This window comes from Drosophila subobscura, chromosome O (genome assembly GCF_008121235.1).
Source record: "Drosophila subobscura isolate 14011-0131.10 chromosome O, UCBerk_Dsub_1.0, whole genome shotgun sequence".
NCBI lineage: Eukaryota > Metazoa > Arthropoda > Insecta > Diptera > Drosophilidae > Drosophila > Drosophila subobscura.
In genome coordinates, this window is record NC_048533.1 from 23063216 (window position 1) to 23177544 (window position 114329).

Sequence of the window (114329 nt, forward strand, 5' to 3'; positions counted from 1 at the left end):
CAATGGCAGTCTGTGGGGAAGCCACAAGTCCCAATCCCCATGCCCAGACTTAGTCTCAACTCCCACACTGATTTAGCCTGTGGCTCAGCAGTGAGCAGCAGCCACCGACCTAATGGCGATGATGTTTGGCCAAAAATGATAATGGCCAAAACATTTAATGCACGTTATTGCCGAGCCAACAAAAAGCAATTTGACGTAACGCGCTGCCAGGATTTGTGCTGGCCTCAGTACCTCAGAGCCTGACATCGAGCTAATGCAGTGAAATATTTATTGAAATTGTATGCTCCCTGGGGGCCAATGCGGCTTCGTCTGCTGCTATTAGTAGGGGGAATGGAATGGTCCTGAAACTTGTGGCTGGCCTTTAGATATTCTGTTGCTGGTGGTGGCTGTAGGCTGGAGTCTGGAGTCTGGAAGGAGGTGCAATTTACGAGTCTCCGTTTGGCACTTTCAGCATTATTGCTTGGCCAAATGTTTGGCCTCGACGCATAAATATCCCAGGCCCAAGTAGGAGGCAAAGTTTTTCACACGGCCCTCGAAAGGGACCGCCCCTCGACCCCACCCACTTACTTATAAATTACTCACATTAATGCAATTAACATCAACAAGGGAGAGGACTAAAAAGGTCTCAATTACGCTTCGTACTCACCTGAAAGAGGCCTATCCAACTGTTCATCCATCCATCCATTCAGCCAGCCAAAACTTCACTCTCACGGTGCGTGCTTCACTTGAGTGGCACTTCAGAGGGCGAAAAACATATTTAGCCGCGAAGCAACCCGTGATATGGGGTAAATATTTGTGGCAATTATGCAAGCGGAAGTCTGTGCGGATATGGATACTTGTAGAGCCTGGCCCGGGCACTGGCTTTGGCTCTGCTGCCACGTGCCGCAAATGCATGGCAACATAATTATCGCACGCTCGTGAACGCGTGGCAAGTACGGTGCAGGACCTGATCAGGGGCTGGGCCCAGCATTTTCCACTTGAGTTTTTCCGCCTCTAACTCTCGGCAGCCCTACAAATTGTTGCCATATAATAAGTGGGCGTAGCCCGGCCTCGGGCTTCAATGCTCTGGCTGATTGCACTTGGCCCAGCGATGACAGCAAACAACATCATCATCCACAACAACAGCAACAACATCGATAGACACGCGTCGAGACGCGTCAAAAAGCCGTTGATTATAGACTTACTGGCTCCTAATGGCTGTCCTTGTTTGGTTTTAAGCCCTTAATGGCCACTTGATGGTTAAGGTAACGCATCAACAGTGGGTGGAGGAGTTGTCTGTTCTGTTGCTCGTCTTACGCCTGGGCACATCCTTTTATGAAATGAATGCAGGGAGCGGTACAGACTGTACAATTGGATTAACACACTCCCAATAATCAATGAGATGAAGGGGGGGATGATGTATATTTTCTTTAATTAAAATTGATCCGCGTCTAAATACGTCGCACAGGCAAGAGCCAGTCCACACATCAAACGAAATTTGTAATCAAAAACCGCTGCATAAAAAGAACGCTAAAAACTATGACACACGCTGAAAAATGTCATTAAAAAATGCATTTCATACACGTTGTGCTGTCCTGACATCGATCCTGTTTCTGTTCCTCACTCTGTGTGTCTCTCGGCATAGAAAAATGCGCCGAAATACGGGCGATGCAAATTATTATTGGTCCGCCAAGCACACAAAAAATATTTCAAATTTGGGAACGGATAGCAGCAAAAAAACACACACACGGAAATAAAAGAAAGTATGGAAAAGCATTCTCGAATTTCCCTGGCCTGGCCTGGCATCGGGCATCGGGCATGTCAACGAACCGGCAGCCAAATGAATATGGAATACTCTGAATGAGTGGCAGATTTCCTAAATAATTTGTGAGCGCACTCCAATGGCTGGCTGGTGGGGGGCAGTGCGGCAGCGTGGTGCTGTTTTATCATCTTGTAACATGTATCCATTTCGAGTCTATCAAAAAAGCATTCACCTGGCGTTCCCCCATGCTCGGGCGACTCTTAATCCTGCCGCTGTGTGTACATATGTACATAAATCAAATCCATTTCCCGAGCTCCAGCACCAATCCCCCGCCTCTGCCATGCCCAGTCTCCAAATCTGTGAACCCAGCGGCGTTTTGGCCAATTCTTTTGCCTTGGCCTGCCGCAGGCTCATATTATGGCATTTGTTGGCCTTTTTTGTGTGCCTCCATCGGCTCCTCCTCTGCTGTTCTTTTTTTTTTTGTTGCGGAGCAAGCTGTCAGCGAAAATGTTGAAAAATGGCAAAATACCATTGATGAAAGTAAGCTGCTTGCTGGGCTTTGCATTGGCACCAAAAAAAAACCACAAAAAGTGGATGGAGGAGGATGTAGAAGGACCAGAACATGAAGCCAACCATGACGCATTGCAGTGCGCCACCAAAAATCTAAGCAAGGCCGCAAAAAAAAGGCACACAAATCAGATGTGAGCTGTTCCGGCCAGCAGCAAAAAAAAAAATGAAAAGGGGGGAACATTAGCAAGCTGGTTCGGGCGTGTCGGTGTTGGGATATTCCCAAAGTGAAAAGCTGTGTTAGCATTTTTTTTTCTGCCGCCTCTCACAGAAGATTCTGTGGCTGCTGGGTGCCGGGATGCCTTCTGCTGATTAATTGAGGAATGTGCCTGCCAGCCAGATGACATTCAAAGGCATTGCCAGGCAACGCGATTCGGCCACGAAAAATCAGTGCCATAAATCCCTGAAAACTACAAAAACGACCAAAAAGAACTACCTGCAGAGCTGCAAGCTAATTAAAACTAATATACACGGCGTATGCGTATTGTTCAAGAACTGACGAGGAATTATTTCCGCTAGAGCAAGCAATAAAAACAATGGACATTTTTCTGTAAGGAAACAATAAGTGAAGGTTACTTGAGGTAAAGCGAGGCTGTTAATACTCTTAATAATTCATTGGATGGCGACCATTTTTGCACATCTTTCTAGTACTTTTTATCACCCAGAAAGTGCTTCAGCATACATGAAATAATATCTGAAAATTAAAGTGATTGTTGGATCCTTTTATGAAACATACATTTCGCCTTCTTCTCCATCCAACTTCACGTCAGGATTATACTACCCTTAGTGAGTGTATCTACTACAACCATAAAACAATTGTCTAGGCCACTCTCTGGGCAAATGAATTACGAAAGCGCAGGGCAAGAAAATGACAACAGAAGTCGGGCCAAAGGCAACGGGGGGAAAATCTGTGCCTGTGCCTCTGCCTGAGCCTGTTCTTTTCCTGCTTTCTGGTTTGGTTTTTTTTTTAGCTGGGTGTACTTTTTGTGTCCGCTTTCAGCCGTGCCGTTCCTGTTGTACGGCATTATGCGGCAACTGCATTGTTTATAGAGAGAGCCTCGGGGCTACCTGCCCGACAACTTTGTGCATTTTTTAATGGATCTCGGCGCAGACAAAAAGCCAGAACATGGCGCATTGAAGTGAAGAATTCGCACTCGCGGTCTTAAACGCGTGCGGGAGTGTATGGTGGTGGGGGGGATGGGACATGGGTGTCTGTCAAGGCTGTTATTTGTTTGACGAAATGCTGTTACCAGGAAGGACTCACCTCTCCCAGTCTCCACCAGCAATGGGGTCTGTTGTCAATTTGGCCAAAGTGGTTTTTCAGTTGCTTTAGCGTGAAAAAAGGCGCACAATTCATGAGCTGGTTGGGCGGGAAGAAGATTACGTTGGAGCTGGGTAAGGGATTTGTGCTGAAATTGTGACTGAGACTGGGACACTGAGATCTGACGTGACTGTGGAGGAGCGGAGCTCGTCTTTGACAAATTGCACTTGTGCGGCGTTTTAATCACTTAGGCAACAACGCCTACATTGGCCCTATCTAGGCGTCTCATTCTATTTACTTAATGACAGCGAAAAGTGGCAGCCGAGCCGAGCCTCGGCGCCTTGAGGCTCTCGCACGGCTCAGCGCCGTGCAGCAAGTGCTCGACGCATTTGTCATTTGCCTTCAAGCAGTATGCTCGTCCCACATCCTCCTCCTCGCTCATCCATCCAGCTTTGGCCTTGCTCTCCTTGTAGGTAGTTTCATTAGACTAAAATGCTCAGCACGTGTGTGTGCCTGTGTGTGTGTGTCAGAGCTTTTGTTTAAGGGATTTTGCCTTTTCAGAAAAATCTGCATTTGCCGGCTCCATTGAAGCGCAAACAATTGAACGGCTCCGGCTACGAACGCGGACCAAGAAAAGCCATGGCCTGGCCCAGCTGTTCTCTTTTGCTCTCGTGCCATTGTCCCTTTGTTTAAGCCGTGCGCCAAAAGGCGCGCAAAAATATCTTTTGATTTCTTTGCCCATTTTCAACTTGTTTGCGGCCCGAACGACGACGCACACACCAACCAGTCACGCCGAAAAAAAATAAAAGACGCACACTTTTGATAGCTTTTATTTATGATTATGTGGGAGGCTGGCCGAGGGCGGGGCACGGGCAGGGGCACTGCCTGTCATCAATCAAAAAGTGCGCAAAATCAAAATGTCATTGGGTGAATGAATGTTGTCGAGGGGGGGCGAGAGAGAGTGAGGACTCCCAGCCAGGCAACCAAATCAAATCCTTTGACTGCTTTTGTGCGGGAGAATCCCTGGGATGCGAAGCGGATAAAGCGCCCTTCTGCCGCTTTAAGGACAGGCAGGTGCAGACATTCACAATACAACGCAGATTGGTGAATATCTGTGGCCCTGATCAAGATCTATAGAGCACAGGAAATAGAAGCAACAGTCAGATTTTGAGGGTGAACTCCAGATTGAACTTGGGAGATCGATTGTACGATGTTTTTCTCTGCGTGTAAACTAAGCTAATGCCACATTCCACTCTCTTCAACAATTGGACCACAAGTTTACCCTGCATTAAAGTTTCGGGGCAATTAATCATTTCCGAGACATTCATTGACAAATACAAATTAATTACTTTCCAATTTAGAGTGGTAAGCAAAGTCATGAATGGAATGGAATGTCTGTGATTTATCAGACAGCTGCCTGGGTTGGGTGACCAGCAAATTAATTGGAACCCCACCCAGTGCCAGTTCCAGTCCGAGCAGGATAAACCAGTCGGGCGGAGGGAAGTGCACTTTAAAATGAAATTTATTACGACTGCAACCAGGTGGGGGGGTGCAGGAACAGCAGAGACATTGGCAACCACAGGAATTATAACAATTTTACACGTTATAGCGACATAAGTCAGCCTGCGGATGTGGCAACATATGTCGCTAACTGCCACTGGGGTGGCGCTCATCCGTCCGCCTGCCCGTCCGTCCGTGCGCCGGTTTTCCGGCTCATCCACCACCAGCAGCAAGAGACCAACAAACCAACAAACCGCCCACGCAATCAAATAATTCTGAATCATTAGGTTTTTTACGACGGGGGTGGCTGCTTGTCCTTGGCTGCGGCTTTTGCCATTCCCACTTGGGTTGCAGGTTTCTATTGAGACATTTAGCTCAACTGGATGTTCATTATAATCCACTCTGAGCTTTCTCCTGGCCCCCTGCTTGGCCACTGCATGTTGCATGTAAGTCGGGTATTCCCCGGGGCCAACCTGCGTGCCCGCTCTCTACCCACGGCTCTATTATTAAATGCACTTTTAATCTTGGTCGCAGCTCTCCTCGTCCTCATCCTCACGCGCGCTCTCTCTGATGTTCGCTTTCAATGATTTTTCCATTTTGCACCCTCAAATGGCGAACGATTATCACCCTTAAATGGTACTTTACACACACAAAGAATGCCAGGCATTGAATAGAATTGAACCGGTACCCAGACCCAGAGCCACGCTCAGACCCGTACTGAAATCAGTTGAACTGCTCGACGAGGCAGATTGGTCTCGAACGCAGAAACAAAGTATGTGATGGGTTGGGTTGGGTTGGGATGGGTTCCCTGTGTGTGTGCTTTTATAGTCATGCTGATATCATACGAAAACATTGGTTTGGCACTGCCAAGGAGAGTGTGTATATCCCTCGGATTAGTATGCGATGTTTGCTTAACTTTACGTCGTGATTTCTCATTGCACTTCGCCAGGGTGTGGTCGGTCGGGCAATAAGATGGGAATTAGGGAAATGGATGTGGGGAAATGGATTATTGTAATAAGAATTTAGAGCAGTACCCCAGCTGAAAGGCATGTCCTAGTTTTTGGGAACCTTCAGCATAGTTTCTTACCATTTGAGTTGGTTTTTATGAACGATTTGGGACTTTGGCTTGGGCCTCTTAACAGCCTGTCATCTTGCGTTTGCTGTGATATGACAAACTTCTGTGATGCCATTAAATGGCAAATTACTCACTACTCGTCGTCTGGCGGCGGCTCTCCTGGTGTCGATTAAATGAACTCGGCCCAATCAGGCAACCCCAAAACAAAAGCAGCAGCAGTCCACCACCCCGACAAGTCGTCGCATTCCCTGCCGAGCAGACACAATTACACGCCACAAAATTCTGCCTGATGGCCATACATAGATGGATGGGATAAATGGGTCTGCAAAACAGGGGGGTAAAACACACTCACACACACTCCCCTGCTGTCATGTATGGACTGGCACTCACTGGATCCTGTGGGGTACTCTTAAAGAGCACATAATTGGTCTGTAATCTATTTTTGACAGATTGAATTTCGCTTTTATCTTGATTTTGTTTTGACTGACTCGGTTGCCAGTGCCTTGCTGCTTTTTTCCGTACATCTAATTGGGTTGTATTCGAGAGCTTGCCTTCACCACCACCCAACCCAAGCAACCCAGACGAACCCAAACCCATCTCGAGCCATTTACAGGTTGTTCTGGGGGGTTGGCATTGGCATTGGATCAGATCGGGCATTGTCCTGAGTATTTGCTAAATGGTTGTTGGGTTTTTTTCTCCATAGTTTAATATGATAAGTGGGTTGGCTTGTCTTGGGCTCAGATTCGGACCGACTGCGCTTGGGGAATCGATTTGGGTTCAGTCTCTCTTTGGGTTCATGTTCATGTTCCTGATTTAGCTTTCGGGTTGCCAATGTCCCGATGTCTGCAATCGGTTAAATGCCAATTTGGGCGTTTCAAAATTAGTAATTTAAAACCGCAAAAGATTTGGGCAGTCCGATAAACAGTCCTCTGTCAAGCGCTGGGCCGAGCGAGTGTTGGCATCCCAACAAACGGCAAACGGAAACTGTTTGGAATTATTCATGACACAGTGTCAAGTGTTTTGCATTTCTGGTAATAAATTACATTAAGTTATCAGCAGGGCCCCCGAGGGACTTATCCCTAAGAACTTTTTATAATTTGACTGTCAACAAGAACAAACAAAAATGAAATGAAATCGGATAAGAGAAGGACCATAGCCTTTGGTTTAGGCAATCTTTAATTTCACACTTGGACGCGCCTCGGGCTTGCCTACAGATTTGCTGAGTAGGGAATTCAGCCAGCACCTATTACATACATACATTACATAGTTCATACATATAAACGTGTATATTTAAGGCCTGTTTGTTGTGTAATTACACTCTGCATGCGAACTCATTTACGATTCGACACCGCCCCTCAACCCTTACAAAAGTCAATTCATGAAAATTGTTCAACATGTCGCATAACCTGTAATTTTCACACCATTTCCGCCGCTCGCTGAAAGCTGTTGATGCCATTTATTCATTTGCAATTCATTCCATTTGCCATTCACTCCATTCAATAGCCAGCCCAACTGGGAGAGCTGGTCCTGGCCGAACTGGGCGTCCCCTGAACGTGCGCTTGCGGCAGTTTCGTATAAATATGTTATTCTTTCGATCTGGAGTGGGTCGGGGGATCTCCGTGGGGTAGCCATTACGGGCGTGCTATGATACCCACTTGCCGTTAACCAGAAGCGGGCGAGCGGCCCGATTGGAAGCGTCAACAAACAGTAACAACAAATGGACCAAACGAGCGCAAACTTTGTTCAATTTTTTGCAATTAAAATGATTTTGTTCACATGACACCCAACCGGGCAGGACAGCGCAGGGCAGGGCAGTCGGACAGGATATTTCAGTAGGAGTTTGGGCTGTAATTGTAATGAAGCCCTTTCGGTGGCTGTCAAGGCAACAGCGAACGAGTTGACTGGTTCTCGTTCAAGTAGCAGCGGGTTGGATGGTCTCTGAGGGTCTGATGGCTCTAAGGTATCATCGATGGAATGGTCGAATATCAGGAAGAGTTATTGTTGGCCTGTGGGTCATAGCTAGAATATGAAGATACTAAATAAAAGCTGGTTTGAACACTATTTTTTCATTGATTTACCAAACTAGTAAATTGATGAAACGATGGCCACTTTTTCTATTTTACCAAATGAATTTGTTGAAAGCTTTTGACTTCTTCAGTGATAGGTGAGAAAGTTGAACAATATTCAACTCTAACTCAATAGATATTTTAGCTCTACTTTTAAGAGTTTGCTAATGCTTAAACCTCTTTTTTCTCAGTGTACTTCACAAAGCAGCAGCCATCGCACCACGTGTATTTGGCCGCAGGCTAAATGACATTAAATAACATAACAGGCCGTCAACAATGACAGCAGCAGGAGTTGCAGGGCTCAGAGCCAGAGGTGGAAATGGTGCTGTGCTGTGCTGTGATTTGAAAAGCGTTTTACAATCATTTCCACACTGTATCCTGTACACATCCTGCCTGTGGCAGTGGCAGCCAGGCAGCAGTGCACTGCCACAACTCGTTGCTGTGTCTGCCATTGTTGACTTCCTGTTACGCAGTGCAATGCACAAGGATCGGGATTTGTCACGGCCTACATAATTTGTAGGTACACTGAGCCGAGGGGCAACGAGAGTGCGACGACACACAATGGAGCGGGCATCAAATAACCAAACAGCGCAGTACAAAATTTTATTGTTATTCAATTGGATTCGAATTTAGCTAAAAGCGGTCCAAGGGGTTCAGCTCTGCCCTCTTCCCTCTGCCCGCTTGCATGTAAGTGTGTGACAATTGACGCCTCACAAACAGGAGCTTCCGGTTGAGTCCTCCTCCGTTGATACTCGTGCAGGCTCGTAGGATCTGTAACTTGATCGGCGAAAGGCACGTAATTAGCCTGCGACTTTCCTCAGTTTTGCACTTTTCAACTTCAATTTGGCTGTGCATGTGTGAGTGTGTGTGTGTGCGTATCTGTGTGTGTTTGTAATACGAGTGCGCTGTTATGGGAACATTGTTTGTGTGTTATTGCATTAATTTACAACAATATGGCGCGTAATGAGATGGAATTTGATTATGGCATTGTGAATGCGTACGCGAATGGGAATTGCAATTGGAAACTAATGCCATTCCCGGTCCGGTAAGTGCCTGTGTGCTGTAATTACTAGTTAAACGGCTTAGTTTCCTCTTGCAACTGCAGTATTATTTCGCACTATTCCGTCGGCGGGGGCTCATAAAACATCCGTCGTTACACAACTGTCGGTTGATTAAAGCACCTAAAATCGCACATAAAAGCGGTACGCATCTCAATAAAAACAACAGCAACGAAAAAACTGCCACGTTGATGGGCCTATTATAGTTGACGGCAATTGCAGGAGGGGTGGCTGGCCAAAAACATCCCATCCAAACGCACTCAAATGGACTTGTCATAAAGATACAAACAAACATTCGCACAAAACACACAAACCGCAACTGCTAAAAAATAAAGTCCATAAAAAAAGGACGCACGGGCTGACCATGCGAGGACAGATAAAATAAATGTGCTAAATGGATAATAAAGTACACAGAGCGACAGGCATAATGTCCGAAACCGACAAAAAAACAACAGCAATTCTCCTGCGAGTGGGTCCTTTTTTTAAGCGTAATTTTACTGTTGTCTGCCCATTGTACTTAATTGAACTGTCAGCCAAAAATAGATAAATATAATGGCAAAAGGACACTCGACAAAGGGGGTGGGATACACACGCAAACACACACACTCACCAGTCGATCCCATTTTCTGTGAGTACTTAGAGCTGCCAAAAAATCAGCTTTACTGTACCGAGTACACTGACAGCTCTCATTGAAATTTAGGATAGAGGAAAGTGGATGAGAGTGGGCCAACTTTGAGCTAAGCTGCGCCACTTCATGCCCAAAAAGGCTGCAATTAAAATAAGTACCCAGCCGCTTGGCTTTGCCAACTGCAGCGCCAGACTCCTCTGCATAACCGGAGGAGCAAAAAGTGTTACCCAAACACTCTTATATAGCCAGTGAAAAGGGGGTACGAGTATGTACGAGCGGTATATGTATGGTATATAAGCACATTGTGTTCGCAAGCTAATTAAGAAATTACTGCAGGCAAAACAGCATATACCAAAAAGCGCCATGGCAGCCCCAGTCCACCCTCAGCAACTCCTCCAAATTGGGCATGCCCCAATCCGCATCCACAGCCACTGCGCACAGGGGTCTCTGTTATTTGCAAAAAGCCACTTCACATATGAGAACGGAAAATGAAATTAACAAAAAGACCGAAAAAGACCAGAAATAAAGAAAAAAGATAAATGAAAAGCCAAAGCAAAATTAGGGAGCTCAAGTCGAATCGGCAATGAGCTTTCGAAAAGGTTTTTAGCTACAGAAATAATCTGTATAGGCAATAATAAAATCAAAAGATCTTTGTTTAATATATAAAAATAATATATAATATAATATAAAATATTTCTCCAGACACCATAAATGTCTCAAATTAATATTTCAAAACATTTATAAGTATTCCAGATTCCAACTTGCTCTCACAACTAACATGCCCAGTATAAAAATGTTACTCTTTATGGACGAAAAAAAGTGCTCGCTCTCATAATCCAACAGCAGTGCCCACACAAACACTCACAGTCTGAAACGACTCCCCAATCCGCCCAAACAATTCACTTTACATATGAGCAAATGTGGCCCAAAAGGACCAACAAAATATTCGAGAGAGAGATAGAAGAGGCTACATTTATGAAAAGCAGCCGAAAAGCAGCCAACCAAAGTGCTCGTTGTCTGGTGAAACCTGCCGAGGGCCCAAGCCAGCCCAAGCCAGTCTGGAGCCAGGCAATTTTTATAATTTTGCTACAATTTTGAGGCATTTTATGAAATGAATTGAAATATTTTCTCTCGTCTTTTTTTCGGGTCCCGGCCTGCTTCCTTTAGCCAAGAAAAGCCATCAAATCCATTCATGCGCTTAAATAAAATGCTCAAGCACTTGACTGCATCCATACAAAAATGTTGCTTCAGCGCAGGCCAGTCGCAGGACTCGCTGGAAGGGGGAATGCCAAATAAAAGGTTGCCTAATTTGTTCAGTTGGCTTGTCGGCAAAAAAAATGACAGAAATAAAACCCCTTTTCAAGCATACATATAACAGAGGGTCAGGGACAATGAGAACTGTCCCATTGTGAGGAAATTAATTTTGGAGCCAGCAGTGGAAGGGATTCCTCAATTGTTAGGCCTGTCTAATACACGAGAGGAGCTTTAGATGGATCTGATCTGGAATTGTCGACATTAGATTACATGCAGTCAATCCTTAAAGTCAGCCTATGGCCAATGGTTTAGCCACAAATAAACAATCGCTTGGCTGTGAAATAAGCGCATTAAACAGACATAAATGGATGTGATTAGTACTTGGTATAAATATTCATTCAAACAATAAAACCAAATCGATTTTAACGCCCGCCATTTATGCGCAGTCGTGTGAAATGCCACACTCCGCACAATCGCCTATAATTATGTACATATGTATGTACAGCCACAGAACACTCTTGTGTGGAATCTGCAGCCTCACAATTATGGGAGCCTCTGTGTGGAGGTAGGTGTTTGGTAATTCCAGCTTCCCGCCCCACCAGCACTTGTTAGGCATAACGAAAAAGCATTTTATGCATTTTTATTGCCAGCTATTCTCAGCGCACAATTTGCAATTTATTTTTTGCAATTTAACACGCGATGCGAAACTGCAAGCGCGAATCGTGAAAACGGCCCAAAGGACCTATGGGCAAGGAAGTGGGGAGCTAAATTGCAACAAACTGCACAATAAATGGCAACTTAAAACGCCTGCCCCAACAACGAACGCCAAAATAGCAAGATGTGTATATCGACTGGAAAACACTCTGTTATCAGATTAAACCATTTAAAAGTTGCCCAAATTTGACCAAAATTCTGTGAAGAGTACAAAGAAAAATTAAATTAAAAATCTTATATTTTAGTTAGGGCTCCCCTCCGCTGGTATACCCCTGATATCTTCGACTACGAGGTACTCGTACTTCCCGACAAGAATAAAAAGCCCCAACAACATGCATCGCAGCAATTGTTGCAAGAGTTGTTACAGGCATTGTTATTCACGAGTTCACATACTCGTACGTATATTTTGTGGTACATATTTCCATCTAGATATACTCGTATTCACATGGTTGTTACACCCACGTTTATTTGCGTTGGCAATTAAACGAAAATAACCGTTTGCCGCCGCTTTAATGGCAATGGACCAGCAAAAAGCCAAAATGGCCGGGATAAATCTATGGCAAAACATTTGCAACAAATGCTACACAAACGTGTAGATGCACACAAAGATACAGATACGGGGAAGATCCGATACAGACACACTCGGTGTGTATGTGGACAGATGCTTGAGAGGGGTCGAATAGATTCCAACAAAGGGTTAACTTTAATGTGAAGCTGATGAATATCAGTGAGCTGTTATCCGTGTCGAAATACGATGAGATGGAATGAATATTTAATGAGTAGCTTACAAAATGTATATTAAAAGTCTTGTGTGTGTTGTTCTATATGTTTATATAATTTATTAATATTTTGTTCATATGTATAATTTGTTATATGTATATTTATAAGCATTTCATGTGTGTGTTTGTTTGAGTTTTGGTTTGGTTTCTGTTTAGTTTGGATTATCTTAACATTCGATTAAAATTAGTAATAATTTAACTAATTATTTGGTAGCTGCCTGACAGATCCCCTCCTCCGTATTCTCCCGCATTTACGAATAACACTTAACTAGCAATCATGGTTGGCTTTGGCCAGAGAACCGAAGAGGGAAGCCTCAGCATATCGAGCTGCACTTGCACTTGACCAGCAAATTGAAAGATTTCAAAGCAGAAACAAAACGGGTTCAGAAATGCCACACACCCACCTATATTATGTAAGGTATATTTATGTACATGGTGGATGTGGATGTGGCTTTGGCTACGCTACGTAAAAGCAAAACGCACGAACAATTTACAAGCCTAAATCTTATTGAGCAAGAGACATTTACATTTACAGGGCATAGGAGCATAGTAGAGTAGTTGTGCGGGATTAGCCCCGTCCGGCAAGTAAGTGTCTAAGTATTTACAAGAGATTTTAGTAGGAACAAACTATCAAACACTTTTTTATATAGGGTCATGGGTGTGGGGATGTCAAGCGGGACTGGAGTAAGCCTCTGCTTGGATTGCGTTGAAACCAATTGGTGTGGACTTCGGCCACGGTTATTCGGCCCGGCTCGGCTCGTCTCAGTAAGCCTTTTGGTTTATCGATTTATCCGCATCACCTGAAGCAGCAGCGGAGGAGCCTGTCGAAGTGGAGGTGGCATCCATCGACATTGACTGAGTTGAGCCGGCGGCCAGACTCTCGTTGCGTTCCAGGCAATTGCCGCTCTTTGTGCACATCTCCGCCAGAGGCAGAGGCATAGCCAGAGACAGAGACAATGGCAGAGTCAGTGGAGTCGATGACCGCATGGGAGTCGTTTCGTGCATCGTTTCGGCATCGTGCTCCTCATCGGCCTCCACATCGATGGCGGCATCGTCCTCGTCCAAGGCCATGCGCTCCTTCTCCTCATCCGAATCGGCGTCCATCGAGCAGTGTCGCAGCAGGAGCGGAGCGGGCGTGCGCGGCGGCATCGGGGGCATTGCTAACCCCATTGATGTGGGCGTTGGCGGCTTCATCAGCGACATGGGCGCCGCCAGGCACCCCACGCCCTATACCAGCGACGACAGCGGCGGCCGCGGGGGGCTGGTGTTGCGTGCAGCGGCCGCTGCATAATACTGCATCGGGTGGTGGTGTGGCGGCGGTGGCGGAACGAAGCCAGCTGTTGTTCCATCATGGTAGAGCACCGGGACACGCACCAGCCGCTGTGCCGCATGCGCCATGTTGGCCATGTTGGCGGCCTCCAGCTCGGCGGCCAGCTGACGCTTCCATTTGTTGCGACGATTCTGAAACCAGATCTTCACCTGGGTCTCCGTGAGGCGCAGCGAGGCGGCCAGACCGGCGCGCTCCGACGAGCTGAGGTACCGCTTCATGTCGAACGTGGACTCCAGCTGAAAGACCTGCGCCCGCGAGAACACGGTCCTCGTCTTCTTCTTGCGCTTCGAGCCATTGCCATCGCCGTGCGGCGAGGAGCTATCCGAGGGTCCATCCGTGCCGTCATCCTCCTCGATGATCTCCTCGCCATCGTCGTCCGACTCATTGGAGCTGGTGGGCAGCATGTACCCGGAGTGGGACCCCGCCAGATGGTGCGAATGGTGCGCCAGGCCACTGCTGCCGCTGTTGCTGCTGGTGGGCGTGCTGGGCTGATGTGGATGCTGTTGTGAGTGCTGCTGTGGATGCTGTTGGTGCTGCTGCTGCTGTTGCTGCTGCTGCTGTGGATGCTGCTGATGGGGCTGGTAGAGTGGATGGTGGTGCGGCACACCCACTCCAGGCGGGGGCGACTTGCTGCTGGCTTGGCTCGAGCCATTCGTGTTGGCAGTGCTGCTGCTGTTGTTGTTGTTGCTGCTCTGGTTGGGGCTCATGGAGGTGGGCGATGGGGCATTCTCAGTGGTGTTGGTGGAGGAGCTGTCTGCAAAGGAGAAAAAAAAGCAGAGAGAGAGAACGGGGGGTTAGTTGAGAGCGCACATTGGGGAGAGCAGAAATTGTATTAGTTGATTTGTCAGTCTCTGGTCTCGGGTGTGGTGGTCTCTGTGAGGGGTGGTGGCTGGTGTGCACACGAAGGGTGACGACTGGCCTCGGCTAAGGGTTGTTCCAAGATGTTGTCTCTGTGTGTGTGGGTGTGTGTGTGTGTGTGTATCTGTGTGGCTGCACAGATTTAAGCTGCAACACTTAACCTCACACTTGTCTTTCCATTTTTGTTGCTTCTTTCTATTTTTGTTCGTGTCATTTGTTATTGCTGCTGCTGCTGCCTGCCTGCTGCCTGCCTGCACGCAAAGCGCAGACGCGGAGAGCGCCACGCCACACATATCCGGTCCTTACTTTTCAATGTGTGTGTATGTGTGTCTGCTCGCTAAATTACCATTTAAAATGGCTGTCAGTCGGCTTGGCCGATTTTTTTTATCGAAGCTTTTAGTTTTGATCTCATTTGAAAAGTTTAAATTGCTGTAATTTGCCTTGAATGGATTCCAAACGGGGCACACAGCAGACACTAAAGCAAAACTTTACTTCAGCTTGAGCTTAGCCGAAGACACAGACGAAGTCGGAGCGAGGAGAGAGGTAGAGAGGAGTGACAGTGGCAATGAAGGTGATGAACTTAAGGCCAATTTACATGAACAAATGTAATTGCAGTGACTCTTAATGCCAAAAGGGCCAATTAAATGGACTTAAACTGCTGCTGCTACTTTTGTTGCAGTTGCCTTTTGTAGTTGCAGTTGCAAGTTGCAGTTTGCACTTTGCAAGACAAGGAGTAGCCACACACAGACACACAGACAGCAACAAAACATGTCAGACGCTTTGTCCGTAACTCGATACTCGATTACAAATTGCAATTAATTGAAAATGGCGATTAATGCAGTCGTATCCGTGGGTAGGCAGAGGGTGCCACTGGCATGGTACTCAACATTCCTAAACGGGCTTCCCCCGCAGCTGCACCACTGAGAGAAAAACAGGCAGAAATCTTCACAAATGTTTGAAATTTACTCAAAATGTGAAATTCTGTTACCCAAAACTATGTCTACCTTTTGTCTACTCAATTGTAAGAGTATCTTCTGTTTGCTGGAGTTCAAATATTTTTCTCAGTGTACCTTTTTCTTTGGCTTAAGACATTTTACATAGCCCACTGCTGGGCGCAACATTCCTGAAAGCATTAGACCAGTCGGTCGGTCGGTCGCCTGGCGTTGGCTATACACAAATTAAGTTGAATCGAATGCAACGAAATACTTTGAAGAATGTCTGACACGGCACATTCCTGACGAAAAGCAAAAATTGCCAACGACTGGCAGGGGTGGACGGGTTGGGGGCAGCGGCTAAGCCGCTGTGGCATGTGGCAATTGCCTCAGTGTTCAGTTCGCTTCAGTGGGTTCCAAGTGGTTCCTAACTCCATTAGCCAGTACTTTTTTTAATCAACTTACCATGAGTGGGACTGTGAAACGGCAGGCGCTGTGGGGCCCAGGGCCAGCCGGGCGGACAAAGAGCTGCATAGCGCCCGGCCAGAGCTCCCCATTGCGAGATGAAGCCAAGTCTGTAATGAAAGAAAAGATGTTGGTTGGTTGGTTAATAATGCCATCAATTATGCATTCTAATGATTGCGGAAAATCAGAGCAGAAATGCGGGCTACGCTGCGCTCTTAGGCCATTAGGCGAGCATTTACCGGAGCATTTGCCGACGGCCCAAAAGTTGTTCGGGCTAAGAAAGTTGAAGAATCAAAGTCTGTCGGCTCGTCTGAAGTGGATAGGAGGGGGTAGACGGGGCAGAGAACGACCCTTAAATGGCGACGACCAACCCCATAACTGGCAGCAGCTGCTGCAAATTTGGCTCTCCCAATCCCTCCCCCCCCGTCTATGTGTGTGTGTGCGTGTGCGTGTGTAACCTTGTTAACTTTCTGGCTTAAAAGCATCTTTATAAATACGTTTTATTTATTTATGTTGGCATCGACCCAGAAGTTCGCCTCAAGACGAACGAAACACTTTTCGCTATAATGTGTTCCAGATTCGTTTATGGGAAAGTTCTATTTCGGGGGCGGGTTTCTGCGCCTACCCTGACAGGGGAGTAAATCAAAGTTTACATGTCAAACCATTTCAGGCAGAAGCCAGTGTCTTGAGTGAATGCTTCTGTGATTGATATATCGCTCGGTTGTAGCCCAATGAATTGGGTTTGTGTCTTTAGCTTCCCACGCACTCAATGAACTTTGGTGTTTAGCCTGCAAATGCAATTCTCACCAGTCTAAAATGCCAACAGCAGCAGCTGCCACACTATGCTACCCTTTTCTCTGGTCTTGGGCTTGGGTTTTTGTTTTCAGTCTCGCATTTACTCGGGCTAAGCTCCCACCCATTACCCACTGCCCAGCCCTCGGCAATGCAAACTTTGACCGTTTGGGCAAGTGACCCGTGCACAGACTGTGATTTCTTTTTGAGGCGGCAACCCAACCCCACTCAGCCAGACAATGCAACCAAGGGGAGGCAAGCCCGATGTGTTTGTGTGTGTGTGACATTAACATTTAGTTGACCTCTTTCGTTGCGGCCAAGGGTGCATCAGGTGTGGAAATCAATAGCCAGAGCTACCACTCTCTCGCACTCTTTCCCCTCAGCACTGTTTTTCTCTTCTCTCTCTCTCTCCTACAGTAATGATTTTCAATTAAGTTTACTTTCAGCCCAGGGAAAATTATGAACCGCCTCCCAACTGCTGCCCCAATGCGAGAGAAGACGCTTCAAGGGCTTCCCCCAAGTTGGCAGCTCAAATCACTTCTAATGGGCTTCATGTTTACAGCGTCAATTGAGAGAAAGCCGCTTTGCCTTTCGGCTAGTTTGGCGGAAGCCAGAAGCCAGACCCCAAACAAGCAGCAAGAGGAAACAAAATGCTGCTCAAGTTACTCATCTGCCCAGGCTGGGGATGGCAATGGGTCTGGGCATGGGCCTGCGCCTGAGGCAGCGACAAGAGACAAAAGAAATTACCTCAATTACTGGGCTAATTTTTAGGCTTTTTCCCCACAGCACAGCAAAAGCGAAAAACAACATGAAAAATCAGAAACAGAAGCTTGTAGCTATTTGCTTAACTAATTAAAGAAATCAAATGGAGAGAGCTCCACGACTCCTCCCGGAGTAATGAAATAAATACGGAATAAATAAGCCCGCGGCCACCGCGGACAGCCTGGCGACCTCCGTTCGGGTGTCACTCTGCGGCGGAAGTGGACGGCCATGTTTTAAATTGAAGTTGCGGGGGCGGCCACAGCCCCCCACTTCAGACACCCCTAATGCCTGAGAGCTGTCAGAACTGTGGGGCGGAGGCGGACTGGAGCTGCCTGCTGTGATGCATTCGCTGTTATTTAGCTCTTAATGAATTGTTTGCGGTTCTCGCTTTGGGCTCCCAGCCCTCAGCTGTCATAATTCTTCGTCTTTGGGCAACCTTTTGTCCGAAGGGATAAAAGTGTGCTATGCAATTGAGTTGTTCAACATGGCGTTCAACATGGGTCCAGGGTCCTTCCCCATCTCGGTTTTGGGGGTTTTGTCAACATTTTGCCAAGAATCTTTGATGTGCGGACTGTGCTGAGTGTGAGGTTTCCCATTGTCAGCAGAGATCTGAGCAAAGTTCAAAGTGATTTTGCTGAATGGCTTGAGTTAAGGCTCAAGTGTGGATTCCAAGTAAATTGTGGCAATAACTGAAATTAACTAATTCAAATCACAACCAAATCTACGCGAGAGTTAGCCCGCATCAGGGCTGGACGGGGCACACAATCCCCGAAAGCGAATTACAGAAATTAATTTAAATAAATAAATTTAAATGGAACTGCACAGGAGAGTGATCTCTATGCCCGACGGGTACTGGAAAACCGCTTAGGAATCATTCATGCATAGCAGATTTGCGCACTCTAATTGGTCCCTCCCGTGCGGGATTCCCAGCCCAGCCGAATGAATGCTTCTATAATGGGAGTATATGAGTGGAGTATTCACATCGTTGACATTTCGAACGGGTGTCAGCGGTGCGGGCTGTGTGCTGAGAGCGGTACTCGACCTGGCCGCAAAAGTAGGCAAAATATTGAACACTTGAATGAACCAGGAGCATGGGGCAGGGGCAGGGGCAGGGGCAATGCTTTTGTCATTAAACAGGATTAGTGTGCAAATATCGCCCAATATTCGTATGCCTGGAGAGCGGCTTAGGCTTTAGGCCCATAGTCTGAGCTACTTGCCAATACAACACCAAAATAAATGTATATGAAAAATGGTGACATTTGTGAAGAGCTCGAAATTAGTTTCAGTTTTTTGCTGCGGTTATTGTCTGCCAACGCCATGGGAAGCCAAAGCAAATGACACGCGACCCGAGCGACGTGGAACAGAGGGAAAGTCAAACCACAGACAGATCTAGATCTGATGAGAGAGCTGGGAAATATGTTTTTTTTTTTTTGATTAATGCACAGCCATAGAAATATCATCTAGATAAGGCTGCAATGCGTAAGGGAATCAAACGGCAGTCACCACTAAATGCCACAGTAAGATAATCCCCTCAGCGTCAGATATGAGCATATAGATAGGATTGGTTAGGTCCTGATTCCCGTTTCCTTTCCCATTCCCATTCCCATTACGATTGCCATTGCAATTGGATTGTAATTACTTTGTTGAGTGGTATGTCTGTCTCTCTGTGTGTGTGAGTGTGTGTGTGTAATTATAATGTCATCGTCTGCTTTTTGCGTCATCCTTGGAGAAAAGAACAATGCCAGAGGGTGAGGGGCACCCTTTCCGTTTGGTTGTGTTTGGTCCGTTGGTCCTTTTGTTTCCAGTCTACTCACAAGCATATCAGGTTACACCTCTTCTTGAATGCTTTTCCCCGCCCCTGCACTCGCTTCGCTTTTGGCAGAAGCTAAAGCGTAATTAAGTAAACGCAATTGCAGCAGTAGAGAGAGAGAGCTACCAAAAAAAATACTAAGCATTCCCGGACTAATTAAAAACGTAAGCGCAACTGTCAAAATATGTACAGGCACGAGGTGAAAGTCTCCGCATAAAACATTAAACGATCATTCAGCAATATTTCTGTGAACTGCATTAATCATTCCGTGCTCAAAAGTTCGATGATCAAGCCAGATAAGCAGCCAGCCAGTCAGTCAGTCACATAGGCAGCCACACGTCAGCTGTGTAAGCGCCAAGCGCAGCAGGAGTCAACACTTGGACGAGGGCGAGATCGGATCCTTAATTGGGGTAAGCGGAGAAAGAGCACGGGCTACAGGGACAGGGACAACGGCTACCCTCGACTTTGCCTTATCGTGGAGATCAGCGGCGCGAGCACGCGTAAATGAAATGAAAATGATCATTATTAAAAAACGCAGGAGGACCTAAACGAGAGGGAGTCCTCCTGCGCTCAAAGTCCCCTCAGTTTTTGCGTTCATAAAATAAATTTGTGTTCTTTTTTTTTGAATTCAACACATGCCTTAATCGAGCTGCCACGAAATTCGATCTCTCATTTGGTATGCAACATTTTGAAAGCCGACTAAGTGGGGTTAAAATGCCAAGGTATACATATGCATTTATTCCTTTTTTTTTATCAATAAACTGCAGTTTATGTATGTAGCCCCAAACAGCTGGGCCTGGGTTTGTAGGTCACTTTCATTTGCTGAGGGTTCATTCATCGGGAGGAAACATATTTTGCATATGATACCGGAGCATTGTCAGTCTGTCAATCAGTCAGGCAGTCAGTAAAATTTCATTCACAAAAGTTGTGCATTGAATTTCAGTTATGTGCAAATGTTACGTAACACGATATGCTGGCAACGTAAATCGATGTCTGACCGGTTAAGCGCCTTGCTGCATAAATTCGGGGTCAGCTAATGGCGATTGCAACTGAACTTGAATCGAGATTCGAATCTCTGGCCAACAATAGACGGACTCTAGCAGCCATTTGCATCCTTCACTTAAAATCTCGTATAACTTTTACTCAACATATTTTCCGATTTATCGAGGGCATCCCATCGCATCGTCCAGCCTACTTATTTTGTGTCTTTCCTGCGAAGAGATTTGTGTCACCTTTTGTCTGGCAACTGCCCCTGCACTGTGCAGACGATTATACAAAATTGGCCCAACCAAAATCGAAGAAACAAGTGAAATTGTAGCCTCATTGAGGGAGCGTTTGACTTTTTGGTTTCAGGTTGTTTCAGAGGATCCTAATCTGGGTCTGCGTCTGGCATTCAGTTCTGAGCCTAAGTAGCCGTTTCAACAAATCTTTTCTCGAACCTACCTGGAGAGCATGGCTGCATCCTGTGGTCCACCAGGACCCGGGTGTGGCAGTTGCGGGATCGGCGTTATCAGAGTGGAGGCGCCGTTTTTCTTGGCCGGCTCGCTGCGGCTCAGGATGCTGGAGATGGAGAAGCTGGTGAAGCCGTTCGATCCCGTGGTGGCCTTGTTCCCGTTACTGCTCCCATTGCTGTCGTTGCTGTTGGCTCCAATGGAGGCCGCTGCTGCTGCCGCCACAGCTGCCGCCGCCGCTGAGGCGCAAGTGTTGTTGTGGTTCAGTGTCTTGCTGTTGTTGTTGTTCAGGTTGTGGCCCTGCAGCTCCTCGCAGCCATTGCGCTCCGGAGACTTGGGCGGCGGACTGAGACGCTCCCCATGCTGCTGCATGTGCTGGTGTGCGGTGGGGGTCAGGGCGTGCTGGAGCAATGCGGGATGTGTGGCCACGTGTCCGGAGTGCAGATGTCCGAAACTGTGCAGCGCATGATGCAGTGCCACCGGGTGGCCGCCCAGCGTGCTCAGATGATGCTGCAGATGGTGGTGCAGCACCGCCGGCGGCACGGCGCCTCCATTGGGACTGTGATGATAGTGGCCCGTTGGGGCCGCTGACGAGGATGTGGGCGTGCCGGCGGCTGTGTTGGGCGTGGAGCGGTGCGTTGGTGTGGCCGGTGGCGTGCTACCGTCGGCGGAGCGGGCCGGCGAACGGGCCAGCGGACTATCCCGGCCGTTGCTCATTCCGGCGGCACCCAAGGGACTCGGCTCGGGACTGGACACCACACTGATATCGACTTCAGCCTCGGAGGAAGACATGACACTTGTTTTTTGTTTTATTTGCTAACTTTGTTCTTATTTTATTCGAGCACAATCAATCTCTTGCAGCAGTCTATAAGTTCACTGAATGCTGTGGGCCAAGTGCCACGAAAATCTGTTGTTGATGGAAAACGGAACGGAGATTTTCCGCAGGCGAACGCAACCGAGAGAGAGGAGGACACGTCTGCACCGTTTGATGAACGTTTCGCATTTAAATTCAAATGTTTCTGTTAACAGACGCAAAAGTCCTCTGCAGGGTCTCAGGTCTCAGTCGTCCTCCATGTCCTCTGCCTGCCTCAGTCGCTATGTGTATTGGTGGTGTGTGTGTGTGGGAAAGCGATCGTTTAGTATTTTTATTGTTTCAGTCTCTAGATTTTTAACCCCCGGTCTCGTGTCCGTGTCCGTGTTTGTGTCCGGAGAGCCTCTGCCTGCTGCTGCGTCGCGTCGCTCGACTGAAACTGAAACCCACTGAGGTGGTTGGTTGGCTGCCAGCTCTGGAAATTCTTTTGGTCTTTGCGCTAAATGGTTTTTCGCCAGTTTACAGCACACCAACACACACACATACAGACGGAGAGAGAGAGAGCAAAGCTAAAGTGCGTGCAGAGAGCGTGGTTATACCTGTGTTGGCCTCAGAGATAGGGTGTGTCCCACTCTCTTTCTCACTCTCTCAGTGCCTCTCTTTCTGGCAGCAGGGTGGATTGCTGTTGCTGTTTCCATTCCACTTGCAGTTGGGAACTTCTTTTCGTTTATTTCGACAATTGCACTGCAACCGCATCGACAGACACTTTTTCTGTGGCAGGAGCAAAAAGCTTGAAAACTGCCGACAAGGAGCAGAGGAGCACGAAAAGCGGCAGCAGCAGCAGCAGCAAGTGAAAGGAGCAAAAGCAGAAGGCATAGAAGCAGAAGCAGAAGCAGAAGCAGAAAAGTTTATATTCGAGCCAGGGAAACACTTGGCATTTGGAACATGCCTAAAGTGAGGGCGCACTCGGCTCGACTTTCGACTATGCTCGTACACACAGCGTGGGTGTGGGTGTGTGTGTGTCTGCCTATTGAAATGCCAATATAAAATCAATCAATTGCCACCTAACAGAGGTCAAGTGCTGCTCTGTGGCGCCATTGAAATTTTCCTGTTGCCGCCACGCAGCAGCAGATGGTAACTTTTTGACCAGAAGTGTTGGGGAATACATGTCTCAATTGATTGCAACTTTGCGGTTAACTGTTTGAGTGGATGCATTTATTTATCTAAAAGCGAATATTTAACTGAAAATATGGCAAGTGTGTGGCTCAAGTGATGTCTCTTGAGTAATTCGGGGTATTTGGAAAGGCTTTAAATCAATCAAATAGAAGTCCCATTACCAAATCAGATAATATTGCTCTATAAGTTTCATGACAGTTAATAGCAAATCAAGAGAATAATGACAGTGATTGAATAATAGAAATAAAACATGAACATACATATTATTCAAAATTCCATTAAACCATTCCAAAATTGCTTCGAAATATTCATGTTTATTTTTTATGATTTTCTACTAAATAAAATAAATTGACTTACAAATTTCTTTGCTAATTCTTTACAGATTTAAGATTTTATATGAGGATATTAAAATATCGAATACTTATGTATGAGAATCTGCACACATTCTATCTGACAATACGATCCCAAGTAATGGTTACATGAATGTATCTCTGGTTATTTTATTTTATCTTAATTACTGCCCTTCCCTACTCCCATTTACTTATGACCCTAAACGATTTCTCAAACAAATTGAATAGTCTCTTCCACAGCCAAACAGCTTCCAAGCTTCATGCCCTACTGTGTTCCATTCCACGACGTTCCGTTCTATGAGGAGCAACCCTCCCTCGAGCATACAGGCGGCCATTTTTACAACTGAGCGCTGCAAAAACGGAGTAGAGCGGCAATGAGATGAAAACTTTGCAGACAAAGAGAGCGCATTCGAGAGAGAGAGAGTGAGATGGAGAATGAGTGAGAGAGCGAGAGAGGCAAATTGAATTTTTAAATGCTTTCGCTTTTTATGAGACAACCACGAAGCATTCAAAGAGTGTTGCAAACAATTTGCCCGAAACAAAAAAAAGCATTAGGCGAGTCAATTACACGGAGAGAGACACCGAAAGAGCGAGTAAGTCTCTACCCCTCCCTGTCTCTCTCTCTCTCTCTCTCTCTCTCTCGCTCTCACTCTGTTTCTCTGCGAAGGCGTGGCCAAGTCAGGCCAATGAGAGAGTCCGAGTTGGACAGTTTCTGGCGCTGGAGAAACTTGTGGAAGAACACTCAGCGACGGCAAAAACGAATCGCAACCAAAACGAGATAAAAGTGGAAACATTTCTGGCTCAGACAGCGATGCCGAAATATGCGTAGAAATTCATGCGCAATTACATTTATCCTGTTTAGAAGATTGCTTTTGCCAAAGTGCGTCTCCTCCAAGTGATGACACGGCAGCGCAACCCCTATGCCCTATGCCCCCTACACACCACACCCCTCTATCCCCTACCCTACACTCTTTTGTGCTTGTGGGTGGCACATGGACGTGCACCAGTATAAGTATGGTATGTAAGTGCGAATACTTTACCGAATTTCCCACTGTGCATTGCTTGGGTTTTGATACGTTTTCGTGTAAGCATTTAGATGGAAAAAGGGGATGCCACGGGATTTGATGGAGGTGAGACAACGTCGACGGGTTCAAATAGTTTCCGACACTTGGGCATTGTCCCACTTTCATTTCGAACCGAACCCAATCCTCCCATGGAAATTGCGTTGCTGTTTGTCTCCTTTTCCCCCCGGCGAACTTCAGCTTTGCATTGATTGCATTCATTTTGGGCAAATTTGAAAGGCCAACAGGCCCTCAGGAACCCCACAAACAGCAACCCACACACACAGCTAAAACAACTGGAGAGAACCCATTAATCTCAATCCCTGACCACTGGCCGGGGCAAGCCACAAAAATTCCAAAAGCTCTTTTGCTTGGAACATTTAAAAGAAATAACAAACTGCTCAACTGTCGGACAAAACGATTTCTACAACAAATTGCACTGCAATAAAAGCAATGCAGAGAGAGTGAGAGAGGAGTCCGACTGAGAGAGAAGCCGAAAGAGAAGGAGAGAAAGTAAAAGAGCCATAAGCAATGCAGACAACTGTGTGTGTGTGTGTGTGTGTGTGTTTGAGCGAGTCTGTGCATGCACAGTCGGTGGGGGGAGCGAGAGAGAGGAGCTCTAATTGACGTACGAGCAAAGTGGGAGTTGCAATTTTCATTGACTCCACTTTAGTTTTCCGAGCCACAGAACCTCCGAGTGTACACACAAGCGGAGACTCACACTAACACAGATTGGATGACGAGCGAAGAGAGAGAGAAAAAGAGAGAGAGATACGAGAGATGCGATGGAGATGGAAAAGAAGAGCTTGCTTGCTCGACTTAACTGCAATTAATTTGGCAATTGAAGCTGCTCCAACCAAAAACTAACATTATTTCGGCACCCACCCGAAACACTCCATTTTCATTTCGGAATTTGGAAATTTTAGTAGTTTCGATTTTCAAACCGAGACGCCACAGACACACACACACACACATTAGGCAAATGGCCGGTGAGGCCTTTGTTTGTTTTGGTAGCATTTAGGATAATAGGCGAAAAGCATTCCGAAACAATAAACGTGGAGTGGACATGGCAGGGCACAGAATGAGTGAATGAATGAATGAATGAATGGACTGGACTGGAATGGTTAAAAGCAAATGGAGTTGTAGTCCACTCCTCCTACACGCTACATACCCAAGCATAGCATACCACACCAGCCACCCATCACATCATTATTATCCTTTCGGCTATTTGCGGCTATTAGTCAGCTAAATTTGTGTGACGCGCTATTCCTTCGCTTTTGGGGCTTGGCTTTTGTCTTCTTTCAGAATGCAGAACAATGGCGAGCATGGAAATATGAAAGCGCACAGAAGTGGAGCGCGGAACACACGCAAACCCCAAAAACCCATCGAACCATTCAACACCCGCACCCAGGCCCATGCCCAACGCAACGCAAAGGAACACAAACCATAACCAGAAGCCACCCCAAAGGCACCCGCCCACCTACGACCAACCCCACAGTGCTCGTAAATAACGCTTTAGACTTTGATTTAAATAAATTGTATTGCGAACGGTAATATTTTATGATTTCAACAGTTCAACAGTTTCCGTTTCCGTTGCGTTTCGATTTTCTTTTGCTTTTTTCCACCTACCCATTGGAGCCTCTCCCCCTTCGTGGGATATGTGTAAATATCCCTTTCTGGCCGACCTCATTGAGTACCATTTCTGGGCGCAAATGTAAGTTCTACAAGGCTCTAGTATGCACCAAAACAGAGCATGGAAGAGCTGAGAAATCAATGGAAATCCAAGCATCAAATATTTAATAGGAAAAGGAGAAACTTTTGCCAGAATATAATTCCCTTTCGGTGTGCACGCATTTCTAATTAAACAGACAAGTGCAGAACAGAACAAAAACATTTACGGTTTTGATTTTAAGCAATTATTTTGTATTATTCACAATCAAGAACGGAACATACAATCGAGCTGGACCATTCGACCAAACAAAGGGACCGCCAACAGTATAAAATTACCAATTTGCAGCAGAATCGGGCTTGAGGCGGGGAATTCTGTTGATGAGGAGACGCAGAGAAACCCATAAGAGAGAGACAGATAGAGAACAACGATTGTTGAACGAATTTAATCCTTTTGGCTGGCAATACCCTTGGAAACCAATGGCCAAGAACAAGTAGCAGCCCCTGGCCGAGTCGGGGGAGGCAAGTATCTGATGTGGCTCTGTGGTTAGCGTTTGGAAATTGACAGATAAATTATTGTTTAAATTTTCTTGGCCCTAGGCCCTAGGGTTAAGCGCAGCCGATCAGTTATATGGAAAGGAGCAGGTGAAATATTAATATTTGTGTAGTTAAATAATGTAAATAGGAATCAAAGAAAGCCTGTAAAATGCTCAAAAATTAAAATTTTAACAGGACAAACTTTGGTCAAAATCTGTTTGCAAGTACAAAATCCATATGGAAAATTAAATATGCAAGGAGAAGCCATCTTGGCAGTTCTTTTGTACCTCTCATAGTCTCTTACGTGGATCTTCCCTACAAATGGGAAACCCTTCCATCAGGTTTCACTCCACTCCCCTCCCTTAGCGGATCCTGGTTGCCCCTGGCTTTTGTGTGCCGCCTAATTTTGCAACTGAATGGCTTTGCCGGCAAAAGGATCGCCGAGGACCCACTTGAAAGACGATCGCGGATTAATGCGATTAACTTACAGTTGATTTCAGCAACAAAATAAAGAAAAAATCTGGTGAATGGGCGCGGCATCCGAATGAAATGAAAAGTAAAAGTTTCAAATGTAACGGGAGGAGATCCTCCCGTGCAAACCGTGGCGGCATCGATGTCGGCGCGCACAAACACTGCGAAAATCGCGCTAAAGTCCTTAATGCCGCTAGGATGCGCACGCACAACAGAGACAACAGACAAACCGCCGACAGGAGGACAAAGGACTCACAGATAGACACACGGACAGACAGACAGACAGACAAACGAACACTCGCAGAGCGGCAAATAGCAGCTAAGACTTAATTATTTTATAAGACGACCCCTGGCTCAGCGGGGGCCCGAGAGGACCGCCCAGAGTGCGTGTGCTGCAGAGTGTCCCTGGCCCTGGCCCTGCCCCTGTCCGTGTCCCTGCCCCTGTCTGCCTCCTTGCGGTTGCTCCCGTGCAGCTCAATTGGCCTTCAAAGCCGAAGAGTCACCCGCCCCGCTCAGCCCCCGTCTCTGGTCAAAAGGAAATATCAATTTGTCGCCACATCATAAAAAGCAATGCAATAAAATTACCTCCCACCAGCAGCACAGCATTCACACACCTAACCAGACAGTCAGCCAACCCAGCCGAACGAACACACGCTCGCATGGAGAGCAGAGCCCCTCTATCTCTCAGTCAAATCCCACATTCAATTTCGCACTGCTTTGTGCGCAAAATCCCCAAAGGAATCAGCACGGAGTCGTCCGCCTCCCTGCTCCCTACCAACGCCCGCCAGCCACCCACACAAAGCCTCAACCAGCAGCAAGGAGCAGCAAGACAGAGGGAAAAACAAAGATAAAACGGGAATCACCTCGTAAATGGCAAATGCAATTCGCGTATTTTATGACGCGCCGTTTTGATGGCGCAAAAGTGCTACCCATCTAGAGATACACCCATATCCAAGCCATCCTGCCCCTCCAGCTCCCTGGGAGCTCTGGCACAATGGCTCATAGAGCTGGCCCAGGATGATAGTGCTGCTCGTCTGTCTCTGCCTCTGTGGGGCTGTGCGCACCGCCATGATGCCAAAGTAAGCTGAACAATAATAAGAGACAAGTAAAATAATAAAATAAATAACGAAGAACAATTCAATTATTTTTGGGCGAACGTTAAAAGCACAAAGGCAGCCGCATAGATGAACGGGCCCAAGCCCAAAGAGTGCTACGACTTCGGCTAATGATGATGCATTATGGTTGGATTTACCCAGAGCCAGTGCTTATTCCAAATGAAACAGAACTATGAATAAAATAGGGCATAGGTAAAGCTGTTAGTTTCCTGTGAAGAAGATCCTTTTCTTATATGAAATTATTTTTGATTAAATTCTTAACATTTCGCTGCATTTTGCCCACAGCCCCCCGACCAAAGTTGAGTTCCAAAAACCCGTAATGATATTGTTTCCCATACAAACGCCCAAGTATTCAGATTATTTGCGATGGCCGCCATTTGGCAATTATCTTGTGAATCTCGGACCGAGGACACAGCTGGATATCGGAAAAGGTTTCCATATCAAATATAGAAAATATAACAAATTTTTAATTGAGGCCGGGGCCAAACAAAGGCCCGTTGATGTAAATGCAATTTAATTGTAATCCAATTTGTTGCCAACACAACGAGCAGCCAAACGCACGGACGGGGCAAAACGGTAGCAGTGATACCTGGATGGCGGCATTAGATCGGCTTAAGATATGCGCGATTCCAGGTTCAGGCACCGCACCGCACCCTTCCCTTCCTGACCAGCCACATTTGCATTGCAAGCACTTACACAAAAGGACGAGCAACGAAGTAAACCCTAGCAGGGGCAGATCTCGAAAATTATGATTTCAATAATTCACTTCAGCGGAGAGGGAGAGCGACTTGAGGCTGAGTCGCCTGGCGCCAGTCTGAGTCCAGCAATTATGTGCTCAACTTTAGTTAGATACAGATAAAGATATGGCCAGATATACTTAGTAGTCGTGCTCCCAAGTGCACAACTGCGGACAGGGCGTGCAGTCTGTTGGCTAAACAGGGCCAGTGTTCACTTGGCACGGTAGGAAGCCGAAAATTAAATTAAATGAATATATTTATGGATGAACTTGTGCTCATACGGTGTGGCAGGCAGGCAGGCATCGTGATCGTCATTGTCCCTTACCCTAATGACGGCGACCCGTGAGATTTTTATCAATCAGATTGGGCACTCTCTGTCGGATCTTCCATGTGTTTTGTAATCAGGCGTAAAATTAACAGCAAACAACGCGGAAATCAAAGTGGTTGAATGCCTCACGTCACGTGCGCGAACTCCTAATGTCAAGGGAGAGAGAGAGAGGCAGAGAGTGCCTGGCAGGGGCAAGGGTAAATACTCGTAGTTTAAACAAGGCATTTATACACTTTATGGTTTCTGACAGGCCCTGATTCTCGCTGCTGCCTCACATGCAAATGCGTGAATGTAACCACCTCTGCACCCAGCTACTGTTGCTGTTGCTGCTGCTGCTGCCATCCCATTATAACGAACCCCGATCCGGATGCTAGTTTTAATGCCTGCACCCTTTCTCTGAGCCCACAGCCCTTCGCCAGCCTATTAATAAAGTTGTTCAAGTGTACTCGAGTGGCATATGTTACGGCCGGGACTTGCTTGGCCCTGATTCTGAATCTGATTCTGGTTATGGGTCTGAGTCTGAGTCTCTGCATGGGTATGGCTGAAGCTTGGGAGTCGTGCGTGTCTGGCTTTTGTTAAATCACACAGGATTAGGCATAATGAAGTGTTTTAATGCGTTTAGGCACACAAACACAGCCAGCGAACGAACTACTACTACTACTGCGGGAGTCGCTGAAGTTGCTGGGAAAGTAATTAAATTGTAAACATTTTAGTGGTTAATATACTTCAATTAATTTTTCTTGGCATTAACTATCTTGGAACTATAAAGTGACAGAGTGTCATTATCTATAATGAAATATTAATAGCGAAACAGCAACTTTTTTACTCCTTTTACTACTTCAACAGTCATTTTATTTCCTGAATATTCAACGACCCTTAAAAAATAACCATAATATTTGTATTATATTAATGATACTAGCGTCCGATCATTTGAATCATTGTTATAACATTTTACTCTCCAACTTGTACACACAACTTCCTTGAATCATGTCCCTGGCCCATAGTTAACTCCCCCAACTAATTGAGTGCCAAGCAACTTCCGTTTCCGACCATGACCACCTGTGCACCACCTCTAGCAGGCGGCTGGCTTCCTTTTGTTTTCAGTGTTCGTTTTCTTCCATTTTGTACACCTTATTTCATTTGAAATTTGATTTTTTATTTATTTTGGGACATTCGTTTTGAATTGTGGCACCGGAGAGTGAGAGACGAGAGGGGAGAAACCATTAAAGAAATTACATGCTGCTGCTGCCACCAGCTCCTGTCCACAGGATGGATGGATGGCTGAGTGTCGAGGGTGTTGGGAACGGAGCTGGAGACGTGGTCGGGGTAAATGCAATCGCATTGATGTTTAAAAAGCGACGACTATGGCGCTTAAATGTCTGTAACTGGGCGTTAACATACGTTTCGTTTCGATGGAGTGCGGTGTGCGGAGGGGGGTACAAACATACATTAGGGGGCGTGCCCGGGTAGGCAGGAGAGACGCTCGTTTTGTGGGCAACAAACATCAAAGTGATTGAATTGTTGCGATTGCTTTGAAAATCAACAGCCATCCCAGGAAAATTGTGCCTAGAGAGGTAGGAAAAGAGAGAGGGAAATGGCATTTGTATTTAAATTAAATTAAAATTGCCTACATTTGAGTTGGAAAGTTTTCTATGGGAAGTGGGGGGATTGCAAACACCTCGAGGACTTGCTTTTTCCATTCAAAATTTTAGAGTGGATTCAGAGTGAATTAAAGAGCTGCAGATATATTTTATAATATTTTTCTACGTACTTCAGTTAATATATAAAAACCGTATCACTATATAATTGATCAATCTACTACGGTAATTCACAGTAAAAACCTTTTTTTTCCTGGTTATTGTGGCTTTCCCCTGAGTCGCATGGCAAATGCATTTTGGCTGTTTTTCGCTGCTGCACCGATGCTATACGATATAGTTTTCCATTGCAATAAATATAAATTAACAAGAGGCGGCCATTGGCAGCCATTGGAGCCACCGGCCACAGCCACGCCAGCCAGCCAGTACCACCCTCTGGGTGGAGGGGCGGGCTGCTATCGTGCGCGTTTGTTTACCAACAATTGCCATTAAAATTTAAACCAGAACAATTATTATTAATGGTCGAGAGCGCTTTTTATAAATGTATTCAAATTGCTGCAAATTGTGCGCTGCAATAACAACAACAGCAACAACAACAAAGCCATGCGAGCGGCGGGGGAAATTGTAGCCAGCCACAACAGCAGCAGAAATCAATGGCAATAATTTTCACGCCATTTTAATGCATCTCTCTCTGTGTGAAAGGGATTGGCCAAATCAGAATGGATGTGATGGTGGTGGTGTATGGGGAGATATGTACATACGTATGTATATATTTGCTTATACCAAGTTGGATGAATGTTGATTTTATCAAAATTATTGGAAGTGCAATGAAAATGCCATGAATACGGGAATTAATCCATGTGTGCAAACGAATACATACTGGCTTGAAAGGGTAATTGATATGTCAAAATTAAGTAGTAGCGCAGATTAATCAGTTAACTACATTGAACTAGAATGAACAGAAACCCAGATTTTTAGTTAATAATTTATTTATTTCATAATGCAGGCTAATTGCACGCAACCCAACGTTTTTCTGCTGTTAAACAAACAAAAAAAAAAACAAATACGAATATTAATTTTCAAATTATATTTTGTTTAATGTTTTGTATAATTATTTATAGTTTAAATAGTAATTAATTTAATACGATTAGCCAGGCACATTAAATCAATTAAATCAAAGAGGAAATTCCTTCCAATACCTCTAATATAATACCGCCAATCAGAGCCAATAACTATCAAAAGGTGAGATCCTTTTTGCAGACATTTATTGTCATTGATGTTGAAGGGATGCTGGTGAAGTGCAGGTGTGAAGTGTTCCAGACGGAGCCCAATTCTCACGCCACGAATGCGATACTTTGGCCATGCCGAATACGGCATTGTCTCCGTTTCGTGCACACTTTCTTAATTAACTGGCAAACATCTCGAATTTCCCAACACAAAAGTGTTAAAAAAGAGCATCAAAGAAAGAAATTGCAGGAAGATTGGAATTAAAGATGGGGAGAGCATAGAGAGAGACAGAGAGGAGACTGAAGACACTGAGGATCCCTTGGTAGTTGTATCTGTCCAACTGATATGAATCACATTAGCTAGATTTGCATCAGGATTACGCGTTGCCCCGAACAGGAGCACTCATCACCTCGAGCCTAAGCCTCGGGCGCATTGTGACAATTGTCACAAATCAAGAGCGCCCTGAGCCCTCGGAATCTGGGCCAATCTCTGGGTGAGCACACTCGAGAGGGAAACAAAAACGTAAGCAGATTTGTGCTAATATGACGGCATCTGTTTGACAATGAACACAAGCTGAGACAGAGGCTGAGGATGTGGATGAGGCTGCGACAGGAGAAAGAGACCGAGCGGCACCTGAGCAGCTTCGAAAGTGCGTGTGAATGTCGGCAACGCCTTCAGAGAATCCCCGAGCTGAGCCAGCCCAGCAGAGATCCCTGTGGCACGGCACACGTACATGCATGTGGAAAGGACCGCATCTTCAAGTGGTGTTTGCTTAAATTATGTAAATCTGCGCAAATCCTGCGGGCGGGCCGGGGGATTGAAAGCGATATGTGAATCCCGCCGAGCAGCGTGCCCTCTGCCTGATCGGGCAGACAAAGCGACGTGCAATTTTAATTGGTAAAAGTAGTCAAACTGTCTGTCTGTCTGGCAGACTGCACTGCCAAAAGAATCGCTAACCGTGCGCGTGGAATTCCTGGAAAATCATGGACCAGGTCAGCACAATCACTCAGGCGGGCGGTTGGGCAGTTGTGCCCCACGGGATACACAATTTTCGGGCGGCCCCTGGAAGCTGCACATAATTACTTAGCGTTGCCTTTTAACGCATACCCCCAGCCAGAGCGGAGCCGCCTCCCAGCACATAAACAAGTTAACGACCAAATGCGCCTGGATGGACGTACCGAAGGGCGGGCGGACAGGGATACAGGGCTGGGAGCCACTTGGAGCGCGTAATTTGCGCCAAATTACAGATGAAAAGCAGCGAAAATTGTAAAAGGCAGGCAAACGAGCAAGATGGGAAAAGCAAGCGAGGGATGCGGCAAATGGCAGAGGGTGGCAGAATGTAATTGCAAACATGGGAATTGACTAATTGCGGGAAAGTAAGAGCCCCCCCAAACACACCCCAGGATGGGGAGAGATGGACTCAGCTCATGATCAGGGGCAGGGCGGGGCGGGCAGCTGTTAGCGGTCTGGCAAAGGAAGGGGAAAGGAAAGAGAATGGCCGCTGTGTGTGGGCGTTTCTCCAACGGAGATGTCAGATGTTTTGCCAACATTAGACCAAATATGCAAAAATATTTGCCATTTTGATGGTCATGCTCGTTGCTCGCACTCGTATGTGAGTGTATGAGGGTCTCTTGTGTTTGCCTACTCATTGTTTGAATGGGGATCATGGAACACGGCGGCATCTAGCCAGGCACAAAAGTATCAAGATCCTTCATTGTGCTCTCCGCCCGCAAACCAAAAGACAAAACCAAAGCAAATTCGAGCAGGGCAGAGCATTCTTTGGGTGCGCGTTGCGCTTTCCCTTTGTGCGAGAGTACCAAGGCTGAGGCCTGAGGCCTGATGCTGAGCCGCTTTTGGGCATTTAGTAGATTAACGAGCGGCGAACAAAACACATGTAGTGCAAATAGATGGACATGTAAGCAGCTCATTACCATTGTGCAGCGTGTTCAGTGCGTGGTAAATATTTTGCTACACTTTCCATTATATTGCCGTGGAACACTGCTGACAATAGAACATACATACAGGACTGTAAATAGCAAAGACAGTCCCCACAAAAGGACTTTTCAAACGTGCCGCACTTTTTCCGTAACACATCGATAGCAAAGCTGTGCTTTCGATTTCAAGTTGAATTTAAGGGGTTCTAAGTGGGTTAAGTTAGCTTTCTGGTATAATGGTATTGGTATATTGCGGTATATCTTATCGATTAATCCGCTGTCAGCTGCTCTGTGCCGGTTAAAAAATAAATAAACCTCTTTACGAACTTTTATAAAAAACCCAATTGAATTCCCATTTGTTTGGATCACAAACTATAAGATGTCTTTCATTGGACGCGCATTGCTTCGTAACGTAAGTGGAGCAGCCAAAGAACCCCTGAAATTGCGAAAACATGCCCCGGCGATTACGTAATTGAATGAGCGCCCGGCGTCAATTTTGCAACGAATGAGACGTTCTGACTAATTATTATGCATTTCAGGTGCCATTGCTTGGCAAGAGCCTTCTGGGCCAGCAGAAACAGGCCGCCCGCTTACTGCATCAGAGTGAGTACAGTACCCACAGCATTAGTATTCCTTTCTATGTGACTGGCATTTTTTTTTGCCCCCGCTTAGCTGCTCCATTGTGCGCCGTTCGCGTGCAGCAGCCGGCGCCCGACTTTAAGGGACTCGCCGTGCTGGGAAATAGCTTCCAGGAGGTCAAGCTGGAGGACTACAGAGGCAAATATCTGGTGCTGTTCTTCTATCCATTGGATTTGTATGTACATCAAGATGGATTCTTGCTTATCAGCATCTTGTGACCTTTGTAACCTCTTCCATTTTCCGCGCAGCACATTTGTTTGCCCCACCGAAATCGTTGCATTTAGTGAACGCATTAAGGAGTTCCAGGACATCAACACTGAGGTACTGGGCGTGTCCGTCGACTCGCACTTCAGCCATCTGACCTGGTGCAATGTGGACCGCAAGAACGGAGGCGTGGGCCAGCTGAACTATCCGCTACTCTCCGATCTGACCAAGAGCATCTCGGCCGACTACGATGTGTTGCTGGAGAAGGAGGGCATCTCGCTGCGCGGCACCTTCATCATCGATCCCAATGGCATTCTGCGTCAGTACTCGATCAACGACTTGCCCGTCGGCCGCTCTGTGGATGAGGTTCTGCGCCTGATCAAGGCCTTCCAGTTTGTGGAGCAGCACGGTGAGGTGTGCCCGGCCAACTGGAATCCCAAGACAAACCCGGCCACCATCAAGCCCGATGTGGAGGAGTCCAAACAGTACTTCACCAAGCACGGTTAAGCATCGGCCCAAATTCAAGATATTCTCTACCTAAACATTCACCAAACACACACAAACACAAAAAAGACTCCGCTAATAAAGAAAAAGGAACCAATTGAATCGGATCTGGATCTAGTATAATAATTGCGTCCTTTATTGAAGCATCATAAAATACAAATTAGTTTTGTAGGCCTGTCTCGATTATGTTGTAAAGTAAGCAAAAAGTCAAAGAGGTTTTATATTAATTGATTGCAGGGACAGTCGCATGTGGTCTGTGAGGACTGTCATCATTGGGTGTACAATTCATTGGAGGCTAGAGCTCCGGGAGTGGTGGTCAGATGGCTGGCGGTGGCGGTGGTGGCGGCTGTGACAGGCTCAAGGCTGGGGGCGGTGGGCCACAGGGCGGAGGAGGAGGCGGCGCATAGCCGCCACCCCAACCGCTGTAGCCACTGCCCCATGGCGGCATGGGCGGTGCACTGGTGCCCGGTGGCGGCGGGATGAGCGGTGGCAATGTGCCTGGTATGGGTGGATTCATCGGCTCGGTAGCAGGTGGCGGTGGCTGCGGTGCACTCATCCACGGCATCAACGGTGGCGGCATTGGCGGCGTGGCCTGTGCCCCTGGCGGTGCCGGCACATACGAGGACATTCCGTGATCCATGCCCATGCCAATGCCAAGGTCCATGCCCAGATTGTGCTGTTCCATGCCTCCCATGCCGTGCTCCATTCCCATATTATGGTCCATTCCACCCATACCGTGCTCCATTCCCATGGCATGCTCATGCGCCGCCGCTCCCCATCCGCCCAGATCGCGCTGGTGATCACGGGACGAGGAGCTAGGTGGTGACTGGATGGCCTGCATCTGCGAGGGCTTCTTGTCAAAGATGCTGTAGCTCGCACGATGCAGTTGAGGAGCGGCCGGTGGCTCTGGCTTGGACGCAGCCGGCGGTGGACCCTCGCCCAGCTCGGCCATCAGACTCATGTACTCCTCGTCAATCTTGGCCTGCGAATCCTCACAGGCCATGCCCGGAGCGCCCGAACCAGGTCGCTTGTTGCGACAGTCCTTAGTCAAGTGTCCGGTGCCGCCGCAGGAGGTGCACACAATCGTATTGGTGATTATGGGCTTGTCGGGACACTGCCAGGACTTGTGGTCCGTGGATCCGCACGTGCAGCGCAGTATGTCGTTCTCCCGCAACGTTCCATTGAGCTGGGCCAGCTCGCGGAGCTGCATGCGTCGGAGATCGTTGTGGCCCTCTGGCACCTCAATGCCCTGACGTATAACATCCTTGATCTTGTCCACAGCCTTCCTCACCGCTTCCGGATTGGGAGCCGTTATGAATGCATGCAGCGGCTCATCTTCTCCCGGCAACGGTTGCCCATCCTTGCGTCCCACTTTGCCCTCCTTCACCGATCCCTTGCCGCGTATAATGATCTTGGCCCCCGTATCCTTCTCCATAGCCTTGAGCGTGTTGCCGCGCGGACCGATCAGCAGGCCCACAAAATTGATATCTGGATGCTGCTCCTGTGGTATCAACACCTTGTCGCTGACTCGTGTCACAGGCGGTCTAAAAATGAAAACGAAGTTTGTAGAAGTGAAGTTGAATGGATGACCTCTGGTTCTTACTTGTAATCCGCTGGCGGCTTGAACTCTGGATTCACGGCCTGCATCTTGACAATCAGCTGGTGACGCTGTTCCTCCAACCGCTTTCTGTAGCGGAATTCTCGCGTATTCAGGCGCTTGCCATCAGAACTGTAAATGGGCTCCGGCGATGGCGATCTGTGGGTGAGCAGAGCAAAAGGAGGAAACTGTTCTGTTGAGACTGTTCTGTTTGGACTACGCTTGAGGATTGTTTCTTGGAGCTAGACTTAATGAACTTATTGTAATTACTACTAAGAAAATAACATTTATCGTTTATATCGTGTGTTGGCTGTAAGTTGCAAATCAGAATTCATTAATCAAGTGATGTTGTTCATTAGCAAAGTTTTGATTAGCAGAAAGAGATTATTCGCTGGGGAATTGAGAAAAGAAGAATTTTGATTAATTCGTTCGATTCGGCTGCGGCCTGGCTAACTCGGATCGGATCGGTTCTGGCTGGAGCTTGGAGAGCGCATCGCACCCTTCCATTACCCTGCTGTAAAAGTTTCTCATGGATTTCTTTAGCAGAAATTCGAAATTCGCTTTGGTGGAAGAGAAAAAGAGTTGGAATTTATTATCATGTTGAGTCTATCTTCCGACTGTTTGTTTCCAGGCGCCTTTTTTGCTTACGATTTACATTTGCTGCTGGGAATTCGAATCGTTCAGCCAATCAATCAATCAACGATTTGATCGCTGTCTCTAAAATCGGAAAATCCCTTGAAGAGTTTCAATTATTAACATGATTACACATAAACATTTCAACAACAAAATTAACTACAAGGGCACAGCCCAGCGCGCTCAATTGGTTAGCCTTCTCCAAGCAGCCCCTTCTCTCATGAACCTTCCGGATATACCTCCTCGTACATACACTACATATTCCTTCACCCAAAAAGTTTAAGGATTTTAAGTTAAATTCAACATTTAGCTAGGGTTCACAAAGGCCGCCATTAAAAGTAACGAATTGTTGCGGGGTAACCGCATAAATGATAAGAAATTTAGAATGCTAAATGACTCTTAATAGATCTGCTATGTGAACACCACCCAAACGCAGCAAAATGCTACAATTAAACCTGTACAAATCATGTTAAGATTAAGATCCCCGGCGACGCATCCTTCCAGAACTTCTAGTAGAACATCGGTACGGGGTGGAGCGTGTTTGTTGAATGTTCTTTTTGGCTTGTAGGTGGGGAGCATGGACAGAGAGATACAAGAGAGATAACAGTGTTCAAACCTTTCTTCCGGATTCTGTGTGATGCCCAGATCGCCGGTGCGCAGCTTGCGGCTAATCTCCTCAATTTGGAATTGAACTGCAAGTAAAAGGCGTTAGAAAAGAAGGAAGAAAATCGAGTGCAACCTCGACATTAGTAAACGTCAAATGCTGGATTAACTAGAGAAGAGGAAAGATATCGTATTAAGTGGGAATGGGAGGATAAGGTAGCTAGAGAGAGAGTGGCGTTTTATCGCATTGTGTATCCGTTCCTAAACTAACTGAAAATGCTGTGAGCGGTTACAAGCAAATTAATTAATTCATTAATTGAGTTGGATTTGATTAATCTCTGCAAATATGAACTGCACATATAAATAATTTATATGTATTCTAGCCGTTTTGGGAACACGTCGTTTCGTTTCGTATCGTTTGTGTGTGTGTGGCACGCCGGAATCCCCTTCAAAAAGAGAACGAGAGATTATTATTGTTCGCTCAATGCAAATTTTTGGTTGGATTTGTTTGCTTATTTAGGTTGTGGTTTACGCTCTCTCTTTCGCCAGCTGCACGGTCCCCGTCTGCACGTCGCTGATGCGTGGATCGCTCTATCGACGACTACTCTCTGTTTTCTGCTCATCCTTAATTTGTGGTTGTCATTAGACTTAGGAACTAGTTGCAGTGCTTACGAGCTAACTTAGTTTCGAATGAAGCTACAAAGTCAGCAGCTTGCTAGCAGCATGAAGGTTGGCATTACCTAAGTAGGCCTCCTGCTGGGCTGGATCCAGCGTGGAGGGCAGAATGGTGGGCATTCCCGGTATGAAAGTCTTGTCGTTCTCAGTGCCGCCCCACCGGGATTTGCGCTTGCGCTTCCTTTCCGCTGCGCTATCAACTGGAGAATTGAGAATTTAAGCAAGTAATTTAATGATTCTTAAATCCGCACTTACATGGATTGTCCACTGCACCATTGCTCATGGAATCATTACTATTCTGATTGTTGAAGAACGAGGCGAATCCCTTGTTGCCGCTGGCGTTGCCCATCAGCTCCTGCAGGGTCTGCGAGAGATCGAACCGCGATTCGCGCGGCTCCTCCCGAATCGTGTCCAGCGAGTGCTGTGGCCGGTCAAACAACGAGGGTATGCGCACCTCCGGCTCACGGTTCATCGAGCTGCGATTGTTCGACGTGTCGAAGGGGTTGACATGTGTTCGCTCACGGCTGCTCCTTTCGCGACTGTTTCTCTGCTGATCCCTGCCGGCCCGTTCATTTCGCCGACGCTCATAGCTGCGACTGCGTGACCGTCGCCGGTGATTGCGATTGAAGTCTTCGCGACCGCCACGTGAACTGCTGCGCCGCGATCGCGAGTCACGGTCACGATCTCGCTTTCGTTCGCGTTCCCTACTGCGGGAGCGCTTCCTCCGCCTCTCGGTGTCATCATGATTCCGGGAATGGCTTCGATTCGTCCGGGAATCGCGGTCACGTTCGCGCTCACGATCCCTCTCACGATCACGATCCCTATCCCGATCTCTGTCGCGCACATCGCGGTCTCGGTCGCGACTTTCCCGCCGGCGACTGTCTCGGTCCTTGCTGTCCCGGTCTCTGCGAGGCAACGTGTTAGTTACATAACAGCACAGCACAACACAATGCAACACTCACCTTCGCTTTTTGTCACGCTCCTTGTCTTTTTCCTTGTCGCGACTGCGGTCTTTGGAACGTGAGCGCTCCTTATCACCGCCGCGGCTGCTGCTGCCACCATTCGCTGCTGCGGATGAAGATTCTCTACCCGCCACAGCCAAAAGTAAATCTGGCGGCGGTGTGCTCATTGTGAGTTGAAAACCGACACGCTCTAGCCTTGCTTTTAGCAATTAACACACAACTTACTATTTGCGGCACAAGTTTTATTGTAATTTATTGGAAAAAATATTTTTTTTGCGGCGATGCGTGAAAAAATTTACCGAAAATGGCGACCCCCTCGAATATATCGATAAAATATGCAGCACGACCCTAAAAAATATACCAAAATATTACGGACGAACACAAAAATACCTAATGTGCCCATACGCGCTAAATTGTCTTGCGACAGAAAGTGCTAAATTCCGCTTGGTGCCTAGTATACCTAAGTGGACAAAGTGTATGCTCTACGGCAAGACTAGTTTGTGTTTTAAAAATATGTTATATCTGTTAAGAAATTCAAGAAACTAGTGTTTTTTATCTCTTCTAGCCGTTTCGAGATTGTCTCGCTTGTTATAACCTAATCAAATAACCTATTTTTCCGTTTGAGATAAAAGTTTACAATATTCGAAAATGTTCTTGAATATAGCCATAGTTCCCCCTAGCCGCAACCTGGCAAACGAAAACGTACATCTAGTTGAAAAATAGCTAAAGTGTCAGCATTGGTCACGACTGGCATTTCGACGTTTGGCCACACTAAAAAGTGAATCAGAATGAAATTAACGAAATAATTGCAGAAAACGGCACAAAAGACATTAATTATAGCATTTTAGCCTTCGAATATTGGGCCCAAACTCTCTCCGCTTGTGCCAGGTGCCCGTTAAACACCTGCAGCCATCGTGTGTGCCCCGGGGTAGCTAGTGCAAAGTGGACAACTCCCTAATTTTGACAGCATCGCATCAGCAGCATCGCATCGCAGAGACATGTCCTCGCTGTCCGCGTCCGCGGAAAACGTATCCACGCTCGGGATCGGCGGTGGCCACGACTCCAACTCGCATCTCGGTTCGGATGGGGGCTCCAGCATGTGCCTGGAGCTGGCCCTGGAGGGTGAGCGCCTCTGCAAGGCGGGCGACTGTCGGGCAGGCGTGGCCTTCTTCCAGGCCGCCATTCAGGCTGGCACCGAGGATCTGCGCACCCTATCCGCCATCTACTCGCAGCTGGGCAACGCCTACTTCTACCTGGGCGACTACTCCAAGGCCATGCAGTACCACAAGCACGACTTGACGCTGGCCAAATCCATGAACGACAAACTGGGCGAGGCCAAGTCCTCCGGCAATCTGGGCAACACTCTGAAGGTAATGGGACGCTTCGACGAGGCGGCCATCTGCTGTGAGCGACACCTGACCCTCGCCCGCCAGCTGGGCGACCGCCTCTCCGAGGGAAGAGCCCTCTACAATCTCGGCAATGTCTATCACGCCAAGGGCAAGCACATGGGACAGCGGAATCCTGGCAAGTTCGGCGAGGATGTGAAGGAGGCCCTGGCCAAGGCCGTGGAGTTCTACCAGGAGAACCTCAAGCTAATGCGCGATCTGGGGGATCGCGGGGCCCAGGGCAGGGCCTGCGGTAATCTGGGGAACACTTACTACCTCCTCGGCGACTTCCAGGCGGCCATTGAGCATCACCAGGAGCGACTGCGCATCGCCAGGGAATTTGGTGATCGGGCGGCCGAGCGCAGAGCCAACAGCAACCTGGGAAATTCTCACATCTTCCTCGGTCAATTCGAGGACGCCGCCGAGCACTATCGCCGCACCCTGGCCCTGGCCGTGGAGCTGGGCGAACGCGAGGTGGAGGCCCAGTCGTGCTACAGCCTGGGAAACACCTACACCCTGCTGCACGAATTCAACACAGCCGTGGAGTTCCACAATCGGCATCTGGCCATTGCCCAGGAGCTGGGCGATCGCATTGGCGAGGCCCGTGCCTGCTGGTCCCTGGGCAATGCCCACTCTGCCATGGGCAACAATGAGCGTTCGCTGCAGTATGCCGAGTCGCATCTACAGTTGGCCAAAGAGCTGCACGATCCCGTGGGCGAGAGCACAGCCCGTGTGAATATCTCCGATTTGCGCAAGCTTCTGGGCCTGCCCGAAACCGAGCGAAGTCCCACAGAGGAGGAGCGTTCGAGTGCCTCGGATCACTCACATCAGTCGGACGGATCGGAGAACTCGCAGGGCAGAATGGTGAGTGTGGAAAATAAAGATTTTCAGCTTTCCTTTAACACGATTGAATCTCCTCTTTCAGATACGCGTACGTCGCCAGAGCATGGAGCAATTGGATCTGATCAAAATCACGCCGGATGGCAAGCGTCTGCAGGAGGAGAAGCAGCGGGCGGCGTCTGCTGTCAACAAGAATACAAAGGCCAAAGACGATGACTTCTTTGAGATGTTATCGCGATCGCAGTCGAAGCGCATGGACGACCAGCGCTGCTCGATCAAGATCAATCCGAATGGTCCGTCGGTGGCTGGAGCCGTTGCGGGAGGAGCCACACGCAAGCCGCTGGTGCAGCAGAACTCGCTGTTTGTCGACCCCACGAATTTGCCTGGCCTGAAGTCCCCGTCCTCGGGCAACACGGGTGCCTTGGCCCATGCACCGCTTACCAGGAGTGCCACCACCACGGCGCAGCCGGATGAGGCTTTCCTCGACATGCTGATGCGTTGCCAGGGTTCACGGCTGGAGGAGCAGCGCTCGGAATTGCCACGTCCAAATGTGACAATGGATGCGGAGGCCCCGCAGCCACAGCAGGCCGCCGAGGCACAGGGCGGACGTGGTGCCACAGTGCCCGATGAGGACTTCTTCTCGCTCATCATGAAGGTGCAGAGCGGACGCATGGAGGATCAGCGTGCATCGATACCATTCGGTGGCTTCCGCAATGCGAACAACAACCAAAACAACAATCGGAACAACAATGGAGCAGCCGGCGGTGCAGCCAAGTAGGCAGCCAGCAACCAGATATAATGTCCAAAACAAAGTCCAAAATCCAAAAAACTCAATCCTATCAGTCCATCCCTGGCAGCAGCTGCCGCAGCAGCTCCTTCCGATTCCGGATTACCAATTCCTGATTCATTTGTTATACGTAACATTTTACATTATACATTTTATGGCCATTTCTGCGTCATTTTTGGGGCAATGGTTAAACGGCCGCTTACCCTTTTTTGTTCTTTTATAAGATTTATACACGAAAAAACCATTTATTTATGAAGAATAGCAACTAACAAAATGTAACCAAATATTAGAGAGACAAAACGAGAGCAAACTTCCGGGCAATGCCCCCAAACCCCTAAACCATTCATTCATCCATCAATCAATCATTTATGGAAACTTTAGCGATGATATTGCAGCACACAATACAACAAATACGATACTACAATACACACGAGTTTTATGATATTAAATATGTTTGAATTGCATGCAACAAAAGAAACAAAAACAAAACACTAAATGCATAGCTTAAGCAGCGCAAAACAGTTAAAAGTATTCCCGATTTGCTCAAAATATTGTAGATGGAACATGCCCGAAGTCTTCTTCGGAGCAGCACACAGATGATTACTCTTTCTAACATTTCAGCTAACTCTTAAGTTTTACAATTAATTAACCAAAACGATCTACACATACATATGTATAAGCAATGCATTTTTCTAAACAAAATGAAAACTAATCAAAAGAACTTTCCAATTGTAAACCCATGAGTATTGCATTTTTCTATCCGCAAGGAGAAGCTCTTACAATTTTTTTTTAAATATTAAAGAAAATTAATAATAAACACTCAAAGAGAGAGAAAGAGAGAGAGAGAGAGAATAAGAGCTGTTCAGGTTTCTCTTTATGGCCTGGCGCTTGTGGTTTAGCATATAGCTATTGATATTGATATATAATATACACACACATGCTACACTTACACATATACGACATACATATGAAGAACATATTAAATATATACATAGTTACTCACAAACACACACACAAAATTATACAAAAGAAAACTGAGTTCGAATTGCACGAGAAATGAAGCCAAAATTGAATTGAATATTGATTAAAAGTTGTACGCAAGATACATTTATGTATGTAGATGTTTCATCACCCGTATTGGTAACGATCATTGATCATTATACGATTATACAAATACGAGTACAGCGCACAGTCGCCGAATGTGTATTATTAAACATTATAAATCAAAAACTGTTTGCTGACAAACTGACTTTGCTGGAGGTTTACTTTTTGAAGGGTTAGAAAATATGTATAGAAATATATTTAATGATAATTTGGTGTCATATAATCATTAGCTCATATTTTTCTGAAGATATAATTAGCCAGAATCATATTTTATCATATTTCCATAGGGATTTTTCCCTATTTGCTTCATCTTTTACCCATCACAAATTCCCACCAAAGGCGTTCATTATTTTAAAGCTTTATTCATAAATTAATCGTCTTAAAGTTCTAGAACATATTCGATAAGTAAGCGATAGTGGGGACTACCCGTTTGGCTTAGTCGCGGAGCAGCAAGACCGAATCTCTCTCGTGTCTACCACTGCCTAAAGGTAAATCCTAAGCTCTGCTCTTGTGTTATTTTGTATGTACAAATTTATTTAGATATAGATCTAGACGTAGATGTATCTTAACAACCAACATGTGCCTGCCTGTCCTACGCCTTGGCCCCCTTAGTACTATCCATGCCATGGGGTTCCATGCCGCTGGCTGCCAGCACAAATATGGGCGCTGAATAATCCACGGCCTTGTCGCCATGCGGATAGGAGGAGTGCATCGTTTTGCTGCTCCTGCCACGCTTCAGCATCACATACACGACGAAAACGCTGACCAGGAACGCGGAGCTGGTGGCCATGATGAAGAGCACCAGCTGGATGGACTCATCCTGGGCGGTGGCTGCCTGGGCCACAGCTGGCACTGCACTGCGGTGCACAAAGTGCGAGCGGGTAATATCCGCTCGGAAGTGACCGCCGGCCAAATGGAACTCTCCCGCTGTGATGGCCGATTCGATGGCAAAGGCCAGATCCACCTTGGACTCGTTGTGCAGCTCAAAGCGCACAATCGCCGAGCCATCAAAGTTCTCCTGGACGCGGAGATTCTCCACTGATTCGCCCAGCAGCTGCTGCAGCTCCATGCGAATGGTGTCGTAGGCATTCCTCACGCTCCGCCCACTGCTGTTGGTCATGTGCAGCTCGATGGACACTGCCTCGATGGGCACATGGCTGCAACGTCGATCGCCAGCGCCAAACACATGGGTGGCCTGCAGCTGATTGCCTGCCGCATCCACGCACCAGCAGCTACGTCCATTGCACTGCAGCGGTCGGAAGGCGCCCGCCGCATCACAGCTCACGGGAAAGGTTGCCGTGTTGGCCAGTGCCCGACAGCGGGTGGTCTTCAGCTGCATGGGTTTCAGCGCAGGCTGCTCCACGGACAGCTGTGAGTCGAGCAGGGAGTTTGCCAGCTCTAGCACCCGTTCGGTGACGCTGGATTCGGCCGCACTGGCCGTGGCTTGTGGCAGTATTTTGGCCTCCAGCTCATCAAAGTCCAGATCCTCGCTGGCCACATCATTGAGTTGGGTTAGCTGTCCAATCAGCTGCTCCATGAGCGGATCTCCCATGTCAAAGTTCTTGCGATTGCGTGCCTGGCGACTGTTGCAGATGGGCTCGATCTCGCGGGTGAGTGTGCCCTTCAGTGGGGCGCCCTTCTTGTCCGCACACCAGCAGACGCCATAAGGACTGCCGGCAGCAGTCTGCTGCTGCTCCTCCTCCGTCGTTGTGCTGGCAAATGCGCGACTCACGATCTCCGTTTGTGCCGGCCTAATGGCTGCTGGCTGTGGCTGCTTGCCTAAACATTGGACGGGACTCCAGTGGCCGGTGATGGGATCACAACGGGGCTGGAACCACACCGAGGAGTGGCCAGTGCGCTGGGCAGCGAGGCTGTTCTTTAGCTTCAAGCGTTCACATTGGGTAAGAACTGCAAAAGGGGAGAGAGAATGAGCATGTCATGGGGATAGAGCCCAGATTTATTCCTTACCTGGACACACAGAAGTGCAAGCGAGTTCATTGTGGAAGAGATTCTTCGTCTGACAGGCAGCCGCTTCCGCATCGATGGTTACAGCCACGCACTTGTTCACCTTGGGACTGAATCTGTAGCGTGTGCTGTTCCTCGTGGAGCTGCTGCTGGACAGACACACACTGTCCATCGATTCGAAGCAGACGTCGCGCGTCTTGGAGCAGCAGACACCGCGATTGCTCACAGGATTCAGCTGGCAGGAGTGGGTGGTGGGACAGGCCTCGTGCTCGTTGTGCGGGCCGCAGCTGACATCCAGCTCGCCCTGCTGCAGGGGACTACCCTCGGGGCAGACGGAGGAGCGGCGCGGCACACAGATGGGCATCTTGGGGCAGGGACTGTCCACACACTCGACGCTGATTAGCTGACACTCCTCGTCGCTGGCGCAGCTCACCTCATCGCAGAAGCTGCGGCACTGACACATGGCACAGCCTTGGGCATCCATCTGGTAGCCGCTCTCGCAGTTGAGGCTGCACTTGGGACTCAGTGGGGCACATTCGAAGCTGGAGTTCACCTGGCAAGTGGGTCTCTCGGGAGACTTCACTCTGGTGCCAGGCATAATCCCACCCTGCTCATCCACACACCAGCAGTGGCCATCGGGGGAGCATTGCACCTGCTCCCACTTGCCGCTCTTCAGCTCACACTGTGCCACGGACATCTGCCGGGCGGGTATGCCCAACTCTGAGCTCTGGTGCAGTTGTATCCCCTGCAGATGCTGGCAGGCAGTCTTCAGCTGTGGCTCCACGCACTGCGTGCCACAGCCGTTGGAGCAGCAGCGACGCGAACCCTCGCAATGGGCATCCGTGCGGCACTCATAGGCGCACGTATTGGCATCCAGATTATCGGGACCCGGTGGCACCAGGTACGGACACTGACCGGGCTTCCTGGGCAGACAGGCGGGCACCGGAGGACAGTACTCGCCCTCGCAGCTGACGTCCACGACGCGGCACTCCTTGCCCTGGCCGCAGCTGACATTCTCGCACGGATCGCGGCACTGGCAGGCCGGACAGCGAGTGTCCGCATCCAAGGCGAATCCATACTCGCAGCCCATGCGGCAGGTGAGATCCAGGCAGTCAAGTTCCTCGCGCAGCTGCTGGCAGCTGTCATCGCTGACATTGAATCCCCGCGAGCGTGGAATCTCCGTGCCAAAGCTGTCCACGCACCAGCACTGCTCCACCTCCATTTCAACGAGTTCATCCTCAGACTCCAGCGGCCGCTTGGCTGCCGAGGCCACCTTCTTGAACTCCGTTTCGAACAGCTGGCCCAGGCCCTGCTGCCGCTCGGCACCCACATCGATGACCTTGGCGCTGCGGCCCATCACGGGCGCCGCCACCTGCACCTTGAGTGCGCTGTCATCCACGCGGTACAGCTTCAGGCGCTCGGCATCGCGTCGCGTGCGCTTGGGGGATGCGCTGGCCAGAAGCATTCTCATGCGTCGAATTGTGTTCTCTTCGAGAATCTTGCGCTGCTCGGCTCTGGTCACACGAATCGTGCTCAGCTGACACTGGCGTCCGCTGTAGTCGCCATCGTCGTTGCAGCGGGGCGACGGAACAGCCAGCTGCATGCCCTCCTCGGTGCCCTCCATGCGCTCCGAGAAGTCCCTTAAATATTCGCACACTAAAAAGGAAGGAAAAGAATTAAAAGAGTCCCTCTCTGGGGGATTGCTTGTGCTCTTACTGCTCTGCTGACGTGCTCCTGCTGCTTCCTCTGTGGCTGTGGTTTGCTCCGGCAGCGGACAGCAGACACTCTCCGTCTCGCGATGCAGCTTCGTGCACTTGTACTCCGCCGGACACATGATGCGATTGCTCATGGCACGTCCCTGCTTTGTCAACGCCTCGGGCTCTGGCTCAAAGAAGGCCGTGGGCTGGAAGCTGCGTCCCTGTCGCTGCTCCTCCTCGAAGCAGTACATTACCTCTCCTGTGGCTGTGTCTGACAGCGGAGTGCCCACATCGCAGGGATTGGAGTAGGCCAAATCTGGCTTGCACACGGGCCATGAAGCGCACAGGGAGGAGCCAGACTCGCACAACGGATCAGTGGCCACCTCGCAATGGGAGCCCAACGCGCACTTGAAGCCCTCGCAGGGCTCTGAGCATTCGCAGGTGGGACAACCATTGTGATCGTTCTAAGGGAGAGACAGGTGGATATGTAAGGAATGGTTTCCATGGGAGAAAGTCTCACACTCACCTTGAATCCATATTCACAGACAGCCGCACAGATGTTGGTGTCGCACTGCTCCATCTGGAAACTCCTGGCGTAAGATCTGCTGATCATGTTCTCCCAGCCATCGCAATTCACATTCATGGCCGCGCCCATGGTCTCCTTGATCTTGTGTCCCGTGCGTGGATCCACGCACCAGCAGACAAGGCCATTCCGAGAGCACTGCCGTGGGGAGAACTGTCCGCCGGGACCCGTGCAATCGGGCACATAGCCACGACCCTCGCGCTCATTGATCGACAGCAGATCGGCTAGTGCCTTGGCCTGGTGGCAGCCAGTGACATTGCCGGGCTGCTGGCAATTGAATTGGCAGCCCTTGCTGAAGCAGCACTTCTCCAGGTTGCGGCACTCCAGATCGTGGCTGCACGGCGAACCGCACATGTAGCCTGTCCGCTCCGTATACTTTGTTTGATCAGCAGCCGGACAGATGCCGGGTTTCTGGAAGGTCAGAGCACTGGGACAGCAGACGCCGTAGTCGTTGCCCGACTCCACCATGCACTGGTAGAGTGGCGGACACTGGGGCTTGCCTGAGTCCACGCCACACAGGAAGGGCCTCACGCTGTCGTCGATGGAAAGGGGCAGACCGGCGGGACAGTAGTTGGCCAGGGAGCGCGCCTTCTTGCAGGTGGGCAGCGGCGGACAAGGCTCGGATTTGCATTGCACTTCCTGCAGCTGACACGACTGTCCGTTGGGGCAGTCCAGACCATCGCACGGATCCCGACAACGGCACACGGAGCAGCCCGTCTGCAGATCCCTGGCGAAACCCGAGGGACAGAACATGCGACAGGCGGAGGCCGTGCAATTCTCTGGCTCGGCACAGCGCACACCCGCACGCGTCTCGTTCCGACTGCCGGGCAACTCCACGCCGTACTCATCGACACACCAGCAATCCTCGCCAGCCCGCTCATTGCCGCACTGAATCGCATCAAAGTCTCCGTTCTTCTGGCAGCGTGGAATCCGCACAGAAGCTGTTCCCTCCGGCTGCAGCGCCTTGGCGCGTCGCGTCTCCGATCTTCTCAGGTGCTGGCAGGCCGTCAGATTCGCTGTGAAGAAACGCACAAGAAATGGTGAAGGGTTTTTGACATACTTTCGTGTTATTCAACTGCCGAAATCGCAGACCCACGAGTCACGACAATTTCACTTTTTATTTCTTTGCGTGACGCGTGCCCGAAATCACTCGGGAAAAAATACAAAAAACAAAACCTCATAGAAACCAAAAAGTAACAACTGCAAAATTGAAATTAATTATACAAAATGGAATTGCCCGACGGCGGCATTGCACAAATTGTTGCTATTTTTGATACCCATTGAGGGGGTGGGGAATATCAGGCTTCGTTCTCCAAATCAGTGTTCAAAAACCTGCCTAATAATTATTATTTATATGTAGCTTCCTTTATTTCTAGGGTATCAAATACTTCTCCACCCAGCGGTTTGCCTTCCTTTCTTGTTGCTGTTTTAATTGTTGCTTTTGTAGTTTCATTTTTGTGGCTCGTCTCAGGCCCAGCTCCACGTTTAGTATGCGAGCAGCGAGGTAACGAGAGCCACCAAAAGAGCAGGGGAGGTCAGAGGAGAGCACAGCTCAGCTGAGGACAGGTTGATCCACGAGGCGTATAAGCAATTCGCTTCAAATGGCATTCGGATTTGGCTATTTGGATGCTATGAGCATCCATTCTGCACCATAAGAGGCAGGCAGGCATTGTCTCACCGGTCTCTCTGCCCAGTGAGCGATTACGCAATTAAAGTGAGCATTATCCACCCCCACTGGCCCCTCCATGCAACACTGCCCCCGGGGGTATTGCGACAGAGACAGAGGCAGACCCATTTGTGTTGCGTCAAGGGATGGACGGACGGACGCTCGTTGGTCACTTCCTATGCACTTTCGATCACAAAATTACATTTGAATGCGTCTTATGCAATTGTCGAAAGCACTAAGGGGTTTCCTCTGCTTCCTCCACTTTAACTACAATTACGAGTATCTATGCCATGAGTGGAGCTTCTTAATGGTTCAACTTTTTTCCCATTTCACGAAGCATTTTTGGGGGGTAAATCTCTGTGAGAAATGTTTTGCTGCAGCGTATTACATATGTTTAAGCACAACCCAAAACCCAACCAAAAGATGCCTCTGCGGTAATTTCTGTTTAATCAGAGATTTCTTTTCATTATTCGAACCGCACATCCGCCTTTGGACCAACTGCCTGTGTGTCTGACATCTTCCGAAAGTCGCATCATTTTTTTCGTGTCTTTCTTTCTTTTTTTTCGGGAAATTTCGCTAGAAATTGAATGAAAGTTTTTTGGCAGCGCCTCTCGCACCCATGTCCGGCCATCAATTTGGAGTCAAAAAAAACAAAAAATGAAAACAATTTTCATGAATGAAAAGCAACAAAAGGTAAAAGGCCAGAGGCAATTAAAGCTGCCGTTCTGTCTACGATGAATATAAGCAAAGCATAAAAACAACGGACTGGACACCAAAGTGCTGCAGAGCTGGAGCTAAAATCTTTTATTCTCACCATTAAGCCAGAAATCAAGTTTGTCGCTTGAGTCTTTCCTTTGGGTTTCCGCTTGGCAGAAAAACAAGAATACAGACAGAGACAGCAGCGTAACGAAAACGAAATTAAAGCCACAAAAAAAAACAGAAACTGGCGGCCTGTACTCGTACTCGTAGCTCCAATTCGTGGGACGTCTGGGCGCTGGATCTGGCAGCTGTGGTCTGTGGTCTGTGGGGCCCTAGCCTGACCGACTGACACACTGTGTGGCAGTGGCAGCTGCTGTAGGAACTGGCAGAACTCGAGTTTCTTTTGACTTTGTTTCCCTTTTGCTCTAGCCCCAGAGACTTAACGGTGTTTGGCGTACTCTGGGCTCTAAGCACTTTTTAATGATGGCCCATGGCGTGCTATATTTAGCACCTACTTTTAAGTCAGAGTTCTACACACACCCTGTTTCCCTGTGTGTGCGTGCTAATGATGCATCTGCAACATTCGCAGCACTGCAAAAAGAGTTCAATGACTGCAGACACAAGACCCAAGACCAATTCTGGCCCCAAAAAATATAAGTCGTTGACTCCACTGAAAGATTCCCCCCAGAAGGAAAGGTGGAGAGACAGGGGGGACTACTCACCATTTGTGCGCTTGGCTGCTGCGGGTGTGACGGGCAGCAGGACCAAAAGTGTTGCCAGCAGCAGGCAGCAGGAGAAGAGTTTCAGCCAACGTTGATCATAGTGCGCCATATTCAGGCATCCACAACAGCAAAGAGAAGTTGCCAAAAAATACTGCAAAAAGATTTCCTGTTTTGGCAGCTGCAGCATGAAAAGAGACAGATAAAAACAGAGAGAAAGAGTTAGAGTCAGAGAGAGAGCGAGGGAGAGAGTGCAATGCGTGAGTAATGTGGCGGCGGCTGCGCGTCACGTTTGACGTCACACGAGGCGGCGGCCACCACTGAGAAATTCACAAATTTCCATATACAATATACTCGTTTATCTGTTCGTTCCATAGACAGCACTTTCACTATCAACCACGAGCGTGGCGGTCGTCGTGGTGTCTCGATTTTGTTTTGTGTGGCTTTGTGGCATACATTTGCATCTGCTTTTCGGAGCGGGCGGGGCACAAAGAATTCAAAGCGTTTGTTTCCATTGCGTAACATTTTTTGGGGAAGAGTTCGAGTTCAGAGAGGGTCATGGAGCAGATGGAAACCGCTAACATATGGCTGCAGATCTCTATCGTGAAGCTGGGGAGCTACGAGCTCCCCTACTGTACGGCGGCGGGTGATTAATCTGCGCAGACTTCGACGTTGACGCTGACGGCGCTGCGCTTTCACTTTGGCAACGGCAGCAACGGCAAACGGCAATCGGCAAAAGGCAGCCCGAAACATCCATCGGGCAACCAGTTAACATTTTTGTTCAACATCATTTATTTTTATTTATTTTTTGTTTTCTTTTAAAATTCACTTTTGCGCGTTAGAGCTTGGGTGGCTGTGTGTGTGTGTGTTTGCGGGTTTTCCGGTCCATTGAAAATGTCTCACATTCTATTTCTAGTGTTCGTTCGGCAAACAACTCTTTTTTTGAGTTCAAAATTTTCAGTAACTTTTTTACAATATTCAACACAAAACTGAAGTATCTGGTCAATGCGGACTCATCTCTGCGACCAACCAATTTCGCTGTAGCGATTAAATATCAAAAAAAAAAAGAAAATGTCTCAGATTTGGGATCGTTAACTGGCATCCATCTGCAGTCAACACTCCGCGTTGTGCACCTTTAATGACAATGGAGGATGAATTTTCACTCATTATGCCTGCCTGTCACATTATATAATGCAATGGTCAGCATTCAACAAAAAGAGGCCACAAATTAGCTTTAAAAAGTGGAGAAGCAGAAAGAGTTTGCCGCTTAAGTCTTTCGTTAATTTGTTTTAGCTTTCCCAAAGGGAATCATCCCAGATTTTCACTTTAAAGCAAAGATGCACTGCCCTTGACTAAAAGGTGCATTTATTGATGATTTTTATGAGTAAACCTTGCACAGATATTCCCATATTCCAAATCATCCTGAGCTCCAACCACCCAAAAACACTTTTCTCATTCTTCGTTTTGGGTGAAAATTGTGTCTGCTGTTCGTTCGATGAATCATGCTATAAATTACCATTGGCCGCCTTTGCCAATTTGGCCAAAAAAAAAGCATGAAAACTTGGCAAACCAAACACCTGGCCAATCCACAATCCACAATGAAATTTCATCACGGAACTCACGGGAAAAACCAAAAACTGGAGTTTTACTTGTTTTATTTTTGGACTGTTGCATGGGTTCTCTGGCTAAAACCAGGCCAGTGTTTACCCAGGGAAAAATACACAAGCACAAACAGACACTCACACATTTTCACTGCACAGCCAAAAGCAGAGCCAAAATGAAATGCGAAAGGAAAGCCCCGTTGCTGACTTGAACTTGGGCCAAAACTTAGGCGCGCCTCTAACGTCAGTTAATTTCCAAAGATTTCACCGCAAAGGCAAAATAGAAAAAAACACAAAAACCGCTGACTAAAACATAGTTTAAACAGGCACTAAAGCGCTTATGGTTTGTCATTGAGTCAAGTGTGGCTAATGTGTGTGTGTTTATGTGGCGGAGAGTTCGAAGGTGGGTCCGGGCCCTTGACGCGCAGTTGACCCTGCCTGACATGCTTGGCCTGGCCCACAGCAAGTAGAGTGTAAAGTTAAATGATTGGTGAAATAGGGTCAAATGTCGAGGAGAAGTGTGCTTAGCAATGAGAGCTCACAGATTGATTTATGGGTGCAGCGGGGAGGTGTTGTTCGGAAGTTAAGTCCATAATCCGATCATTTTCGTTGAGTACTTGAAACATTTTCCCTTTCTGTCTAGAGATTTCCAATTGCATTTTGGGTGTAAAGCCGATCAATCTTTTCCCACAGAGAACCCTCCCATGCTGCACCATTTTCAAGTCGGACTTCGTACTCATGTGAGTGAAGTACTCTTATGGCCATTTTTTCCCTTTTGCAAAACTCTTTTCTTCTTTAGTTATTGTTGGCTTTTCTGCTACAGTTATTTTCAGTTGCGAAATGTGTTTTTAATTTTTTCAGGCTTACGGCTAGCGGTTTTTGGCCAGGTCTTGCGCAGTTAATGTCGTTTCTTCTTTGAGTGCCCGTTTTAAACACCGAGAGCGTGTCGAACTCTCAAGTGTGGGCCTAAAGCTTACCTTACTCATAGTACTCATAGTGTAGTACTGAGGCCTGACATAATTTCGTAATGCGCAAAAATACGTACACATATAGACGAACATATTTGTACAGCTTTACTCATTCATTCCAGTTTTGAGTTCCATTTTTTGAGAATATGCGATGTGATCTCTGGTAAATGCCAATAGTTCACCTTGAGTATGAAATTAGCGTCATGGGTGTGTGTAAAATGAAGGTGCGTAGCACAACTACATATATGATGGGGAGAAAACGATTTAAAAATCGATGAAAAACTGGCATAGATGTCAAAGTTTTGGAGTCATTTTGACACCATTAAACATGGTTTTTCTGTTATAAAACTGTAACAACAAATTTCAATTTTTGCAGAGTGGAATGTCATCCTATAGTTCTGAAACGTAGCTTCCCACTTTAACATAAAGTATGCAGAATATGAGAGTGGTGTGTGATGGTGTGGTAGGCCCAACTGTATGATTCAATTGTGGTCTGTGGCTAAACAAATATTTGACTGCACCTTTGACACGTTTTACGAGACAGCCATAAAGCTACGATTTCAGTTTCTATTAGCCAATTAGCTCCTCCGACTGTTGAGCGACTGACTGTGTTGACTGTGGAACAAACCTGTTTAATCTAAAGCTAGAGATGAGTTGTCTCTGCAGCGGTTAATCCAATAAAAAGTGAAATTATTTGATTGGTTTCAGTTTCAATTTCTGCTTAGCTGCTGGGGTGGGGTTGGGTGGCGCTGCGGTGTGCTTTAATCCAGGTGCACAGATGGCTAACAGGCGCTGCTACTCTGCGGATATTTTCACAATTTCACTCACACCAATACACTTGGATTTTGTTGAACAAACTTTGTGCCAAATTTGGTTTTCACTTTGAATTTCTACGACCACGAGCAGCACTTTGAAAAACTCTCTCGGGGCGGACACTTTTCTCTTCAATCTTCACTCTTTCGTTTCGTTTTGTTTTGTTTGGTTTGGTTTCTTTTACGGCAATTCAAATTCGCGTGCTACCTCGACGGCAACCGTTAAGCATTTGAGCTTTTGCAAGACATCGCCGTGGCCTAGTAGCAAGCGGAGCAGGCAAAAGCGTAGCTCAGGTTGGATCCAACATGTTCGCTTGGGTTGCGACGGAGCAAAGCGTAGCTTTCGGGCCTCCCTCGATGGTTTGGATACTCTAACAAGGGCAGAAATATGGTTAACATATTCGAGTTAGGTATAAAATAGATAAATATAGCAGCTAGATCAAAAGAAGATAAAATCCCAATACCGCAAATTTCTTAAGTAATTGAAATTAAATCAAATTTTGGAGTTAACGTTTACATAGTTTTAAGAATTTACACTACTCTTTGCAAGGGTATTCCACCAACCACAAAAACCACTTCAAACTCTACCGAAAATATGAAACATTTTTGTGACGCATTAACATTAATCGTATCATACCTTAACATTATTGTCGTTGCTTTTTGGCCGGACTTTTGGACAGTTGCTTGTTTGTTGGGGAGTTTTGAAATGCGATTATGCTGCGTAGCTGGATGGGCTTATGTCTGCCTGTCCACTTATTCATGCTCCAATTCCACTCCAGTAGCAACCCCAGACCAGTTGGGTTCTGCCACAACTTTGGGGCATTCCACAGTTGATTCATAAGGTTGAGCTTACTTCAGTTAATATGCTGATAGTCATTGTTATAGATCGTAATAGTTCACTTAACCCAGTGCGTGATAGCCTTCGTATGTCAGAATTAGCTGAGCATTGGGGTAAAACCATTTAACCCGCACCTGACGATCGCTGCTGACTCAGCCATGGATGCATATGCTCTCGCATGTTTAGTGTTTTATTTTTTGTACGTCAATGCGGGAGCTATCAAGGGCGTATTATACGCTTGATGGATGTTTTGACAGAGATCGTTGCAGCAGCAGCGACTACTTCCGCCTCGCAGTGGATTTCGCACGCTTTTGACGGGCGGCTTTCTTCTTTAATTTCATTAATAAAATCGTCATCATTAAATTAAGTGCGGTGGTGCCTGAAACGTCGTGACACAAAAGACACCCAAATTGCCAATGATGGCAGAGGAGTAGCAGAGGAGCAAAGAAAGAAGGAGAGAAAGAAATGAACGAAAAATGAAAGAAAGCAGGCACAAGGAAGGGGCCACGGGCCACCCTAATCGCAGCATCCGCTTTCAAGCATGTATGATGCCTGCAGAAAACCGAAAAACGGGGCAAGGCATGAAAGCTCCGACTCCTATAGCGAGCACCCCAATTACTGTACTTCAGCTGCAATCGAACCTCGACCTGATTCAACAACATACCGCATTTACATTGTTTATCAGGCCATACAGCCGCGCCTCCAACTTCCCCACGGCCTACCGAAACCCGCGCACGATGTCTGGGGGCGTTCAGTGAAAGTGAAAGTTCTGTGCATGGATGGCAGCTCCGCGGTGCTCAAAGTATTGGAAAAAAGCAACAAGCATAGTGATAAGATAATGGAAAATGGAGTACCCTAGCTGCAGAAACATTTCTGTACGGTGTTTTGTGTCTAATTATTATTTAATCACTTAATTAGTTGATTTATCAGAATTTTTTGAAAACTTTTACCCGTAATTTGTTCTTCCTGTCCTGTTTCCCTCCCGTCAAAAACGAGTCTTTATTTGGGATTGGATTTTCCTTGTGTTTATTTCATCTTGGGATTTTGGATTTCCGTTTGTGGCAAGTGTTTATATATTTATATATAGTATTATAAGTGTCTAAACGCATTTTACAATTGAAATTAAATTTCGTAAGTGGACATTTGATAATATTTAAAAAAAAAGAGTAATCGATTTACAAATATATCTGTTGTTGTTTTGGCCTAACCCGAAGCGATCTCAGTGGGAGATTGAGTTCAAAGTTTGTGTGTGTGTGTGTTGTTGTGTTCGTGTGTTCTCTATGTGATAGTTAAAGTTCTGTTTTGTTTGATTCTAACGATTGCGGCGGCTCTTCATTCTGGCTGTTAATACAGAGCGTGCGTCTAGTAAATTGGTGTAGTATCTGAACTATCAAGTTAATAAAACTCTCTGAGTGAGTGAGTGTGAGTTGTGTGTGAGAGTGTTTGGTTACTTTTAGTGGAAACCTTACGATTAGTTTGTGATTTGAGTTTGGATTTCAATTGTTTTGTTTTATCTAGATTGCGTGTAAAATATATAATCGTTTGATTTGTTTTGTTTGTCTGTCTTTAGGGTCGCGCGATCATCTCCTACCAAGAGTTATATGTATATGTATAACTACTATCTATATAGCGGGTATTAATTTACGTATGTTTTTTGTGTGTTGTATGTACAAACTACATTTTGCATTGTTCTTTCTGTTCTTTTCTCTGTCTCTCTCTCTCTGCTCGTTTCTTGTTCCACTCATGTCTTGCGCTGTAAATATTTGCACGGATTTGAAAAACTAAAAACAAAACAAAACAATAAAATACAATATTCCTATATATTGAACACAGTATTGCATATACATATACATATATTGATATATATATATATAAATCGGTTAACTTCTTAACTCCTTGTATAATCGGATGTGTCTCTCGTTTATATGGATTTTGTTCATCACTTGTTGGTTTTTGTTTTGTTTACGGAAATCAAATAAATGTCTTTTGTTTTTGTGTTTTGTTTTTCAACGCTGCTTCCTGACTTTTGCTTCTTCCGGTGCTGTGGCGCACATAAATTTGCATAAATAAATTCTAACAACACGCTTAAGCTATGTGATAAGGGTAAAAAAATACATACAATAATGTTAATCTTGAATACAGCTGCTGCTGCTGCTCCTGCGACTGCTGCTGATCTCTCACATATGCGGTATAAATAATAAATTAAACATTTATAACTATTGCAACGCTACTCGACCTATCAACTATATCATCAACATATATATATATATATATATATATGTACATACATATACATACATATAACCGTGTATAAATATGTCGTTTTTGCTAAAAAATTACTATTATTGGATTTTTGTTTTTTGTTTCTCGCGTTTCTCCCTATTGTTTTGTTTCTTTCTTGTTGTTGTTGGTTTTGTTATTCGTCTAATTTTTTTTAAAGTAATAATAACTGCAGGATTATCAACTTGCTAGCATGCATGCCCTTCGCGTCGCTTAGTACTCGCAGAAGGAGGTCGAATGTGGGGGGCAAATACGCGCTATATACCTATTATCGCTAGTTTACATATTATCAAAATTATTATCTGTATCATTATTATTATATTATTATTAGAATTATATAGGTATGCATTAGCGTTATTGTTACATTATGTACAACTCTCCGGATGCTGGCTCTGCTTGCGCTTCGATTTTGGCTCCTTCGGATGCAGCTCCATCGACGGACGACGCGGACCGAGCGTGACTAAGGCGCTGGCTACAGCCAGGCCATTCGATTGACCCGTCGGCGCTTGCGATTGGCCACCTAATCAATAAAGAGAATAAAACGAAATAGATTAGCAATTGATACAGGTTTAAAGATATAAAATTAAATCAAACCCGTGGGCAGCCGGACTAGAAGCGAGAGCACAGCCGCTCGATTGCCGCTGCAAGGCTCCAAAGCAATGGGACTGGGACATTCCTAAAGAGAAGAAACAACACCGAAATATGGTTAATAAAATAAAAGCATTTTTGGCAGCTCGTTTCGCCCACCTTTTTTCGTTTCTTGGACATATGGCCAATGCCCTCCAGCGTTAGACTCAGATCAATACTTTCGCGGTTTTCAATGTCGACGAGCACCTAAAGAGAAATCAAAGAACGAGTCAGGAATGTGTGTCCATTTGGGCTATAAAAAGTGGATTTACCTGTGAGAATGGTCGACTGGCCATCTGTTCCATTTCGACAAACAAACGCTGACGTCGCCGGAACATGTCATACTTTTGCTTTATCTTCCAGAGAACAGCGGCCATGAGGAGCAGCAGCAGGAAGCAGGAGGAGAAGGTAATGAAGAACTGCTGCAGATTGAGCTTGGGATACTGGGAAAATGCAATCTGTATCCAGATGGGGGGCTGGAAGTCATGCACAAACACATAGAATGTCGTCAGCGAGCTATTGTCATCCGGCGAATGACCGAATTGATATTCGGTCTTGGGGAACCGATGGCGGAACGTCGAGCAGTTGACGCCCACCAAAATGAGCATGTCTGGCGAACCGGCTCGCTTCACCGAGATGTCCATTTTGGCCGGCACACTGCAGGTAATCGTAAAGTCCGCGTCGATCTCCGGCTTGCCGGGCGAATTGCGAAAGTTGATTTGGGTGAAGTGTCGGTCCTCCTTCTTCGACAGGTTGAACGTGAACTGGTAGTCAATGGTGAGCTCGTAGTAGCACGAGCCCTTGAGCGGATCGCCATGGTAATGATTCTGGGAGTCACACTTCTCGCAATGATCGCCGACAATGCCCTTTGTGGTGCAGTAGCACTTGCCAGTATCCGGATGACAATAGACGCCCTGACCGTTGCACTCGCAGCGCTGGCACTTCCCCCCGTTGATGGGACTGCCCCAGTATCCCGTCCGGCACTTCTCGCAATGTACGCCAGTCGTCAGATTGTTGCACGGCTGCTCGCAGTGCTGCTGATCGTTGCACACAGAATGCCCATTGCAGTTGCAGCGCGGACACGACGTGAAGAACCAGTGCTTCAGGGCGCACTCTGTCTCGTCGTACGGTGCCAGGGCACCACCCACCACACACCGTCCGAGGCCAGTGTTGGAGCCGTTGTCGCACCAACCGCAGGCCGGATCATCGAGACACTGCTGGCAGCTGTTGTAGTAGCCACACTGGGCACTCGACAGGGCCGTGGTGGTGCCGATGCTCAGCGCCGTCACCGGGGAGGAGCGGCACTTGGCCGTGAAGGTGGTCCACTCCCGACACTGGCCGTAGGGGAAGCTGGCCGTGTAGGCATTGCGATCCACGCAGCGCTGCTCGTTCTGGCACCAAATGCACTCATCCTCCGTGCAGTTCTGGCAATTGGTGAGCGTCGCACAAGCTGGCGGACAGACGACATCATCCTGCGTGCGATTTGACACCAGGACAGCTGTGGATGTAGAGCTATGACTGCGGCAGCGATTCTGCTCCGTATCCCACTTGCAGGCCGTGTTCGAGGAGCAGGCGCGACAGTTGTGCAGCTGCTCGCAGACGGACTGCATGAGGAAATCCTCCGACACGGGACAGGCTTCCAATCGCTTGGCATTCAGCGGCGGTCCCACTGTCGTTGCCGGCACTTGCGGCACGGACTGATGCGTCGACAATTCGAGGAAGACGGAGGCCACGGATGTGGTCTCGCGGCAACGTTCCTTGCTGCACACTCCATTGCCGCAGTAGGTGCAATCGAAGGCTGTCGAGACGCAGGACTGACAGTTGCCCAGCTCCTGGCAGCGCAGGACATCGTGCAGCAGCTCCGAGGTCATGGTGAGACGACTCTTCGAGGGGCACGCCACATAGTCATACTGCTCCCGGCCATAAATGGCAGACCGCTGCACTTGGGTGATCGAAATGCAGCGCATCTTCTGCACATCCCAGATGCACTTGATGCCGGGCCGGGCGCTGGTGCACTTCTCCTGCTTGGTGTAGTAGCTGCAGTAGCCCGGCTGGTAGCGCAAGATGTCGTTCAGCAGCTGGCCGTTGAATCCCCCGTAGATGTAGAGAGCATCCTCAAACACAACCGAACTGTGGCCAAAGCGTGCCAGATCCGCCTGCAGGTAGCTGGGCATCTGATGGAAGTGCCAGGAATCACAGTAGACGTCATAGACGAGCAGGTCCTTGCTGTAGCACTTGGCGCCATAGCTCGTGGAGGTGTCGTTGTGCGTGTTTCCCCCGAAGACCATCATCAGGCCCTGGTTCACAAAGTTTGCGGTGTGCAGCAGCCGGGCACTGGGCGCCGACGAGAGCAGGCTCCAGATGCGCGTGGATGGCTCGTACGCGTACAGCCGCGAGCTCAGCACCTGGCTGGACTCGCTCTCCGACACAATGCCACCATAGACGTAGACCTTCTCTGTGAGAAAATCGTAGGCGGCGCTGTGTCCGTAGCCGCCTTTCACCACGTAGCCAGAGGTCTGGACAATGCGCCACTCACGCGAGCCGAAGTTGAACTCCTGCACCGTGTTGAGGTAGCCATAGTGGGGCGAATGCCCAAAGATGACCACCATATACTGATAGTTGTTCTTGTCCCCGAATCCGGGGACCAGCGTGGCCGTGTGCCCCACCACATGGAGTGGCCCGCACATGCCACTTGGCGAGGTGGTTACATTGCATGCGTCCGTTCGCACGGTGATGTTCTCCCACGTCTTGGCCGACACATCGAAGGCCCACAGCTCATTGGAGATGCCCTGGCCCTTGACGACGCCGCCGTACATGAAGATCTTGTCGCCATACATGACGGTGGAGGTGCCATAGCGCTTGTCGGGCACCTCGCCGCCATCCTCCGGATGTACAGTCTCCCACACATTGCCGTTAAAGTCATAGGTACTCATTAGCTCGCCGCGTCCATACGATTCACCGCCCACAATGTGCAGAGTGTCACGCCATACGGTGGCGCCATGGGAGGCACTGCCCGCTGGCGCCGGTGAGTGCTTGGGATGTACAGTGGTCCAGGCGCCATGGGCACTGACCTGACTGCAATCATCGCCAGCAAAGCCATCGTAGCAGATGCAACTAAGAAAATAGCAAAAAATTAGTATTACGATGAGTTTTGTGTACTGTAAGGACTCACCGCTCCTGGTCTAGTCTGCAGTGGCCTTGGTTCTTCTCCTCCAAGCAATTGCCTGGACAGGCAGCCATATTGCAGGCCTCGCCCCTGTACATGGGATCACAGATGCATTCACCATCCCGGCACTTGCCATGCCCCGAGCACTCCACCTCTGCAAATAGATGGGAAAATCAATTGGAGTACAGTTGAGTGCAAAGGCAGACTCCATACCATCGCTATCCGTGGGACAGCCATTCATTTTGTAGGTGAGATTGAAGCCAGACATGTTGTAGGCATCGTCACTGAAGAAGTGCACCAGGGCAGTGCCCGATCTGGCTATCACCTGCGGCACCCGTCGTATGGAGAAGTTCCCCCTGTACATGAGGCCACTGCAAGACAGAAAGACGAAGAGAATAAAGGTCAGCCATTGAGACAGGGGTCACAAGTAATGTCACTCACCTGAAGACCGCCAGCAGGGGCGAGTCTACGCTGTCGCCATCGTATATGTACAGGTGATCCCAGCCGCATTCCGTGGCAAATTCTCGTAGGTGAATCCGTATATTGGAGGTTCTTGGCGAATTGGCATTATGTCGCCGTCCCCAGTGCGGGTGGCGGGCATCGATAAGCCAACTGCACTTGACACTCACCGAATAGTTGCCCCAACCGTCGTGTATCGTGCCCATGGGATGGTACATGCTGCAACACAGAGACACACAAAGAGAAAAAAAGAGAGTGATGTAGGGGTGGGAGGGGAAATGTGAAATGATTCCGTATAAAGCGTAATCGATGTGGCAAATGATAAATCAATTCCGCAATCGATTCAATGGAGGCGACTACATGTGCAATGCCAATGGAGCAGCATCCATTGTTCAGACTGTTCAAAGATAATTGAATTTGCCGGCCAGCGTAAATGCAATCTCCCCCCATTCATTGATGGAAAAAGCTACAGAGAAAGAGAGATGGAGACGGAGACCGACCACAGCTGAAGCCTCTCAACTGTTGAGTGTGCACAAAAGGTGACCGTTCTTTATTTACTCTTTCCCTTACTTCCAGCCTTATGCTGCACTCTTTGTTATAGCACAAACACGCACACACACACGCAGATGGGGATAATAAATGGAAATGTCTGCTGCGCTGAGGGTATGAGCTATTTGAGCTGTAACGCATGTCAGTCACTGCATGAAACTCAATCAGGGCATTCAACAGTCGACTCTCATATTCCAGTCACACATCCGCTTAAAAATAACTGCTTTCTTTTCGCTCGTCTCTCATTCGCATTCTCTCATAGGATTACCCTACACATGGCAGAGCAGGCCTTACAGATTCTCCCCAAGATGTTTAAGCAATTAACTGAGGGAAAGTGGTTTCGGGTGTACGTATGCTGTGGCTCAGGTTACATTGAGCATGTGTGCACTCTGCCAAGTATTACTGTACATTTGCATCGAGTGATTCTTGCACTGAAATAACACAAACGAATGTCAGTAGGGTATACAAATGTCTATTTATATACCATTTTGGGCTACGCACAAAGAGAGTCATAGGGAGAGAGAGAGGGAGAGCAAGTGTAGGTGACCAGTAGGGTCGCCTTCGTCATGTGTGCAATGACTTGGAATGCATTAATGGAGAAGAGCCACCCAGTTTCACTTTGTAGTTTGTGTTGTTGCTGCCCAAAGCCCATTCAAATGCGAATCGTGTGCAAACACAGACGACAGGTGGGTGGGTGGTTGGTTTGATGGGAGCGAGTGAGAGATAGGGCAAGTCCAACTAAAACCGTAATACTCTCTCCGCCCAGCGATAAGCGCAACTGATAAATGATAAGCGACTGGGGAAGATTTCGCGTATCAGCTACGTAAATCGAAAAGTACAGAAAGTCCAGGTTATAAACTAGAGCTGGGAGATCAGAAATGCATAATTTGCGGCAGGTGAAACAACCTTAATGACTGGGTGCGCATGTTTTTGCGGATCCATCATCAGGCAACGCCGCAGGGCATTTGTTTTAAAACGCTGAAAGCACCCCAGAGCTTAGTTAATGTCAAGATAGTACTTTTTCTCTCTCTTTCCCTCTTATCGAGTTTGCTGTGCAAACAGCACTGGAAACATAAACAAAGCATTTCATAAGCTTTATAACGCTATATAATATATGAACCTACATATGCACGTATCTGACATTAGCCTGGCCAAGAGAACTTCATTTGGCGGAGAGACAAAACCTGTCCATCTCCCCGGACAAGTTCAAAGTCAAAAGCAGGTTAATTAAATAATCCGTATTGGCAGTGACAGGAGGGGCGACTGTGTTCTGTTTGACCGTAGAAAGCAGGTGAAAGAACGCTCAGAGCGGGTCCACAAAGAGACAGGGAGAGACTCAACCAGTGAGAGACAGAGAGAGAGAGAGGTAAGAACCCGTTCCACGAGAAAAACCAAACCGTTGCTTGACACAAATAGGCCATACAACACAAAAAAAAAAGAAAGAGTGTGGAGCGTTGATTGGATAACGTTGACGCAGAATTTTGTGTTTTTTATTTTATTTAGTATGAATCATGGAACAGAAGCACTTCACTCCCTGCACCAACACCTTTGAGCAGAACTTACCGCACTTTTCCACCGCAAAACTGGCACTCGGGCCCCTGCCACCCGTCCGCGCACAGGCATTGTCCATCCTCCTGGCACTGGCCATCGTTCTGGCAGCGACTCCCGTGCGCCGTGCAATTGTACGCGCTGGCCCGATGCAGGCCGCTGAAGCAGCCGTGGAAGAGGAGCAGCGTCAGCAGGAGCAAGCATTTTCGCCTGTACTTCGCATTGAAGGTCGGCGATGTGGTGGTAGTGGGAGTGGTAATGGAGGTGCTGGCGCCACTACGCAGGCTCTGATGATGGTGCTGCTGCTGCTGCTGGCTGTTTACTATGGTAATGGAGGAGGGGGAGGGTTTGTTGTTGCGATTGCGATTTGAGCAGAATGTTGTGGAAGACGTCACTGGCGATGATGGCTGCTTCTGCTGGTCCCCCGCATGCTCCACCAAGCACATGTTTGATAGACTTTCGTCGACTGCCGCTGTTTGGGTTATGGGCTGCAGTTTCACGTTTCACATTTTCTCCACACACGAGATTCTCCACGAACGCGACGACAAAATCCTTCGATTTTTATGGAGGGGAATGCCTATTGCACAATTCTTTTGCTCTCCAGCACGTACAAGGTGGTAGGGCCAGGAGTACGCTGGACACTAGACGGACACACACACACACACGCACACACACGAGTTGCACAACCTAGTCGCGCTCTTAAGAATTAGTTGCAGTAACTACTTTCTGAGCAAAGTTATTGACAATTTTTATTATGAACGAGAGAACGAGAAATCAGCGCGAGTGTTGGATAGCAATGCAAATCGGACATTTCGTGTTTCACAGCACTAATTGCAGCGTTGCCAGAAAACACACCTGACCCACTATCGATGTATCGATATACATCGCAGCAATCGCGGTTCGTTGGAGCGGGAGTCACCAGGCAGGCTGAAACTATTCGGAATTATTACAATTTCTGAAAGAAATCCCTATTTTTGGTTGTTCCGCGAGTTGCAGATGCTGTCGCTGCATCACTGGGAACATTTCAACAGTTTCGCATCCGTTAAATGTTGCTGGCACAAGCGTTAAAGTACATAAAATCAATACCCCCGAAATAACAACAAAAAGGCGTCCCGTTAGAAGCGCGTAAATTCCGTCAGTTTTTCAAGAGCTTCAGTGATAAGAAAATGTGCGAATCGGTAAGCGCAGGCGCGCTCTTCCCCGACCCGACAAATTTTCCGACTTTTCCTGCAATGCGAGCGGCGACAATCCAATGGCCACAGTTTACGTTCGGAAGTCGATGAAAGCTGTGTGCTGGCCGTGGCCAACGGAATTTTAACCGTTGCATGTGCGTTACGCGAGTGTGTGTGAGTGTGTGCCATGCGCGCGTCTGTGTGCCATCCGTGTAGTAGAGGAGCAGCGAACGAAAAAACGGAACGTCTGCTTTAACAATTGCAAAAAGTAAACCTACACGCACGCACACACATCAGAGAGAGCGGAGCTTAAGCTGCATCCGGGAATCGGTTGAAAAAAAACTATAATTAGATTGGCGTCCAGCATTGCAGTGGATACCTGGAAGCACAGGGACACCACCCGCAGCAGCAGGAGCAGCACAGGTGAGTGGCGGAATTTCGTTGTCTCCATGCAGTGGCAATCGTTCGTTTCAGCAGGGATGGCGATGGATTCCGGGGGTGGATTCCGGAATCGGCCCCGGGCTCTGGCTCTGGCTCCGGTTGCTGCCTACACAGACACACTCTCGGTGGCATGTCCATGGCTCTCTCTGGAAGTGTGGGAGTGTTGTTGTGGCGACACAATGCTGCCGACCACAACAACACACCTTCCTCCGCTCCCCCAAACTCCCTTTAGATTTAGCCTCTAATTAAAGTCTTTTTTTTTGTTATCAGCGTTTCTAGCAATATTTGCTTAGCGCTTAGCGCTTCGCTGCTTTTGTGGCACATTTTTTCGAGTGTGTGTTTTGGCTAGAAATGCCTGGAATTTAACAGTTAGTTACGGCAGCAGCAGTGCAGCGGCAGAGGAAGAAGCTCTGCCCACGCACGTTTTCGATTAATCCCCGCATCAATTGAAGCGAAGCAATGACAGTGAAAATCGATTGGCATTGGCACGCTTCCTTGTATGCCAGTGTGTGTGCGTGTGTTGCCTGTAACGGGTCCGCGGGGGCAGTAGGGAACGGCACATTTCTGGCAGAGGCAATCATAAACGCGCCCATAAAAAAAGCGGTTCATCCAACGTTTGGCTTGGCAGTGGCGGAGTGGGGGCGCCCTGTAACTCAAATGCGTGCTGATATTGAAATTCCGTTAGTTGGAGCGATAACCGTTATTCATTCATACATGTATATTTCCGCACGTTTCTTGGTGTGTGTGTGCCTCGCAGTTTTTGCATAATTTAGATGACCTGCTGCTCTGCTGGCGTCAACAGCGAACGCGACCGCGACGCCAACGCCAACGCATGACCGCCAATGACTAGCTGTTGTTCTTGGCTCTGCGCTCTCCTCCTCACACTTCTCGTCTTCATGTTTTTGGCTGCTGCTCTTCTTCCTCCCCCCTCCCACCCATTGGCGACGACTCTGCTCTTTGAGAAATTATTTTAAAGTTTGTGGGTGCCAAGGGGCGCGGAAGATGTGTGGGAATGTGTGCCGCTGCCGCCGCCCCGGCCTCAAGGTCATTTACATTCTGTTTTATTTATTTGCAATGAGCGTTTCGTTGCGTTTTCTCTGTTGTTTTATGTTTATCTTCAATTTACATACATTTTTTCTTCGTTTTTTTTTGCATTATATAATTTGTGACGTTTGAGCGGATGGGTGTAGTGGGTGGGTAGTTGGGCGTTGATTTTGTGGCAAGTTCAAGTGCAGCAGTGGCGAGACGACGGCGGCGGCTTGCGGTTGCTTTTTTTGTTGAATGTTTTGCCAATATTTTCGCCATTGACAACACACACACACCCATGCAGGGGGGGCGGTGGTTGTGTGTGGGCGGGGCTGTTGTTTACCTTGCCAATATCTGAATTTGCGGGTATTTTTATTATTTTGCATAACTAAAGAGGAAACAACAGAAAAATAACAAGAGAAAGAAGAAACTACAGAAAGAAGAGCAAGAGAGCGAAGAAACAACAACAGAAAAGAAGCAACCAACAATGAAAAAAATTGTTTATATTACAATGGGAACTCTAGCAGGCGACGCTTTTGATACCCTTTACTAAAATTTGTAAGCATTTCGTGAATTATCTTTGGTAGCAATTCTGTTTTTATCAGTGTTTTTTTTTATATTGTATATTCTCGTTGTCACATATTTTGGTACATCTATTTTTGTATGAAGTTAGACATTCCACCCCTCCGTAGCAAACTTCTGCTCAAAGTCATAATACCCTTCCTTCTGCTAGAGTAGAGAAAACGCACCCGGCAACAAAACCAGCAACAAGAACAGCAACAGCAACGGGAGCCGTTGCGGCGGAGAGAAGTAGCGCCATTGAGGCGCACAATTTTCCTCGTCAGAGAGGGATTGCAGGGACTAAAGAGCTAGAGGTTGGTGGGTGGGGCCCAGGGAGGGTTAGGTTAAAGTAGAAACAAATTATACGACACACCCCCCTCTCGCCGTACGATGGATTGTGGCATTGGGGGGTTTCGGTAGCGCCCCGCCCGCATCAAGTCAATAAACAAGCAGCAGTTACGACAACAGCAACAGCAATGGGAAAAAATTGAAGGATGAAAAGGAAGGAGAGCCGCCGCCCGTCAGCTTTTATATGGCATTTCCCCAGTGCCATCGTTCCGTATAGAGTCCCGTTCCCCCATTGCCGCCGCTCCCCATTAAAGCTCAGTGCACACACACACACACACACAACATGCTCGTACATTTAACTGTTCTCAGAACCCCAAAGAGCTGTTTGTCTCTCTCACACCAGCAACTGCCAACGCCACAGCCAACTCTCAGTCGGTGACTCTCTCTGCCCTTCCTTACCGCTCTCTCTCTCTTTCTCTTTGGTGCGGTGCTCCCTCTTGCTCTGTGTCATTCTCCTTCGATGCCAGAGTATTTGTCAATGTTGCTTTTCTTGGCTTGTCATTTATTTCATCATTTATGCAAAATTTTATTGCTTTTTCTTGTCTTTTGGTTGAGAGACTAACAAGGGAGGCTGTCGTACAAGGGGGATTCCGGTTGGTTGGGGCGTACACAATAGGGTGGGTCATAAGCCTCAGCCCCCACAAGAAGCCAAAGGAAATACTTGACAATTAAAAGCATGTACTACAATAGTTGTTGCGTCTCCAGAATCGATGTTAGTAGAGGAAAATAACATATTAAATTAACTATTTCTTTGGTAGTATTTTTGGAAATTAAATCTGTTCCCAGCATGTATCGGGTAACCTTCTATACAAGTCAAAATATCAAGCACATGTAATATTCCTCTTCGTTTTCCCATCTGATTTGTTTGTCCACGGCTTCGAACGCATTTCTTGTGCTCGCTGGCGTGCGGCTAATTAAAGCGAATGCCCCATGGGCAGTGGCAACACAGTAACTGGAACTCCAGGCAATTACTTGGGTGTCCTGTGGCCGCCTGTGGCCCCCATCAACATCAGGGGAGCAGCAGAGCCAAGAGTGTGCTTTGAACTTGTTTCAATCTCGTTGGTTGCGTGGCATGCGGCACAGAACAAAGCCCCAATACGAGTACTGGGGCATACATAATTATGCGGAACCCAAAACCAAAACCAAAGCAGACCTTAGATCCTTTTCCCGATAAATGCTACTAAATAATACATTTTCTTGTGGCCACGACAGCACGAAGTGGCCCTGGCGCAGGGGCCTCCGCTCGAAACGGGCACAAAGTTGTTCCTTCCTTCTGCTGTACTTTGTGGCAGGTCTTGTTGCATGCCTCACTGCGTTTTCATTATACTACGAAAGAGAGAGAGAGAGAGGGAGCTGGTTGGTTGCAAGCGGTTCAAGGGCATTTCCCTGCAACAAAACTACTAAAACAATGGCCAGCGCCTTTTAGGTAAATGAAAAGCTTTGGCAAATAAAACAAATGCGTGCACTCGCATTTAAATGCTGTCCTGTCCTGTGCTGCGCTGCGCTGTCCTATCCTGTGCCCGCAAATTGCGGCAATTAATTCCCAGACATGATGGCAGGACATGCGCGAGGGATAAAAAAGTAAATCATGATTTCAGCGCGGATTAAGTGGGGGCCAAGCTGAACATTCACGTAGAAAATGTGTGCCTCATAAAACTGGGCAGGCGGGTGGGTGCGCTCACAAAATTATGCTCACAAGCGCAAAAGATCAAAAGTTGTTACCGACCGACCGACTGTAGTTGTAGTTAAGCGCCTTAGGAGCGGAGCGTAGGAGCCAACTTGCTTACAATGAAGCGTATACGCAATCCCATTTTGGGCGGCAACTTAATTGCAGCCAAAGGGAGGGGAGCATTGGGAGGAATCCAAACTAACAAGCAACAAAACTTACCCTCTGTGTCTTTCAATGTGTGTCTGTCTTTCAGTTCTGTTCTGCTTCCTTCCACATAATTAACTTTTAATGGCAAAGCCGAAAACAAATCCTTGCCTCGTGCCACACACACAGAGTCTTGTCTCTTATGGGTGTGAGGTGTGAGGTGCACGAAAATGACTATTGCTGGAGCCTAATGGCCAAGGAAATATTCATTTAACATCTGCAATTGTTATTTGTTTTGTCTTAAACGGATTTTAATTGATTTTAGACTTGAAACTCTCTGGAATGTTGGCCATTTCTTGCACGGCAACTTGATGTTGTGGAAGGCGTGATAAATTCCTGAGAACTTGTAGATAATTAAATTAAGAATTCTCAGTGAGTTCGGTGTGAAATGGCCCCAATTAAAATTGATATTTATGTGTAAGAAATAATTTCGAGTTAATTTCTTTACCTTTAGACTGATTGTAACTTAAATTCCTGTAGTTATCTCACAGATTTTCTACTCTTTCCTACACTTTCAAGTTGCAAGTTGGCCTCGACTGCACTTGTGCAAAACCTTTCACTGCATTTAATTCGAACGTTAAATCAATAAAAACTGCTATTGACGTTTGCTTTTGGCTTGTGCAGCGTTCAAGCAGTGAGAGCTATTTTTGGTTATTTCACGTTGATATCACGGCATAAAAGGCTTTGCCTTTGGCAGGACTCAAACCATTGTTGATGGTTAAATGCATATTTCATGATGTCTCGACCGTCGACGCTACTGTCATGTCCATTGGCCCACCTGCACAGACCGACCGACCCACCGAAACCTTTGACGGGCATTTCGACAGCATTGCTGGCTGGCAGTGCTTCGGTGTATTTTCGTTGATTTTTGCAGCCTTATGACGGCCGTGAACCGCACGGTGCTGAAAAGTGCTCAATGTCGCATAAAAGCGGAGAGCGGATAGCAAATGGCGGAGTGGAGGCGAGTGGCATGTCAGGTGGAGGTAGTCGGGTTGCCTTGTAAAGTGTGGCACGTTGCACAATTTAAAAAGGCAGCCAAACAAAGCCGGTCTGTGTGTGCGGCAGAGTGGCAAAAGTAACACGTACCAAAAATATGGCCTGGGGCAAATGTGCAATCATTCATCTCGAGAACTACTCGACAATGCATTCCACTCGCCCGACTGCTACCCTGCCACACGGCTACACGGCTACTCTGCTACTGCCTCTCCCACTCTCTCTCTTGCAGAGGAAGTCTCGTCTCGTGTCTGTCTCTGAATTTTGAAGTGGAATTCAGAGCACTTTTTTTTCGCTTCTCCATTTATAACGAAATGTAGTTGGCTTTTTATCAATATTTAAGCAGCCAAAAAGGTTTCCCTCTTATAGAGATTCCATTAGTTTTATTCTCTCTCTGTCTGCGAGGCAGAGTCCCTGGGATCTCTCTTTGTTGATGACGGCCCACCCTCGGGGGCGTATACGCAATCAAAAATTGTGTATCACATGACAAATTCAATCAGACAAAGCACACGACCTAATTGAAGCGAATGCGTGCGCTCTCGGCCGGAGGCATTGCCTGGGCAAAGGCAAATGTTGACTTGCTGCCAGCTAGACCAAAAATATTGTACTGCATAAAGCCAGAAGCCAGATAGAGTCAAGCAGTTCAGGCAGGCACCAAACGACAGACAGCAGACAGTAGAGAACATAGCCCCAGGCATTCATCCATCCATCCAGCAGCAAGCCATATCAATTATTCAGACATAATTTGAAACATTGTCGTACTCTCTGCGAGCATTGCTCTTGGCTTTAGCCTGCTGCATAGGATTGTGATATCCTAGATAAAGAGGGTAAATACTTTGACAGAAATTCAGAAATTATGATAGAAAAAACCCCCAAAAACAAAGAAAATATTTTGTATTTATTATAGTTTTATTGGGGAAAACTTTTCCGTCTCTCTATCTCTAATTTTTATAAAATTCTGCATGGAAAATTACCTTAATTGTAACATTTTTTGGCCGTACAGGATATACGTTATTCGCCACGCCACAAAATATCATTCCTGCTGCCTTTGTCCTCAGCTTTCTGCTCTTCTGCGTGCCTCTCCGCCACTCGACTCGGTTGAGTTTTTGCCTGAAAACTTTTTAAATTATTTAAATGAGGAGAAAATGTACACACAAAAGGACGAAGCTCTCGACACAACTTTTTTTGCTCTCCCAGTTTTATATATCATATTCTGTGCATCTTTTTTTTTTTTTTCTTTCTTTCTCGTTTATTATTTTAGATCGGGAGGCAAACGCACAACTTTTTGGCTCTCTGGGTGTCTGTGTGTGTGTCTTTATGTGTACGTAAAACCATTTGCTAGAAAGCATTTTTATGTGCCATGTGCGAGTGCGAGAGAGTTGGTTATCCGTAGGGTTATTCAGGTTGTTTGGTCTTGCCAGAGGAAGATAGGACACAGCACCACTCGGCCACTAATACCAATTAGCGTGCCCTGGAAAGTGTGCTTCAAATTATGTGCCCTAAAGGGGTAGGGGGGAGATGCACATAGTTGATATATAATATTGGGGTTCCGGGATGGCTAGCATATGCCCCCAAACACCCCATCAGTCCACGTCCATCTATACAAATCCCCGTACAAAGAGCCGCAAGGCAGGCGAGGCGTGTGTGTGTCTGGGGCTGATAAGGAAGCGGCAGAACAGCGGTGGCAACAGCCACTCCATTTGGCTTTCATCGTAAATTAGTTATTGGCATGTTATACCAAACGATAATGAAACTTTACCCTCCCCCACTGACTCCCATTTATCTCCCTCTTCTCTCTCTCTCTTTCTCTTGTAGGCAACATGTGTGTGGCTTGAATCCGTGCAGGAGAACAACTACAAACAGGCAGAGAACAAGCGTAGAACAACAACCGGAGGACAACCAACCACTAGTGGGACATTGGATATAGCTGGGGACATAAAATGCATTTACATTTCGAGCGGAACATCAACACAAAATGCGACTGCACGATACTCTCGCTATCATGGATGGGAAAGGTGCCAGATGATATACCCGAGGTAAGTGCCGCTGCCCTCCCACTTCCGACCCAAAGCCATTAGCTGTGCGGTCCAAACTGTCATTATTCCCCCTATGTGTCCGGGCTCATTTGTTCTTCTTCCAAGGGGTTCAATATTAATTCAATAAATACTGAACCATGTCCATTAAGCCGTGGGGCATTTTAAACTATTAAGAAGGGAGGCGCCTTAGCTCTAACCCTGACTCATGTGCTTGTTCAGGTTGCATTCCCTAATGTGCACAACATTGCCTTAATTTCTGGTTACGTTCGCCCTACGCTTTTCAGGCTTCAAATTGATTTTACATGCCAACCTCCCCACCTCCAGGGGAGGCAATCGATTGGTTGGTTTTATGGGGATTGGGGAATAAAAGAGAAAGGTGCTGGCGCTGTTGCTTGTACGGTGTTACGGTGGTTGACTGTCTGAGTGGATGGGCCGTAACTTTTCCAATCATTATGAACTTTCAATGCTTGCACAACAAATGCCATATAATCCTTTTTATATTGAATATAAAAATCCAATCACGTCTCTGTCTTTCGGTATCCTCCACGTGCATTCTCCAGCTACAGCTCTCCAGCAACAGCTCTCCAGCTACATCCTCATAACCTCCTACCGTTACAGTCCTTCTTTTCCAGTTGCCCCTCTGTTGGGTTCTGCCTCCCACTGATGATTCTGCCTCTTCTCTGATGGCTCTGATGGTTCTGCTCCTTTAGATACAGATACTTCTGTGTTTTGTAGCGCAAAATTAAAGTTAAGTGAAATGTGGCCCACGAAGCAGCAACTGAAGCAGCCTCAAGTGGATCTTTGGAGTCCGGTCCGTCTCCCTGTATCTGGTTTCCTTTCTGTTTTGCGGCGCCCATAAACTCGTTTTGCGATTTATTTAACAGTTTTCAATTTCGCTTTCAACACTCGTGTATGACTCTCTGGGCTTTGAAGAGGGGTGTGTGTGGGTGTATAAGTGCGGCCACGGGACACGTGTCGAGGTTTGTCAGAGTGAGGCCGACGCGTGCTCTTGCGATTTCCCCATTTCCTCATTTCCCGTTTCCATTTCCATTGCCATTGCCAGTGCCATTCCGATTGTGAGTGGTGTGCTGCAAGTGCGCTAAGCCACAAGCTTAATTCCTTGTTACGCCCTGGCAGCAATTTACCAGCGATAAGCACTTCTCCCACCCCCTCCGTTATCTCGATGGTAGAATTTTCCCCTTTTTTTGTCCATCCGTTCATTGGGGAGTTGGCCTCATTTCCCTTTCCACTGGCAATAAATCATCTGCATATTAAAACAAGCGAGAAAATACTCTCGAGAGTGTCCAATTTGCCGGGGAATCATAATATTTTAACAACTGCGTCGCCATTAATAGAATATTGATGATGGAGTGGTGGAACGGCGGAGCAGGGGAGTGGTGCGTCATCGCGTTGTCTCAGATTTATTGGCCATAGAACAACAACGTCCTTCGATTTGATATCCATCCTTACAGCTTGTGTCAGAATCAAAGACAAAGCTGCTCTCCTGCAGTGGAGTCTGTCATATGCAGAAGGATATACCATATACCACGACTCTGCATAGACATTTTCATTTCCATCGTTTGGCCGGAGTCTTCTGCTTCGTTTGCCATCCCAAGGGTTGTACTCAGAAATTGACATGCCAGCGGACAAGGCCAAGCGCACAGCTCAAATCGTAAATGGAAATTTAATAGCAATACTCTCTCTTGGATTTTTCTTGTATGCACATCGCACACATGTCCACAAATATATATTTGAGGCATGTTTCCAAGGGGATTTTCCTTTCCTTTACATCATAATTTACTCTCTAGTGGTTGAAGGGCATTACATTATGCAGAATCCATAACAAATAAATTCTAATGACAGTAATGTGTGAAAACGTTAAGTAGGGGATGGGAAAACATTTTACTTGTCCTTAATTTGTTGCCATTATTGTGATTGGAAGGAAGGACAGTGCGTTTCAGGGGAATAATTTAGCAGTAACTTGTAAAGAATCAAAGTGAATTAACAAAATATTCAAAAGTAATTTGGAGTAAGAGATTTCTGCAACTCAGAGACTTTTCTTGACTTCCTTTTGGGTTTTGGAAGATTTCCGAACACAAATTTGATTATAAATTCTGCTAAACTTATGTACCTTCTGCCAACTGTGTCTAACAATGATCTTGTAATTACGAAACGTAGCGTCTAAGAATCCATCTATTATCGAAACATTTACAGTCTTACCTCTGGCAAAATGGCATTAAAGCTGCCAACAGAAGAAGAAACTCGAGTCGAGTCGAGTTGGAATCTATTTTGCATATTTATGCCAAGCGCAGAAGTATGCTGCAACTTTTTTATGTGTCTTTTGCTTGTGCAAAAGTTTGAAATAATGCAAAAAAGAATAACAATTGAGCAAAGGAAAAGCTCAAGATGAAACTGAAACTGAAGCTAAAGACGCTCCTGAATGTTGGATGCTGTTGCTGATGTTGATGATGGCCTGGCTGAAATGGTTCACTTAGCGTAATTAACTTGGCAACTTGGCTGATGGAGTCAGCGCCAAAGGGAAGCAGCGTCGGAGGAGAGCTTAACATCATTAATATTTGAAACTGCCACTGCCACTGGCTCTAGCCCTGCCACACACAGAGAGGACAGAGGACAATCCATTTCAACTTTTTTTTGTACGCTTTTTGCACAGTTTTAATTACGAGCAGTAAAAAGTAATTGAGTTCTTTTCAATCTTTGTGCCCAGACGGCGACGACAGCAGTTGAGTGCCCGACTGTTGGCCACTGACCACAAAACCACTTGAATGCCGCTCCTGGCTAGTCGCATTCGCAGTCGCAGTCGCAGTGGCTAATTATGTGCAGCAGACCATTATCCCTATGTACCAAGTACATTGTACAATATCCCCATAGTAACCGCCTGCGCACAGAAAACGCAGAGAAACTTCAACGCTGCTCTGTGCTGTGCTGAGCTCTGTTGGTGCGTGTTTTTAGTTCATTTCGTGGCGCTCATAAAAATGCCGAGCTGTTGCCACCTTTCGATACGCCTCCATGCTTTTATTGTATGCACGCGAAGCTCGCTCGCTCTCTACAGCTCCAGAGATTCATGTCATTTTGGTTTGCTTTAAAGCTAAAGTTTGGTCAAACTTTCATCAGAAACGGCAGCAGGCAGGCAGCGACAGCAGCAGCCCTGAAAGTATGCAACGAAATGTGAGCATGCTCTTGCCGAAAACTCATTTACTCGGAACAGAAATACACTGAGAGAAAACAGGAGATATTTTGACTTGCAAACTCTTCGATCTGTGTCAGTTTTGGGATATTAAAAACCATCGAACCACATAAATTTATATATGGGAATGCCAATAGCAATGCTTACTTTTGGGCACACATCTTTTTGTTTTCTCTCTGTGTACGCACTCACACAGACAGCCTCATAAACATACGCACACACGCACGTTGACAAGGGGAACGGCGTGCTCACGCGTAATAAATGTATTACGTGCCTGCCTGTAGTAGTGTGTGTCCCATACTCAAGCCCTGTCCCACCACCCACACTCAATCTGGGCTTATTTAAACAGGGAAAAAGCCCCTGGCAACAACAGCCTTCTGCCCCATCAGCCGCTCAGACCATGTTACGTTTGGTTACGCTTGTTGAACAGGTGCCGATTACAAGTGCCAATTTGGCTCTGTTCTGTGTTCTGTGCCTGCGAGTTAATTGAAAACTTTTTAATTGTTTAGGCACGGGGCAACAATTTGAAAATAAACTTGGCTTAGTGGCGCTTCGGGCTCTGCAACTGATTTATGGCCATGTCGTTTGGCCAAGGCCTGCCGCTGACAGTTTCAATTAAGGAGCAAAGCACAGGGCCAACGTCTCGGTCTTGGACTGCTGCTCTCGGCTTCCTTTAAGTGGTGCCAGAGCGAGAGAGAAACAACCAAAGAGGACTGCAAAACCAAACAATCGAGCGAGGCAGCCAGCCATCCATCCATTGATTCAAGTCGGAGAGTCCTCCTGTCCTGTGCTGCTGCACTTCGATTGTTTGTTCTTGGCACTCTCCTGGCCCTGTCGCTGACTAACAACTGTAATTTAATGTGGCCAGGAGATGCACTGAGAGAAAACCATTACACAATTAAAGAATAATTCTCAGAATAATTCTATGCCAGTTTTGAGAACTTTAATTCGTTTTTTCAACAACTACAAAAGGCAATTCCTTTTTCCACTGCGAAAACTTGTACCTGATTGTAGAACCCCTTTTTGCTGCAGTGCATGGCCGTGCATGTATGTACATCCCTGGGAACTACAATATAGAAAAGCAACCACATACACGGCTCAATCATTCCCAATAGCCATCTGCACTCTCAGCCATCGACTTTCCACGCCCGGTCTTCACACTTGGTTGACGTTGTGGCTTTCAGTTGTGTCATTGATTGGTTTACCCAGCATTCTGTTTGTTTGCATTGGCTTCGATCGAGAGCCACGTCCCAGGATTTGTGGTTTTTCTATGTGCCTCTCCTGCCACACGGCCACACGGCAACTTCTGCCAACAACTGTATGCGATTGACCGCATACACAGCTGCTGTTGCCGCAGCCCTGCCACTGGCTAACCAACATTTCCCTTCAATTGTTGCATGCTGCATCAATCAATCAATTATGCAACCGAACCTCGTCCATTGTGATTGCATAAGCACGAACTATTCCAGCCAGAGAACCAAAAGTAATTTCAATTCGAGCTTCTCGTTGCTTTTAATTGTTTCAATATACATACGCGAGTGAGTCCAATGTGAGCCCTGTCCTGGAATGAGTTCTTGAATGCACTTTAATTTGGATTCCATTTGTGCATCCATCCATCCAGCCACCCATCCACACAATGAAAGCAGCTCAGAGTTCGAGGATGCAGAATGCATCCATTTTGAGGATGGATGTCAGCTGCGATGCTCTCATGCTCCATTTGTCAGCAACAGACAGGAGAACGAACACATCATTTCTGTTGCTCATCTTCTCTTCTCACTGCTAGAGAGAGGGACACATTCAGAATCAGAGGAAACTCATTTCGCTTTGTTCTCCCTCTTTGCTTTTGCCATTTTCTGTGAGATTTTGCTACCCCCTTGGTCTTTCTGTGAGACGTTTCCATTCTCCACATTCGCCTCTCTGTTTTCCTCTCTGTAATGTTACAAAAGATGAGTTGCACTTGAGCATGCTAAAATGCGTTATTAAGTGCATAAATATGCAATGTGTGCAACCTTTGCACTCGCCAGCATCAAATCCCACAGTCCCAGTCCCAGTCCCTGCCTTGCCACCCATATGCCACTCCCACCTGTCTAACAATGGACGCTGCCGCCGCCTCTTCAGGTGAGCCGTCGAGTGGATGGATGGATGGATGGGTGGCTGGGTGGTTGGCTGTGTGGATGGGGTTACATGTGAGAAGAGCTTTTGAAATTTAATAAAATGCAAATTCAAATGCAGCAGCAACCAGTCAGCTAGACACACCACACCACACCATGTGCCACACATGCCACGCCCAATGTTCCCATTGTCGGGCAAAAGCGGGGCCTCTGTACTCCTACCTCTCCCATCTGTGGAGTGCAACAACTGGAGGACTAGCAACACGCTAATGAGTTGAGTTTTGTCTCCATCTCTTGCCCCCAAAAAACACGCACACAGAAGCGGAGAATGGGCCGGGCCGTTCACTCGTTCGCCATGGGCCCTGTGTAGGCTTTATGCAAAGAAGAGAAGCAGAAAGGATGCACTGAAGCGACTGCCCCCAAACAATAAATTGTGGTAATGGTAAATATAAAGAAATACTGTGCGGTTCAGGCCTATAAAACTAGGGGTAAAATAAAATAATGGCAGAAAATTGCAGATAATTCCATACGAAAAGTGCATTCATGTTTGGTTAAAGAGTTGTTCGAGGCAAAAATGAATAAAGTTTACCAATAAAATAGAATATAAATAAATTATTACTTGATAAATAAAAGGCAGAATTCTTGCCAGTTACCCTGTACCTTAATGAGTGTAAATTTCTGTAACAAATTACCGTGAGCTCCTGTCTCCCAAATTAGTTGGCACCAATTTCAAGAGCGCTTTTCTGTGTTTTTGTATACTTTTTTCAAGTGTTTAGCAATGATATAATACTGATTGATATAATACTAATTTGGCAGTTAAATGTACCAAAAATGCCTCCATCTAAAAACCATACATAATTTACTTCTAAAGGCAGCCAGAATGCGCCTTCCTATCATTTAATCCCATTTCATAGTTTGTTTCATCTAAAATAAACGACCCAACACTTTGCAAACATTATTGATTATTTATATATTTTTGCTGCTCTGTTAACTTTTGACATGGGTCTCGTTTCTTTTGCTCTCTAGAGACTTGATAGTTTTCCCTTTTTCATGCTGCCAGCAAAATCCCTTCGCTTAAAGATAGAATAAATGCTCCAGCACTTTATTTAATTCCGTGAAACGCACTGTAATTTTAATCATTTTTAAATTTGAAAAGGCAGCCAAGGGGAAAAAGCATAACATTACAAACCAGCGACAGAGAAGAGAAGAGAAATAAATGTATAAAAATCGATACAACGTTTTGGGCGGGCATTAAAAAAGGATCAAACGGTAGGAACACGTGTGCGCACAGCCAGAAGGCGAAACGCCACGGATATATCTATGCTATCCCATCGTATGCGGTGTATCCTTGTACATATGTATATCCTTGTACACATGTAAGTCACGGAAAAGGAGCCGCCACATGGAGACAGAAAACAGCTCTAAGGCGCTGCACCGCACACCCATAAAAAAGTTGCCAGTATTCCCATTCCCTTTCCAAATTCGTATTGCCATTGGCATTGGCATTGTCTGGTGGGTCTGGCTCTAGCCCTGGTCTGCCTTTACACGATTGCCTTGGCTTTGACAGGGCATGGGCAAGGGAGACCCTTAAGCCACCTTCCCCAAAAGGTTCTCTCAGTCTCTGCCTGTATCTCGGTCTGTTGAGAAGCCCTTTCACACCAGCCGTGGACTGTGGGTGTATGTGTGTGTGTGCTCGTGGCACAAGTGGCAAAATGTTGTTACGTGAGCATTAAACCATATTTTAAGTTATTAAGTTATTGACAAAAGCTCACGTCACCCCTTATGTCGGGGCTTGGCTCGGACTGGGCTTGGGTAAGGGTTGGGTTGGGTTGGGTTGGATTGGGTGGAAGAACACTTGTGCGCTGCTTATCCCTTATGGCTTACAATGCCACGCCTAGACGCGCACACAGACACACAGAGTATGTCCCTGTATAAAGCCAGAATTATATGTCTGAAGGATAAAAACTTTTTGTGTAATACGAGGAGTACCCCACCGTACTCGGTACTTTTTCAATTTCTGTCCAAGCTGTTGGCTGTTCCGGCTCCGCATCTCTTCTGTTCAAATTTCAGCTGTAAATGGGAACATAAATATTGCTGCCAGACCCCCCAATGGGGTGTCTGCTGTGGTAAAAGTTTCCATCTCCGTTGCAGTCATTCACTCACATGTCCAATCCTCCGACTGGACTCCACGCTCTCCGTCTCTATATGCATTACACTCTGAGCTGTCCTTTGTGTGAGTGTTGAGACTGTGACATATTTTACTCTTTCTGTTGCAGGCGCTATGCCGGAATGTCAGGCCACCTCCGGAGTCTAGCTCCAGGTAGCCTTTTTCATCTGCAAGAGACATGAGACAAAGGCAAAAGACCGCTGGACATGCTTGCCGGAAATTGAAATAAAAGTTATTAGATTTCTTTGACAGCCACAGAACAGGCAACAGAGCAGAACATGGAACAGAAAAGAGCTAAAGCCACATCCCAAATATTGGAACTCGTAAATTGTTCTCAACTTTTGAATGCTTAAAGGATTATTTGCTGTGTTCGTTCCTTGCTGCTGTTCTATTTTCATTTACATTTTCCCTCTGCAGTTGTTCTTTTTTTTTTTGGGAAACAAAATACAAGGCACATAAATTGCCTTTGCAAAGGACACATTTGGGTCTCGCTCTGTCTTGCTCTCTCTCTCTCTGACTTAATGTCCAAGCAAATAAGCACACAGAGAGACACAAACTCACACATTCGGGCAGGATGGGTTCGTGGCTCTGGTCTGCTCTGCTGTCGTCAGTTGGTTTTGGTTGCACAGTTTTTCCTTTTGTTTTCCCAATGCCAAATCAACCACCGCCGACGCAGATAATTTGCCAAGGGAGTTGTTTTATGGCCAAAGGCTGGGCAGGGCAGGGCAGTGCAGGGCAGGGGTGAGTGTGTCTTAATATGTGTGTGGTTCTCTGACTCTGAATGTGGGTTGTGGCAAGTCGTTGGTGGGGTCAGGCGGCGCCATGACCTACTTTTGTGTGGCAACTTTTTCAATTTGTTTAGGTCGGCCACTGAGGCACTAGGGAGGGGGGCACTTTTGCTTGGCTTGGGCCAGAAGTTTATTTCATAAAATACAATACAAAGAATGTTGGGACTAAAGTCTACTCATAAAGCTTTCAATGGTTTAACTAACGACACCCCTGCGCACCCCTCCGCTCCGTGCTACTGCTGCTGCTGCTGCTGCAGTACCAACAGCAGCAGCCACATCAGCGCCCAGCTGCCACGATCGAGCTGCGGCAGTGCCGCATTCGTCTTGTCATCCTCTGCCTGATCGTCGGCACGTTGTCTCGTGTAGTGCATATCCTCGGGTCGCATTTTTCGGTGATCTTCCTCCTCCTCTTCGTCGTCGTCGGACATGTGCGACGGTGCAGCGGCAGTGGTGGCCTTGCCCGTCATCATCAGCAGTTGCATGCGCTGCAGTGGTGTCAGTGGCGGCTCATCCGTAGGCCGCTGCCAGTGCGGAGGCGGCAGAAAGGGCTCGTACGTCTCCGGCGCCTCATGGGCCCTGTAGCCGTAGACAAACATCTGAACAAACAGCGAGACGGTGCTAAAGTCCGTGATGACGGCCTTGAGAGTGCAACTGGAGTAATGGCTGTACTCTGCCACAGGTGGCAAATAGTTGGGATCCGTGTTGCTTCTGTCCGAATAGTGCTGAAGCAAAAGAAGAGTTAAACCAAGGCTAAAGGAAGGTCTGGCACGCACTTACTCCAAAGATGACAAACTTCACGTAGGTTATGGAATCGCTGTCGACGTAGTAGAAGACCACCGTGTGATTGGTTTCCACCGCGGACTCATTTGGGGAGGTCTGAAAGGTTTCGTACACCAATTGATCGCCTGGGAAGCAAATAAACTAAATTACAGGATCATCCAGTTAATAATAAATCACCTACCCGGCTGCCTGTGGCCAATTTCAATGACCTTGTCGATGTTGTCAAACTCCAAACTGGTGCTAGAGCCTGGTCCCTCCGTCTCTGTTTCCATTTCGTCGTCTTCCTCCTCGATATCCACCTCCAGGGCATCTCGCTTGATGTTGTCATAGAGCTCTGTCAGCTCTTTGCTCACCTGCCCGAACTCGCCATCATCCTCATCCTCCTCATAGTCCTCGTAGGGCTGCATCTCACCTTCAAACTGTCGATCGCGATTGATCAGCAACGAGGGATTGACATTCAAAATGGTGTGATTGAAGCCAAATATCAAAATGGTCACATCGAAGGCAGGCGTGGGCAGCGTATCTTCATGGCTCTGATTGCTGCCCAAAACGCTGATCATGCCCACAACCAGATGATCTGTGTAGCTGAACTTCACCTCTGCGTATATGTTCTGAAATGGAGGAAGGGAGGCAACGAGATCAGACACTCAATCCACTTTGGGTTGGAGTCAATCAGGCATGTCCACATCCATCAGCGACTGCCACCATTTCCGAGATGTTTACACTCGGCTGCGTATATTTCTGTGTATTTTCTTGCGAAAAGCTCACGTCATAATTGACTTAAGAAAATGCCTCAAATTGAAAATGCATTTAGCACAATTTTCACGATATATATTCTAGAAATAACAAGCGAAATCCTATGTACATTTCTGCCCCTGCCTCTGTCTCATTAGCCACCAAATCTCATTTGACATTTTGGCATTGCCACAAAACTGCCACATTTTTCGACAGTACATTCCTAGCCTTTAATTAGTTAAAGGCACATTTTTGTTCTAGTCGTTAAAATGTATGTGTTATAGTGCATTATTATTACTTTCAGTTATCGGGCCACAGATGCCATTATATTTGTATATTAGCTGTTCAAAATTTGTTACGTGGTGCACAGCACACAGCTCATAATCCAATCTGATTTCAGGGCAAAAGAAATAAACAAAATATTGAGTGAGTTTAGGGGAGGAGGAGGGTGACGACTGCCAGATACCTATCCGAAATGAAATTTGTGGAATATTGGATAGGAATTTTATAAAGTAAACAGAAATATTTATGGCATTGATTTAATTTCTTTTTATGTGCAAATCACTGGTAGAAGCCCCATTTTCTTAGAATAAAGTAAATCCACAAGTAAAACCTCATCAATTAATATACAAAGTTTCCTTTCTCTATTTCTGCCTGTTACATATTCCTGCACAATCACAACATACCCCCTGCAACCCCGACAAGTACCAGGTACAAAAGAATAAATGCCAAAAAGATGTAGTAAACAGTGGGCCCAGCGGCACATATACTGGATATAAATATACCGCACACACATCTACATATTGTTGTCGTCTGCAATGACGAAAAAACGACAATTTTTTGTTTCTATTTTGGGCTCTGGGGAATATGCAAACGAACGTAGCACCGAGAGGTCACTTCTATACTGTGTACATTCGCAATGGATATCCGGACTTACTTCCTCTGAGACGATTTCAATGTAGGTGATGGGTTCGGGTATCTCGTAGTTGAAGATCACACGTGGCTGCTCGCTTATGCCCGCAGGACGCGAGTGCTGGACATCCTTGAGGAGCAGCTGATCCCCCTCGATGCGCTGTCCAACGCCAAAGAAACGCTTGGCCTCGCTGCCCCTGAGGACAGCCTGAGAGGCAAAGATCAGCAGTAGACAGAATACTTTTGCACACATTTTTCCCTTTTTGTTTTGCTATTTAGTTGGTTGATTTTTGGTGGCACATTTTTAGAAACAAACACTCGGCCCGAGACGATCGAGAGATCTTGCAACGCGTCGCGGCAAACGAACTTTGGCAACTGTGAAATGAGAATGCCGAGTCGAGTGCTGCTGCTGTCCGCTGGGCTGCTATGTGCTCTAAGTGTTGACTGATCCATCGGTCGCTGTTTTCGCTTTCGTTTCCCCACACGGAAAGAGAGAGAGAATGTTTGAGAGCAGCGTTAGAGGAGCTCTCGTGGAACATGGAAAATAGTTCTCTTCTCCATTTGGTTTGGGCTTTTTCCTCCCGCTATACGTGCTGCTGCACTTGACCTGAAATCATGTGGCCATCATTCCAGGCGGGAAACTCTTTGAACTCTTTGTCAACGACCCCTGTCGTATATCGGTCGGGACTCGACTCCCAGGCCCCATCAACCCTTTCGAAATGCGTTTAAATTTGGCCAACGAAAGTCGTAAAAATAGCCTGAAAAATATATATCTATAGAATACCAGAATACATATATATAAATAGCGTGTGTGTCTTGTGCAAAAGAGTTCTTTGACTTTGTCAAAACACGGGGGCTGTTGATTGATCAGAATTGAATTATTCATGGACCCAAAGAATGCTCGGAACTCTACGCGTAAGTTACATTTTTCTCTGGCCTAATTGTGCAAACGTTTATTATAAATTGTTAATTTATGTAGCTCTAATTCTTTCATGTTTTTGTGGCCTTATATTTAATTTATTAAATGCTCATTTTGCATTATTTGTCCGTTTAGCCGCAGCTTTGGCCATTAGCCACACAGATACTGGGAATGGCTGCTCCTGGTTCTGCTACAGGTTCTAATGCTGCTGGGTTCATGATGATAACGAGGCGGAAGCGAATGCGAATGTGCCACAAGGGGTGGGGTGGCTGTGGGCCATGCATAATGGATTGCAATTATGGTTAATGCGCACAAGTGCGGCACGGTGTGGCCAAAATGTGCGGCACAGACTGGCCTGGCAGTCAGGTGTATGGATTAAAAATGATTTTGTGTGCACGGTAGAGTGTGGAGTTGTGGGATATATTCGATTTGTGTTGATGATGGAGCCGTACAAACCTTAGAAGTCCCTGCTCCTATTCCTACAAGGCACACCGAGGGGCGCTGCTGCATGACGTGCGACACGTTTAATCGAAACAGTCACGTACATGCAGAATTCTTTACACGGTACCTTCAAGTCGCATCTCCCTGCAGTGTCTTCCTCGTTTTTAATTAAATGCTGCGTTTGAGAGAGTGTGAGGTGCATTTGAAATGGAGCATGGCAGTGGCAGCAACATCGGCAACATGGCTGCAGTTTCGTGTGCCAAATGGCAGAAACATAAATTATGGAAAGCACCAGCCAGTGCTGCTGGTGCTGCAGGCCACTGCAACCAGAAACTGCAGCATAATCAGATGCAGACACAGCGACAATCCGATAATAGTTTGTGCTCTGTACCCGTGTACCCTGTGTGGCCATAAATTTAACTATTCCTTTCTGACTGAGCGATTGCACAACATTTGAGTGTTTCCTAAACGAATGTAGGCAGGATGTTGAATGCTGGCGTTGGCAAAACTGTTAACAAGTTTACAAGTAGCCACTTAGACATCAGGCAACAGCAGGCAGCGCACAGCTACAGCCACTAACAAGCCAAAGACATGGCCAAAGTGCGAGGCTGTCAACGCCTTGCCTTCCGAGTCGCCTTCGCGTCGTGTCGCTGGCTCTGACATTGATGGGGGCGACTCCTCCGCCTGCTGCGGATGCCCCTGATGTTTCTTGTGGTTCTTGTTTTATTACATAAATGAAATGAAATTATGGCATTTGATGATAGAAAATTGCATTTCCCCCAATGCGAATTTAAACAAATTTGTTAACTTTAAGCACACTCTTGACTTCTGGGCCGCAAATGTTCCAAATGAATGGCAGTCTGTGGCTGGCTCTCTGCTCCAATTAAAGGCATTTTGAATGCCATAAACGTTTACATTTTAGTTGCATTTTAGTGCATTATTAAAATGCAAAAGTGCAAAAGCAGAAATACACAAAAATACACTCTCTCACTCGTGTATCCGTCCATGGAATTCCAAAATGTTTCAAGTGTCTCAAGAGCACGAATCGATTGGAATTCGAATGCGAATGCATTCCATCAGCATCCGTGTGGCACTGCTGCCGCTCAAGTGGTTCAATGAAAGGTTAACAACACTCTACAAAGAAACGTTGAATGGCTTTTCATAATTGCTATCCAATGGGTTGGTTCGTATTGATGGTGGGGTAAGGTAGGGGTAAGAACGTTGGTCATAATGATGGCAATATGAGGCCATTCAACGGCCTGTCGATGCCACTCGGCAATCGGAAATGTGCGCACAAATGGCCCTGCGACCAGCAGCAAGCAGACCAGCAATTATATAATTGAATTTACCATTTGCAGGGACATTGGACATCGGACATCAGAGCATATGCACATCAATCAATCGGGCTAATAAAGCAATTAACATGGTCAATGGGCGGGTCAGAAATCAATGAAAGGTCCACCTCTCTCTGGGGCCCAATGACCAATGGTCCGGTTCGGTCCGTTCGTCCGAAAGCGGAAATTACAATTTTGTGCTGTGATTGCGGGTATTTTAATTTATGCCTCTTGCAAATTGGATTTTGACGCCGCTCCCCCACTGATACCCCCCCAAAAAATGCCCATTTGGCTTAGTCGGGGATTAGCCCCGAAAATGCTGAAAGCCAGTGAATTTTCACTTAAATTGAAATGTTTTTCGCTTTGTCGGCGCTTATGCCAGTCAAACGCTATAATGTAGGCTACACATTTCTGGCATAAAAACAATCAATTCAAAGGCTGCATCAGAAGCAGGAGCCGCGGTTGAGTGCATCTGCTGATGCCCCTGCCGATGATAAACAGTCAAAGAGTTTTCCCAAAGAAAACCTCGCAGCATAGAAAGAGCAGGCGAAAAAGGGGAAGGGGAAAGCTCACAGAAAGTTATAGAATGAAAACTCGACTCGACTGCTGTTCTGATGCTTGCTTGGGGGAGCAAACTTTTGAAATGATGATTGAGGTATGCCTTAATTGGATTGTTTGCCAGGATTGTTTTGCACCTTAATTGCATTGGGCAGAAAACGGGGATTTTCAATGCAGAATAGTCAGTCAGTCAGTTCTTCAAAAGTGAATAAAATAGAACAGATGTGTAATTAAGATTTGAATGACTTGCTTTCAAATTGAATTTCAGTGCGAAATGCTAGAGAAAGTCTAAGGTTGATATTGAAGGCCGATGTTCAGCCAATTGGTAATTGAAAAGTTACCAAGAGTCTAAAACAATTTCCAAAATACGAATGCATAAAGCTCACATTTTCTAGAGATCCCATAAAAAAATAATTATGTACATTGTATGTACATATGTATGTACATATTTATATACCATGTGAATATATGTATGTACATATTTCTATGAACTATGACTATGACTATTTCGTCTGTTTTTTCCTTCTGGTCTCGAGAGATAAGCTTTTCAACGAGATCAGCTGCAGGGCTCTCACTCACTCACTACACCCCAACATTGTTGTTGTTACGGCGATACAGACGTGATAGATCGTGCTCAATCTCAAGCACAAATCTGCAAGCTGCAGGGCTCTCCCACTCTTTATGCTACACACCGAAATGGGTCTCTTATTGTTGTTATTATTGTCGACCGCAAGCAAGAACCGTAAACAAGAACCGCAAGCTTCGCGGCTCTCTCACTTACTACACCACACACCGAAATTTGTCTCTTATGGTTGTTGTGGTCAGACAGACATGTTCGATCATGTTGAACCGCTAGCAAAAAACCGCAGGTACAAAACCGCAAGCTCGAAACCGCAAGCTGCACACAGAAATGTGCCTCTTATTGTTTTTGTTGCGGTGATGCAGGCGTGTTCGATCATGTTCAGACGAACGCGCGACAGAAAGCACTCATAAAACGCAGTTAGGAAAGCTGTTCAGATCAGTAGGAGAGATAAGAGTTAGGGTTAGCTTGCACGTAAAAATGTATATATGTACATATGTAAGTATGTAAATATGTAAATACATATGTAGCTGTTCTGACTATCGCATATCGAGCACACCCAATTCTACTACCATTTACATGGTACTTCAAACTGATTGAGTAAAAACCGCCTGTCCTGCGGCTGTAAAAGGGCCAAAGCCTGGCTATTTGGCATAGATGAAGGCACCAGCGCCAGAAAGAGAGAGCTGAGAAGTGCAAAGTAGATGCAGTCACAAAAGTGGAGCATATTTACCCAGCCAAAGGCAAACGGCAATGGCAAAAACTGTCGATTGTGGAAATGGGGGTGGCCAGAGCAGGGGGGCAGGACTTTGAGCCAGCGGCGATGGTAAATCCATTTGAGAAGCAGGCTCCAGCGAGAGCACTTGACTTGCAATTGGCGCCTGCTTAAAAACAGCTGCCAACGGTTGCGGACATGCTGTTCTCATCGCCTTTGTTGGCTCTTTTCTTTGTCTCCAGGATGAGGGCTGGAAGTTGAATCGCACCAACTACTACCAGGAAGGATGGCTGGCCACGGGCAATGTGCGCGGCATTGTGGGCGTAACATTTACCACCTCCCATTGCCGCAAGAACATGGACTATCCGCTGCGGACCAACTACAATCTACGCGGCCATCGATCGGATGTAAGTGGAGCATCCGGTAGGAAGCCATCAATCCTCAGCTAACCCTCTCTTTGGCAGGTCATTCTGGTCAAGTGGAACGAGCCGTACCAGAAGCTCGCTTCCTGCGACAGCTCAGGCATCATCTTTGTGTGGATCAAGTACGAGGGCCGCTGGTCCATTGAGCTGATCAACGATCGGAACACCCCAGTCACACACTTCTCCTGGTCGCACGATGGACGAATGGCCCTCATCTGCTACCAGGATGGCTTCGTGCTGGTGGGCTCGGTGGCTGGACAGCGCTACTGGTCATCCATGCTGAACCTGGAGTCGACCATCACCTGCGGCATTTGGACGCCCGACGATCAGCAGGTGTATTTCGGCACCACACAGGGCCAGGTGATTGTGATGGATGTGCATGGAGCGATGGTGTCACAGGTGCAGCTCTCCAACGATGTGCCCATCACCTCGATGGCCTGGTCTTGCGAGAAATTCAAAATGGAAGAGGGCGAAGAAGCGGAACCCGGCGTAACCAATGCGGGTGAGTTCGGGAGAATCTTCTCTATCTCTGAATGATCCCTAATCGTTCCTCTCTCTTCTATTTCCCCTTAGCCAAACGCTCGTTTGTGCTGGCCGTTAGCTTTCAGAATGGATATATTTATCTGTTGAAGTCGTTCGACGACGTCTCACCCGCACATATCAACACTTGCCTCAACGGCGCCCTCGGCATGGTCATGGAGTGGAGCAATTCCCGCGAGCTGCTCGCGGTGGCAGGTACCCTGCGCACCGGCATGGATGGTCATCATGGCCTTAAGCCATCGGAGGAGCTAACCACACCCACCAGCTACACGAATCTGGTCAAGTTCTATACGGAAACGGGAACGTGTCTGTATCAGGCGCATATACCCTGCAGCAGTGCCCCAGTGTCGGCCATTACGTGGGGCCACAACGACAAGCGTCTGTTTATTGCCACCGGAACGCAGGTGCACATTGCCTGGGTATCGCGGCGGGTGGCCTCGCTGCAGTTGCTCTGCCGGCTGGAGATACAGGCGAGTGTCGGCTCCGAGACGCTGCTGCCACTGCTGCCGCTGCCTTCTAGGATTAAGTCTCTCATTGGCAATCTGTTTGCTCAAACGATACGAGTGAGTGAGGGATTTATTGGCAATTGTTTCAGTGATTTATGATGCCCGTTTATTGCAGTGCTGTGTACCTGATCTGAAGTCGCTGCGTGACTTTGTGTCGCGGCCACCGCTCTGCTCTACGCGGCTGCACTGCACCATGATTCGGCACGACGATGACTCCAATCTGAGCTCGGGCACCTGCTATACGCTCTACCTGGAGTATTTGGGGGGCCTGGTACCACTGCTCAAGGGTAAACGCACCTCAAAGATACGCCCGGAGTTTGTGATTTTCGATCCACAAGTGAATGGTGAGTCGCAGTCCGCTTCTCTGCCTCAGTATTAATTATGTTTTCTCTTCCGTTAGATGCTCCTTTGTACTTTCAATATTCCGCTGAGGCCAAGAGCTCTTCGAGCTCCGGTCAGTCCACTACCACCGGCAACAGCGGACGCACCGACTCCTCGGACAGTGACTATGAGGAGCGCTCCTCTCGCTTTGGTTCGCCCAGGACGCCGCGCAAGAAACGAGTGCGTCCGAAGCGACGCAACCAGGCGGGCGAGCGTGTGGGCGCAGCGGGAGGAACAGCCGGAGCTGGCGGCAACGATCCCGACAGCCTGGATGAGCTGGCCTACGTCGATACACTGCCAGAGGTAAGGGGCATCCAACGTGTTCGAGGCACATGCAATCACTGATCAATCTCTCTCTTAAGCAGGAAGTCAAGCTGGTGGAGGTGACCTCCAACATTTGGGGAACGAAATTCAAGATCCATGGCCTTGCCAAAACCGTCCCAGCCAATTTAGGCCAAGTAACATATAAGACGTCCCTACTGCATTTGCAGCCGCGTCAAATGACGCTGGTGATCACCGAGCTGCGCGACGATTTTCCACCTGGTCCCGACCCCAGCTTCAATCCCAACATCTTCTCCGAGGACGAAGACGAGCAGCAGCAGCATCAACAGCAGCAGCTGCAGCACCACCACGAGGCAGTGCCCCAGGTGAATGTGACCACACCCCAGGATGTGGCCAACCTGAAGCCGCCGATGATGCCACAGCGACGAATGTTGGACGGAGCCTCTGCACCACTGATTGCACCCATGTCGCCACGCCCCAATCGAATACTGGCGCGGCACAAGAACTCGCTGACCGTGAACGGTGGAGGAGGTGGCAGCGGAGAACGAGGCTCAAACGCGGGCATCAGTCCATTGGCGCGTGCCGAGAGCTACGATGATGATTCATCCAATGACTCACAGGAAGCGGGATCAGCCGCTGCTGCCGCCGCCGCCGCCTGCCAGTCCACCACTGTGCTGCTGCATCAGGCACCCTCCTCCAATGGCTGCAGTAGTTCGTCCGGCCCCAGCAGCAGCAACGGCAGCGGCAAGAATCTAACACGTCCAAAGACCATAAGCAGCTTCAAGAATAGCTACAGTCGATCCAGCTCCAACTCCAGCTGCCAGTCGCGGCACGCCATCTCGCCGCTCTACTGTGATGGCGCTGTGCCCACGCTGCAGTCACCCAAGAATGCGGTGGCTCCGTCGGACATCATTTTCGAGAGGCCCGCCGTGCCAGCCGCGGGGCAGACCACGCTCATGTCCTACTCCAGCAATGCGGACTATGCCAACAATGTGGTCCAGGTGAAGAATGCTCTGATGTCGGAACCCGTGCGCTCAGCCAACAGTCACGTGAATCCCGTGCCCCTCAATCTGAATCTGAATTTGGAGCGCATGGATGCGAGGCAGGTGAAGTGCATGGCGCCTGCTGCATCCACATCGAAGCGACGGGACATGCTGTACATCGACGAGGAGACGCAGTCCCCCACACCCACCACGAGCAGCAGCAGCATGAAGCGGACACCGACAGTGGTCTCCATAGCGCCCGCTCTGCCAGACTCCATCACGCGCAGCTGCAGCGTGGGCTATCTGGACTCTGTGGCCATCACGCCCTCCGATGAGGCGTTGTCCGCCTTGCGCAAGGAGGCGCCCAACAAGCGTCTGGTGCTGGTGGACAAGCGACGGAATCGCCGGAAGCGACAGCAGCAGGAGGATGCGCGACGCCACAAACTCCAGCAAACGGGCAAATCCAAGAGCTTGGACTCGTGTGATCTGCTGTCGCTGCAAACGAAACTGTCCAGCAAGGAGCATGAGTTGGTGGTGAAGAAACTGCAGGAGATCTCCGACAGCAGTGCCTGCAGCAGTGCAGCCAACACGCTCTGCTTCAAGTGCCGCAACAACATGAACCCCAGCAGTGCCTGCAAGCGATGCCAGCCCACATCCAACTCGGTGCTCGACGAGATCACGGCTGTGGTCAGTGTGGAGCCCGCCAAGGAGGCACCGCCTGCCGTCGCCACACAGCCAAAGCCCGCGACCAAGAAACGCTTCGATGTCATTACCAGCTTCACGGACTCTCCGCTCTTCACGCGAAAGCATCGCTTCGGCTACGGGCGCAGCAAGGATGGTGCTGGCACTGAGAACTCCACCCCGGTGCTGGGACGTAAGCAGGATAACACTTTCAGCTTTGTCAAGCAGCTGTCCGAGGTGCGCTGGCGTCGCAAGGAGCCACCGCCGCAGGGACAGGTGAATGGAAACAGCAATGCCAGCACCTTGGAGAGGCAGCAGCAGCAGCCAGAAGCAACTGGAGCCGCCTGTGGTGCTGTCGAGGCCACGCCCGTGGAAGCCAAGGCCTCTGTGTCGCTACACACACAGGTAAGAGGATTATTCCATCACTAAGTGTCTTCCTTTTAAAAAACAACAACCTCTTCCAGGCTCTTACAACATTGGAGAACATCATCAGCCGTCTGCGGGATCTGGATGAGGGTCGTCTGACGCCTCCGTCAACGCCGCAGCGTCTGCCACGCAGCTCACCGGCCTCGCCGGCGGCCAGCAAGAAGAACAAGCGCCAGCAGAGTAGCTCCCCCATACGCCACATTCTCAACTCTCCGCTGCTGAATCGACGACAGCGCAAGAAGCCCAGCATCATCGAGAGCTCGGACGATGAGGGAAACCAGACGAATGGCTCTGGCACAGAGGAGAGCAACAATGGTGGCGGCAATGGCAAGCAGTATCGCGACCTGGAGACATTCCAAAAGGCACAGCTGCGTCAAAAGGTGAGATCAAGAGTCCTCCATCCCAATCCAAATCAACTCTAAGGGAAGTCCTTTCATCCACAGCTGAAGCGCGGCAAAATCGAGCCGAATGGCAGTGCCAGCTGTGCGAATCCGGCGCCGGTGCGTCGGGAATTTGTGATGCACAACAAGGCGCCCATGTGGAACGAGATGAGTCAAGTGTATCAGCTGGATTTCGGTGGTCGCGTTACCCAGGAGTCGGCCAAGAATTTCCAAATTGAATTTCGTGGCAAACAGGTAAGCAACTGGAAGTTTCTTTAAGTGAACGTTGACTAATTCCTCCTCTAATCGCACCATTTAGGTCATGCAATTTGGTCGTATCGATGGAAATGCCTACACCCTGGATTTCCAGTATCCCTTTTCCGCCCTACAAGCCTTTGCCGTCGCACTGGCTAATGTGACACAGCGACTAAAGTAATTTCCGTGGTCTACTAGTGAATGTGTGTGTGTGTATATCGTCGCAACGTATCGTATCCGTAAACGTAACCGTATCCGTATCCTTATTGTGCATTGCATTGCGCTCTACAAAATGTCGCCAGCTGATTGCAGCAGTTGCTTTTTTGGCCTATGCTATACATATATTTTTTATACCAAATGGCAGACGACAGACGATGACGATGACCGGACGACCGACCGAACGATTAGCGAAAATTGCTTTCTCATTTTGTATATAATGTATTTATATGATTGTGTGTGTGGTATTTAGGTTTCTGAAATGATGCCGTGTATTTTAGTGACCGTAATGAACAACACGTACCACCACCACCACCACTTGATTGAAGGTTTTGCCAAATGCAAAAACATAAAGCATATGTCTGCATAATGGGTGTGCAAACTCCACAGTCCGATCCATTTTTGTGCAATATTTGTATGACAAATTTTTTTTTTTGGATTAAGCGTAGCCGGGAGCAGGTGTAAATGTTTAGCCATAAACGATGTAATATTTTTTAAATCTAACAAGAACAAGAGTCGATTTTTAACACTAGTTTGTATGTTCAAGAGCAGCCTTTTTTGCATAGAGCTTCGTTTCTTGCTTTACTCGATTTAAGTGCAATAACAATTCCTTTCGTTAACACTCTCCTCCTCTTAGACGTAAGAAATATTTGAACTTGAAAACAAACCAAAAACCATAACGAAAGCGATTACTTAGCATATTTTTTATATGTGTAAACACAAATTGTGAAGTGAAATGTTGGAATGGAAGTGAAATGGAAATCTCTGTGCTTTTTCCTTTTACTCTTTTTGGTAGTTAGGCTTAAATTCAATGAAAAATTCGTTATTGTAATTGTTGTGAATATTGAAAATAAGCACAGGGGGCAGTCAGTCGTAAACTGACTTGGGCGATCAACTACATACATTACATACAAAAACATCATTAAATAAATGTATTTTACGTGAATAAAGGCTTTCGTTTTATATAAATAACAACATACTCGTATATAATGTAACTATAAAATATCGTTAACACAACCAACCTAATATTGCACCATGAAATGTTTCCAAAATATCCTACAAATTCTATCACGTCTTTTTAAATTGCTTCTCCAATTCGATTTCGGCCTTCTCCCAGTCTGGAATGGATTTCTCCTTGATATGCCATGAGTCGGTCTTGGGTCCCTTTTCCTCAGCTAGAAAAAATATAGAAAAATAATATTCAATTAGTTCAATCTTCGATCAACAATCACTACTCACAGCTCTTGAAACGCCTCACGCCCTCCTGCATATCCGTGACCATGTCCGATGTCACGTTCATGACTTCGTTGTAAGTGCCCGCATAGAAGCCGGGACGATTGTAGGCATTCGCATTCTCCAGCACGGCATTCCGATCGTGCATCAACGAACCCATGGGAAATTTGGCAATCGAGAATGCCAAATTAACAGCCTGGCCAAGGGCTGTGCCCGTGGCCACGATGCGATTTACCAGGCCGATGCGCAGCGCTTCGCGTGCATAGACACGTCTGCCCGTCTCTATGATATCCACAGCATTCGAGTATCCAACAGCAGCGGCCAGACGGACGGTGCCACCGTCGCTGATGGGAACGCCCAGACGGCGATTGAAGAAACCCAGAACAGCTGTGTCTTCCATTACGCGCAGGTCACACAGTAGGGCCAGCTCCAGGCCACTGGCCACACAGAACCCACTAATACCACACACAATGGGTTTGCGCGGATGTCGCCGTGTGGGACCCACAGAGCCCTCATGACGCAACAGAAAGTTCAGGCTGCCCCGATCCGCCTCCGCTTCGAGTTCCTCCAGATCATAGCCGGCACAGAAGGAGCCACCAATGCCGTACAACACACCTACGGGGGAGCTATCGTCCGCCTCAAACTGGCTAATGGCCTCGCCCAGTTTTTGGGCCGTGGCTGCATCGATGGAGTTTCGCTTCTGCTCCCGATTCAGTCCGATCAATGTTATATGAGAATCCTTCTCTACGAGCACCGTGGGTGCTTCCGCAACGTCTTTGGTTTCTTCAACATGCCTAGCAGCGGTTAAACAAAAACTTCTCCTGCCTGAATTTGAATAGTTTACGCGTTGGAATAGTTTATAAACAAATTTATTCATTGCACCGCGAAAACAACTGTGCAGTGTTGGGCAACGTTGAAATCGGGATTTTCGGTGCGCCGCCCTGCAGCACTGCTTGTCATCGCAGCGACGCTGCTGTCAAAAAGGGTGTGTGTGTGCGAGCATGTGTGTGTTTGTGTGGAAACAAAAAAAGAGCAAAAAGAAATACATTTCGGAACGCTGCGCTGCCAATTAAACAGATATTTACAATTAAAAACATTTACAATTTGTGTGGAAAGTAATCTTTGAACTGCGGCGCGTGTGCCAGCGCATTGCATTTGTGGAGCACATAAACACTTCCAGTGATATAAGCAAAGTACAAAACAGTCGCCGCTTCCTCTTGGACTACTCGACTTCTTCTCGGTGAACTCCCGTGTGCAGACAAAGAAAGGATAGGTTAAAACGGTAACAACAATTCCATTTTGCGTGAATATGCAATTACTGTGGGGCAAGGAGTGCGATTGCCCTGCCCTGCCCAGAGGCCCACGGTAACAATGGAAGACGGGGCATGGCATGGGCGTCCACAACAAAAGAACGCGCGAGTGTCGGCCAGGGGCGCCCAGCCCTGCGGTTGCATGTGGCGTAATGTCTCACTTGAACTTTAATTGAATTGGCATCCGTATTGTGGTTAAATCATGTCAGACCGGAGGCGCCGTCAGACAGTCGCGCCCGCCGCCCACCCTCTCTGCATTATTAGATCTTAATTGTGTCTATTTTTATCAGTGCGCGTCTGCCGGTGCGGTGGCTTCCGCGTCACCGCAACATTTGGGCGCACTCGTCTGTCGACACGCCTCCCCCACGCACTCCACCCATGCATCATTGGAGGCCTCCAGAGCCCGAGGGCCCTGGCTCTATGGCGCAGAGCAGAAGTCGAGCAACTGTTGCCATTTGCTGTGCTTTGCTCTGGTTGTGTGTTTGACTCGCTGTTCCCATTATTTTCTATGAGTGCCGCAGTCGAGTGTCGCATCATGATCTATTTTCGTGAATTTTATTTGCAAAAACAAGAGTCTCCTCCGAGCAGAAATGAGACTTTCGTTTTATTATGTCGCTGCTGCTGCCGCTGCCACTGTGCCTGTGCCTGTGTTTGTTGTTCTGGCACTGGGACACACCTTTCGAACACCGCCCAGCCTTTTGATCACACTGAGATATACGAGTGTATGCCAGGCTGGCCAGGTTGGCCTGTTAGTCGCGGGTGCAGCAATTCGGGCTCGGTCTGTGGACCCTAAAGGCAATTAAAGTATGTATTCAGAAATATGTTGCGGTCAGACAGTGCCACAACAGAGTTTATTGCCTCAAGTAGAACTTAATTAATTGAATTAAGCGCGCACGCATTCATTGGAAAGACATTCTCACATACGAGTGCACACTCCACTCCACTCACATCCATCCATCTATCTTGTGTTCTCTTACTCTTTTTGCCGGTGGCACAGCACACATAGTCACGACTCACGATGTCAACCGGAAGGCCCATAAAATGTGTTGTCGTCGGTGACGGCACCGTCGGAAAGACCTGCATGCTAATCTCCTACACAACAGACAGTTTTCCCGGTGAATATGTGCCTACAGTGTGAGTATCCGATACTTCTTCCGGTTCTTGCTGATTGCAGATTATTTACTAACTAACGCTGATGGCCATTCTTCTACTTGCAAATAGCTTCGACAATTACTCCGCACCCATGCAAGTGGACACAATACAGGTCTCGCTGGGACTGTGGGATACAGCGGGGCAGGAGGACTACGACCGCCTGCGTCCACTCTCCTACCCACAGACAGATGTTTTCCTGATATGCTACAGCGTGGCGAGTCCCTCGTCATTCGAAAATGTCACCTCGAAATGGTATCCGGAGATAAAACACCACTGCCCCGACGCACCCATCATTCTAGTTGGTAAGTTGCCAGCTCATGGCGCTCAAGAACGTATTGTACACATGTTTATGTGGCGTATTGTATTGCAGGCACTAAAATCGATTTGCGGGAAGATCGCGAGACGTTGAGTGGATTGGCCGAACAGGGTCTGACGCCGCTAAAGCGCGAGCAAGGTCAGAAGTTGGCGAATAAAATACGCGCTGTGAAATATATGGAGTGCTCCGCCTTGACGCAGCGCGGCCTTAAGCAAGTAAGTCATCAGCGGGGCGGCGCACCCACTTACGCACACACAAGCACATGATCTCACTTATCGTCTCTTTCCCCCCGTTATGCATTTTAGGTGTTCGAAGAAGCGGTGCGCGCCGTACTCAGACCAGAGCCATTAAAGCGACGCCAGCGAAAGTGTCTAGTTATGTAAATAAGGTAGCATGTTATTTGCTTTGTAACGGCCACAAACAGAGAGAGCGAGAATTCTCGGAAGCAGCAGCACATACAACACATACACAGGCATAAAGTACACCTTTTGAGCGCCCTCATCTACCTTAAACATGAAAACGAATCAAAAACAGATAACTCCATTCATTGAGCACTAAACAGAGCCACACACACACACACACATTTTGTATAAGTTGAAAATTGTTCGAATTGTATTATTGTGTAAATTGCAACACAACACACATGACTCCCTCCCGCAAAACAGAAGCAGCAGAAACAAAAACAGAAAATAATGTATCTAAATCAGCTATAGAAATCTAGTCAATTGAATCGAATGTATTTGTACTAATTGTAACAGGCAGCGCACGAGAAAATTATAATGAAGCAAAGCACTGGTTTCGTTTCGTTTCGCATATCATGAGCATCAATGCATCTCATTTCCTAGTTTCCCCTCATTAAATGTATTATAATTATCTAGCCAAGAGTTAAAGCATGATAACCTCTCCTAAAAAAAGAAAACTAAAGCCAAGGCTAATCACCCCGTGAGCTCTTAGATAAAAGTATCCTTTATACGATATTTAAGCATATGCAAGCATTTTTTTGACTAACTCGAATCGTAATCATAATCACACCTCCACTCATTTGACGCTCATTTGACACTCTGTCGCTTGAAAATTGTAACCAACTGTTGTTTTAAATTATTATCTTTATAATTACTTATTTATTATCCTAACTATAAAGAAGAAGGCAATGTATAAACAACTTTTACGGCGTAAGGATAGCAAAATGGTTTATGTAAATGGAATGGCAAAACTGCATTTAAATGTGACGACGTGACTCGAATAAAACAGAGGAACAAAAGAATCAAAACAATCGAAATAGATCGAATAAACAAAAGCAAACAATTCTCATAACAAAAACTGAAACAAAGAACACACAAAGATGCGTAAAGATGAGATGAAATCCCAGGAAAATTTTTGTACGAAATATATAGATATATAAATACTATATTTAAAATCTAACGAATCGAATGTCTTATGTAAATGAATTATAAACGAAGGGCTACAGTTTTTGGCTCCAGCCGTAAAACTGATTTAATACTTACGAGAAATATATACTGTAATTATTTAAAGAAACAACTCGCTATGGCTCTCTTTTGTGCTTAACTTTGCCTTTCAGTTTATCGTTTATTTTGTTTGTAAATGCCACGGTTCGTTTTGTAGTAAGTAGTAACTCGTTCTAAACAATTAACAGTTTTCATTTTATAGAAGTGCGTGCCTCGATACTCGTATCAACGTGTGCACAAATCTCGGGAGTGGAGTGCTTCGATGTGTTGTGTCGTCTCGTGCAACATGTGTAGGAAGGAGCAGCAGCATCGCATCTGGGAGCTGGCAGCTGGGAAGTCGTCGATTCAGTATAAGCGGAACGGCTTCGTGTGGACGGCCTGGCCGGGCTTCTTCTTGGGACCCGCACTCTTGGGACGCTTGGGCTCTGAGTTGAGCGAGGGCATGGACACGGATAGCACCAGGCACTCGGCTGGCAGGGACATGGACGAGGTCAGTGTGGTGGCGCGTTGTATGCGTGGCGCCTTCCAGTACTGTGGGGCGGGAAGGGAGCATAGAATAGGCAACATTTTAATTCGATTCACACACGGATACACCGCTGAATGGAAAGCTGAATAGTAGTCGAAAGTCATTAGCTGGATTGAGATGAAAACTTACAATTTGTTTTAATCAAATTTATTCAAAAATAGTTTCGATTACCAATGCATCCAATGAGGTAGAGATGTGTGCTCGTGCGTGGCTTTGTTGGAACGCTTGCGTTGCGTCGTGGGCGTGGCATTGCCAAATGTACTTAAGATTCTCCAAATATTTTACGAGTATTGTATGTCTATCTTATATTTGTGGCTGTTGAGATTCAAAAAAACTAAGTGCAGCAACGCCAGAATTTTGGTAAATGAAAAACGTTTTTTTTGTCTGTTTTATTAATGTTTAAATTTTGCCATTGATCTTACATTTTGTAACAGGGTGTAAATAAATTGTGAGAATGATGCGCTTTACTAATAAGATACAAATTAATAGTAATAATTATGCTTATAAGTGTTTATTTCGGTTCGGTTCTGTTCGGTTGAAGTTCTGTTCTGCTTTTTGGGTCGGGCTCTTCGCAAAAGTATCTAAATTGCATACAATGAATGGATTGGGTCATAGATAGGTCTTGTATTATTCGAGTACGAGTAGTTCAACTGTTCAACGTCAAGTGGGGTTTTAAGTTTACGTTTACTTTTAAGTGTCGTTCAACATTTTCAACTAAGCACACAGGTTATGATTTGATTTCTTGTATAATTCGCTTAAATATTTAGATACTTTTATGTATGCATATATAAATGTCTATATATATTTGTATGTATATATATGGGGGTTTTTCGTAATACATTGAGATATATAATTTATGTCTTGTATCTGTATGATAAAGAGTGCACTGCTCAACTAGTCAAATATACTCTTGAATCTTGAATACCGCTTCTATGTGATGTGGGTTTCTCGTGGTGGTGTATCTCAGTGCACATCTGTTGGAACCTAACCATATCGTATGATACGGCGGCTCTCTCATTACATGTCTGGTTTTGTGGTGTGTGATGTGGGTGTGGAAATTAATGCATATTTTGCATCGTTCTTGCCAATGTGTGCGGGCATTTTGCATTTTGCTTAAGATTTACTTTTTCAAATTAGCGCTTGTTCAATATTCAATGTTCGGTTTGGTTTCATTTGCTTTATGTAGATATATTTGCAAAGAAAGGATTCAGCTCAACCTCAACATGCATGTTCGGCACTTAGCATTTAGCTTTGTTGATTTAAATTCTCATCAGCGCCAGAAGCCGTCATGGATGGTAGTGGACTCTGCGTTCAAGATAAAAATATAAATGTGAATGCAGATATAATTGCACAAATCAAAATGGGTGGGGGGAAACTATTACAAACATAAACCGAAAGCCTTGTTAGATCATGAGTTGTTGTTTGGAATGGAGCGTGGAAAGAAAGGGGCGGAGTCGGGGCTGGTCTGGGCTGGGCTCTGGGCCGAGGCAAGCAAATTTGCACATGAAACCGTTTGCGGGGTGAATGGATGGATGTCAAATCAGATTTGAATCTGTTACTAACGGAACGGTTAGTCTATCACAGCACTGTTAAATATATAGGTATAGGCGCTATCTATCTAAGCAACGGACACATCTCAGGATGGAACACGCAACACGCCCATTCACTTACGGATGGATGTCTTTTGATCGATGATCGAATGTTGCTAGAGTACGAGTACGAGAGAGTGTCTAACTCTCAACCGTAGACCGTAGATAAATAACTCTAATGGACGTAACATGTATACGGATCTCGAATTAATGCACTTAGTTTCGTATATGACTAGCCTAATAAAATTGGTATATATATTCCTATAATAAAACGAAAAGAGAAACATTAAGCCACAGAAATTAAGAAACACACTTAATAATTCATAATTAATTGGAATTTAAACAGGATGTAAATGTATGTATGTATGTATGCAATGTGTGTGCTTGTATCTGTATCTGTGTGTGTGTGAGCTAAGCACTTTTGTTGTTAGATGATTTTTAAATGCTGGGCAGCCTTTTCAAACACCGTCCTCAAGGTCAGAGTCTCTGGGTTTACGGGGAGTTCTTTGAGCATTTGCGGATCAGTAATTATGTATTTGTTGTTTAAAATTTGTACTATCCTATATAGTATAAAATTGCTGGCCATTTTTGCCATAAATAATACTTTGTGTTAAAGGATATACTCTATATATAATACTAAAGGAATTAACAAATATTCCGCCCTCTCAGACCCAGGGGCGGCACCCGAAAGCTGTTGGTTTTTATGTTTTGGTTAAAATTCAATTGAGTTTGGAACGGATCAGGACTGCCGAGTGTCTGCCCCTGGGAGAGGATCAGCTTATATTATGTATAAATAAATATACAAATTTCATGGGTTTAGTATAGCAGCCTCAAACCGATGGAAAGGTGTATAGTTATTGGGGTTTAGTGTACAATTTAAAATAGAAACTCTTGCAAACTCATACGAGATATTCGGTCAGAGCTTTTCTTAGTTGAGAGTTGAACTGAGTTTAGTTTTCCGTTTGAGTCTGTGTGTGTGTTTTAAGTAGTCCTGCAACAGTTACTGGTATTTGGCCTTAGGTACAGTACGAGTAGTTGATGGATGTCTTATTGTTCGTTTTTGGTTGTTAAAGCTATGTATGCATAGGGGTATCGATTTGATTGGTTCATTTAAAAAGCGACTCGAATATATTGTTACACACACAGTCTGAGTTACAGAGGCCGAATTCTAGATGGATCGTTGCAATCAAGCGCCCTTGCGCCTCAAACTGCGGTTAGGCCGGCGGGTAGGCAGGCAGGGGGGCGCAAAACGGAGAGGGGGGAGAGACAGAGAAAGAAAGAGAAGAGAATAGTTTAGAGAAATGCACGAGAAATGTGGAACGCTTTTTGCTAGCAATTTTGTCATCAATTTGATTCGATTCGCTTTGATTCGATCGCCAATGAATCTCAGTTTGAGTTTGAAAGAAATTCATTTTTAAATGTAAACATAAATTAATTCAAATAAAAGTGAATGAAACCCATTGGAAATTATCGAAACTAAATGAAGATTTACACAAAACTCAAAAGAGAAGAAAAGCCCACCCATATTTCGAGACCTGAAAGTGCCAAGAATTACTTAGAAGTCCAGATAGATGTTAATTTTCTCATTAGTTATTGATTATTGATTTGATTTGTACAATTGCGGAATCGTTTGATCAGTTCTCTGAAAGCGGTTATGGGTGTAGGTGTGGGTAGGTGTTTCGTGGGTGTTTTCTGGTTTTTTGGTGTTTTCTTGGGGTGGGTGCTGTGGGGGTGCTGACAGTAAAACTAAAAGGTGTAAACCACAAATGCAAAGTAAAAACAAATTACATAAAAATGAATTTCTTAAAGTTAACACAAAATGGGATATATCCATAGTTTATAGAGTACACTTTTGTTGAATACTTTCAAGTGGTGTGCCGAAAAAACTAAAAATGTAACACGAAATAAATCAGGTTGAAGGTTTTTGGTGTAATATTAAAGGTTAAATGGATCTCGCTAGTTCTGCGTCTAATTTAATTACAGAACAGCATTATGGGTTGTCTTATGTACACGTAGTTTACCTGTGTTGGTGGTGTTGTCAGTGCAGCTGAGTGCTCAACATTTTTCAAATAATCCTTATCATCGAAAATCTTCTTTTCGCCGCCACCGGGCCTGTGCTTTACATTATCCAAAGAGCCAACTTTGCTTTGTGCCTTAATTTCTACCTTTTGCGTTTGTATCTGAAAGGTAGCACCAGCAGCGGCAACGTACACAAGAAATTGATTAGCAAAAATACACTTGAAATTCGATTTGGATTCGGTAGCTAAGGGGCGGGGGTAGGTATTTGGCGAATTTTGACACTGCTTTGGGATATTGTTTTGGACACACGACGACACAACAATCGAATTGGGTATTGGATGGTAGCCAATCGAGGACACAACTGAAATTTAGAATTTTCAACACAGAAACAGCAGAGCACAGAGAACGGAACAAAAAGTTGCTACAATTTCTACTTGGGGGATAATATTTTGCGGTGCCTTGAGGATATCCAAAATTGTGGGTGAAGTGTACAACAAAAATACCAACAAAATTATGTAAAAATTATGCAGCTAAACTTGTCATACAATACACAGAGAGAAAATAGAGTTATCACGACTACTTACTTCCTTGGGGTTGTTATCCTTCAATACGGTTGTTAAATGGTTTAGTTAAAAGCAAAAATTATGTTTTAAATATGTTTTCGGTTCGTTAAAATCAAGTTGAAACAAATAATAAAATACAATTATCAATTTCGAAGTTCTTCAGCTGAATGTTAGGAACAAAACAAAATGCTTTCCCTACCATCCATTTATTTATTTTACAATGCTAACCCAAATCGGAACGGAACTGTTTAGTCAATGCGTCTCTAGGCTAGTGGGTGTATTGTATTGTGTGTCTTGTTGTGTTTAGTGTTACCTACCCAAAAGCTATGGGAACTACTCCTCCTCCTCATTATACAAATTCTCATCCAGGCGCTCGCTGCTCATGAGGCAGGCGCGTTGGTTGACAATTTTGGAGCCCTCGCCATAGATGATGTTCATCTTTCTATCGTGTGACATTCTGTTCGAGTGGCTCTGGAAAGTGTTTCAGACTTTTGTACATCGTTTACACGGATATGTTTGATTGTGTGTGGAGGGTTTTTGTTAGTGTACACCGAAACGTTGTAGAACACTTGCAGCATGCTGAATTTTACAACTAAGAGAACTTTCCCCATGCATCTTCCCCATCATGCCCCATGCCAGTTGCTGTTTGTTTTCTGTTTGCTGTGGATTGGAGGAGCAACTGCATGCCAGACAGAAAAAATCGTAACAAAACGAGAGTCGAAAGAGCATCCAAAAAGAAACGAAGTAAAAGCCAAAACAGCCATCGGAAATCATACTTAAAGGCTACAAAAAACAATTGGAAGAGTAATCGTACTCGCGGGTCTCTGGGTCAAACTTAAATGTGAAAATCGTAGAAAAGATTTAGGAGCAGGAGGACACATACCTTGATATCACCGCCGCCTGGCTGATATTTCACGTTGTCCTTGGAGCCGACCTTCGGCTTGGCCTTGTCCTTGAAGTCCATCTTCAGGGTCTCGATCTTCTTATCGCCGCCGCCGGGCTTATAGGCCGCGTTCTCCAATGAGCCAATTTTCGACTTGGCATTCCACTGCAACTTAGTTGTAACTATCTACGGATTTGCGGTGGTTTTGGTTGGTTTGATTTTTGTGGTGTTGCAGTGTGGTTCAAGAGAGGTGGTGATGGTGATGGCGTGGGTGTGTGGGGTTCGACGGTTTGCAAGTTTGTAAATAGATACAAGGTAGAACCATTATAAGCCAAAGTCAATTTACGCAAAAGAGAGATACATATCCCAGCAAAACCCAATTGCAGCCGCCAGTCAATGTCAGAGTCACGCCCAGCTCTGGAACACCGAATGGCGGATATGGACATATGGTTATGGGTCTATAATGCTACAAAAGGCAACGGAATTATGTTGCTAAGTGTCGCTGTGGATTGGTAATTGCATTTCCTACAACAAGATACAAGATACCGTGCTGCTTGCTGCCGATTCCCATCTAAATGGGATGCGTTACATATAGGAATACTCGAGTAAGTTCTCGAATCGCAAGTCGAGCGTGAAATTGAATTTGTTTTTGCCAATACTTTTTACATTTTTACTTTACGTTTCTTTTGGCTAGATCTAGATTTTGGTTTCCGATCAGATACTTTAAAGCCATTTGTTGATGAGAGAAATTTACAGAGATTTTTCATGAGGATACACATCAGTCGCACGGTACAGAAAGTCCCTCCCTGTGGCTCAGCCATCCCCAACATACCTTCTTCTCGCCGCCCTTGGGCATGTACTTGTCGTTCTTGGCCTCGATGCGTGGCGCTGCCTTGATGTCGATCTTCTTGGACTCGATCTTCACGTGCCCGCCGCCCGGCTTGTAGGTGGCATTGTCCAGTGAACCGATTTTGGAGCGCACCGCCTTCAGGTTCGGCGAAGGCGCATGTCCAACCTGTACCTTGTTCATTGGAACTGCGAGCGGGGATTAGATTATGCGAAAACATTTGATTTTAAAGTTTAATTTGAGTTCTTACCTTTCTTAACTGGCTCGGGTTCTGGGGTCTTGAGCAGCAAGCGATTCTTCGAGGCGCTGCGCGACTTCGATGCGGATTTATTCGAGGGCGTAGCACTCGGTGGACGCGAAATGCCCGACTTGTCAGCCTTCGATGAGGTCGATGTGGGCGTCTTTACCGGGGAACTGGGTGAAATGGGTCCGTTGCGGTCCTAACACAATACAGAACACAGAAACAGAGTCACAAAATGGCAAACATTTCAACTGAAATTTCGTTGTTTACAAGAAAATATTTGGAATCGGCCAAGATGACGAGATGCATCTTGGGATTCACCCGAATGGGCACTCTGACTGGCACTCTGACCACGTTCATCTCTTCCTATGCTGGGAACACACTGCCAGGCTGGCCAAAGCTGTCAACGTAATGCCATTGGCATTTATGACTAGACTCTGCCCGCTGCCAGCTGCTTGCTGCCTGGTGATGCCGATGCCATTGTGGATGTGGTTGTCGAAGTCGGTACGAAGGACTTATAGTTTATGCATTGTTTTATCGATTGTCGCCACTTCGTGTCGTATTTTGCATACATATGCCTAGGTATTTATAGAGACAACAAGCTACAGTCCCACCACAACAGATACGGAATACTCGTAAATATTTGTGTGTGCCCGCAGGGGCAGGGGCGGGAGCCCCCAATCCGCGTTTCGTGTTCGGCACTTATCTACTCTACGGGCACAGATATCACCAGGCCAGGCATTATTTACCCGTAAATCGCTGTTTGTGTTTTTTCTTTTTGGCAATACGTAGAGTAGTTTTTCCCTTACTTTTGGTAAAGTTTTGTGCCTCGCACCTGTGTGTGTGTGTGTGTGAATGCAACACGAAATTCTCGTATATTGTTTGAGTTTTTCTTTGCGGGTTTTTCCGGCGCGTCGAACTGCCGTCTGCCAAGACAAAACTTAGTCTGAACTTTGGCGTCAACACACACGAGGCGACTTTGCGGATCTTTTGGATCCATCCACTCAACTGTGGCCCCAGCACAAGTCGGGCCATAGTACTCTATGATAGCTAATGGAGCGTGGAAGCGGTGACTGACTGACTTGCCTTTTACAGATATTTATGATTTGTGAACGCAGCGAGAGACAGACAGACACAGAAAGCGTAGACCAGAAAGAGAGGGTCAACGGAATTTAATTAATTTGTCGCCAGTTTTCAGTTAATTTCCTCCCAATTAATGGAGACGCATGGCATAAGCGACTCACTCACATTTATGGCCTGGCCAAATGCTTAACTAGTTCATCGTTCGGACTCACCTTCTCCTGTGTGGACTCATCCACGCCGCTGTCATTGTCGCCTTCTGCAATGAAAACGAAACAAATTAATTATGCTAATGTCACGAGCTTTTGGGGGGACTTCCGCTGAAATAATAAACTGGCAAATGGCTTCACTTAATGGTGTTCCCACTCGATCTTACTCAGAGCAGGCCCCTTGCCCTTTCGCACTTCTGCGATTGGTGGTGGACTCGTCTCGAAGGGTGGCTCTGTCTCCTCCAGCAGGGGCGAACCCATCGGATCGGCCTTCATGTTGTATGTCTTGAGGGGAGTCACGGCTGGACCCATGATCACGTCATCGTCATCGTCGTTGTGTGACCCCATTGATGATGGTGGGCGAAGCTGCTGTGGCGGTGGCTGAGTCTGAATGTGTGGCTGTTGCTGCTGCTGCTGCTGTTGTTGTTGCTGCTGTTGCTGTGGTGGCTGCTGTGGCTGTGGCTGCATCTGTTGCTGCTGCATTGGCTGCTGATTGAAGGTCGGTCGGTACGGCGCCTGCAGCGGCTGGCCCGGTGCCGGACGAGCGAATGTTGGCGGCGGAGGTCGCTGCATATTCTGCGGGGGACGTGCACCCGGTGGCATGCCAGGTGGCGCTCCAGTTGGTGTCCAGGGAAATCCGCCTGGTGGCCGTGGAGGTCCTTGCCCGGGCGGTGAGAGTGGTCCTCCGGCATTGGGCGGACGAGGCTGCTGCATACTCAGCTGTGGCGGCATGCCCGGCCTCATCTGCGGCGGACCCATCAGCAGATTGCTCTTGCTCTCTGTGTTCCTCAGCGGCGGTGGCATCTGCCTGGCCCCCATATTGGGCGGTGGCATGGGTGGGCGTGGCCCCATGCCCACCATCGGCCGAGCACCTGCAAAGGGCGGACGCTGCTGCGGCGGCCCCACTGGCGGACGCATCTGCGGTGGCAAGACATAATTCTGTGGTTTTCGCACGTACTCGGGATTATGCTGGGATGCTGGTGGTGGTGGGTGCTGGGCTAGGGAGTGCTGAGGGGTGCGTTCTTTAGCGGTGCCAAAGCTGCTGGGATACTCAGTCATGGGCGGTGGAAGTTGCTGCTGCTGCTGCTGCTTGGAGTAGTCAATGTTTGCCTCATAGGCAGCACGATCCTTGGCGTACTGCAGGGAAGTCTCGTAGCTGGAACGATTCACGCTGGAGGAGTACTCCGCATTCGGCTGAGGACGCAGCTGCTGCGTTGAGCCTCCACTTTTGGTGGATAACTCTCTCGAGGAGTAGCCATCAATGGCAGCCTCATAGGAGGGACGACGATTGCTGGACGCAGGACGTGACTCCTGGGTCGTTGGCTCGCTGACAGCAGGACGCTCCTGTGATCTCTCGTTTGCCGTGCCGTACATCTCGTTTGAACTTATCGCCTGCGGTGTCGGTGCAGAAATGTGCAAGTGTCGGGTAACCCAATACCTGGCAGGGCTCCAGTTTCAACCGGAGCAGAGCAGCAGCACCAAGTGGCTCATATCATTTGCATATGTATGGCCATATATCCTGTGTGCTTGATAGTGCTGTGGCGGGTAGAAGCTACAGGATAACAGTACCGAGTGTGCTACATGTGCATAAACTTATTGCGCCGCAGGGGAGGCCAGCCCAAACCCACCCAAACCAACCATCAATATATTCCATATTGAGTGGAACCTTTCAAATTTGATGGCTTCTTTTTTGCATTTGTTTACATTTTACGAGTATTGTTTTGGTGGGCTCCGTATCCTGGCGCTCAGTTCGGTTACCAATAGGGAATTTTGTCATGCATTTGTCGGTTGCCAGCTGTAACGTGACCCAAATTGTTTTTGTGACTTATTGATTCAACAAAAGTTTCGGCAGGTTCTAAGCCCCCCAAACGCTCTCGTCGGGGCAGCCAGACCACGAAAACGAGAGCAAATCGCTGTTTGATTTGTTTCACAAAGGGTTTCGTTCTCTTGTGGCTCTGACATGTCTGGCAATGATGTATGCAAGGTCACCGATATTCTGCCATAGTAATGGCATCATTAATATCCCAGTTGTATTCAAATTATGCTCCCTGACAGGCAATTCGGTGGTGCATAAGCAATTGGGTGATATTTCATTTCGCTAGCTGGGGGGCAACTTAAGTGCAGCTCGGATAGGTTTAGCTCTAGATTTGTATTACGACTTTCACTCACCGCATCGGTATCACTCATATCGGGCGGAATGCTCAGGCTGGGACTACGAACTGTGGCTGGGTTCTGGTTCTAGGCACTACCTGGCAATAAACTTTGTAAAGAAGCGAAAACAACTTTTTTTTTTTTGGGGAATTCTCTTTTTTCTGTTTTTGTGTGTTACATTTGACAGGGAAATCGATAAAATTGCACAGACAAGCAGCGTGGCGAGGCCTTTATTATCCCTTTAAATTGCTGACTCTTGGACTGCTCCATGGAGCAGCACGTGCAACACCCGAGTGGCAACTAAAGCGGCAGCTCGAACTTGTGTCGAGTCAGGGCCCAGATTCGCTGCCACTTCCTGGCCATACAATATGCCCAAACAAAAGAAATGAAATGAAATGAAATAAAGTGAAATGAATGTGAAGAAGGAAGCAAGTCAACTGCAAATTAGGGCCACAATGATTTGTTTCTCTTGGCTGACATCGACATCGACTCGACTGAAATTCCACACAATGTTCATGTCAACCGCAACAAACGGAACGCCAAGAACTGTCATTTGTGGCCAAATGGTCTGGGCCAAATTGATTATCAGCGGGGGGAATGCCAGTGGCAGTTGCAGTACCATAAAAAACAAAACCCTCGTTTTATTTGAGGTCTTCTAAGCATGCTTCCGTCGCCTTTCAATTAGATCCTTTGCCACAAAACAAAACATCCTTTATTGTTAACAAACTTTGCCTGCTGCCAATTGAATTTGTTGTTGTTTGCGGAAAGTTGTTCCCTTCCGCTTGGTTCCCACATTGCAGTTGCGATTTTTATCGCAGTCAGGACTCGTACTCGTACACGGACACGGACACGGACATGGAGCCATTATCAATTGTTGCGGTGTGCCATAAACCAAGCGCCATGCAATTGTATCGATTTTTCTAGCCAGAGGGCAATAACTTGGCCACGTACTCGTACCACAGGCCTGCAGCAGGGAAGAGGCTAATGCACTTTGCACTTTGCGTTCACCGCAAGGATGAGGTCGGAACAGCTGCAGCACTTCCAAGTCGAAGCACACACAACACCAAAAAGAGACCACGCACTGACTTTAGCTCACACGTTGATTTGTTATTAATATTATTATTTTTTCTATATTTTATTTAGATATATTATTTATCAATTTCCTTGGGGAAAATATCGCGATTCGCGGTTAGTCAGCTCTGACTGCGTTGTGTTTGGCGCGAGTGTTAAAACTCGACTGCTTTTATTTGCTTTGAAAAATTTCGAATTACAATACTTAGAATTTGTTTTGATGCCAGCCTAGTATTGGGGGCTACTCTCTCTCTGTGGGGGGTAGGGTAGGGTTGGGGCTCTGCTCGTAAACTTCTCGGGGCGCATAAACAGAAAGTGTCCTTGCGCAGTTCAAAGAGCAGGCAATACCTTAGCAAAGTCAGCGCAAAACTACAGGCAGGACGACGTGCTCAGACGACGCCTTTGCCTTATTCTATTGACATACAAATTTATTAGTGGGGCGCCGGGGAAAAATGCAAATTCAACACGCCAACAATGAGCAAAGGGGGGAGCACTCCCCTCAGTATTTTCTGTGCGGTAGCTTTGATTTTATTTGCAGATTTCATTTGACTTGATTAATTTAATGGTTTCTACGTGGATCGGTGCGCATTTGTGCAATGCTCAGCTAACGACAATCAAATGCAAAAGTACGAAAATACACAAGGATTCAGGGGGAAAATAGCTAAAGGCACCGCCTGCACCACCACGCACCGTGTAATAATATTTATTATGAGCATTCCGAATTACTCAGGTGTTGTTGTCATAGGCTCCACGGTTGCCCCTTTAATTGTTGACTATTTAGAGGCAGACAGCACGCAAGATTCATTCCCCTGCGCTCCGCCCTAACCTAATGTCTGCACATCAAAAGTAAACTAGCGACGAGCCAGCAACACTCACATACATACTCGTAATCGTACTAGTGGGAGGGTGGTGGGATAACTGTTCCTCGTTCCGTTCCTGCTTGCTAATTCGATTGTCAAGGTTATGCGCGGGGCAGACAAAGAGAAGAGTTTACTTTGGCTTAGGTTAGGTTCTGTACATAAAGGGGGTAGGGTAGTGGGGCTTGTTATGCACATATGTAGTCTCGTGTCTATGTAGTAGTATCTGTAACTATTTCTGCAGTTACTGCTTTGCGTTAATTAATTTAAATATAGACACAACATACCATTAGGTGAAGCCATTTCAAGTTGAATTGTTAAATATATTCCAAATATCTGCAAACGAGTACATACCTGAAAAAAGAGAGATATTTATATATTACTGCTGGTTTGGTGAATTTAAGATATTTCCCTAGTTACTATGTTTACAAATTGGTTTTCTGAGTGCTGACAATCTAACTTTTTAAATTTTCCCGCTTTCCTTAACTAGAGACAACAAAAAGAGTACGATAATGTTATCGAAATTGCTTTTACACTCTGACAAAAGCTGACCGGTATGAGCGTTGAGCAACTAGTTATCGATAGCTACGATAGTTAGTGCAGTGCTGTAAAGCACGTTTTTTTGGCGTTCAAGTGTTTGAATTTGAATTTCAGAATTGAAGTTAGTTCATGACTCATGCAGCATCAGCGCACAAATGGAGCGTTTCTCTCAGTTATTGCTGCTGCTAAATCTTCCTGGTTAGTAGATGTAATCCTACATATGCCTAACTGTACGCTTAAAAGTTTCCCCCTGCTGACCCATAAAAGGGTGAAAATCTGTGGGAACATTTTAAAGATACGAGAAAACCGAGAACATATCTTACAGATTATCGCAACTGCATCACATCGTATCATTATTGCATTGAAATTAAATAAAATTAGCCAAAAAGCACACCCCAATTACGCTGCCTTTCACTTAAAGTTTACTTTAAAGAGAGATAAAACTTCGAGACAGAAGACCAACGGCACGCAAACCAAGGCCACCGACTGCCCAACATAGGGGTGGTTGGTTGCTTCTTTTGCCACCCCCATTTGATTTGTTTTTGTTTCAGTAGCCGCTGAAGCTCTTTTGGCGTTGTTTTGCTTTTATGTTTTGAGGGATGCAGCCGGTATCCATCGGCATGCCCTCTTTTTGGTTGGCTTCCCCCCACCGCACGGCAGCGGACACTTCTGTGTGCGCCCATTGATTATTCTGTCCAACATTCCGCTGCGACTGCGGGGGAGGAATTCCTCATGTGGTTGCTGAAGCTCAAGCCGAAACCAAAGCCTGCCTCGAACTGCGCATGTTTGAGGCAGACGCGACTATTCCTGCTTCTGCGACGCAAAAGATGAATCAGAACAGAACCCAGAGGCGAGCAGAGGTCTGCCCAGGAGTGGAAGGGAAACCCGTAGAATGGAGTCAGAAGCGCAGCTCATCAATTAATCAACACCTGAATTTATTGCTTTATTGACTGGGACTAGGACTGGGACTAGGACTAGGTTGGGTGTCCCAGCAGGCTCCTCCATGGCTCCTTGTGTCGAATATGGTTGGGCGAACATATTTATAGTCTGTTCGATTGGGCAACGTAACGCAACTTGACTTGGCTGTCTAACATTTGTATCTTTGACGCACTTCGATTATTGATTGCTTCCACAAAATGTGGCAATTGTCAGTGTGAGTGCCGCACGCACTCGTCGGTCGGGCGAAACCCAAACAGGCATTGCCAGCGACGAATATGGCCCGGCTGCAACCAGAACAACAAATTATGCGGCGTCTGCCTAAAGCGGTATTAGCCATTAGCCACTGGGATTGGGTTTGGGATTGGGTAACCAGCGGCAACTACCCATCATCTACTTGCGGGTTCCATCAGGCGAAAGTGCACAAATGCAATGGCCATAAAATCGAAATCAAAGCAGAAACTGGGCGAGTTTATTGAACTGGAATTGGAAGTGCCCAGGTCGCCCGGGGGTCTGGCCTAGCTCGAGCCAAGCTGAAGCCATTTGACAACTCTTTTGTGGCTTTAATTAAAGGGCAACACGGACCCAGGGATTTGCGTGTCAAGCGACACTTTGTATGGGGGAAAACAATTAAACAAACACCGTGCCATCAGCAGTGGCAGTCGACAAACGGCAGCACCCACCACGGAGAGGGAGAGAGAGAAGACACCCCGGGGGATCCTTCAGGGTTTCTTATTAATTTTTGCTACACATTTTATTGATCAAACTTTTCAATTTATAATTAATTAATCAAGCCGAGACCGGGTTGCATGGCGCATTCCTCGCATTAAACTTGGAGATGCATCCATCAGATACAAAATGCACATTAATATGCCACAAGTCCCCCAGGGACAGCAACAACTTAATAAATGTTCCTGGGGCGCCACATGCATGCTAATTGTGGAACGAACCCAGCATAGAGGAAACTCAACCAAACAGATCTATGGAAAAACTACTGACAAAATATTTATTCGTAATAACCAAATATGGCATGAGGCGTGGACCCAAACGATGTCCCAAAATCTTTGTCTTGCTTCATTGAGCTGCACAGCAAAGGCGTGGCCTTAGGCCCTAATATGGCAGCAAACATTTCGGTAATTGTTTATTTCACTTTTACTGTCAAGCACAAAACGGAAACCTTAACAATTAGCAGCGTGCTTGAGGCGCTGCTTCTGGTTCTAGAAAAGTATCTAAAAAGTATCTAGCGCACGCCCCCAATCCCAATCGGGGCAAGAGAGAGAAGGGAAAATCAATTTCCACGACAAACATTGCAAACGAAACGAAAGTGTCGCTCAGCTGCCTGGCTGCCAACCATTTCGTGTTAATTGAAAAGCCAAAGAATAGTGCCTGAAGGTGCCTGAAAATGCGGCGAATCTTGGCTATTTATAGAGTCAAGGAGCGGTGGGGACACACAAAGTGCAACAAATCGCGGCCATTACGTCACTCGAATTACATTTGATCTTTAAAATTATGATTACCAAAAGCCAATACTGGCGAGACTCCACACTCTCAAAGGGAAAGCCATTTCACCTGCTTATCAGTTCAGTGCAATCTACATAGATGATAGCTGTGTACCCCTCAGATTGATGTGGGAGGAGCGCCTGCGAATGACTTCATTGGGGATGAGAGCGTTGATAGTAATCGGGCGGCACACACTACTCACACGTCGCGTCGTATATTTTCCCTTTTCATTGCTAAACAAATACAGTGCCCGTGCGCCAGTGTTGTTATTATTTAACGGAGCCGGTTTGCTCTTGACTTGAACATTTGATTTAATCATCAGCCGAGGCAGGGGTGCTGCGACGCCTGTGCCAGCGTCAAATGTTTTAAAACAAATGCAAGATGAGAGCGAAATGAACTAGAGCAGCGGCTGCTCGCAGTTGTGTGAGGCATGCGGAATACCCTAACGAAAGATCTGCAGATACGCAAATTCCTGCACTCTTTGGATAGCTGATCAACCCCATCAGAGAGGGTTTCATGTCACCACATACGAGTGCGAGGCAAGATGCAAAACGAGGTCAAATGCAGAGCAACCACAACAGCAGCAGCAGCAGCAGCAGCACGAGGCTCCTATGGCTGATAACTTTTATCGCAGTCGTTTGTCTCTGTCTCTGTATCTGTATCTATATCTGATAGATACCAACACAATAATGCTGGACAAAAGGGAGGCAAAGGCACTAGGCACTAGGCACTAGGCTCTTGGCAGCGGGCATTAGTCACAATTAAAAGCTGCACTCAGCCAGCATGTGGGTGGTTGCTCGTCACAGTTGCAGGTCGTTAAACCGACTGAAGAGGGACTGAACCATGCCCATGCTCGCAACAATGAAGCAACATTCAGCATCCTGGCTTATGCTCTGAGCCCTCTTCAGAC

The 114329-nt window shown here is 46.9% G+C and overlaps 11 protein-coding genes across 18 annotated transcripts; 4 read left to right on the forward strand and 7 right to left on the reverse strand.

The window, feature by feature from the left end:
• Window positions 1–12768: 12768 nt before the first annotated feature.
• LOC117898196 (homeobox protein Hmx) lies at window positions 12769–22272 on the reverse strand. Its single transcript, XM_034807416.1, is given in 3 exon segments — window positions 12769–14727; window positions 16229–16338; window positions 21036–22272. Coding segments are annotated over 3 exon segments (2232 nt in total). The 5' UTR covers window positions 21836–22272; the 3' UTR covers window positions 12769–13405.
• Window positions 22273–34307: 12035 nt separating this feature from the next.
• Window positions 34308–35471, forward strand: LOC117896191 (peroxiredoxin-2). The gene is made up of 4 exons (XM_034804281.1): window positions 34308–34465; window positions 34593–34656; window positions 34726–34867; window positions 34941–35471. The coding sequence occupies exons 1-4, from the start codon at window positions 34433–34435 to the stop codon at window positions 35401–35403; spliced, it is 702 nt and encodes a 233-aa protein (XP_034660172.1). The 5' UTR covers window positions 34308–34432; the 3' UTR covers window positions 35404–35471.
• Window positions 35472–35509: 38 nt separating this feature from the next.
• Window positions 35510–40176, reverse strand: LOC117896185 (splicing factor 1). 3 transcript variants are annotated; one of them, XM_034804272.1, is made up of 6 exons: window positions 39871–40170; window positions 39164–39813; window positions 38974–39108; window positions 38247–38322; window positions 37004–37156; window positions 35510–36944 (listed from the first exon to the last, which is right to left on the reverse strand). In XM_034804272.1, the coding sequence occupies exons 1-6, from the start codon at window positions 40035–40037 to the stop codon at window positions 35717–35719; spliced, it is 2409 nt and encodes an 802-aa protein (XP_034660163.1). In that variant the 5' UTR covers window positions 40038–40170; the 3' UTR covers window positions 35510–35716. The 3 variants fall into 3 exon arrangements, 2 of the variants coding, with proteins under 2 accessions (XP_034660163.1, XP_034660164.1); XR_004649007.1 differs by lacking the exon at window positions 38247–38322 and having other exon boundaries at window positions 36803–36944; window positions 39871–40176; XM_034804273.1 differs by lacking the exons at window positions 38247–38322; window positions 39164–39813; window positions 39871–40170.
• Window positions 40177–40626: 450 nt separating this feature from the next.
• On the forward strand, window positions 40627–43683 carry LOC117896186 (G-protein-signaling modulator 2). Of its 2 annotated transcripts, XR_004649008.1 has the most exons (3): window positions 40627–42119; window positions 42181–43435; window positions 43479–43683. XR_004649008.1 is itself a non-coding variant. In XM_034804274.1 (2 exons), exons 1-2 carry the CDS (start codon window positions 40869–40871, stop codon window positions 42871–42873), a joined length of 1944 nt encoding a protein of 647 aa, XP_034660165.1. In that variant the 5' UTR covers window positions 40627–40868; the 3' UTR covers window positions 42874–43683. The 2 variants fall into 2 exon arrangements, 1 of the variants encoding a protein (XP_034660165.1); XM_034804274.1 differs by having other exon boundaries at window positions 42181–43683.
• A 657-nt stretch (window positions 43684–44340) lies between these two features.
• LOC117896182 lies at window positions 44341–51490 on the reverse strand. Its single transcript, XM_034804265.1, has 5 exons — window positions 51319–51490; window positions 48175–49247; window positions 47668–48112; window positions 45955–47607; window positions 44341–45894 (listed from the first exon to the last, which is right to left on the reverse strand). The coding sequence occupies exons 1-5, from the start codon at window positions 51425–51427 to the stop codon at window positions 44579–44581; spliced, it is 4596 nt and encodes a 1531-aa protein (XP_034660156.1). The 5' UTR covers window positions 51428–51490; the 3' UTR covers window positions 44341–44578.
• Window positions 51491–57034: 5544 nt separating this feature from the next.
• LOC117896184 (attractin-like protein 1) lies at window positions 57035–64968 on the reverse strand. Its single transcript, XM_034804271.1, has 8 exons — window positions 64179–64968; window positions 62049–62285; window positions 61821–61978; window positions 61614–61761; window positions 58714–61555; window positions 58562–58648; window positions 58409–58490; window positions 57035–58334 (listed from the first exon to the last, which is right to left on the reverse strand). The coding sequence occupies exons 1-8, from the start codon at window positions 64607–64609 to the stop codon at window positions 58180–58182; spliced, it is 4140 nt and encodes a 1379-aa protein (XP_034660162.1). The 5' UTR covers window positions 64610–64968; the 3' UTR covers window positions 57035–58179.
• A 114-nt stretch (window positions 64969–65082) lies between these two features.
• LOC117896183 (tubby-related protein 4) lies at window positions 65083–93902 on the forward strand. Of its 4 annotated transcripts, none has more exons than XM_034804267.1 (11): window positions 65083–65758; window positions 72393–72613; window positions 88101–88265; window positions 88323–88782; window positions 88854–89383; window positions 89442–89670; window positions 89727–90010; window positions 90070–92058; window positions 92118–92459; window positions 92508–92714; window positions 92779–93902. In XM_034804267.1, the coding sequence occupies exons 2-11, from the start codon at window positions 72518–72520 to the stop codon at window positions 92893–92895; spliced, it is 4419 nt and encodes a 1472-aa protein (XP_034660158.1). In that variant the 5' UTR covers window positions 65083–65758; window positions 72393–72517; the 3' UTR covers window positions 92896–93902. The 4 variants fall into 4 exon arrangements, with proteins under 4 accessions (XP_034660158.1, XP_034660159.1, XP_034660160.1 ...); XM_034804268.1 differs by having other exon boundaries at window positions 90073–92058; XM_034804269.1 differs by having other exon boundaries at window positions 65084–65758; window positions 92523–92714.
• Window positions 80980–83718, reverse strand: LOC117896189. Its single transcript, XM_034804277.1, has 4 exons — window positions 83337–83718; window positions 81846–82275; window positions 81662–81789; window positions 80980–81606 (listed from the first exon to the last, which is right to left on the reverse strand). Exons 1-4 carry the CDS (start codon window positions 83562–83564, stop codon window positions 81118–81120), a joined length of 1275 nt encoding a protein of 424 aa, XP_034660168.1. The 5' UTR covers window positions 83565–83718; the 3' UTR covers window positions 80980–81117.
• On the reverse strand, window positions 93850–95139 carry LOC117896190 (probable enoyl-CoA hydratase). The gene is made up of 2 exons (XM_034804280.1): window positions 94170–95139; window positions 93850–94105 (listed from the first exon to the last, which is right to left on the reverse strand). The coding sequence occupies exons 1-2, from the start codon at window positions 95038–95040 to the stop codon at window positions 93999–94001; spliced, it is 978 nt and encodes a 325-aa protein (XP_034660171.1). The 5' UTR covers window positions 95041–95139; the 3' UTR covers window positions 93850–93998.
• Window positions 95140–95182: 43 nt separating this feature from the next.
• LOC117896192 (ras-related C3 botulinum toxin substrate 1) lies at window positions 95183–98261 on the forward strand. Its single transcript, XM_034804282.1, has 5 exons — window positions 95183–95445; window positions 96471–96607; window positions 96695–96927; window positions 96996–97156; window positions 97247–98261. The coding sequence occupies exons 2-5, from the start codon at window positions 96492–96494 to the stop codon at window positions 97322–97324; spliced, it is 588 nt and encodes a 195-aa protein (XP_034660173.1). The 5' UTR covers window positions 95183–95445; window positions 96471–96491; the 3' UTR covers window positions 97325–98261.
• Window positions 98262–98529: 268 nt separating this feature from the next.
• Window positions 98530–108566, reverse strand: LOC117896188 (basic salivary proline-rich protein 2). 2 transcript variants are annotated; one of them, XM_034804275.1, is made up of 10 exons: window positions 108534–108566; window positions 106532–107282; window positions 106371–106414; window positions 105085–105274; window positions 104820–105022; window positions 103988–104173; window positions 103126–103143; window positions 102544–102702; window positions 101665–101730; window positions 98530–98938 (listed from the first exon to the last, which is right to left on the reverse strand). In XM_034804275.1, the coding sequence occupies exons 1-10, from the start codon at window positions 108549–108551 to the stop codon at window positions 98753–98755; spliced, it is 1821 nt and encodes a 606-aa protein (XP_034660166.1). In that variant the 5' UTR covers window positions 108552–108566; the 3' UTR covers window positions 98530–98752. The 2 variants fall into 2 exon arrangements, with proteins under 2 accessions (XP_034660166.1, XP_034660167.1); XM_034804276.1 differs by lacking the exons at window positions 98530–98938; window positions 101665–101730; window positions 103126–103143; window positions 108534–108566 and adding an exon at window positions 100034–100238 and having other exon boundaries at window positions 106532–107650.
• Between the last annotated feature and the right edge of the window lie 5763 nt (window positions 108567–114329).

Bases quoted from the DNA above. Each gene is read 5' to 3' on its own strand.
- LOC117896191 (XM_034804281.1), top strand. From the start codon at position 34,433: ATGTCTTTCATTGGACGCGCATTGCTTCGTAAC. The intron at 34,466-34,592 runs GTAAGTGGAGCA...TATGCATTTCAG, and splicing joins GACGCGCATTGCTTCGTAAC to GTGCCATTGCTTGGCAAGAG. The intron at 34,657-34,725 runs GTGAGTACAGTA...GCCCCCGCTTAG, and splicing joins CGCCCGCTTACTGCATCAGA to CTGCTCCATTGTGCGCCGTT.
- LOC117896185 (XM_034804272.1), bottom strand. From the start codon at position 40,037: ATGAGCACACCGCCGCCAGATTTACTTTTGGCTGTGGCGGGTAGAGAA. The intron at 39,814-39,870 runs GTGAGTGTTGCA...GTTGCCTCGCAG, and splicing joins GAGCGTGACAAAAAGCGAAG to AGACCGGGACAGCAAGGACC. The intron at 39,109-39,163 runs GTAAGTGCGGAT...TCAATTCTCCAG, and splicing joins TGGTGCAGTGGACAATCCAT to TTGATAGCGCAGCGGAAAGG.
- LOC117896186 (XM_034804274.1), top strand. From the start codon at position 40,869: ATGTCCTCGCTGTCCGCGTCCGCGGAAAACGTATCCACGCTCGGGATC. The intron at 42,120-42,180 runs GTGAGTGTGGAA...CTCCTCTTTCAG, and splicing joins AGAACTCGCAGGGCAGAATG to ATACGCGTACGTCGCCAGAG.
- LOC117896182 (XM_034804265.1), bottom strand. From the start codon at position 51,427: ATGGCGCACTATGATCAACGTTGGCTGAAACTCTTCTCCTGCTGCCTG. The intron at 49,248-51,318 runs GTGAGTAGTCCC...GTTTCTTCACAG, and splicing joins AGCAGCCAAGCGCACAAATG to CGAATCTGACGGCCTGCCAG. The intron at 48,113-48,174 runs GTGAGTGTGAGA...TCTCTCCCTTAG, and splicing joins TCTGTGAATATGGATTCAAG to AACGATCACAATGGTTGTCC.
- LOC117896184 (XM_034804271.1), bottom strand. From the start codon at position 64,609: ATGTGCTTGGTGGAGCATGCGGGGGACCAGCAGAAGCAGCCATCATCG. The intron at 62,286-64,178 runs GTAAGTTCTGCT...TCTGTGTTGCAG, and splicing joins TTTTGCGGTGGAAAAGTGCG to CATGTACCATCCCATGGGCA. The intron at 58,649-58,713 runs GTAAATCCACTT...ATTTCTCTTTAG, and splicing joins CCAGTCGACCATTCTCACAG to GTGCTCGTCGACATTGAAAA.
- LOC117896183 (XM_034804267.1), top strand. From the start codon at position 72,518: ATGCATTTACATTTCGAGCGGAACATCAACACAAAATGCGACTGCACG. The intron at 90,011-90,069 runs GTAAGGGGCATC...CTCTCTCTTAAG, and splicing joins ACGTCGATACACTGCCAGAG to CAGGAAGTCAAGCTGGTGGA. The intron at 92,059-92,117 runs GTAAGAGGATTA...AACCTCTTCCAG, and splicing joins CTGTGTCGCTACACACACAG to GCTCTTACAACATTGGAGAA.
- LOC117896189 (XM_034804277.1), bottom strand. From the start codon at position 83,564: ATGTGTGCAAAAGTATTCTGTCTACTGCTGATCTTTGCCTCTCAGGCT. The intron at 81,790-81,845 runs GTAGGTGATTTA...TTTGCTTCCCAG, and splicing joins AATTGGCCACAGGCAGCCGG to GCGATCAATTGGTGTACGAA. The intron at 81,607-81,661 runs GTAAGTGCGTGC...CTTTTGCTTCAG, and splicing joins TGAAGTTTGTCATCTTTGGA to CACTATTCGGACAGAAGCAA.
- LOC117896190 (XM_034804280.1), bottom strand. From the start codon at position 95,040: ATGAATAAATTTGTTTATAAACTATTCCAACGCGTAAACTATTCAAAT. The intron at 94,106-94,169 runs GTGAGTAGTGAT...TATTTTTTCTAG, and splicing joins CGTGAGGCGTTTCAAGAGCT to CTGAGGAAAAGGGACCCAAG.
- LOC117896192 (XM_034804282.1), top strand. From the start codon at position 96,492: ATGTCAACCGGAAGGCCCATAAAATGTGTTGTCGTCGGTGACGGCACC. The intron at 96,608-96,694 runs GTGAGTATCCGA...ACTTGCAAATAG, and splicing joins GGTGAATATGTGCCTACAGT to CTTCGACAATTACTCCGCAC. The intron at 96,928-96,995 runs GTAAGTTGCCAG...ATTGTATTGCAG, and splicing joins CGCACCCATCATTCTAGTTG to GCACTAAAATCGATTTGCGG.
- LOC117896188 (XM_034804275.1), bottom strand. The intron at 106,415-106,531 runs GTAAGATCGAGT...TTTTCATTGCAG, and splicing joins GGGCAAGGGGCCTGCTCTGA to AAGGCGACAATGACAGCGGC. The intron at 105,275-106,370 runs GTGAGTCCGAAC...GTATTGTGTTAG, and splicing joins ATGAGTCCACACAGGAGAAG to GACCGCAACGGACCCATTTC.